The sequence below is a fragment of the Triticum aestivum genome, chromosome 4D (assembly GCF_018294505.1).
Source record: "Triticum aestivum cultivar Chinese Spring chromosome 4D, IWGSC CS RefSeq v2.1, whole genome shotgun sequence".
Taxonomy (NCBI): Eukaryota; Viridiplantae; Streptophyta; class Magnoliopsida; order Poales; family Poaceae; genus Triticum; species Triticum aestivum.
The window spans coordinates 477,679,249-477,823,427 of record NC_057805.1 but is presented as its reverse complement, the minus strand read 5'-3'; the positions used below and the strand labels follow the sequence as shown (position 1 = coordinate 477,823,427).

Here is a 144,179-nt window from a genome sequence, read left to right as displayed (position 1 = left end):
GGTAGGTATTTCTCTCAGTGATGAGACCAAGGTTATCGAACCAGTAGGAGAACCACGCAACACCACGTAAATGGCTCCTACACACAAAGAACAAATACTTGCAACCCGCCGTAAGAGAGGGGTTGTCAATCCCTCACGGGTAAAAAGATAGGTAAAATTGTAGTAGATTGGATAAATAGATCTCACGGGGACGCGAGATAAAATAAACAATTAAAAATTGCAACAAGGTATTTTTGGGTTTTTGGATTAATATATCTAAAAATAAAAGCAAATAAAAATATATCGCAAAGGCAAATATAATAAAGAAGAGACCCAGAGGACGTAGATTTCACTAGTGGCTTCTCTCGAGAAAAATAGCATACGGCGGGTAAACAAATTGCTGTTGGGCAATTCATAGAACTTCAAATAATCATGACGATATCCAGGCAATGATCATTATATAGGCATCACGTCCAAGATTAGTAGACCGACTCCTGCCTGCATCTACTACTATTACTCCACAGATCAACCGCTATCCAGCATGCATCTAGTGTATTAAGTTCATGGAGAAACGGAGTAATGCAATAAGAATGATGACATGATGTAGATATATTTATGTAGAAATAGACCCCATCTTGTTATCCTTAATAGCAACTATACATATATGTCGGTTCCCTTTCTGTCACTGGGATCAAGCACCGTAAGATCGAACCCATCACAAAGCACCTCTTCCCATGGCAAGAAAAATCGATCTAGTTGGCCTAACAAAACCAAAGATTCGAAGAAGAAATATGAGGCTATAAGTAATCATGCATATAATAGATCAAAAGAAACTCAAACAACTTTCATGGATAAAAACATAGATCTGATCATAAACTCAAAGTTCATCGGATCCCAACAAACACACCGCAAAAAGAGTTACATCAAATAAATCCCCAAGAGACCATTGTATTGAGAATCAAAAGAGAGAGAGGAAGCCATCTAGCTACTAACTACGGACCCGTAGGTCTACAATGAACTACTCACGCATCATCGGAGAGGCACCAATGAGGATGATGAACCCGTCCGTGATGGTGTCTAGATTGGATCTGGTGGTTCTTGAACTTGCCGCGGTTGGAATTGATTTTTGTCGACTCCCCTAGGGTTTCTGGAATATTGGGGTATTTATAGAGCAAAGAGGCGGTGCGGGAGGCCACCGAGGTGGGTACAACCCACCAGGGCGCGCTTGGGCCCCCAGGCGCACCCAGGTGGGTTGTGCCCCCCTCGGGGCACCCCTCTCGTACTTCTTTGGCCCATCTTGTGTCTTCTGGTCCAGAAAAATTCTCCAAAAAGTTTCGATGTGTTTGGACTCCGTTTGGTATTGATTTTCTGTGAAGTAAAAAACAAGCAAAAAACGGCAACTAGCACTGGGCACTATGTCAATAGGTTAGTCCCAAAAAATGATATAAAGTTGCTATAAAATGATTGTAAAACATCCAAGAATGATAATATAAGAGCGTGGAACAATAAAAAATTATAGATACGTTGGAGACGTATCGTGGGCACGCCCCTGCCCCTTAAACAATGCCAAGGCATGCCAATGGCATGCTCTGGAGCAAGCTACAGTGCACCAAGGAAATGTAGCCTCCCTCTGCCTGATGCGTCCGGCCACCTCGGACCTCCTTTGTGCGCCTGCCGAGGCCCCTCAGCGTCTACAAGATGCTACATGGTCGGCCCCCTCCTTCCCCTCTCCCACCTGCCTGTCCCACGCGTGAACAGAGCATCGCCCAGCTCCGCCACACCCCGTGCTCGCTCAGGCCCCGCCACTGTCTCGCTCCGCTCCTCCTCTCACTTCCCAGCACCATGCACAAGCCCTATGAGCGCCGCAGAGCCCTCCTTGCTCGCTCCCTTGGCCACCAAAGCCAGTCCCGTGGACGGCCGTGAGCTCCGTCCATGGTGCACCTCGGGCCCGGATATTTAAAGCCTCCCCGAGCCTCTCCATCGCCACCACTCGCTCCCTCTCCCTCCCAATCGACCACCCAGGCCAACCATTCGCCTCCAGGAGCTCCCGAGCTCGAGCTCCGCTGCCTCGGGTCGCCGTCGATCCTGATACGTCTCTGTCGTATCTATAATTTTTGATTGTTTCATGCTAATGTTTTACAACTTTCATATACTTTTGGCAACTATTTATATTATTTTTGGGACTAACATATTGATCCAGTGCCGAGTGCGAGTTCCTGTTTGTTGCATGTTTATTGTTTCGCAGAAAATCCATATCAAACAAAGTCCAAACGCGATAAAAACTTACAGAGATTTTTTTGGTATATATGTGATTTTTGGGAAGCGAAATCAACGCGAGATGATGCCTGAGGGGCCCACAAGGGCGCCCCCTACCCAGGACGCGCCTGGCAGGCTTGTGGCCACCCCGTAGGTCGGTTGGAGGTGTCCTTCGGCCGCAAGGAAGCTTATATCCAGATAAAAATCGTGTTAAAATTTCTGCCCAATCGGAGTTAAGGATCTCCGGGAATTTAAGAAACGGTGAAAGGCCGGAATCTAGGAACGCAAAACAGAAGAGAAACAGAGAGACAGATCCAATCTCGGAGGGGCTCTCGCCCCTCCGCCGCCATGGAGGCCATGGACCAGAGGGGAAACCCTCCTCCCATCTAGGGGGAGTTCAAGGAGGAATAAGGAGGGGGGTTCTGTCCCCCTCTCTCCCGGTGGCGCCGGAACACCGCCGGGGCAATCATCTTGTGATGGCGATCTACACCAACACCTCCGTCATCTTCCCCAACATCTTCATCACCTTCCCCCATCTATATTCAGCGGTCCACTCTACCGCAACTCGCTGTACCCTCTACTTGAACATGGTGCTTTATACTTCATATTATTATCCAATGATGTGTTGCCATCCTATGATGCTTGAGTGGATTTTTGTTGTCTTATCGGTGATTGGTGAATTGCTATGATTGGTTTAATTTGCTTGTGGTTATGTTGCTGTCCTTTGGTGCCATCATATGAGCGCGCGTGTGGATCACACCATAGGGTTAGTTTTATGTTGATAGGACTATGTATTGAAGGGCAAGGGTGACGGTAGCTTTAGCCTGGCATAGAAATTGATGCATACGGGATTTAAGGGGGACCAATATATCTTAATGCTATGGTTGGGTTTTACCTTAATGAATGCTAGTAGTTTCAGATGCTTGCTAATAGTTCCAACCATAAGTGCATAGAATTCCAAGTAAGGGATGACATGCTAGCAGTGGCCTCTCCCACATAAAACTTGCTATCGGTCTAGTAATGTAGTCAATTGCTTAGGGACAATTCCGCAACTCCTACCACCACTTTTCCACAGTCGCTATACTAAGTTATTTTTTTACTTATCTAAACAGCTCCTAGTTTTTATTTACATGCTCTTTATTATCTTGCAACCCTATCCCACAACACCTAAGAAGAACTTCTAGTTTCATACTTGTTCTAGGTAAAGGGAACGTTAAACGTGCGTAGAGTTGTATCAGTGGTCTATAGAACTAGAGGGAATATTTGTTCTACCTTTAGCTCCTCGTTGGGTTTGACACTCTTACTTATCGAAAGAGGCTACAACTGATCCCCTATAATTGTGGGTTATCAAGACCTTTTTCTGGCGCCGTTGCCAGGGAGCAATAGCATGGGGTGAATATTCTCGTGTGTGCTTGTTTGCTTTATCACTAAGTAATTTTTGTTCTAAGTTGTTCTCTATCTTTAGTTATGGATATGGAACACGGAATACAAAAAAAATTAGGTGTAATTGCTACTCATGGAGATGGGGAACCTCCTAAAACCCTCGATGCTCGCTATGTAGGAAATATTAAACACTACTTTGATAATCCTGAGGAAACCCCATTCAACTTGATAATGGGAGACATGTTGGATCAATGTGAATACTTTAGGGATTATCGCTTGACTCTAAAACGGAAACTATTGCGGGATCAAATTCATATGTTGCATTGGTATGCTTGGAATTTATGTCGGAGATATGATTATACTTGTTGCTCTAGGATGAAGGCTCCACACCTTCCCTTTTCATGTAAATTTAATGATAATGAAACCTTGGCTTCTTATGCTAATGGTATATATGATTACTATGATGTGGAACGAATAGAAGAATTCATTGCTTAGGATGCTTATGAAATTGAATCTTTGTTTGAAAAGTGTGAAAATCTTGATGATGCTGTTTACAGACCTGAAAATTATGCTATACTTAAATACCGCTATGAGAATTATGAATATAATACCGATATTAATGAGTTTATTGATGACACTGTGTGCTCATTAGATGAAAAAGATGAGGAGGAGAGCGAAGAACAAACGGAGGAAGAGTGGATTGATCACCCGTGCCCAACTTCTAATGAGAGTAACTCTTTATCCCATGCATTGTTTAATTTCCCTTCATGCTTACCGAAGGATGATTGCTATGATAATTGCTAGGATCCCTTGGATTCGTTTGAATTATCCCTTTTTGATGAAATTGATGCTTGCTATGCTTGTGGCCATGATGCCAATATGAATTATGCTTATGGAGATGAACTTGCTATAGTTCCTTATGTTAAGAATGAAATTATTGCTATTGCACCCACACATGATAGTCCTATTATCTTTTTGAATTCTCCCAACTACACTATATCAGAGAAGTTTGTGCTTAATAAGGATTATATTGATGGGTTGTGTTATACCACTACACATGATGATTTTGATAGATATAATATGCATGTGCTTGCTGCTCCTACTTGCAATTATTATGAGAGAGGAACTACATCTCCAACTCTTTATGTTTTCAATATGATAAAATTGCAAGAAACTGTTTACGCAATGTGTCGGCCTTTACTATGTGTGCATGAATTATTCTTTTATGACATGCCGATGCATAGGAAGAGAGTTAGACTTCGTTGTTGCATGATATATGTTACTTTGTGCTCACTACTAAATCGCAAATCATTGTTAATTAAAATTGGCTTTGATATACCTTGGGATCTGGGTGGATCCATTACTTGAGCACTATATGCCTAGCTTAATGGCTTTAAAGAAAGCGCTGCTAGGGAGACAACCCGAAAGTTTTAGAGAATCATTTATTTCTGTTGAGTTCTTTTAAAAAGTTTTAAAATAAAAAATATAGCGGGGAACCTAAAACTTTTCAAAAGAAAAGTGAAAGTGAGAAAGACGAACACTGTTGAAGTGGGGGACGTCCTTGAACTTTGTTCAAGCCCATGGGAACTTTGTGAATCTCGATTACAGAAACTTTTCAACAAAAATAATTATCCCCTTGTATAAATCAATTATATTATAAAAATAATGTGCCAAGATTTGCCTTTAGGATGATTAGATTGCTTGTTTGGTGTGTGCAGTGCAAAAACGGAAACTTTGGCTGTAGTGCATGAATTTACATTTTTTACTGGAATTTCAAAAGTTTCTAAACTTTTTACATTGTATTGCTATGCAATTTTTTTATTTTTTTCCTATTTTCAGAATTTTGGAGTTACAGAAGTATGGTGAATGTTCAGATTGCTACAGACTGTTCTATTTTTGACAGATTCTGTTTTTGATGCATTGTTTTGCTTGTTTTGATGGAACTGTGGATTGTATCATTTGTATAAGCCATGGATAAGTTAGAGTACAGTAGTTATAAAGAAAAAATAAAATTTGAATGGGTTTACAATAGTACTTAAAGTGGTGATTTGCTTTATCATACTAACGGATCTAACGAGGGTTTTGTTAAGTTTTGTGTGATTGAAGTTTTCAAGTTTTGGGTGAGATCACAATGGATGAAGGAATAAGGAGTGGCAAGAGCATAAGCTTGGGGATGCCCGAGGCACCCCAAGGTAATATTTAAGGACTACCAAGCAACTAAGCTTGGGGATGCCCCGGAAGGCATCTCCTCTTTCTTCTAACGACCATCGGTAATTTTACTTGGAGCTATATTTTTATTCGTCACATGATATGTGTAAATCTTGGAGCGTCGTGTGCTTTTTATTTTTCTTTTAATAATGCACCATGCTGGTATGAGATAGTCCTTGGTTGATTTATAGAATGCACTTTGCACTTCACTTATATCTTTTGAGTATGGATTTATAGAATGCTTCATGTGCTTCACTTATAACTTTTGAAGTTTGGATTGCTTGTTTCTCTACACATAGAAAACCACCATTTGTAGAATGCTCTTTTGCTTCACTTATATTTGTTAGAGCGTGGTCATATCTTTTGTAGAAAGAATTGAACTCTCATGCTTCACTTATATCTATTTAGAGAGTTGACAGGAATTGTCATTCACATGGTTAGTCATTAAATCCTACATAAAACTTGTAGATCACTGAATATGATATGCCTGATTCCTTGCAATAGTTTTGCGATATAGAGATGGTAATATGTGGGAGGTACTAGTGAATGATTGTAGTTTAGTAAGAATATTGGTGTTAAGGTTTGTGATTCCCGAAGCATGCACGTATGGTGAACCATTATGTGTGATGGAAGTCAGAGCATGATTTATTTTTTATTGTCTTCCTTATGAGTGGCAGTCGGGGATGAGCGATGGTCTTTTCCTACCAATCTACCCCCCTAGGAGCATGCGTATTAGTACTTTGCTTTGATGGCTAATAAATTTTTGCAATAAGTATGTGAGTTCTTTATGACTAATGTTGAGTCCATGGATTATACGCACTCTCACCCTTCCACCATTGCTAGTCTCTCTAGAACCGTGCAACTTTCTCCGGTGCATAAACTCTCCTTATACCTTCCTCAAAATAGCCACCATAGCCACCTATCATAGCATTTCCATAGCCATTCCGGGATATATTGCCATGCAACTTCCATCATCATCATATACATGACTTGAGCATTCATTGTCATGTTGCTTTGCATGATCGTAAGATAGCTAGCATGATATTTTTCATGGCTTGTCCGTTTTTTGATATCTTTGCTATGCTATATTATTGCACATCCTGGTACACCGCCAGAGGCATTCATATAGAGTCATATTTTGTTCTAGTATCGAGTTGTAAGTAAATAAAAGTGTGATGATCATCATTATTAGAGCATTGTCCCATGTGAGGAAAGGATGATGGAGACTATGATTCCCCCACAAGTCGGGATGAGACTCCGGACTTAAAATAAAAAAGAGGCCAAAGAGCCCAAAATAAAAATAAATAAAAAAGAGAGGCCAAAGAGCCCAAAAAGAAAAAAAGAAAAAATAAAAAAAGAGAGAAAAAGAGAGCAGGGACAATGTTACTATCCTTTTCCACACTTGTGCTTCAAATTAGCACCATGTTCTTCATATAGAGAGTCTCTTGAGTTATCACTTTCAGATACTAGTGGGAATTTTTCATTATAGAACTTGGCTTGTATATTCCGATGACGGGCTTCCTCAAATGCCCGAGGTCTTCATGAGCAAGCAAGTTGGATGCACACCCACTTAGTTTTCAGTTTGAGCTTTCATACACTTATAGCTCTAGTGCATCCGTTGCATGGCAATCCCTACTCACTTGCATCGATATCGATTAATGGGCATCTCCATAGCCCATTAATTTGCCTAGTTGATGTGAGACTTTCTCCTTTTTTTTGTCTCCTCCTCATAACCACCTTCTAGTCCACGTATAGTGCTATATCCATGGCTCGCATTCATGTATTGCGTGAAAATTGAAAAGGCTAACATTAAAAGTACGAAACAATTGCTTGGCTTGTCATCGGGGTTGTGCAAATATTCTGTGTGATGAAGATGAAGCATTGCCAGACTATATGATTTTGTAGGGATAACATTCTTTAGCATTGTTATTTTGAAAGACATGATTATTTGTTGGGATGCCTGGATATTGATGTCTTTATGTCAAATTATAGACTATTGCTTTGAATCACTCGTATCTTAATTTTCATGCCATGATTAGATTACATGATCAAGATTATGCTAGGTAGCACTCCACATAAAAAATTATCTTTTTTAATCATTTACCTACTCGAGGACGAGCAGGAATTAAGCTTGGGAAGGCTGATACGTCTCCGTCGTATCTATGATTTTTGATTATTTCATGCCAATGTTTTACAACTTTCATATACTTTTGACAACTATTTATATTATTTTTGGGACTAACATATTGATCCAGTGCCTAGTGCCAGTTCCTGTTTGTTGCATGTTTTTTGTTTCGCAGAAAATCCATATCAAACGAAGTCCAAACGCGATAAAAATTTACGGAGATTTTTTTAGAATATATGTGATTTTTGGGAAGGGGAATCAATGCGAGACGATGCCCGAGGGCCCCACAAGCCCTAGGGGCGCACCCCCTACCCAGGGCGCGCCTGGCAGGCTTGTGGCCACCCCGTAGGTCGGTTGGAGGTGTCCTTCTACCACAAGGAAGCTTATATCCAGATAAAAATCGTGTTAAAATTCCAACCCAATCGGAGTTACGGAATTTAAGAAACGGTGAAAGGCCAGAATCTCGGAACTCGAAACAGAATAGAAACAAAGAGACATATCCAATCTCGGAAGGGCTCTCGCCCCTCCGCCACCATGGAGGCCATGGACCAGAGGGGAAACCCTCCTCCCATCTAGGGGGAGGTCAAGGAAGAAGAGGGAGGGGGATCTCTCCCCTCTCTCCCGGTGGCACCGGAACGCCGACGGGGCAATCATCGTGTGACAGTGATCTACACCAACACCTCCGTCATCTTCCCCAACATCTTCATCACCTTCCCCCATCTATATTCAGCGGTCCACTCTCCCGCAACCCGCCGTACCCTCTACTTGAACATGGTGCTTTATACTTCATATTATTATCCAATGATGTGTTTCCATCCTATGATGCTTGAGTAGATTTTTGTTGTCCTATCGGTGATTGGTGAATTGCTATGATTGGTTTAATTTGCTTGTGGTTATGTTGTTGTCCTTTGGTGCCCATCATATGAGCGCGCGTGTGGATCACACCATAGGGTTAGTTGTATGTTGATAGGACTATGTATTGAAGGGCAAGGGTGATAGCAGCTTCAGCCTAGCATAGAAATTGATGCATACGGGATTGAAGGGGGACCAATATATCTTAATGCTATGGTTGGGTTTTACCTTAATGAACGTTAGTAGTTGCGGATGCTTGCTAATAGTTCCAATCATAAGTGCATAGAATTCCAAGTAAGGGATGACATGCTAGCAGTGGCCTCTCCCACATAAAACTTGCTATCGGTCTAGTAACGTAGTCAATTGCTTAGGGACAATTCCGCAACTCCTACCACCACTTTTCCACACTCGCTATACTAACTTATTTTTTACTTATCTAAACAGCTCCTAGTTTTTATTACGTGCTCTTTATTATCTTGTAAACCTATCCCACAACACCTATGATACGTCTCCAACGTATCTATATTTTTTTATTGTTCCATGCTGTTATATTATCATTTTTGGATGTTTTACAATCATTTTATAGCAAATTTATATCATTTTTTGGGACTAACCTATTGACATAGTGCCCAGTGCCAGTTGCTATTTTTTACTTCACAGGAAATCAATACCAAACGAAGTCCAAACACAACGAAACTTTTTGGTGATTTTTTCTGGACCACAAGACACAACATTGGCCGAAGAAGTACCAGAGGGGTGCCCCGAGGGGGGCCCACCCCGCCTGGGCGCGCCTGGTGGTCCAGGCGCGCCCTGGTGGGTTGTGCCCACCTCGGTGGCCTCCCGCACCGCCTCTTTGCTCTATAAATACCCCCAATATTCTAGAAACCCTAGGGGAGTCGACGAAAATCAATTCCAGCCACCGCAAGTTCCAAAACCACTAGATCCAATCTAGACACCATCATGGAGGGGTTCATCATCCTCATTGGTGCCTCTCCGATGATGCGTGAGTAGTTCATTGTAGACCTACGGGTCCGTAGTTAGTAGCTAGATGGCTTCCTCTCTCTCTTTTGATTCTCAATACAATAGTCTCTTAGAGATCTATTTGATGTAACTCTTTTTGCGGTGTGTTTGTTGGGATCCAATGAACTTTGAGTTTATGATCAGATCTATGTTTTTATCCATGAAAGTTATTTGAGTTTCTTTGATCTCTTATATGCATGATTACTTATAGCCTCGTATTTCTTCTTCGAATCTTTGGTTTTTCTTGCCATGGGAAGAGGTGCTTTGTGATGGGTTCGATCTTACGGTGCTTGATCCCAGTGATAGAAGGGGAACCGACATGTATGTATCATTGCTATTAAGGATAACAACATGGGGTCTATTTCTACATAAATAGATCTTGTCTACATCATGTCATCGTTCTTATTGCAATACTCCGTTTCTCCATGAACTTAATACACCAGATGCATGCTGGATAGCAGTCGATTTGTGGAGTAATAGTAGTAGATGCAGGCAGGAGTCGGTTTACTAATCTTGAACGTGATGCCTATATAATGATCATTGCCTGGATATCGTCATAATTGCCCAACAGTAATTTGTTTACCCACCGCATGCTATGTTTCTCGAGAGAAGACACCAGTGAAATCTACGGCCCCCAGGTCTCTTCTTTATTATATTTGCCTTCGTGATCTATTTTTGTTTGCTTTTATTTTCAGATCTATTAATCCAAAAACACAAAAATACCTTGCTGCAATTTTATTTATTTATTTTATCTTGCGTTCCCGCGAGATCTAGTTATCCAATCTACTACAATTTTACCTATCCTTTTACCCGTGAGGGATTGACAACCCCTCTCTTACGTGGGGTTGCAAGTATTTGTTCTTTGTGTGCAGGAGCTGTTTACATGGTGTTGCGTGGTTCTCCTACTGGTTTGATAACCTTGGTCTCATCACTGAGGAAAATACCTATCGTAGCTGTGCTGCATCATCCCTTCCTCTTTGGGGAAATACTGACGTAGTTCAAGCCGCATCAACCTACAAAGTACTTCTAGTTTCATACTTGTTCTAGGTAAAGCGAACGTTAAACGTACGTAGACTTGTATCGGTTGTCGATAGAACTTGAAGGAATATTTGTTCTACCTTTAGCTCCTTGTTGGGTTCGACACTCTTACTTATCGAAAGAGGCTACAACTGACCCCCTATACTTGTGGGTTATCAGATCCCGCGGTACAGGCCTCCCTCGGCCCTCTTTCTTATTCCTCCGAATCACCCGCAGCGTGCTGACCCTTTCATCCCTCTATCTCCCGCGTCTTTTGCAGCCTGGTGCGAGTGGATCAACCTCGAGCCGAAGCTCCGTCGCGCTGTTCCTCGTCGCTGGCGAACCGGGCCTTCCCGGCGACCAACTCCGGCACCCCCCGAACAACGACTCTCTCCTGAGTCTAACGGTCTCATCCACTCGCCTCGTCGTGGCCCACGTCGCCGCCAGTGAGCACGGGATGGTCGCACGCCGCCCCCCTGTTGCGAGGTTGGAGATGATAGGCGGGCCCCTCCTGTCATACTCACCTCTCTCTCACTCACTGACAGGTGGGATCCACCCGGTAGGTTTAAACATGCCCGCCGCGCGCGCATCGTGTCAACTGAAGGCGTATTTCTCCTTTACGCCTTCGACGTGGCAGCCGTGCAGGCTGGAACCCCCTCTGGGCATGTTGCACTGTGGCTGAATAGGCCCAGTTGCACAGTGTTGTTTCTTCTTTTTCTTTTTCCAGCAACTTACAAATATTCCACAAATCAAAATATATGTCCAAATGAAATAATTCGAACTCCTAAATTCCTCTAAAAATCCCACCTATTTAATGGTGTAACTTTCATACAAATCCGTCACTCTTTTCTGTACTGTTCAAAACTAAATTCAAATTTGAGCAATTAAAACCATCTCTGAAAATCCATCTCTTAGTTTTAACTCCATTATTTAACAGAAATGAGTGAACATTTTTAAGAGCACTTTTATATTTCGGTTTTGCTATTTGCCTTATTTTCCGTTATTCCTCTGCGACAATTAGATTATGTGTCTGACGAAGTTATTGGAGAGGAGTTGGAGAAGGACTTGAAGACTTTGACGATCAAGCCAACCAAGGCAAGCAACCTTTTGACCATGATACCCCTCTCTTGTTCATCGGTATCTTTCCGTATGCATGATGATGATGTTGATGATGAGCTTGTTATGACCGTTGCATTGATGCATACCTATTGACACTTGCATGCTCGTAGCTCTACCTTGTGCTCAGAGATACGATGACAAAATACACGATATTGACGCATGATGTTGCATCTATGCCATGATCATCTCTCGTTTACAATCATTCGAAAACCCCATTGGGTGCCCCAAATGCCCCTGGGAAATGATAATGAGCTAGGTCACTACTTGTTGGAGAATTAGTGTACCGAGGCATGATGAATGTGTTGTTTCCAGAAATGGATTAGATTTAAGATTTGTCGACCATCCCAACCATACATGTGCAACTACTCTACCCCTTATGGAACGGGGCGCTATTGATTACCTAGCCGATACTAGCATGGTGCCCACATTACTAGTGACGGGTGTGATGTGTGTTCACTCTCGGGACGGGGTCGTGCTTGGATAGGCGGCCATGACTGTGTTTACAGGGCACCGGACACACAGTTGGTCCCTTCGTGTAAATGTGACGTTGAAATGGACCAAGTCCCAAGATCTCTTATGATAATGACACAAAGGTTGTGTACCAACGAGTGGACTCGATGTTAGTGTCGCCTAGGGAAAGATAGTGACTGGGTGCTTACCTCGGGTACATCATGTACGGCGAGTTGTGGATGACACAAAATCTCCCCGGATCTTGTGGGTAAAGTGTACAACCTCTGCAGAGTGTAAAACTATTCGAATAGTCGTGTCCACAGTCAAGGACAGTTGGGTGGTGCTGCTTAGACTAAGTTCATATGTTTCTGAAAAACAACACGATATGAAAATGATGATGTAAATCGTGGGGAGGTCACGATAAGTTGGACATTGAGTTTCGTAAAACTCCTTCTCAATGTTGACATCTGTAACCTCTTGACACATATGCTTGAGTATTGATCATACTTGCATAATAAAATCTTTCTTACCACAGATATACCAACATAGTGATATTGTCATGCATACTTTACTCTGTTTCATTCATGGGTTGCTTGCGAGTACATTCAAACATATTCACTGGCTTGTTCCTGGCTATTTACTTGGCCAGACATGGAAGAGCGTGAATACAAAGAAGAGTTCTTTGGTGACGACCATGTGAACTAGGATGCTTTTCCAGTCAGAATGCATGTAGGGTTAAGGCAGATGGCATGGGTTCACGCTATCATTGAAGATTTCCACTGCGAGTTTATGAAGGCATGGCCATAAAGGTCATATTTGAGTAAAACGGTATGTACAAGATGTAAGACTCTTGTTATTCAGTTTCTGTGTGTTCAGTGAGCATTGATCTCTGGGATCACTGTACACGTGCATTCGGTGATCACGACTTATGAGTCGACGTCCTCACAATTAGCCTAGCGGTCGCTTACAGATTTCTCATCAGGGTCGGCCAGTTAGTAGCGGGAGCACGACAAAAATTGTTTTTATTTTGAGGAAGTGATATGCTTCGACAGGAACCACCCACTAGCGCTATCTCTTCGGACAGACCCATAAGCGGAGGCCGTCGTTCGCTAGGAGGAGTTTTAGCCAGTTCTTAGAGGCTTCTAGAACCTTCTACACGGTTTTGCAAAGGTTGCGAAAGTTTTTTTGACAGCTTCCTTATTTTATTTCTGTATTTCTATTTTCCTTTTCCCTTTTTAATTTATTTGTAATTCATGGACCTTTTTAAAATTCATGAACACTTTTATTTTTTAATTTGCAAATAATTATAAAATATTGTGAACATTTTTTCAGTTCACGAACATTTTCTGAATACCAAAAGAAAAATCTTTGATGTAATATAAAACGGACCAACATAAGAAAACAGGTGAAAACATTGAAAAAAGAGAGTAGGCGCTTCTCGGAGACGTGCGATCGCACTCGGCCTGGCCCTTTAGGCCTCCTTTGGTTCATATGATAGGAATGTTATAGAGAATAGAGAAATCATAGGAAGTAAAATGACATGCATCTCAATTCCTATAGAGAAAGAGATGTCATTTGATGCATATAATAGAAATGTTTCCATTGAGTCTGAGCTAATGTTTTTTTCTTCCAAAATGTGAAGGATTGATTTCTATTATACATAGGAATAGGAATTCATTCCTACAAACCAAAGGGTTTCAAAGGAATTTTTCCTCTGCGAATCCTATCCTATAGACTTCCTATAAAATTCCTACAAACCAAAGGATGCCTTATAGTGCTCATGAGCGATTAGGGATGGAACGATCGCTACAAAAGTGATATATATCACCTCCCCGTGCACCACTGCAATTCCATTTGATGCATTCTGCGTAAAACAGAGTGACAAAATTATGGGCTGGCCTAATACCACTAGGTATGGATAGGAATGTTATTTTACGAATCATCAACAAGGTTCTGATCTATTGTTTTTATTTTCTTTATGGATTTTGCTTTTTAGATTTATTTATAATTAATTTTTTTGGAATTTTAAAAAATGTTCACATTTTGAAAAAAATGGACTTTAGAAGAAAAATTATTAAAGTCAGATATTTTCCAAAAATGTTTGGAATTTTCAAAATATTGGTCTCAAAATTCGAAGAATGCTCACAATTTTCAAAAACATTTGGATATTGAAGAATTCAAAACATATTCGTAATTTCGTAAATGTATAGATTTTTAAAAATGTTTTGAAAACAAAAAAATGTTCACACTTTTCAAAAAACCATAAAAAACATCGGAAAATGTTTGTATTTAAAAAAATGGAAATTAAGAAAAATTTCGGCAATTGCGAAAAAGTTAATAGATTTTGGAAATAAATAAGCACTACAAAAATTATGGCGTTGAAGAAATCTCGCTGGCTACGGCTTGCTGCGGTATTTTGTGAAGGCGCCGGCCCAGCAGCGCACACCCTGTGCGTTTCCCCTCCCTATTTTGCGCATTAGCGTCAAATAGGAGATCTCGTGCACTACTCATGCATTGTCCCCCAAAAATGAAGGAAAACGTAAACACACCTCCCCATACCACTGGACCATGTTAGCTCCCTGGTTGACTTGTACAGGGCTAGACACCTAGAGTTGGAGAGGCGTCTTTGATCGACTCGTCAGCTTGTTTCGACGCCATGTCCGTGAGCTCCTATTGGGCGCATTGAGCGTCAAGTCGTTGGGCCTGAGATAGTGGGCGCCCCAATCAGACCGGCTCATTGGCCACACACCGAATCGATCAGGCGCTGTAGCGAGTGGGAGAAACGACATTGTATCGGACACACTATAGCGGGGACAAGCAAAATGAAGAAATCATACTATAGCGGACCAAGGCACTATAGTGTACTGTACTATAGCAAACATTTCTTTTTACAATTTTGATATTCTTTTTAAAATAAGAAATATTTTATGAAAAATGTGATTTGTTTCGGATCTTTTGAACATTTTTTGAAATGCACAAACTAATTTAAATTTGTGATTTTTTTTTTGAAACACAAACATTTTAAAAATTTGTGAACAAATTTTGAAATGAAACATTTGTTCAATTTCTGGAAAAATTATGAAAAGTTTTTTTTTGAAATTTTTTAGTTGAAAAGAAACCAAAAATGGAAAATAATGAAAAGAACACAAAAAACCTAAAAAATGGTAAAGAAAACAACAAAAAGATAGAAAACCAATTCAGGAACCTTCTAGAAAGTTTCCAAAACAGGCGAGGACCCTTCTAGAAGGCTTCCAAAACTGGGTACTGTAGTCAACTGTGCTAGCTACAAATGGGCCGGAGCATTTAATCCTTAATTTTGTTACGTGTGTATTTCGCCGACAGTTTGCCGCATTGAGCGGCAAATAGGAGTCACCGCTAAGTCACCATACAGGTTCAAAAAAAAATTAGGAGTCGCCGCTAAGTTCGTCGTCTTTTTGTCTGGCAGTCTCCCTGACTCCTGTCCTCTCCCTCCACTAGATCGGGATCGCGCCTTGGCGCGAAGGTGCCGGTCACAACGTTTTGATCAAGCGGGTAATGCGAAGTCAGTAGTATTCCATGTACAGCATATACATTCATACATGATAACAATACAATGAAGAAGAAACATTCAATTGTGATGGAAGCGAGACATAGTGATACTCATTATCGGCGTCACATTATAAGGCATGATCAATTTTAGTGCGTTCATAAGACCACAAAACATAGCCACTCGACAGGAAGTTTGAAACCAAAAGCACAGCCACTCGACATGAACTTCGGTACCAAAAGCGCTATAATAGGAGAGGGGGTAATAAGCGCCGGATAGGAGAGACAACTACCGAGTCATAGCTACTAAGCATACTAATAAGTGTCTTCATTCAACTGCCTTTAGTGACATGTTTCAAGCCATCAAAAGGAAAGCTTTGTACAAACTAAATGTGACCAAAGTAATACAACCTTACGGTGCCATCAACAAAAGGAAATTTTGGTTTTGATGCGGCAATTTCCTTCAAAAAAGTTGAGCAAAACATGGTTAACAAATAGCCCAACACATCTCTTGATACATCAGTCATCGACTAAACCAAGTCGATTTAGAGCAAAAGTGCATATGCAGCATAGCCTCGATGTAAAATGTATCAAACCAAGTGATGCACCTGCCTAAATAGGGCGAGATTTGTAGTGACCATCAAAAGCAGTAAATAACGATCACAGTAATCAAAACAGGGCAATTGCTATGGAACAATTCACATTGATTAAATACAAAATTCAAGACACACAAAAAATGAAAACATGGAAGGGCATAAGACTCACCTCAGGTACCCTACCTTTCTCTCCGGACTTTAGGTACACAAAAAAAACTCACCGTAAGAGTTTACCCCCATTGCCGCAGCATGGTAAATTTCCATACCGCAACAACAAACATGCAGTTTCATAGCCTACTGTTGGGGAACGTAGTAATTTCAAAAAATTTCCTACGCACACGCAAGATCATGGTGATGCATAACAACGAGAGGGGAGAGTGTTGTCCACGTACCCTCGTAGACCGACAGCGGAAGCGTTATCACAACGTGGTTGATGTAGTCGTACGTCTTCACGATCCGACCGATCAAGTACCGAACGCACGGCACCTCCGAGTTCTACACACGTTCAGCTCAATGACGTCCCTCGAACTCTGATCCAGCCGAGTGTTGAGGGAGAGTTTCGTCAGCACGACGGCGTGGTGACGATGATGATGTTCCACCGACGCAGGGCTTCGCCTAAGCTCCGCAACGGTATTATCGAGGTGTAATATGGTGGAGGGGGCACCGCACACGGCTAAGAGATCTCAAGGATCAATTGTTGTGTCTCTGGAGTGCCCCCTTGCCCCCGTATATAAAGGAGCAAGGGGGAGGCAGCCGGCCAAGGGGAGAGGCGCGCCATAGGGGGGAGTAGGACTCCTCCTTTCCTTGTGGGAGTAGGAGAAGGGAAGGGGGAAGGAGAAAGAAGGAAGGGTGCGCCCCCCTTCCCTAGTCCAATTCGGACCAGACCATGGGGAGGGGTGCGGCCACCTTTTGAGGCCTTTCTCTCCTTTCCCGTATGGCCCATTAAGGCCCAATACGAATTCGCGTAACTCTCCGGTACTCCGAAAAATATCTGAATCACTCGGAACCTTTCCGAAGTCCGAATATAGTCGTCCAATATATCGATTTTTACGTCTCGACCATTTCGAGACTCCTCATCATAACCCCGATCTCATCCGGGACTCCGAACTCCTTCGGTACATCAAAACTCAATAAAACTGTCATCGTAACGTTAAGTGTGCGGACCCTTCGGGTTCGAGAACTATGCAGACATGACCGAGACACTTCTCCGGTCAATAACCAATAGCGGGACCTGGATGCCCATATTGGTTCCCACATATTCTACGAAGATCTTTATCGGTCAGACCGCATAACAACATACGTTGTTCCCTTTGTCATCGGTATGTTACTTGCCTTAGATTCGATCGTCGGTATCTCGATACCTAGTTCAATTTCGTTACCGGCAAGTCTCTTTACTCGTTCCGTAACACATCATCCCGCAACTAACTCATTAGTCACAATGCTTGCAAGTCTTATAGTGATGTGCATTACCGAGTGGGCCCAGAGATACCTCTCCGACAATCGGAGTGACAAATCCTAATCTCGAAATACGCCAACCCAACAAGTACCTTTGGAGACACCTGTAGAGCACCTTTATAATCACCCATTTACGTTGTGACGTTTGGTAGCACACAAAGTGTTCCTCCGGTAAACGGGAGTTGCATAATCTCATAGTCATAGGAACATGTATAAGTCATGAAGAAAGCAATAGCAACATACTAAACGATCGAGTGCTAAGCTAACGGAATGGGTCAAGTCAATCACGTCATTCTCCTAATGAGGTGATCTCGTTAATCAAATGACAACTTATGTCTATGGCTAGGAAACATAACCATCTTTGATTAACGAGCTAGTCAAGTAGAGGCATACTAGTGACACTCTGTTTGTCTATATATTCACACATGTATTATGTTTCCGGTTATACAATTCTAGCATGAATAATAAACATTTATCATGATACAAGGAAATAAATAATACTTTATTATTGCCTCTAGGGCATATTTCATTCAGTCTCCCACTTGCACTAGAGTCAATAATCTAGATTACACAGTAATGATTCTTACACCCATGGAGCCTTGGTGCTGATCATGTTTTGCTCGTGGAAGAGGCTTAGTCAACGGGTCTGCAACATTCAGATCCGTATGTATCTTGCAAATTTCTATCTCTCCCACCTGGACTAAATCCCGGATGGAATTGAAGCGTCTTTTGATGTGCTCGGTTCTCTTGTGAAATCTGGATTCCTTTGCCAAGGCAATTGCACCAGTATTGTCACAAAAGATTTTCATAGGACCCGATGCACTAGGTATGACACCTAGATCGGATATGAACTCCTTCATCCAGACTCCTTCATTTGCTGCTTCCGAAGCAGCTATGTACTCCGCTTCACATGTAGATCCCGCCACGACGCTTTGCTTAGAACTGCACCAACTGACAGCTCCACCGTTCAATGTAAATACGTATCCGGTTTGCGATTTAGAATCGTCCGGATCAGTGTCAAAGCTTGCATCAACGTAACCATTTACGATGAGCTCTTTGTCACCTCCATATACGAGAAACATATCCTTAGTCCTTTTCAGGTATTTCAGGATGTTCTTGACCGCTGTCCAGTGATCCACTCCTGGATTACTTTGGTACCTTCCTGCTAGACTTATAGCAAGGCATACATCAGGTCTGGTACACAGCATTGCATACATGATAGAGCCTATGGCTGAAGCATAGGGGACATCTTTCATCTTCTCTCTATCTTCTGCAGTGGTCGGGCATTGAGTCTTACTCAACTTCACACCTTGCAACATAGGCAAGAATCCTTTCTTTGCTTGATCCATTTTGAACTTCTTCAAAACTTTGTCAAGGTATGTGCTTTGTGAAAGTCCAATTAAGCGTCTTGATCTATCTCTATAGATCTTGATGCCCAATATATACGCAGCTTCACCGAGGTCTTTCATTGAAAAACTCTTATTCAAGTATCCCTTTATGCTATCCAGAAATTCTATATCATTTCCAATCAGTAATATGTCATCCACATATAATATCAGAAATGCTACAGAGCTCCCACTCACTTTCTTGTAAATACAGGCTTCTCCAAAAGTCTGTATAAAATCAAATGCTTTGATCACACTATCAAAGCGTTTATTCCAACTCCGAGAGGCTTGCACCAGTCCATAAATGGATCGCTGGAGCTTGCACACTTTGTTAGCTCCCTTTGGATCGACAAAACCTTCTGGTTGCATCATATACAACTCTTCTTCCAGAAATCCATTCAGGAATGCAGTTTTGACATCCAGTTGCCAAATTTCATAATCATAAAATGCGGCAATTGCTAACATGATTCGGACAGACTTAAGCATCGCTACGGGTGAGAAGGTCTCATCGTAGTCAATCCCTTGAACTTGTCGAAAACCTTTCGCAACAAGTCGAGCTTTATAGACAGTAACATTACCATCAGCGTCAGTCTTCTTCTTGAAGATCCATTTATTTTCAATGGCTTGCCGATCATTGGGCAAGTCAACCAAAGTCCATACTTTGTTCTCATACATGGATCCCATCTCAGATTTCATGGCCTCAAGCCATTTTGCGGAATCTGGGCTCACCATCGCTTCTTCATAGTTCGTAGGTTCGTCATGGTCTAGTAACATAACTTTCAGAACAGGATTACCATACCACTCTGGTGCGGTTCTTACTCTGGTTGATCTACGAGGTTCAGTAATAACTTGATCTGAAGTTTCATGATCATCATCATTAACTTCCTCACTAATTGGTGTAGGTGTCTCAGAAACTGGTTTCTGTGATGAACTACTTTCCAATAAGGGAGCAGGTATAGTTACCTCATCAAGTTCTACTTTCCTCCCACTCACTTCTTTCAAGAGAAACTCCTTCTCTAGAAAATTTCCGAATTTAGCAACAAAAGTTTTACCTTCGGATCTGTGATAGAAGGTATACCCAACAGTCTCCTTTGGGTATCCTATGAAGACACATTTCTCCGATTTGGGTTCGAGCTTATCAGGTTGAAGTTTCTTCACATAAGCATCGCAGCCCCAAACTTTAAGAAACGACAACTTTGGTTTCTTGCCAAACCACAGTTCATAAGGCGTCGTCTCAACGGATTTTGATGGTGCCCTATTTAACGTGAATGCAGCCGTCTCTAAAGCATAACCCCAAAACGATAGCGGTAAATCAGTAAGAGACATCATAGATCGCACCATATCTAGTAAAGTGCGATTACGACGTTCGGACACACCATTACGCTGTGGTGTTCCGGGTGGCGTGAGTTGCGAAACTATTCCGCATTGTTTCAAATGTAGACCAAACTCGTAACTCAAATATTCTCCTCCACGATCTGATCGTAGAAACTTTATTTTCTTGTTACGATGATTTTCAACTTCACTCTGAAATTCTTTGAACTTTTCAAATGTTTCAGACTTATGTTTCATTAAGTAGATATACCCATATCTGCTTAAATCATCTGTGAAGGTGAGAAAATAACGATATCCGCCACGAGCCTCAACATTCATCGGACCACATACATCTGTATGTATGATTTCCAACAAATCTGTTGCTCTCTCCATAGTTCCGGAGAACGGTGTTTTAGTCATCTTGCCCATGAGGCATGGTTCGCAAGTACCAAGTGATTCATAATCAAGTGGTTCCAAAAGTCCATCAGTATGGAGTTTCTTCATGCGCTTTACACCGATATGACCTAAACGGCAGTGCCACAAATAAGTTGCACTATCATTATCAACTCTGCATCTTTTGGTTTCAATATTATGAATATGTGTATCACTACTATCGAGATTCAACAAAAATAGACCACTCTTCAAGGGTGCATGACCATAAAAGATATTACTCATATAAATAGAACAACCATTATTCTCTGATTTAAATGAATAACCGTCTCGCATCAAACAAGATCCAGATATAATGTTCATGCTCAACGCTGGCACCAAATAACAATTATTTAGGTCTAAAACTAATCCCGAAGGTAGATGTAGAGGTAGCGTGCCGACCGCGATCACATCGACTTTGGAACCATTTCCCACGCGCATCGTCACCTCGTCCTTAGCCAATCTTCTCTTAATCCGTAGCCCCTGTTTCGAGTTGCAAATATTAGCAACAGAACCAGTATCAAATACCCAGGTGCTACTGCGAGCATTAGTAAGGTACACATCAATAACATGTATATCACATATACCTTTGTTCACCTTGCCATCCTTCTTATCCGCCAAATACTTTGGGCAGTTCCGCTTCCAGTGACCAGTTTGCTTGCAGTAGAAGCACTCAGTTTCAGGCTTAGGTCCAGACTTGGATTTCTTCTCCTGAGCAGCAACTTGTTTGCTATTCTTCTTGAAGTTCCCTTTCTTCTTCCCTTTACCCTTTTTCTTGAAACTGGTGGTCTTATTGACCATCAACACTTGATGCTCCTTTTTGATTTCTACCTCCGCAGCCTTTAGCATTGCGAAGAGCTCGGGAATTGTCTTACTCATCCCTTGCATATTATAGTTCATCACGAAGCTCTTGTAGCTTGGTGGCAGTGATTGAAGAATTCTGTCAATAACGCTATCATCCGGAAGATTAACTCCCAGTTGAATCAAGTGATTGTTATACCCAGACATTTTGAGTATATGCTCACTGACAGAACTATTCTCTTCCATCTTGCAGCTGAAGAACTTATTGGAGACTTCATATCTCTCAATTCGGGCATTTGCTTGAAATATTAACTTCAACTCCTGGAACATCTCATATGCTCCATGACGTTCAAAACGTCGTTGAAGACCCGGTTCTAAGCCGTAAAGCATGGCACACTGAACTATCGAGTAGTCATCAGCTTTGCTCTGCCAGACGTTCATAACATCTGGTGTTGCTCCTGCAGCAGGCCTGGCACCCAGCGGTGCTTCCAGGACGTAATTCTTCTGTGCAGCAATGAGGATAATCCTCAAGTTACGGACCCAGTCCGTGTAATTGCTACCATCATCTTTCAACTTTGCTTTCTCAAGAAACGCATTAAAATTCAACGGAACAACAGCACGGGCCATCTATCTACAATTAACATAGACAAGCAAAATACTATCAGGTACTAAGTTCATGATAAATTCAAGTTCAATTAATCATATTACTTAAGAACTCCCACTTAGATAGACATCCCTCTAATCCTCTAAGTGATCACGTGATCCATATCAACTAAACCATGTCCGATCATCACGTGAGATGGAGTAGTTTCAATGGTGAACATCACTATGTTGATCATATCTACTATATGATTCACGCTCGACCTTTCGGTCTCCGTGTTCCGAGGCCATATCTGTTATATGCTAGGCTCGTCAAGTTTAACCTGAGTATTCCGCGTGTGCAACTGTTTTGCACCCGTTGTATTTGAACGTAGAGCCTATCACACCCGATCATCACGTGGTGTCTCAGCACGAAGAACTTTCGCAACGGTGCATACTCAGGGAGAACACTTATACTTTGATAATTTAGTGAAGGATCATCTTATAATGCTACCGTCAAACAAAGCAAGATAAGATGCATAAAGGATTAACATCACATGCAATCAATATAAGTGATATGATATGGCCATCATCATCTTGTGCTTGTGATCTCCATCTCCGAAGCACCGTGCTTGTGATCTCCATCTCCGAAGCACCGTCATGATCACCATCGTCACCGGCGCGACACCTTGATCTCCATCGTAGCATCGTTGTCGTCTCGCCAACTTATTGCTTTTACGACTATCGCTACCGCTTAGTGATAAAGTAAAACTATTACATGGCGATTGCATCTCATACAATAAAGCGACAACCATATGGCTCCTGCCAGTTGCCGATAACTCGGTTACAAAACATGATCATCTCATACAACAATTATATCACATCATGTCTTGACCATATCACATCACAACATGCCCTGCAAAAACAAGTTAGACGTCCTCTACTTTGTTGTTGCAAGTTTTACGTGGCTGCTACGGGTTTAGCAAGAACCGTTCTTACCTACGCATCAAAACCACAACGATAGTTTGTCAAGTTGGTGTTGTTTTGACCTTCGCAAGGACCGGGCGTAGCCACACTCGGTTCAACTAAAGTGAGAGAGACAGACACCCGCCAGTCACCTTTAAGCAACGAGTGCTCGCAACGGTGAAACCAGTCTCGCGTAAGCGTACGCGTAATGTCGGTCCGGGCCGCTTCATCTCACAATACCGCTGAACCAAAGTATGACATGCTGGTAAGCAGTATGACTTATATCGCCCACAACTCACTTGTGTTCTACTCGTGCATAGCATCAACGCATAAAACCAGGCTCGGATGCCACTGTTGGGGAACGTAGTAATTTCAAAAAAATTCCTACGCACACGCAAGATCATGGTGATGCATAACAACGAGAGGGGAGAGTGTTGTCCACGTACCCTCGTAGACCGACAGCGGAAGCGTTATCACAACGCGGTTGATGTAGTCGTACGTCTTCACGATCCGATCGATCAAGTACCGAACGCACGACACCTCCGAGTTCTACACACGTTCAGCTCGATGACGTCCCTCGAACTCCGATCCAGCCGAGTGTTGAGGGAGAGTTTCGTCAGCACGACGGCGTGGTGACGATGATGATGTTCCACCGACGCAGGGCTTCGCCTAAGCTCCGCAACGGTATTATCGAGGTGTAATATGGTGAAGGGGGGCACCGCACACGGCTAAGAGATCTCAAGGATCAATTGTTGTGTCTCTGGGGTGCCCCCCTACCCCCGTATATAAAGGAGCAAGGGGGAGGCAGCCGGCCAAGGGGAGAGGCGCGCCATAGGGGGGAGTCCTACTCCCACCGGGAGTAGGACTCCTCCTTTCCTTGTGGGAGTAGGAGAAGGGAAGGGGGAAGGAGAAAGAAGGAAGGGTGCGCCCCCCTTCCCTAGTCCAATTCGGACCAGACCATGGGGAGGGGTGCGGCCACCTTTTGAGGCCTTTCTCTCCTTTCCCGTATGGCCCATTAAGGCCCAATACGAATTCCCGTAACTCTCCGGTACTCTGAAAAATACCCGAATCACTCAGAACCTTTCCGAAGTCCAAATATAGTCGTCCAATATATCGATTTTTACGTCTCAACCATTTCGAGACTCCTCGTCATATCCCCGATCTCATCCGGGACTCCAAACTCCTTCGGTACATCAAAACTCAATAAAACTGTCATCGTAACGTTAAGCGTGCGGACCCTTCGGGTTCGAGAACTATGTAGACATGACCGAGACACTTCTCCGATCAATAACCAATAGCGGGACCTGGATGCCCATATTGGCTCCTACATGTTCTACGAAGATCTTTATCGGTCAGACCGTATAACAACATACGTTGTTCCCTTTGTCATCGGTATGTTACTTGCCCGAGATTCGATCGTCGGTATCTCGATACCTAGTTCAATCTCGTTACTGGCAAGTCTCTTTACTCGTTCCGTAACACATCATCCCACAACTAACTCATTAGTCACAATGCTTGCAAGGCTTATAGTGATGTGCATTACCGAGTGGGCCCAGAGATACCTCTCCGACAATCGGAGTGACAAATCCTAATCTCGAAATACGCCAACCCAACAAGTACCTTTGGAGACACCTGTAGAGCACCTTTATAATCACCCATTTACGTTGTGACGTTTGGTAGCACACAAAGTGTTCCTCCGGTAAACGGGAGTTGCATAATCTCATAGTCATAGGAACATGTATAAGTCATGAAGAAAGCAATAGCAACATACTAAACGATCGAGTGCTAAGCTAACGGAATGGGTCAAGTCAATCACGTCATTCTCCTAATGAGGTGATCTCGTTAATCAAATGACAACTTATGTCTATGGCTAGGAAACATAACCATCTTTAATTAACGAGCTAGTCAAGTAGAGGCATACTAGTGACACTCTGTTTGTCTATATATTCACACATGTATTATGTTTCCGGTTAATACAATTCTAGCATGAATAATAAACATTTATCATGATACAAGGAAATAAATAATACTTTATTATTGCCTCTAGGACATATTTCCTTCACCTACAAGATTGACACTGCTGCTATGCATTATTGCTTTTGCTAATTTTGAATGTACTATACTCATGATCAAAGCATGAATTGAATATTCAGATAGACTGCACCCCCCGTCCACAAATCACACACTCGAGTGTAAACATGACCATTATCTGAAACGGAGAAATAGGAAAGAGATTCATAAACCGCATGAAACATGGAATACGTTGTTTTTTTAATTCTCGGCAGAAAAGCACCACCAGCGACCCATCAGCAATGAAGGAGCTAGTAAACTTAACAAACGCTAACCACACTATGAATCACAGCTGCCAAGGTATCATGCGTCATGAACTCAGCAATGAGCAGCCGCTCGCCACCCTCGTAGCATCATCCGATGAGGTTGGACAAGCGAACGCTCTGCAGCAGCCCAACTGCCCTAGCCTCCTCCTGTGCATCCAAAAAAAATGACAGCCAAATTCAGTTCAGACTCCGTTGCAGAGGCCAGTCGAACACTGGTGCATACGAGGTGACGATCCACCCCCCGCGAAGCAAAACAAACCAAAGCAAGGGGCACGAACCATGAATTGGCGTGCTTCAGGCCAGGTGGAGCGGTAGAAGAGCTTGATGGCGACGGTGGTGCCAGAGCTGAAGAGGGCCCGTGGTAGATGGCGTTAGGCTCCTTCTCGTAGTGCTCGAAGACGATGTGGTCCGTTGCGAAGCCGTCGGTGGAGGCGCGGAGCTCGTCGAGGTTGTACTCCGCGAACACGGGCACGCCGCTGCCGTCCTCCCAGGTGACGCCATTCTCTGCAGGGGCACGGAGACTGGATGAGCAGCGGATCGAGCCCCGGACCAATCAGCAAAATGAGCCCAATGCAAGGTAAGCAAGGCATAGTCAATCCACAGGATAATTGATTTCCATGGTCACGACAAAAGCAAGAAGGGGATCGGTATTGAACTGGACACTAAAACTGAACATTTTTATGATATTCTAAAAGCTTTCATACACATAAATGATGCATTTCACAAGGACTGAAACATACCAGCACATGGTTTACATGATTAAACTGAAAAAACCTCGAAAGGACCACTTAAATCTAGAGTTAATCCAGCCAATTATCTGAGCGCACCTTCTCTGAACATATTTCTACCACATAAATTTAGAATTATCTAAATAGTATCTACAATATCAAGTTTGAGGCAACCGAACACAAAATAGAGAAGGGGGGAGGAGGAGCGAGCTGTGGTGGGCTAGCTGTACCTACTTGAGCTGGCCCTCCTCCTCTTAGAGAGGACAACGATCTGGTAGTTAAGCATCTTCCAGGCGCCATCCTTGAAGGAGAGCTCGACGATGTCCTTCCTAGTGCTGGCCACATCGCCAGCCAGGCAACACTGCTTCTCCGCATTTAGGAGTTACTCGATTGCCATGTCGACGCTGTTGCCCTCCTGCCTCACCACAAACGACCATCGTCACACGTGCGGTAATAGCACATCAATCGGAAACCCTAGGCACGGGGACGATAACATGTGAAGCAAAGCAGATCCGCGTGCTACCTTGTGTAAAGGTTCTGTCACACATGGATTTCTTTATACAATTGAAACTCTTGTTTTTTAGGTGCCGTGGAAATTCTCTGAAAAGATCCATTATACAAAAAGTTAGATATTTCAATGTGAGGTTACAAAAATAAAAGGAATACAGTGGGTCCCTGTACGCCTAAGTATCTACATACATCTAAATAAATTCATATACCCGGTGAAGTGTGTAAGGCTGAACCAAAATGTAGAACAAAGGAGCTGCTCGATCGAGTATTTTCCAAACCCAATTCATACCAACAATGTTTAATGGGGTTTTAAAGTTCTAAAATTGGTCACGACCATCTTCAATCAGGAGAAGCACCAAAATTAATTAAAGAAAACTTGCACATGTATTAGTACTATGAGTAACTCTACTGATCGCTAGCAACCTCTGAGATTATCCTAACAAAATCTCACCCAAGCAATTCGTTTAACTCGCATGGAGAAGAACCGCCGTTTCAATGATGCTACTGGCTGGGAAACTAATACAGAATTCAGTTTGCATGCATTTACTAATCAACATCTCTACGTATCTACACGAAATGCGCCATGGAGAAAAGCAGCTATAGCTACACATGTATAGATCAACCGAAGGTTCCAAAGAGTAAGCCAGTAGTATTACCAGCTCCCAGGAAACAGCAGGCTCTTCGATTAGTAATATAGTTAATTAATCAGTGTCTGAGATTAGAGCTAATGTATTGTCCGTCTACAGTTTGTACAAGTAGGGAATGCAAGATGAAACATGTGCTTCACCAGATAATCTAATGTGTTAGCATAAAGTTAAATAAAGGATAATTAAGCATTAATTTCTCACCCAGCTGTTAGAAGTGTTGGCACTCCAATTACGATCTAGAGATATACTACCTTCACTAATTATCAGGTGGCAAAGAATTCCAAGTGCATGAGCCCAGCGGTAGTATAATAGACAACAGATGAAGATGATTAATTACAGTTTACAGCCCTAGAAATCACAAACAAAGACCTGGCGAGTGATAAAACATTTAAATTCAGATTGAATAAGCATCTAAATTCAATTAAACATGACATACACATCCCAGTCATTTAGCCAAAACTACATATTCAATTACGATCTAGAGATATACTGACATACATATTCAGATCATGGTAAGTCAAAACTACATGGATCATCAACCAACTTATCAAGGTCCTGAACCTTGGTACGAGTAACAAAAACAACATGCCATGTTTCAGTAAAAATACAGCTGAGCAGAGTATCGATTCTCAGTATAACCCACTGAATTTAGTTTGTCAATTAGGATAGCTTCAATTACTTCAAAGAAGATCCCAGTACCTAAGCTACAAAATTGAAAACAAAGAACCTATCATACACCCATTTCACTATATACACAAAGAATTGTAGACTTATGCATGCATTAAGTAGGCGAAAGTATGAGCAGCAGAGGTCACTTGTGAGAGATTAAGCAGGAAAGGCGAAGCAAATGAGGCATACAACGAGTCTGTGTATAGCATTTGTTCAAGAATACTATCTTGTTTATTCCATTAGACAGGAATATCATGATGTTTAACAGACCATAGGACAACACATGAATGCTCCCTAGAAGTCAAAGCGCCTGATGGATTTCAATCTGCATCTTAAAGTCAAATTTTGTTTTCCCCCGGCAATTTTTTGTACAGCTTGTTGAATAGGATAGTGCGAAACTATTGAGCAATAAGTTTTTTTAAATTTCTGCACAATTAATAAGGGCCCAACTCTTTATCCTGAGACTGGTATAATCCTATCAGGGAATATCTACAATTCTGCTCAATAACACTCCTCTCCAAACTGCGGCGGATCAAGATGGCGTGCCACGTGGGCACACCGGCACACCCCAAAATTGTGAAGCTCGGTCTGATTTAACAAATCGCTAGGTGAAACAACCCCATACCTCGAAACCCAATCGCCTGGGACGGGGGTGGAGACAGCGGGAACGCGATGTCCCGGCGAGGGAGGACGGGGAAGGCGATGGCGGCGGCGCGCGCGAGAGGCGAGAGGCGGGGGTGGGGGCGGGGTTGAGGCGGCTGGGGAGGAAGAAGAGCGCATTGATGGCTCAGTTAACCTATTAGAATTATGGCCAGATAAAGAAGAAAGAATCACTGATTATTTCCATACATCAGAATTATGGCTGAAAAATGTAATTAGAGTTATGACTCTTGAACAAAGCTAATACCCATGAAACACACACTTTGAAACCACGAGTGCTACTAATTTATCTATGCAAACCTACAACAAAATTATGGCTGAAATGACATGCCATGAAACTGGAGGGGTAGTGCATGTTTCGGAAAAATGATTGAGGTTCCCTAATCCTAGTAATGTGAGCATGAACCCCTGTGTGACAACCTACCTTCAGCGGCAGAGCTATAAACTACCGAATGGACCAAAATGAAGCTACAGATAAAATCAGTCATTTACCTAGCTGGAGAAACCAAACAGGAAGTAAAATCACAGGAGGAGGCTTTTCATATCTACAGATAATCAATATCTGTCAACAGAGCCAACAGAGCGTAGGTAGAGAGAAACCTCACCCGCTGACATCACCAAGAGTAGCTCAAGTGGGCCTTGGAACTGCACACACCACCATGGAAGTTTTGTGCACTGGGGATCAGTCCCAGAGGTGTTGTCACTTCAGCCTTTTACCTCGCTAACACACTCGTACCCCTCATTCAGGAGCCGCTGGAGGAAGAAGGCGAACGTCAATGACCAAAAATTGTTTTCTATAAAATGTAGAAATTTCCAATGAACACTAAATAACAAATATTAGACTAACATGTGTTTTATTGTAAAATGTAAAATAGAGCAGAAACACCTTAAAACTATTTGATCCCGGTCATCACATTCTTCCAAACAAATGCTTAGAATAGAATGTCAAAATATAACAGGCGAAGTCTAATACTTACGTGTGCAACATAAATTGATTCACACTAACTATGACAAGTGAGGATTAGATCCAATTTTTGCTATTTCATAGCTCAATTTGTATATAGCTTCAGCCCACATGATAACACGAAATTAAGCACGTGCAAATGGAATTTTCTTCAGGAAGAATTAAGGAAGCAATAATGGCAACTCCGTGAACAATAATTATAGCAAAATAGGAACAAAGCAAAACAAGAAAAAGAGGCATGCAAGAGCAGCACCTAGCATTCGGGGTGACATGGAAGTGCTCACTCAGTTCCTTTACCTGAAAAACAACCTAGAATGTAAACATATGTGAAGTTTCCTCTAAATGTTAATATATCTAAAATTTCCAAAAATGAGTATTATAGCACACAAGCTCTCCAAAAGTTCCAGCGTGATATTGTAAAGAGGTGTTATTCACAAATCAATTTAAAGGGTGGATCTGGTACCTAGGACTGTTAAATCTTCATTCTGATCAAATGCTCCATTACTTTGAGATATTCAATTGCATTTTGTGCCTGGAACAAATACATTGGAATAATTTATCAGGTCATCTGAACAAACGAAGGATAAAATGTGTGATTGTGGAAACAAAGAGTGAAAAGAAAGGTACCGATAGAGACTCAGTTACTGCAAGGTCGAGATAAAAATTCTGAGATGCTCCCAAGCCGCAAGCTTTTTATTTGCAAACATGGGTTGGAGAGGGGTTCTCAGAAGTTCCAGTATCTGGTAGTCAGCGAACAAATTATATACATGATCTGGATAGAGATGGAAGCATTACCCTGATTGAAACTAAGATGGATAATAAAGAGAAATTAAGATGAGCAATTAATGGCCACCTGACACTTCTTTAATCTGTATTATAGAAACCTTGCAGCAAATTTTTAGAACTGGACCAACAAGCACATGTGGACGGGAGAAAGAAATGTTGAAAGTGTCATCCACTTGTCATACTTGCATACCAGCCGATTTACTCCAAGGCCATGCTAATTGATCTTGAGACATCAATTTCTTTCAAATCACAGAGAACTGCATCAAATAAAGATTAATCTGGTTAGAGGATGCACAAATCTGCATACGACAAAGTGTATTGATGCAAAATAATGTAATGAAAGCTCTAATTGATGCACATGCAGCCAATTGAGCTATTACCGTTCGACTCCATAGAAGTACTAAACTTGATGATAAACAAAGAGTATACATGGATTAGCCAATTGAGCTATTCCCACAGCCATTGCTAAGCGTCTTATCTGCAGAGAAACTTCTGGATACGTTCTCGTCGCACTAACCTGTCAAAGTAGATTTTATCAACGGTGCAAATCATTGAACTATCTAAAGAGCTAGTCAGCAACTTAATTGAACAGATGGTGAGTAAAAACCGTATTGAAGCTAGGTTATGAATAGCCCATAAGGCACCCTCCTACCAATGCGGCTGCAGGCCATTGGAATATTCAGAGTTTATGTGATTACTCCGCTAATCAATATTTCAGCCACTGAACACTGAATCATTGCAGCTTGTAAGTCAACTACTAATGAACAGTCCTCCCCCTATGGATCCTGCCACAGACAGCAGAACCATCCCAGATCAGAAGCCCGCACACCACTAAACGAATCTAATACTCTGAAATTAAACTGGGCACATGATAAACTCATACTGTGTAGAAGAGAGTAAAAGGAGAGGAGCTACCTTCAAGCAAACTTGACCCAAAATCAGAACCCACGCTCGGGGCCTGGGCTCTCCCTCTCCCTCTGGCGCATGGTGGTGGAGAGGTGGACGGGCGTGGTGCGTGTTTCTGCCAGAGAGCTCATCCCGGCGTGCCCATCATCGGCAGCTCGCTGTGTACCTCCTTGTCCACAACGGCCGCTGCTCTCCACGAACAGAGCCCAAGGAGGGGGGGAGCGGTAGCGAGACCATGGGGAGCAGGAGGCACACGCCCGGGCTCGAGCTCGTCCATGGCCGCCACCTCGCCCGGATCCGGATCCGGAGCACCCTTCGACCCCTCGGTGCTCAGCAAAAGGAGCTCTGCTCGCCGCCGGGCCTCACGGGACTGGTCGCCGCCCCGCCGTCTTCGGATCTTGACCCGCCACTCCCCCTGCGCACACTCCTCCTATGGCGGCGAGAGAGCGAGCGAATGAGACCTCTGTCGTCTCTGCAGCCAACACACCTCCAGCTGGACCGTGAGGTACGGCGATGGCGCCACAGGCAACTCGACCACCTCGTCATCTCCGTGGCTCGCACCGCTCCTCCTCTGCCTGGTCCCGACGGGGAGGAAAACAGAGGCGCACAGGAGAGGTCGTGGCTTGCGCTGTAGAAAGGGAGGATGAAGGAGGAAAAAGGCGGGATGGAGATGGCGCTCCTCACGTCGACGGCGGCGCGGAGAGATGTGAGGGAGAGAGAGAGACGTGAAAGGAGAGAGAGGTGACCTAGGTCTCACCCGATTGGGGATGAAGCAATGAATCGAGGGAAACCGCGTGGCAAGGGGTAGGTGAAATTCCAATAATGCCCTCGGCGGGGCACTGAATTTACTGACGGTGGTAGCAGATATTTACCACGGGAGGTAACTATTCATTGCAACAGGGCTTCGGTTATGATCCGGCGGCCCAGATCATTCGGGCGCTCGATCCGACGGCCGAAAACGCATCAAGAAATCGATCGAACGGCCAGAATGATCTAAACTCTGAGAACGCTCGGGAGCTCCCAACTAACACAGTAGTCTGATTGTGTCTGTGTGTGTGTTCTCTTTTGACAAACATGAACCATCCAAAGAAGGGCTCCCCTTAATATCTACTATCTCTATTACTTTTTATAATTATTAACTTATTTTATATCCATCGCGCTGAAGCAAAAGATTTGACCCTCGGGAAAGAGGATAGGTCTGATCCGTCCCTCTGTCGTGTTGGAGATGAGGTGGAGGGGGGAGAGGAAGAGTTCTTGATCCATCACGCCCCCGTCGACCTGGGTTAAGGAAGCCATACAAATCCGCTACAACGGTCAACACGCATAGATCCCTACCTGACATGTCAACTGTCGGTGTTTTGTGACCCGTAATACCGTCGAGGACGATATATTTTTAGGAGAGGCATGCGAGCAATGGATCGAGATGGAAGGCATGAACCAACGAGTTTACCCACGTCGGGGCCCTTCGGCAGGAGGTAAGACCATACTCATACATTTGCTTATGTATTGCTCGACATTTGATTATTTAGCAAATCAACATCTCATAAAAGTATAATTGCTAAAATTTAGCAACCTTTTATGAGTTTGATATAAGAGAAGTTGGTAATCAACCAATTACTAGCCAATAGCCAATATTTAGGGGCCGTTCGAAGGCCCTCCGCTCCCGGAGCGGACGGAGCTGCGGCTAGAAAATTCAGAGCGGCCGAAACGGTGCTCCCCAGCTCCGCGTATTTTGAGGAGCTGGTGGATCCTCGAACGGGCCCTTAGAGCAACTCTAGCGGACCCCGCAAAAATTCGACCTGCAAAACGCGTTTGCGGTTTCACGAAAATCGCGTTTGCGGGTCGAAAACATGCGCGGCCGATCAGATACTGTATCTAAACCTGCATAATGTGAAAAAAACACTTTCGCGGGAGAAATTACACAAACATAGTTCATCACATCACATACTACAGAGTTCATACATACTACATGATCAACAAATTAAGCATAGATCATACTACATGCTACGTTAACTAGTAGTAGAGGGGGTCGGATCTGACGGCGGCGAGGTCGCGGCAAAATGGACGACGCCGTGGAGGTCGAGCGACGCTCAATCCTCCTCGCCGGAGCTGCACAGGTCGACGTACTTCGCCGTCTGCTCCGCGCGGATGCGGCGCCACTCGTCAGACTTCTCGTTGGCGGCGAAGTTGTCGGCGACCGCCTGCCGCCACTCGAGGGCTTCGAGTTCCTCAGCGTGGCGCCGGCGCTTCGCCTCCTCGCGCACGCTCCGCTCGGCGATGGCGGCAGCAACAGCGTCGAAGTCCGCGACGTAGTCCTCGGGCCCGACGACCGCGGCGGCCGAGCGGAGCGGGCTCCTCGGGCTCCTCCTTCACCGGGACGAAGGCGAACGGCGCCGGCTCCTCCTCGTCGTCCGACCACTCCCTCTTCACGGGGAGAAAGCCCGCGCCGGAGGACGGGGAGGATCCGGCGTAGGAAGACCTGGCGGAGGAGAAGGACGCGCGCCGGCGGTCGTACTCCTCCGTCTCGCGGCGGTTGAAGCTAGCCGGCGCGACATCCCGTGGTTCGTCCACTTCCGGGCGCCGCGCTTCCTCGCGCCGTCCGACCGGACGCGCCGCTCGCGCTCCGGGTCCCTCTCACGGCCGGATCTGCTGCCGGAGCCGCGTCCGGAGCTCCACATTCGGCCCCACATGGCGGCTGGAGGCAGGGCGGGTGGTTGCCGGCGGCGAGAAATATGGAGAGGGAAAGGGGAATCGGGTGGCTCGCGGCGGCGGGGGATAGGGTTTGGACCCGCAAAAGGGTCGCGGAATCGCAGTTATAGTGCTCGGGGCGTGCGGTTTGCGGGCTGCGGCAAAAATTTTTGCGGGCCGGGCAAGTATGCGTGCTCTGTTCTGGCTAGAAAATTGGGCCGAGGCCGCATATTCGCCGGAATTTTTGCGAGACGGGCGTTTTACTAGGTCTGCTAGAGTTGCTCTTAGCATACATGTGGCATCAAACCAAATCAATCATAGGAGCACCTATACGGCATTTACCTGAATTTTTTTATTCAAAGTTCAGTCACTTTCCCCTGTGTCCTCCTTCCGTGGCCTTCGTCCTCCTCCTCTCTGCGGCGTCACTTCCGACGCTGGCCCAACCGCCGTTCCCCGCCACCCGTGACCGGTGCTGCCGCCACGCTGTCACCTCCACTGAGCCGCCGCTCATCCCTCTAAACCCCCAGCTCCTTTTCCGGCGAGCTGCTGCTCTGTCTTCCATTAATCGACTGAACAAATCTTCTTTTTTTCAATCGAACGAGGGACAGCAAATGCGTTGCTCAGTACAGTACTCCGTTTACAATCTTACCGGGAGTCAGTCTACTAGAGACGGTGCTGGCCATGGTGGCGCCGCAGGCTGAGCTCCTCGCCCCCCAATCGCCGTCGAATTCCCGTCGGTAAGAAGCCATTGAGCAACCCCGACGGGCTGGGCGTGCGTGGTCCCGGAGCCGTTCCCTGGTAGCGCGGCCTTTGGGGGCTCCGGATCCATGGCGGGCGGCGACAGCTTGGGCTGCTGCGGCGGCCTTCTTCAGGGTTTCTGCGGCCTCGCTCAGGTTTTCCTGGCTCCCCGGGGGCGTCCGTCTGCTGGAATCCTCGCCAGGAGGCCCGGCGATCTGTGCTCGAGTTCTTCTCAGGCTGGGAGAACGGGGTCGCCGCGGGATGCGGAGATCATCTCCGACATGGAGTACTCTCCCCAAGTGGCCAGGGAGCTGCTATTCTCTTATTATCAGGAGGAGGACCTGCCCCGCGTGGCCAGGAACCCGCCGGCGGTGGCGGGCGATCTGTGCACGAGTTCTTCTCAGCTTTGGAGAACGGGGTCGCCGCGGGATGTGGGGGTCAGCTCCGGCATGGAGGAGTCTCCCCCAGTGGACAGGGAGCTGCGTTTTGATGACCAGGAGGAGGACCTGTCCCCCGTGGCCAGGAACTCGCCGGCGGCGGCGGGCGATCTGTGCTCGAGTTCTTCTATGGTTGGGAGCACGGGGTCGTCTCGGGATGTGGCGGGCGATCCGTGCTCGTGTTCTTCTATGGTTGGGTGGACATCGTGGGATATGGAGATCATGATGGACATGGAGTATTCTCTCCCGGTGGCCAGGAATTCGCCGGCGGTGGCGCCACCGCAGCAGAAGGGCATGGCCGGTGGCGCTGAAGACGACGACGACGATGATGACTGCGTGATTCTAGACAGTGATCCTTTCGCCGCGGTCGCCGTGAATGATGAGAAGGATGGCTGCTCGGATGAGGAGTTGCAGATAGTCGCGGAGAAAGGCAAGGTATTGGCTTCCTTGCATTTTGATCTCCGGAATTGCAATTTGATTTTGTGGATACAATAGAAGCATTACCTCCTTGTTATATTTCAGGGCATTTTTGGTAGAGATATGACATGATCGATTTGCAAAGTGATTTGGAGAGCACACCGTAATTTGAATTTGGTGATAAGCATAACTGAATTTATTGCAAGTTATTAAAGATGCATTATTCAACTTGTAACATAATTCTTCCATGCTTATCTGCTCGTATTAATTGTCTATGAATATCTGTGGTATGTTTTAGTTGACAACAAAGTTGACAAAAGACATTTCAGAGTTTAGGAGCTTCTATGTAGAACCTATGCTACTTCTGTCTACCTGCAATATCATATTTTCATTATTGGTTATATATGCTTCTGCAGGTAGCATGCCGTGACTTCCCTCACTCGCGCCATTTATGTTCCAATATGCCCTTCGGCGCTACCTCTCACGAGAAGCATTGTGCCATGGTGAGTTATGAACAATCCACTCCCTGATGCTTCTGGGGATGTGATACATAATGATTATATCAAGCAGAGTAGAGAGTATGTTTGTTTTAAATGGCATTTCATTGCCTATTTCCAAATGCAGTGCTACTGTTTTGTGTGCGACGCCCCAGCTCCATGCAGTTATTGGGGTAACGGTCTCTCGGTTGGCGATCATTGTCATGCTACGGATAAGGAAACCAAATGGAAAATGCTGAGGGAGGCATTCAGGTGCAAAAATCTTCCAGCGCCTCATCCAGAAACAGAAACTGCTGTGCACCCAGCAATGGTGTCACTCGACCGCCTTTTTCTTAGCAATCAGATTTCTCTTCAGGATGTTGTGACCCAAAACCAACACACACATACTTCAGTTAGAGCCTCACTGAGTGTAGCACCGACTGTCAATGCGCCAAGAGAGGGAAGTGGTACAAGCAGTGCTCACACTGCTCAAGTTACTCGCCTAGGAGAGCCAACTGTCAGTGCACCAAGGGCACACCCTGTGGCAGGAGCTGGAAGAGGTACAAGCAACGCTCACACTGCTCAAGTTTCTGCGCCAAGAGCATCCTCTGCAACAGGAGTTGGAAGAAGTGGTACCAGCAATGCCCACAGTGCTCAAGTTACTCGCCTAGTACAGCCGACTGTCAGTGCACCAAGGCCACAGCCTGCAGCAGGAGCTGGAAGAGGTACAAGCAGCACTCACACTGCTCAAATTACTCACCCAGTAGAGCCAACTGTCAGTGCAGCAAGAGCATACTCTGCAGCAAGAACTGGAAGAGGTACTAGCAGTGCTCAGTCTGCTCAAATTACTCACCCAGTAGAGCCAACTGTCAGTGCAGCAAGAGCATACTCTGCAGCAAGAACTGGAAGAGGTACTAGCAGTGCTCAGTCTGCTCAAATTACTCGCCCCGTGGAGCAAACTGTCAGTGCACCAAGAGTATACCCTGCGGCAGGAGCTTCAAGCAATGCTCGCTCTGCTCAAATTACTTACCCCACCACTCCAGGTGGCTACCTGCCGGAGCCCAATGTGCCGGAGGGGGCCACGGTGTACGTCGGGAACCTACCCTACCACATTGACAATGAGAGACTCAAGCTAAGCTTCCAACGTGCTGGGGCCGTCCTGTTCTCAAAGGTGAGCTTTTTAGCTCTTCATTGTCTGTCCACACAACTATACGTGAAAAAATGCCTCAGATCGCTCACCACCAGCATGACTAGACTTATGCATAGTTGAAGCTCAAGGGGTGAAGCTGCTGGAGTCTAATTGGCTGCTTTGTAACGTTCCTGTATGATATCTTTAGATTACACTCTGCTGCTCGATGGTGTTATTTTAATTTTCAAAGGATGCTTGTGCTGGGTGGAGAGGTTGCTGATTACAAGCTGTGTGGATCATTACTCATCTATTTGTTAGGCAATCTGTTCCATCGGCTTCTTCATCATTACTGTTGGGACGCAGCTTGTTGGTTATGTTTTTTTCTCTCTTTTTGTTCTAAAATGCATGAAATGTGCAGGTCATTTACGACAGAGAAACAGGCCAGAGCCGTGGATTTGGGTTTGTCACCATGAATACTGTTCAGGAGGCTGAGAAGGCTGTGACGATCTATCATGGCTCTGTGAGTATACTGTGCAACTTGATGCCTTGATGGGGCTAGTTTATTTTATAACTTTTAATTCAAGCCAGCTTAATCATCCTTTTCTCATTCTGTTAGTCTTGTATACTAGCTCATTCATTCGTAGGTGCTATGCAGCATGTACATGCGAGTGTTCTTTAATCTATATTATTTTTTTGAGCCTGTAGAAATGTGTCATGCGTTGTTCAGTTCATATGCTAAACACTAGAAATATTATGCATTGAGCTTCGCTGATTAACCTTTCGTGCGGACATTACAGGGGATGTATGGCAGGCCTCTGACTGTAAAAATCGCAGCTCCTAGAGGGGACGCCCGGGTGGACGCCCCTCGCCGTCAACCTGGTTCCCCACTCAGAATATTCGTATGCAATCTACCGAGTCAGGTGGACAACCCTCGGCTGGAGGAGCTGTTCAGCAAGCATGGCAAAGTGGTTGATGCAAGAGTTGTCTACGAGCGCCGAGAAGGGGCCTCGTGTTCGAGGGGATTTGGTTTTGTCACAATGGCGACCGGCGAGGAGTCGTACAAGGCGATACGTGCCCTCAACAAGCAGGTCAGTGTAACAGTTGGTCGGTTTTCAGTGTCAGCTTGAGTTTCCGTCCGGGAATCTGGTTCTCACTCTGCATTTCTGCAGATTCTGGAGGGAAATGCCCTTGGAGTGAAGGTTGCAAGGGAGCGGCCGAACCAAGGCTGCCTCTCTCTTGGCAACCAGATTCCTCCTGAGAATACTGCCAGTCAAAACCAACATGCACATACTTCGGTTGGAGCCTCACTGAATGTAGTGCCAACTATCAGTGCGCCAAGAGCATACCGTGCAACAGGAGCTAGAAGTAGTACAAGCAATGTTTCCACTGCTCAAGTTACTCGCCGACTAGATCCAACTGTCAGTTCACCAAGATCGGGTGAATATAGGATGCTCGGTCCCTCTAGTTGATTGACCTTTGGTCTTTTACCCAATGCCTATACATAATCTCTATATACGCACACAGGATTCTAATGGTCATGGACCAGGACATGCCACTTTCCTCCCCTTGAAACTCCGTTGACCCTCAAGCACCATACTCCCTTGCCAGTGTCTGGTTCAGCTACATCGTCAGAAGCCAGTATATTTGTCCTCAGTTTCCTGTTGTTCTCACGGAAACGTGAATGGTCAAAACAAATCAGTCTTCTCTGTATTGCTCAGCTGAACATATACAAGGATATACATGGGCCTTGATCCTGCCTGGATTATTGAGTTTGAGAACATGAAGCCTATGCTGTTCTCGGGTTTGAGCCTTGGTAAAGAAGGATGCAACTTGTGATGGAACATATTGGAGAAAATTGTTGATTGCTGGCAGTAAGAACGTTTTAAAGAAGCAGCCACACAAATGTGCTTGGTTAGCTCATGCCTCACATTTTCACAGGATCAATGGCAATCTAAATAGCAGCAGTACTATCAATGGCGCGCCCTGCAAGGAAATGCCCAAGTACACACTCCCATCTGTCAAGCTTGCTGGTAAGCAATTTCACAATTCTATTGATGTTCACATAGAGAATTTAGGAGTGCCTGTCAAGAAGCTTGGTATCTGAATCTCAAATCTGCGCTGACACAACAGTAGTCCTGTGCCCAACCAGTTCCATACTAATGCACATTCATGTTGAACCTTGAACTATCTGTATCTCTTCGTGCAAATAGGGCTGAATGTAGTCTAGGAAAGGAACATGTGGTGCACCATTTTCTAGTTTTACCATAATGAATGGTGCAATGTCAGAGATCCCCTCTAGTGGGATCCTCGTACACTCGAGGCACATAAGCCAAAATTTGAAAGCTTTGATTTGTGGTGAATTAAGGTTCTTAACTAATCTTGATTCGATAAGCATACTTGTGTGCTCCTTGTGAGCTATTCTGAGAACAGTATGTGGTTATTACTACAGAAGCTCAAACTGAACCTGCAGAAGGTCATGAAACTTAAATACTCTTACCTCGGCCTCGAACTTGCTTGGATGCAGAACAACTTAGGTGTATATGTTGAAGTGAATCAAGTGTTTGATCTTTTTTAGCGAATCAAGTGATAGTTAATTAACCTATCTAGTGTCACAATTTCATCTTAAGAAAAGTTCATTACTTCACGACCTGTTTAAGGCTTATCTAAAGAACAGCCTACGAACATAGCCGGTTTAAAACCTGCATGACATAGATGCAATAAAGTACCAAAACTAATATAAATTTGAAACTATCGTATGAATTAAGACTAAGGATCATAAGAAGGCATTACGGCAAAGTTTCAGTGTAATGCTGCAACAGTGACTATATATTATTGAATGGATGAAGCATTTGTCCTTGCATACAAATTGAAACATCACCTCCTGCAGTAGGTCAATAAGATAATACTGTAGTTTCCTAGCTGGTGATCGCATCTTGGGTATCCGATGCTTTTGTATTGCATGATATTTTCAGAAATACTCACTCCGTTCCTAAATATAAGTCTTTGGAGAGATTTCACTATGGACCACATACGGAGCAAAATGAGTGAATCTATACTCTAAAATGCATCTAGATTCATCTGTATGTGGTCCATAGTGAAATCTCTACAAAGACTTATATTTAGAAAAGGAGGGAGTAGATCCTCGAGTCTTGTTCTAACTAGATAATGTTTAGGTTGACCTCTCTCCCGTTCGAACCCAACGGGTCGAACGGGCCCCTGACTCGCGCTCTGATCGGGGGCGCCCAACCAAACCATGGTTGGTGGGCCCTTGTGACCCGCGCTATATAAACAGAGGTGGGGTCGGGGCACGACTCACGAGGTTAATCGCTGCCACAATCCCCACCTACAATCCCTATCGATCTAGGGTTAGCGCGGTGCTCACGGGAAGCTCCACCACCTCGCCCACTCTCTGCCATCACCGGCCACCGTCACCATGGCCGGCACCGGGAGTTCCTCGACTGGACAAGCAGAAGGTAGGTTCACCGGATCTAATCCTACCCTACACGATCCCATGGATCTATCAGATAATTTATATTGAAGCTGTCATGATGGCTGGATGTATGTCGAGGAAGATTTTGTTTAATGAGGTGAAAAGCTGGAACCATTTTAAAGAAAAGCATGATGGCTGTTGTGGATGAGCAATACTTGGAAAGAAGAATATACTGCTCACCCTATACACCAAGTCGTTTGCAGATACTATATGCTTTATCCGATTATCCCCCTAATAAAAAGTACACGTTCTCTATTCTGTTAATCTAGAAAGTCCGGTCAGGTGTTGCCTTTGTTAAGCAATGTATCTACCACGACAGAGTTGACGCATGGGTTCGACCAAGAGTCCACGTCAACCGAAGCTGTAGACTAGGGTAGTTGTGATTCTCTCTTATCTATTGTAACTATCTCTATCTCTCTAGTCTATCCCTTGGGTCTCAAGTCAGGATCCCAACGATGTAATCAACCTCTGTACGTTGTGCGGGAGTTGCGCCCCGACCCTATATAACACGAAGCCGTCGCCCTAGGCAGGGTATGACGTTCTCTCACATGGTAATCAGAGCCTACCTCTTTTATCTCATCTAGTTTCTCCATTGCCAGAAACCTCCCACCATGGCCTCCTCTGGCTCCTCCAACTCAACCTCTCCGGCCAGATCACCGAGCGCCTCACTGATACGTCTCCAACGTATCTATAATTTTTGATTGTTCAATGCTATATTATATTCTGTTTTGGACATTAATGAGCTTTATTATACACTTCTATACTATTTTTGGGACTAACCTATTAACCGGAGGCCCAGCCTAGAATTGCTGTTTTTTGACTATTTCAGAGTTTCGCAGAAAAAGAATATCAAACGGAGTCCAAACGGAATGAAACCTTTGGGACGTGATTTTTGGAACGAACGTGATCCAGAGGACTTGGACCATACGTCAAGACATCAACCAGGAAGGCACGAGGTAGGGAGGCGCGCCCTCCACCCTCGTGGGCCCCACGTTACTCCACCGACATACTTCTTCCTCCTATATATACCTACGTACCCCCAAACTACCAGATACGGAGCAAAAAACTTAATTCCATCGCCGCAACCTTCTGTACCCGTGAGATCCCATCTTGGGACCTTTTTCGGAGCTCCACCGGAGGGGGCATCGATCACGGAGGGCTTCTACATCAACACCATAGCCTCTCCGATGATGTGTGAGTAGTTTACCTCGGACCTTTGGGTCCATAGTTATTAGCTAGATGGCTTCTTCTCTCTTTTTGGATCTCAATACAATGTTCTCCCCCTCTCTTGTGGAGATCTATTCAATGTAATCTTCTTTTGCGGTGTGTTTGTTGAGACCGATGAATTGTGGGTTTATGATCAAGTTTATCTATGAACAATATTTGAATCTTCTCTGAATTCTTTTATGTATGATTGGTTATCTTTGCAAGTCTCTTCGAATTATCAGTTTGGTTTGGCCTACTAGATTGATCTTTCTTGCAATGGGAGAAGTGCTTAGCTTTGGGTTCAATCTTGCGGTGTCCTTTCCCAGTGACAGTAGGGGCAGCAAGGCACGTATTGTATTGTTGCCATCGAGGATAACAAGATGGGGTTTATGTCATATTGCATGAGTTTATCCCTTTACATCATGTCATCTTACTTAAGGCGTTACTCTGTTCTTTTGAACTTAATACTCTAGATGCATACTGGATAGCGGTCGATGTGTGGAGTAATAGCAGTAGATGCAGGCAGGAGTCGGTCTACTTGTCACGGACGTGATGCCTATATACATGATCATACCTAGATCTCATAACTATGCTCAGTTCTGTCAATTGCTCAACAGTAATTTGTTTACCCATCGTAATACTTATGCTCTCGAGAGAAGCCACTAGTGAAACCTATGGCCCCCGGGTCTATTTTTCATCATATTTAATCTCCCAACAACAAGCTATTTCTGTCGCCGTTTTTATTTTGCTTTCTTTACTTTGCATCTTTATCATAAAAATACCAAAAATATTATCTTATCATATCTATCAGATCTCACTCTCGTAAGTGACCGTGAAGGGATTGACAACCCTTTTATTGTGTTGGTTGCGAGGATTTATTTGTTTGTGTAGGTGCGAGGGACTCGTGCGTGGCCTCCTACTGGATTGATACCTTGGTTCTCAAAAACTGAGGGAAATACTTATGCTACTTTACTGCATCACCCTTTCCTCTTCAAGAGAAAACCAACGCAGTGCTCAAGAGGTAGCAAGAAGGATTTCTGGCGCCGTTGCCGGGGAGTCTACGCAAAAGTCAACATACCAAGTACCCATCACAAACCCTTATCTCCCGCATTACATTATTTGCCATTTGCCTCTCGTTTTCCTCTCCCCCACTTCACCCTTACCGTTTTATTCGCCCTCTCTTTTCCGTTCGCCTCTTTTTTCCCTTGCTTCTTGTTTGCTCGTGTGTTGGATTGCTTGCTTGTCACGATGGCTTAAGATAATACCAAATTGTGTGACTTTACCAATACCAACAACAATGATTTTCTTAGCACTCCGATTGCTACTCTTACCGATACTGAATCTTGTGAAATTAATGCCGCTTTGTTGAATCTTGTCATGAAAGATCAATTCGCCGGCCTTCCTAGTGAAGATGCCGCTACCCATCTAAATAGCTTCGTTGATTTGTGTGATATGCAAAAGAAGAAAGATGTGGACAATGATATTGTTAAATTGAAGATATTTCCTTTTTCGCTTAGAGGTCGTGCTAAAGCTTGGTTTTCGTCTTTGCCTAAAAATAGTATTGATTCTTGGAATAAGTGTAAAGATGCTTTTATCTCTAAGTATTTTCCTCCCGCTAAGATCATCTCTCTTAGAAACGATATTATGAATTTAAGCAACTTGATCATGAACATGTTGCACAAGCTTGGGAGAGGATGAAATTAATGATACGTAATTGCCCTACACATGGTTTGAATTTGTGGATGATTATACAATTTTTTTATGCCGGATTGAATTTTGCTTCTCGAAATTTTTTAGATTCGGCCGCGGGAGGCACTTTTATGGAAATCACTTTAGGAGAAGCTATTAAACTCCTAGATAATATTATGGTTAATTATTCTTAATGGCACACCGAAAGATCCACTAATAAAAAAGTGCAGGCGATAGAAGAAATTAATGTTTTGAGTGGAAAGATGGATGAACTTATGAAATTATTTGCTAATAAAAGTGTTTCTTCTTATCCTAATGATATGCCTTTGTCTACCTTGATTGAGAATAATAATGAATCTATGGATGTGAATTTTTTTTGTAGGAATAATTTTGGTAACAACGCGTATAGAGGAAACTCTAATCCTAGGCAGTATCCTAGTAATTCCTCTAATAATTATGGTAATTCCTACAACAGTTCTTATGGAAATTTTAATAAGATGCCTTCTGAATTTGAGACTAGTGTTAAGGAGTTTATGAATTCGCAAAAGAATTTCAATGCTTTGCTTGAAGAAAAATTGCTTAAAGTTGATGAATTGGCTAGGAACGTTGATAGAATTTCTCTTGATGTTGATTCTTTGAAACTTAGATCTATTCCACCTAAGCATGATATCAATGAGTCTCTCAAAGCCATGAGAATTTCCATTGATGAGTGCAAAGAAAGAACCGCTAGGATGCGTGCTAAGAAAGATTTTGTGAAAGCGTGTTCTTCTAGTTTCTATGAAAATAAAGATGAAGACCTAAAAGTTATTGATGTGTCCCCTATTAAATCTTTGTTTTGCAATATGAATCTTGATAATGATGGGACTGAATATGATCCACCTTTACCTAGAAGGCGTTCCAAAAATTCGGAGTCTTTAGATCTTGATGCAAAAATTGGTAAAAGTGGGATTGAAGAGATCAAAACTCTAGATATTAATGAACACACTATTTTGGATTTCAAAAAATTTAATTATGATAATTGCTCTTTGATAGATTGTATTTCCTTGTTGCAATCCGTGCTAAATTCTCCACATGCTTATAGTCAACATAAAGCTTTTACTAAACATATCGTTGATGCTTTAATGCAATCTTATGAAGAAAAACTTGTGTTGGAAGTTTCTATCCCTAGAAAACTTTATGATGAATGGGAACCTACTATTAAAATTAAAATTAAAAATCATGAATGCTATGCTTTGTGTAATTTGGGTGCTAGTGTTTCCACGATTCCAAAAACTTTGTGTGATTTGCTAGGTTTCCGTGATTTTGATGATTGCTCTCTAAACTTGCACCTTGCGGATTCCACCATTAAGAAACCTATGGGAAGAATTAATGATGTTCTTATTATTGCAAATAGGAATTATGTGCCTATAGATTTTATTGTTCTTGATATAGATTGCAATCCTTCATGTCCTATTATTCTTGGTAGACCTTTCCTTAGAACGATTGGTGCAATTATTGATATGAAGGAAGGGAATATTAGATTCCAATTTCCGTTAAGGAAAGGCATGGAACACTTCCCTAGAAAGAAGATAAAATTACCTTATGAATCTATTATGAGAGCCATGTCGTGGAATTGTCACGGCAGATGTCCTCGAGCTAGGACTTAGTCGTGGAGCCATCGCTACTAGGAAGCTTGAAGGGGTTAAGTGGGACAAGGAATACGAGGGTTTATACTGGTTCGGCCCCTTACGGTGAAGGTAAAAGCCTACGTCCAGTTTGCGGTGGTATTGATTAGGGTTTCGATGACCAGGGAGCTTAACTGCTATGCCTGGCTTTCGTCGAGGTCGTTCTTGTCCCTAAACCGCTACCGGGTCATCCCTTTATATAGGGAGGCTGACGCCCAGCAGTTCTCAGAGTCCCGGCCGGCTCATAAGAGTGTCTGGCTCGGACTCTTAACTATTCTTGCCTTACACTACAAGTTCTACCATAATAAGCATTGTAACTACGGGCCTTAAGCCATATCCGGGTCTTAAGCCGATCTCTGGCCCATCGTCTTCAAGCTTGGCTCCGGGCTTCTGGCAACGACCATATGAGTAACCCGGCCCCTCCTGGCGGGTGACTCTAAGGTCCATATCCTCAACATTAGGCCCCAGATTGATTTGAGCCGACTCATGTCAATCTTCAATCCCTTCGACAGAAAATCGCCGGCTTACAATTGTGTGAAGACCATAACCCGGCGTGACATCATCCTCTGGACTCCGGATAATCCGCCGTGACGTCATCTTCCATTAAGCCCGTTTTTTACTCTGCCAGATCCGCAACGGATCTTTACATTTACTGTCATCCCGAAAATCGAGGCGTCTCGTGAGGAGATAACCACGCCGTGGTCTCCTTGATTCTCGCGCCCACTTATGAGCTCTCCCTTATAAATAGGCCGGCCCGACGGGCTTTCAGCCACTTCTCTCTTCTTCGTCTTCTTCCTCGCGCCACTGCTCCCCTGCTCAAGCTCTGCTGCCGCCGCCGCGGGTCTTCTCGTCGTCACCAGCTCAGGCCGCTGCATCACCCTGATTTGACCAGAGAAACGCGACGACCTCCGCGACTCACCAGCCCCTGTAAGTTTCTTCTGCCCTGTAGAACAGATCTGCAGTAGGGTTCGAGTAGTTCATCCGTGTTCCTCGTAGTTCATCGCGGGCCTTAGTAGATTTGATTTTTACTGCCTCCTTTTGATCTTAGACCTGCATAGAACTATTGCGGTGACGGTTTAGCACCCATTTTACATGCAAGCAACCCTCTTTTTACTGCATAGGAGCCTTGTTCGAGCCCAAGAACTCCCTCGCTTCTGTTTCTAGGTCTAGAAACGTTTCTTTCGCCCGACCATTTTGATCCGAAATAGTTACTGCAAAGTGTGAAACCTGTTTTACCACACTTAGTAAAAAACTGCAACCATTGAATCACGGCAGTTTACATTTCCGGCTTAAAGAAACCACACGCCATAGAACCTTCCGGGTTAAAGAAAATCATGCTCCGTAGAATCCTCCGGCTTGGCTGTGATAAGGCCGTAGACAATCAAATTATTCTGAATACCCCTGCGGCTTAAATAACCCGCTGTACTTAGGTATATACCATTAGTCTCCTTCATAAGCCGCCACCTTGACTTTGAGCTGTAGATTTCCCCCGGCTTATAATTAATCCGGACGTTTTCCTTTTTGTCATAGACTGCCGACTTTCACCATGCCTCCCAAAGCTCCCAAAGCCTCCATCACTTGCAACTGGATGAGGTCCAATGTCACCAGTGAGACACTAGCAGATTTTGTTAAGTCTGGATATCTGCCCAAGAAGGACGTCATGTCCTACCGTGCCCCTGACCCGTCAGAAGAGAGACCCCAGCCAAAGGACGAGGAGGTAGTGATTTTTGCGGATCACATGAGCCGGGGCTTCGCACCGCCCGGCTCAAAGTTTTTTAGAGACGTTCTAAACTTCTTCGACTTGCGGCCTCAGGACATAGGACCCAACTCAGTGTCCAACATCTGCAACTTCCAAGTATTCTGCGAGGTTTACCTTGGAGAAGAACCTAGTCTGCTGCTCTTCAGAGAGCTTTTTTACTTGAACCGTCAGAATGAGTGCGCCAATGGGCCAAGTCTGGAGCTAGGTGGCATCTCCATCCAGCGGCGTAGGGACTGCCTCTTCCCTTACGCAGAGCCGCCCAGCCATCCCAAGGACTGGAATCTGACGTGGTTTTACTGCCAAGACACGTCGCCGGCTGACGAGAGTCCGTTGCCCGGCTTTCGCCCCTCGCGTCTGGAGCCGACTCACCCACTGTCAGACAAGCTGACTCGAGCGGAGCGCCAACCTCTGCTCCCCACCATCAACAAGATCAAGGCTCTCCTGGGCAATGGTCTGAATGGGATCGATCTGGTCCGGGTCTGGATATCGTGGCGGGTGATCCCATTGAGCCGCCGCCACGGCTTAATGTGCGAGTACACAGGCCGAAAGGATGACCCTCAGAGACACAGCCGCAACGATCTTCCTGAAGACGTTGCAGAAGATATGACCAACGCTCTTCTGAACGAGAGCCTGGCAGACTGCGGGAGGACCGGGTTAGCCCCCTTCTGCAAGACCAACCCAGCCCCAGCGGTAAGCCGCTGACTTTAACATTTTATCTTCTCCTGCATATAACTTTCATCTGAACCGTTTTAAAAATTCATCATTGTATTTTTCAGGCTGATGACAAGTTCTGGCGGGTCAAGTATGACCATGACGCCGCCAAAAAGGCCAGAAAGGCGAAGAAAGCCGCCAAGAAAGCCGCTCCCCGTAAGAAGGGAAGTAGGCCCACTGCTTCGGAGCTGTTGCAGCTGAGTGACAGCTCCGAGTCTGAGGTAATTCCTAAACCTGTAAGCTCTTGTTATACTTGTTGCTTTAGTTCTGTCCGCCTTATCAATGTTGTTTATCAACAGGAGGACACCGGAGCCAGTAACCCGGTGGTTGAAGAGGTAACAATACTTTCCTCCGACTCGGAGCCCTTGCCACGGCCGAAAACCCGAAGAGTAACCCGGAAAGTAAGCTTTTCCCATCCTTTAGCTTACCAAGATCCTCAATTTATTTTGAAGCGACAGGTTCATGAAAGCCGGCGGCATACCCGGACCAACAAGGACGCTGACCTCTCCTCCGGGTTACCTGATGCATCAAGGAAACGTCGGACCGAGTGACTACAAAATTGTACCCTTTTCATCCTTTTGCGGGTGTTATACGCCAACCGCTTAATTCCTCTGATTCAAATTATCAGGAGACTTCCCCTTCTTCCGGCGATTCTATGCAGTCGAATCTGCCAACTTTCAAGACCGTGCCCGGGTAATGATAACCATCTCATGTTGTTCTGATCTTTGCTCATACTTTTTGTACTAACCTTTGTTATTCTTTCAGTGCCCAGGCAAAGCTCACCAAGAGGGCGAAGAAAACCAAGTCGGCCGGAGAGCCGGATTTGCCTGAACCGGAGGTGACGGTTCAAGAACCGCCAGCTGCCTCCGCCCCCGAAGCCACCGCTCCAATCGACAAGGCACCTGTAGAAGCTTCTGCTGACCCGGAGGCCTCCGGCTCGGCTCAGCCAACAAATGACCCGGACGTGGAAATCAACCGGACGTGGAAATCACCCGGACGGAATTCGTTGAGCCGGGGAGGCCTACGGCACTGGCCAAGTGCTCTGCCAAGGGGGAAGTACTGCAGCCCCACCGGGTCAGTCTGGATCTAACTGACTATGCCAACCTGAGCATCGGAGAGCTTGTCTCCGGCTACATCAACCAAGTGCACAAGAGCTGGGACGCAGAGGTTGCCATGGTGACCCAGATCCAGCAGAAATCTGAGGTATTATCTTCTGTCCTCTTACTTACTGCCTAGTTACTTTTACCATGCTAGCCCTTAAGTCAACAACTTATGATTGAATATGCTGTAGACTGAAGTTCCGGCTTTACAAATTAAACCGGTAATTTGTAGATAAGAGCCTTCGATACACATTAGCCCCCAAGTGCCAGGTGTCTTTGCTTTAGAAAACACTTGGGACTTATCTTCCGGCTTGCTTCCATGAACCGGAAATTGGTAAATAGAAACATTGAACATGCATTAGCCCCCAAGTGCCAAGTGTCTTTGCTTGGAAAACACTTGGGACTTTAAATTTGTATAGCAACTGTGCATGTCATAACCCGGACATTTATACAGGCTGCTGGCAAGAAACTTGAGGCTGACCTCGCTGACCTCAAGAACCGGCTGAAGATGCAAGAGATGGAGACCCAGAAGGCAAATGCCAAGTTCGTGTCCAGCATCGCCTCACAAGAGAAGCTGAAGACAGAGTTTGACGCTGAACGAAAAGCGTGGGCCGAAGAAAAGGCCGCATTGGTGAACCGGGCTGATCAGGCGGAGAGGGCCCTGTCAGAGAAGACGGCCGAACTCTCCGGCTTAAAGCGCCAAGTGTCTCAAATGGTTGCTGCAATCTTTGGTAAGTCATCCACCGGCTTTTATTCAATTTAAATTTTAATGCCTCATAACTCACCCTGGTCGGCGGCTTGTCCTGCTCTATGAAACAGGTTCCAGAAGTGCCAACCTCAACCAGAGTGTGGTAACCAAGCTAAAGGCCGTGTACACCCTGGTGGAGCAACTCTACACCGGGTCACAACGTGCCTTAGCTGTGGTAGCCTTATCCAACGAGGTGCCGACTCACTTGGCGGAGGTTCTTCGCCGGCTCGCCGTCCTTCCGCAACGTATCCAAGAGCTGTGACGAGCCTCTGCGAGATCCGGAGCGATCGCCGCGCTGAGCCGGGCCAAGGCTTTCCTGCCGGAGCTGGACCCGGCAGACATCGCCCTCGGCTATCCAAGTCTGAAGGAGGATGGCACGACTTTCGACCAAAAAGACTTCGCCGCCTGCGTGAAGATCGTGCGCCCGGTGGCGGCTCTTATTGGAAACGACACGGATCTGACCAAGTACCAGCTGGGTTATAATGCGGAAAATCAGAGGATTCCAACCCCTCGCTATGAAGCTCTGAGTTTAATTCCGCCGGCTCGTCAGCACACCTTTGCCCCGGAGATTGACCCGGCCGGGTTAATTGACGAGGAAGCCCAATTCGAAGCGCTGAGCGGTATCGACTGGAAGTCGTCGACCTTCCAGACCTTGGGGACAGCCGGAGGAGAAGGAAGAGATGAGCCGGAGACTTCCACCCAGCAAGCGTCTTAACTTCTGCAGCCGGTTTACCAAACAATGCTCCACCCTTTTGGACTCGATGAGTCTTGTAATAGAGTAGGTGCAACAGTTTATCTTTGCCGTGCCATCGTGCACATATTGAATGCTGAAGCCTATTGAAGTTGTCTCTTTGATATTTCTCCGGGTCATTCATTCTCCTTAGTCTCAAATAATTGCCTTGAACTATCCTGCATACAAGGACAAATCACAAGTCTCTGGGCGGCTTACCGCGCTGAGAATCATCGGTTTTAGATATATAACCCGGATATGAATCAAAAAGATTGACCCTTAATCATGTCTTTAATATAGCCGTGATGACGCACTTAGCGGCCTGCCAGCGCCTTTCCGGTTTAGATAACCCGGGTAAGAAGGGTGGTACCTTAACTCTGGTGTATCTGTTTTAATGACACCTATTGTGCCGAAACAACACTAGAAATCAAAATTTAAACCGGCCAAGCGAGACCTGGCTGTACACACCTTGACATAATCAGAGAAATCTTGTGATAAAGCAGAAGAACTTGGGGGCTTCCGGTTCGAATTCGACCAGAGACCCGGCCCAAAGGGGTTAAGCTAAGATTCGGATACGATCATATAGCCCCCAGTGGGTGTGGCGATGCCAATCAAGAGGGTACCGACAGCTATGTTCTCTTTGGTTCGAATACGACCCATGTTTGAACAGGAAGCCCCCAAGTGATTTTAAGAATTGTTTAACGACGCTGATTCAAATACGATCCACGTTGGTTCTCAAAGGGGTTAAACTATGATTCAAATATGATCAGAGAAAACCTCCCAATGAGCTCGGCACTTTGCCAATCAAATGGGTATCGACAGCTATGTTCTCTTTGGTTCGAATACGACCCATGTTTGAACAGGAAGCCCCCAAGTGACCTTATTACCTGCGGCTAGATTCGAATACGATCATGAGCCGGATCCTCCTTCAAGTTACCATGTTGATCTTGCAAAGAAAACACATGCACATTTGGAGGAGAAAAAGGACAGCGGTCCTGCTTTATTGCTTTATCATAATATATACATGGCTGAGAGAAATATGTACATTATGAAAGCCGGTGGCTCAAGTGTAGTAAGGCCGAAGCTGAGCTATGTTCCACGGCCGACGGGTCTCTTCCTCCGACTTACGTGAATCTTTGTGCTCCCGGACGTCAATGACGTAATACGACCCGTTGTGCAAGTTCTTGCTGACCACAAAGGGCCCTTCCCAAGGCGGGGATAGTTTGTGCGTATCAGTTTGATCTTGGATAAGCCGGAGCACCAGATCCCCTTCCTGAAAGACCCGGGATTTAACCCGGCGGCTATGATAACGGCGCAGGTCTTGTTGGTAAATCGCTGAACGGGCTGCTGCCACATCACGCTGTTCGTCCAGCAAGTCAAGAGCATCTTGGCGCGCCTGCTCATTATCCGCCTCAACATAAGCCGCCACTCGTGGTGAGTCATGACGGATGTCACTGGGGAGGACTGCTTCTGCCCCGTAAACCATGAAGAAAGGCGTGAAGCCCGTAGACCTGTTAGGAGTAGTGTTGATGCTCCATAACACGGAGGGCAACTCCTCCACCCAACAACCCGGCGTCCGTTGCAAAGGGACCAAAAGCCGGGGCTTGATGCCCTTCAGAATCTCCTGATTAGCTCTCTCAGCTTGACCATTGGATTGAGGATGAGCTACTGAGGTCGGATATGCTCTCGTTGACAAAATTCTTCCATGGCGCCTTTGGAGAGATTGGTGCCATTGTCAGTGATAATACTGTGCGGAAAACCAAAGCGAAAGATCACCTTTTTCATAAACTGAACCGCCGTGGCTGCATCACACTTGCTAACGGGCTCCGCTTCAACCCACTTGGTAAACTTGTCAACTGCCACCAAAAGGTGGGTCTTCTTATCCTTGGACCTTTTGAAAGGCCCAACCATATCAAGCCCCCAGACCGCAAAGGGCCAAGTAATTGGGATCATCCTCAGCTCTTGAGCCGGTATGTGAGCCCGTCGCGAGAACCTTTGGCAACCATCACATTTACTGACCAAGTCCTCTGCATCAGCATGAGCCGTCAACCAATAGAAACCATGAAGAAAAGCCTTGGCCACAAGAGACTTTGAGCCGGCGTGATGGCCACAATCCCCTTCATGAACCTCACGCAAGATTTCTTGACCTTCCTCAGGGGAAACACAACGCTGAAACGCTCCCGTCACACTGCGGTGATGCAATTCCCCATTGATAACAATCATTGACTTAGCCCACCGGGTTATTTGCCTGGCCAAGGTTTCATCCTCGGGCAACTCGCCCCGGGTCATGTAAGCCAGATACGGCATTGTCCAGTCTGGTATGATATGGAGAGCCGCCACCAGTCGTGCCTCCGGGTCAGGGACAGCCAAGTCTTCCTCTGTAGGCAACTTAACAGAAGGGCTATACAGGACGTCCAGGAAAGTGTTAGGCGGCACCGGCTTTCGCTGAGAGCCTAGCCGGCTTAAAGCATCCGCCGCCTCGTTCTTCCTGCGGTCGATGTGTTCCACCTGGTAACCCTGAAAATGCCCAGCAATGGCATCAACCTCGCGGCGATAAGCCGCCATGAGAGGGTCCTTGGAATCCCACTTCCCTGATACTTGTTGAGCCACCAAGTCTGAGTCGCCGAAGCACCTTACCCGGCTTAAGCTCATCTCTTTAGCCATCCGAAGACCATGGAGCAAGGCCTCGTACTCAGCCGCGTTGTTAGTGCAAGGAAACAGCAACTGTAGCACATAATGGAACTTGTCACCTTTAGGGGAAGCCAACACGACTCCAGCCCCCGAGCCCTCCAACTGCCTGGACCCATCAAAGTAAATAGTCCAATATGTGTTATCCGGCTTCTGCTCGGGCACCTGTGACTCTGTCCAATCATTGATGAAATCCACCAAGGCCTGAGATTTAACAGCAGTGCGTGGCACGTATTTGAGACCATGAGGTCCAAGTTCTATAGCCCACTTAGCAATTCTCCCTGTGGCCTCTCTGTTTTGAATGATATCACCAAGAGGGGCAGAACTGACGACAGTGATGGGATGACCCTGAAAATAATGCTTAAGTTTCCGGCTCGCCATGAACACACCATACACAAGCTTCTGCCAATGCGGGTACCGCTGCTTGGACTCAATGAGCACTTCGCTGACATAATAAACCGGCCGCTGAACCGGATGCTCCTTACCCTCCTCCTTGCGCTCCACCACAATAGCCACACTGACGGCTCGTGTGTTCGCCGCTACATATAATAATAAGGGCTCCTTATCAACCGGAGCAGCAAGGACTGGAGGCTCTGCCAGCTGCTTCTTCAAATCCTCGAAGGCAGTATTAGCTGCATCATTCCAGACAAAGTTATCAGTCTTTTTCATCAACTGATATAATGGCATGGCCTTCTCACCCAGACGGCTTATAAACCGGCTTAATGCAGCGATGCGACCCGCCAAGCGCTGAACGTCATTTATACACGCCGGCTTAGCCAGGGAGGTGATGGCCTTGATCTTCTCTGGGTTAGCTTCAATGCCTCTGTCAGAAACCAAAAAACCCAAGAGTTTGCCTGCAGGAACACCAAAGACACACTTGGCCGGGTTAAGCATCATCTTGTAGACCCGGAGATTATCAAAGGTTTCTCTCAAATCATCTATCAGGGTTTCCTCCTTTATGGACTTAACCACAATATCGTCCACATAGGCGTGAACATTGCGCCCAATCTGTTTATGAAGACAGTTCTGCACGCAACGCTGATAAGTCGCCTGTGCACACTTGAGTCCAAAGGGCATGGACACATAGCAGAAGGCTCCAAAGGGAGTGATGAACGCCGTCTTCTCCTGGTCCTTAACCGCCATTTTAATCTGATGATATCCAGAATAAGCGTCCAGAAACTTAAACGCGCACAACCGGCCGTAGCATCAATAATTTGATCAATACGGGGAAGGGCAAAAGGATCAGCCGGACACGCCTTGTTCAAGTCCGTGTAGTCTACACACATCCGCCAAGTGCCGTTCTTCTTGAGTACGAGCACCGGGTTAGCTAACCACTCTGGGTGAAAGACTTCAACAATAAACCCGGCCGCCAAGAGCCGGGCCACCTCTTCACCAATGGCTTTCCGCCTCTCTTCATTAAACCGCCGAAGGAACTGTCTGACCGGCTTAAATTTCGGATCAACATTGAGAGTGTGCTCAGCGAGTTCCCTAGGTACACCTGGCATGTCAGAAGGTTTCCATGCGAAGATGTCCCTATTCTCACGGATGAACTCGATGAGCGCGCCTTCCTATTTCGGATCCAGATTTGCACTGATGCTAAACTGCTGAGATGAATCTCCTGGGACAAAATCAACGAGCTTAGTTTCATCAGCCGACTTAAATTTCATCGCCGGCTCATTTTCCGTAGTCGGCTTTTTCAGAGAGGTCATATCTGTTGGGTCAACATTGTCTTTGTAAAACTTCAACTCCTCCGTTGCACAAACAGATTCTGCATAAGCTGCATCGCCTTCCTCACATTCCAAGGCCACCTTCCGGCTGCCGTGAACCGTAATGGTCCCATTGTGACCTGGCATCTTGAGCTGTAAGTACACATAACACGGCCGTGCCATGAACTTGGCGTAAGCCGGCCGTCCAAATATAGCATGGTACGGGCTTCTTATCTTGACCACCTCAAAGGTCAATTTCTCCACTCCTGTAGTTGTTCTCATCTCCAAAGGCCACTTCCAATTCAATCTTGCCGACTGGATAAGCCGACTTACCAGGTACCACACCGTGGAAAATAGTGTTGGACTGGCTGAGGTTTTTATCAATCAACCCCATACGACGGAAAGTCTCATAATAGAGGATGTTGATGCTGCTGCCTCCATCCATGAGCACCTTAGTGAACTTATATCCTCCCACCTGAGGAGCCACTACTAAGGCCAAGTGACCCGGATTATCCACCCGGGGAGGGTGATCCTCCCTACTCCACACTATAGGCTGTTCAGACCACCGCAAGTAGCGTGGAACCGCCGGCTCAACGGCATTTACTGCCCTCTTATGAAGCTTCTGATCTCGTTTACACAGACTGGTGGTAAACACATGATACTGTCCACCGCTAAGCTGCTTTGGATTGGTCTGATAACCTCCCTGCTGCTGCTGATGACCCTGGCCAGACTGCTGATTAAAGCCCCCTTGACCGTTCTGAGGATTAGAATTTGAGCCGCCGCCCGGGCCATGAAAACCGCCGGCGCCTGAGCCGCCGCCCGGGCCATTGTAGTTCTTAAAGGCCTTCATGATTGCACAATCCTTCCATAGATGAGTCGCTGGCTTCTCTCTAGAGCCATGCCTTGGACAAGGCTCATTCAACAGCTGCTCCAGTGTCGGTCCTGACCCGCCGCCTCGGGGAGGGGGCCTCCCCTTGCGTCGCTGGTTATTGCCTTGTGCGCTGGCGTTGGCTACAAACTCTAGGCTGCCATCTGCCTTGCGCTTGCCTCCTCCTTGGTTCCCCGGGTTATGCTGAGGACCCTTGCCATTGCCATTCTTCTTTCCCTTCCCTGTCCTTTCATCATCTGAAGGGGGATCCTTGGTACCATCAGAATCGGCGTACTTGACAAGAGCCGCCATTAGTGTACCCATGTCACTGCAGTCGCGCTTAAGCCGCCCGAGTTTCATCTTCAGGGGCACAAAACGACAATTTTGCTCCAGCATTAAGACTGCTGAGCCGGCATCCATCTTGTCTGACGAGTGTATGATCTCTTTAACCCGGCGAACCCAATGTGTCGTAGACTCACCCTCCTGCTGCTTACAGTTAGTCAAATCCACAATTGACATAGACTGCCTACAGGTATCTTTGAAGTTTTGGATGAAACCGGGCTTTCAGCTCAGCCCAAGACCCAATGGAATTTGGTGGTAGCCCTTTTAACCAAGTGCGGGCAGTCCCATCCAACATCATGGTGAAGTACTTGGCCATTGCCGCCTCACTGACCTCCAGTAGCTCCATGGCCATCTCATAACTCTCGATCCAGGCTGCGGGTTGTAAGTCAGCCGTGTAGTTGGGCACCTTCTAGGGCCTTTGAAGTCCTTGGGTAAACGTTCATTGCGGATAGCCGGCACTAAACAGGGGACACCTCCCGTCCTGGTAGGGATACCCACGTCGACGGAAGTCGTCGGATAAGCCGGGGGGGTCTGGTAAGCCGTCAATTGAGGCACCTGCTCCGCCTCTTGCCGCGCTCTGGCTTGGTCCGCTGCGTGATAGGCTCCGTTATAAACCGGGCCGTGGCCAGGGGGCGGGTCATGGCGTCGGACGTTGCTTGAGCCGGTCGCTGAGACCATGTGCCTGCTGTAACTCGGGCTCCGGCCCGGACGAGGGGTCGAGTGGATCCTATCCCGGCTGTAGGAGTACGCCTCTTGCTGCGCCAGTGCTGTCTGAAGGAGTTCCCTGACCCGCCGGGTTTCAATAGCCGTCGGAGAGTCGCCGTCAACTGGGAGAGCCGCCAGCCATGCTGCCGCAGCAACCATGTTCTCCAACGGGTTATTATAATGAACCGGGGGTGTTGGCACATACTGAGGTGTGGCAGGGGGCACCTGGGGAGGCCCCATCACTCGTGGCTGAATAGGGGGCCCAGACCCGGGCGCTATGACCCCTGGCGGGTTACTAGACCCTGCACCTGGCGTGCTGAAGAGGTTGCGTGGATCGTAAACCGGCGGGAGCCGAGATTGGGTCTTTTGATACCTCCTTCTCATGACCTCATTGGACGCGTTCTGATCCATCGTGAGTTGGAAGGACTGCGCCTGGATCAACTGAGTTTGGGCATCGAGGGCCGCCCTCTCCGCAGCCATCCTGATCCCTTCCGCTGCGAGGTCCTCCTTAGCTTTCACTAGATCCAATCTTAACTGTGCCACCTCCGCATCATGCTGAGCTTGATCCGCCGGGTCAACCGTGGCGGTTAACAGGGCCGTCATCTTGTCCGTGAGATCCATCAGTACCTGAGCCAGAGAAGGCACCGGGTTTCCTACTCCAGCCGCGGGGTTCTGAACAGGCTGTGCATCGGCCATAAAGATTCCCACCCGGCTTGGCGGCTCAAATAGGTCCGGAATACTGTCACCATCAGAACAACCCATGAGCCTGCCACCTTGAAGTTGATACAACGAGTTTGACTCACCGGTGGCCGACTCGCCGTCAGAGCCGGCGGCCGTCTCATCACCAGATCCAGATCGATCAGAGAGTCCTCCGTGGATACACCCCACAAAAGCATGCCTTAAGGCAGGCCGGGCCCGGGCGGGTCGTGCGCGCTGAGACACCTCGATGAGATCGGTGCAGAGATCCGGCTCAGGGCCCGGCTCACCAACCTTGCCGATGAAAACATGAATTCCGCCGAAGGGGACCCGGTACCCGTACTCAATTGAGCCGGCATCGGGGCCCCAGTCTGCATCGTCGATGTAAAGCTTGCCGCGACGACTCTTGGTCATCCGGCCCACAGCGTATCCCTTGAGCCCTTCGAAGCTGCCCTTCAAGAACTCAAATCCACCGTGCGCTGGCCCCACGGTGGGCGCCAACTGTCGTGGAATTGTCACGGCAGATGTCCTCGAGCTAGGACTTAATCGTGGAGCCATCGCTACTAGGAAGCTTGAAGGGGTTAAGTGGGACAAGGAATACGAGGGTTTATACTGGTTCGGCCCCTTACGGTGAAGGTAAAAGCCTACGTCCAGTTTGCGGTGGTATTGATTAGGGTTTCGATGACCAAGGAGCTTAACTGCTATGCCTGGCTTTCGTCGAGGTCGTTCTTGTCCCTAAACCGCTACCGGGTCGTCCCTTTATATAGGGAGGCTGACGCCCAGCAGTTCTCAGAGTCCCGGCCGGCTCATAAGAGTGTCCGGCTCAGACTCTTAACTATTCTTGCCTTACACTACAAGTTCTACCATAATAAGCATTGTAACTACGGGCCTTAAGCCATATCCGGGTCTTAAGCCCATCTCTGGCCCATCGTCTTCAAGCTTGGCTCCGGGCTTCTGGCAACGACCATATGAGTAACCCGGCCCCTCCTGGCGGGTGACTCTAAGGTCCATATCCTCAACAAGCCACTTATGGATTGCCTATCAAAGATGGCAGTACCTAGATCTATCCTTGCTATTATGCCTAGCTAGGGGCGTTAAACGATAGCGCTTGTTGGGAGGCAACCCAATTTTATTTTTAGTTTTTTGCTTTTTGCTTCTGCTTAGGAATAAATATTTGATCTAGCCTCTGGTTAGATGTGTTTTTATGTTTTAATTAGTGTTTGTGCCAAGTTTAAGCTATAAGATCTCCTTGGATGATAGTTATTTGATCTTGCTGAAAATTCCAGAAACTTTCTGTTCACGAAAATAATTGTTAAAAATCACCAGAATGTGATAAAATATTTATTCCAATTTCTGCTGATCAATAAACAAATTGTCTAGGTCGTCCTATTTTGGCTGAATTTTTTGAGTTCCAGAAGTTTGCGTTAGTTACAGATTACTATAGACTGTTCTGTTTTTGACAGATTCTGTTTTTCATGTGTTGTTTGCTTATTTTGATGAATCTATGGCTAGTAAAATAGTTTATAAATCAGAGAGAAGTGGGAATACAGTAGGTTTAACACCAATATAAGTAAAGAATGAGTTCATTATAGTACCTTGAAGTGGTGTTTTGTTTTCTTTCGCTAACGGAGCTCACGAGATTTTCTGTTAAGTTTTGTGTTGTGAAGTTTTCAAGTTTTGGGTGAAAGATTTGATGGATTATGGAACAAGGAGTGGCAAGAGCCTAAGTTTGGGGATGCCCATGGCACCCCAAGATAATCTAAGGACACCTAAAAGCCAAAGCTTGGGATGCCCCGGAAGGCATCCCCTCTTTCGTCTACTTCCATCGGTAACTTTACTTGGAGCTATATTTTTATTCACCACATGATATGTGTTTTTCTTGGAGCGTCTTGTATTATTTGAGTCTTTGTTTGTTAGTTTGCCACAATCATCCTTGGTGTACACACCTTTTGAGAGAGACACACATGATTAAAATGGTTAGAATACTCTATGTGCTTCACTTATATCTTTTGAGTTATATAGTTTTTGCTCTATATCTTTTAGAGCACGGTGGTGGATTTGTTTTATAGAAACTATTGTTCTCTCATGCTTCACTTAGATTATTTTGAGAGTCCTACAAAATAGCATGGTAATTTGCTTTAATTATGATAGGCATTCAAGATTAGTAAAAAAATTCTTATGAGTGTGTTGAATACTATGAGAAGTTTGATACTTGATAATTGTTTTGAGATATGGAGATGACGATATTAGAGTCATGCTAGTTGAGTAGTTGTGAATTTGAGAAATACTTGTGTTAAAGTTTGTGATTCCCATAGCATGCACGTATGGTGAACCGTTATGTGATGAAGTCGAAGCATGATTTATTTATTGATTGTCTTCCTTATGAGTGGCGGTCGGGGACGAGCGATGGTCTTTTCCTACCAATCTATCCCCCTAGGAGCATGCGCGTAATACTTTGCTTTGATAACTTGTAGATTTTTGCAATAAGTATATGAGTTCTTTATGACTAATGTTGAGTCCATGGATTATACACACTTTTCTTCCTTCCACCATTGCTAGCCTCTCTAATACCGCGCACTTTTCGCCGGTATCATACACCCACCATATACCTTCCTCAAAACAGTCACCATACCTACCTATCATGGCATTTCCATAGCCATTCCGAGATATATTGCCATGCAACTTTCCACCGTTCCGTTTACTATGACATGCTCCATCATTGTCATATTGCTTTGCATGATCATGTAGTTGAAATTGTATTTGTGGTAAAGCCACCGTTCATAATTCTTTCATACATGTCACTCTTGATTCATTTCATATCCCGGTACACCGCCGGAGGCATTCACATAGAGTCATATTTTGTTCTAAGTATTGAGTTGTAATTGTTGAGTTGTAAGTAAATAGAAGTGTGATGATCATCATTTTTAGAGCATTGTCCCAAGTGAGGAAAGGATGATGGAGACTATGATTCCCCCACAAGTCGGGATGAGACTTTGGACTAAATAAAAAGAAAAGACGACATAAAAAAAGAAAAGTCCCAAATAAAAAAATGAGAGAAAAAGAGAGAAGGGACAATGTTACTATCCTTTTACCACACTTGTGCTTCAAAGTAGCACCATGATCTTCATGATAGAGAGTCTCCGATGATATTAATTTCATATACTAGTGGGAAATTTTCATTATAGAACTTGGCTTGTATATTCCAATGATGGGCTTCCTCAAAATGCCCTAGGTCTTCGTGAGCAAGCGAGTTGGATGCACACCAACTTAGTTTCTTTTGTTGAGCTTGCATATACTTATAGCTCTAGTGCATCCGTTGCATGGCAATCCCTACTCACTCACATTGATATCTATTAATGGGTATCTCCATAGCCCGTTGATACGCCTAGTTGATGTGAGACTTGTTGGAAATATGCCCTAGAGGCAATAATAAATGGTTATTATTATATTTCTTTGTTCATGGTAATTGTCTATTGTTCATGCTATAATTGTATTGTCCGGAAATCGTAATACATGTGTGAATACATAGACCACAACGTGTCCCTAGTAAGCCTCTAGTTGACTAGCTCGTTGATCAACAGATAGTCATGGTTTCCTGACTATGGACATTGGATGTCATTGATAACGGGATCACATCATTAGGAGAATGATGTGATGGACAAGACCCAATCCTAAGCATAGCATAAAAGATCGTGTAGTTTCGTTTGCTAGAGCTTTTCCAATGTCAAGTATCTTTTCCTTAGACCATGAGATCGTGCAACTCCCGGATACCGTAGGAGTACTTTGGGTGTGCCAAACGTCACAACGTAACTGGGTGACTATAAAGGTGCACTACGGGTATCTCCGAAAGTGTCTGTTGGGTTGGCACGGATCGAGACTGGGATTTGTCACTCCGTGTGACGGAGAGGTATCTCTGGGCCCACTCGGTAATGCATCATCATAATGAGCTCAATGTGACTAAGGCGTTGGTCACGGGATCATGCATTGCGGTACGAGTAAAGAGACTTGCCGGTAACGAGATTGAACAAGGTATTGGGATACCGACGATCGAATCTCGGGCAAGTAACATACCGATTGACAAAGGGAATTGTATACGGGATTGATTGAATCCTCGATATCGTGGTTCATTCGATGAGATCATCGTGGAACATGTGGGAGCCAACATGGGTATCCAGATCCCGCTGTTGGTTATTGACCGGAGAGGCGTCTCGATCATGTCTGCATGTCTCCCGAACCCGTAGGGTCTACACACTTAAGGTTCGGTGACGCTAGGGTTGTAGAGATATATGTATGCGGAAACCCGAAAGTTGTTCGGAGTCCCGGATGAGATCCCGGATGTCACGAGAGGTTCCGGAATGGTCCGGAGGTGAAGAATTATATATAGGAAGTCAAGTTTCGGCCACCGGGAAAGTTTCGGGGGTTACCGGTATTGTACCGGGACCACCGGAAGGGTCCCGGGGATCCACCGGGTGGGGCCACCTATCCCGGAGGGCCCCGTGGGCTGAAAGTGGAAGGGAACCAGCCCTTAGTGGGCTGGGGCGCCCCCCCTTGGGCCTCCCCCATGCGCCTAGGGTTGGGAACCCTAGGGGGGGAGCTTCCCCCTTGCCTTGGGGGGCAAGGCAACCCTTCCCCCTCTTTGGCCGCCGCCCCCCCTTGGAGATCCCATCTCCCTGGGCCGGCGCCCCCCAGGGGGCCTATATAAAGGGGGGGAGGGAGGGCAGCAACCTACAGCCTTGGGCGCCTCCCTCCTCCCCTGCAACACCTCTCTCTCTCTCGCAGAAGCTTGGCAAAGCCCTGCCGAGACACGCTACATCCACCACCACGCCGTCGTGCTGCTGGATCTCCATCAACCTCTCCTTCCCCCTTGCTGGATCAAGAAGGAGGAGACGTCGCTGCACCGTACGTGTGTTGAACGCGGAGGTGCCGTCCGTTCGGCACTCGGTCATCGGTGATTTGGATCACGGCGAGTACGACTCCGTCATCCACGTTCATTGGAACGCTTCCGCTCGCGATCTACAAGGGTATGTAGATGCACTCCTTTCCCCTCGTTGCTAGTAGACTCCATAGATGCATCTTGGTGAGCGTAGAAAATTTTTAAATTATGCTACGATTCCCAACAAGACTATCTTCTCCTTTTTGTCTTCTCCACAACCACCATTCTATTCCACGTATAGTGCTATGTCCATGGCTCACGCTCATGTATTGCGTGAAGATTGAAAAAGTTTGAGAACATCAAAATTATGAAACAATTGCTTGGCTTGTCATCGGGGTTGTGCATGATTTAAATACTTTGTGTGGTGAAGATAGAGCATAGCCAGACTATATGATTTTGTAGGGATAACTTTCTTTTGGCCATGTTATTTTGAGAAGACATAATTGCTTAGTTAGTATGCTTGAAGTATTATTATTTTTATGTCAATATTAAAATTTTGTCTTGAAACTTTCGGATCTGAATATTCATACCACAATTAAGAGAATTACATTGAAATTATGCCAAGTAGCATTCCACATCAAAAATTCTGTTTTTTATCATTTACCTACTCGAGGACGAGCAAGAATTAAGCTTGGGGATGCTTGATACGTCTCCAACGTATCTATAATTTTTTATTGTTCCATGTTATATTATATTCTGTTTTGGACATTAATGGGCTTTATTATACACTTTTATACTATTTTGGGACTAACCTATTAACCGGAGGCCCAACCCAGAATTGATGTTTTTTGCCTATTTCAGAGTTTCGCAGAAAAGAATATCAAACGGAGTCCAAACGGAATGAAACCTTCGGGAACGTGATTTTTGGAACGAACGTCATCCAGAGGACATGGACCCTACGTCAAGACATCAACCAGGAAGGCACGAGGTAGGGGGGCGCCCTCCACCCTCGTGGGCCCCACGTTGCTCCACCGACGTACTTCTTCCTCCTATATATACCTACGTACCCCCAAACTACCAGATACGGAGCCAAAAACCTAATTCCACCACCGCAACCTTCTGTACCCGTGAGATCCCATCTTGGGGCCTTTTCCGGAGCTCCGCCGGAGGGGTCATCGATCACGGAGGGCTTCTACATCAACACCATAGCCTCTCCGATGATGTGTGAGTAGTTTACCTCAGACCTTTGGGTCCATAGTTATTAGCTAGATGGCTTCTTCTCTCTTTTTGGATCTCAATACAATGTTCTACCCCTCTCTTGTGGAGATCTATTCGATGTAATCTTCTTTTGCAGTGTGTTTGTTGAGACCGATGAATTGTGGGTTTATGATCAAGTTTATCTATGAACAATATTTGAATCTTCTCTGAATTCTTTTATGTATGATTGGTTATCTTTGCAAGTCTCTTCGAATTATCAGTTTGGTTTGGCCTACTAGATTGATCTTTCTTGCAATGGGAGAAGTGCTTAGCTTTGGGTTCAATCTTGCGGTGTCCTTTCCCAGTGACAGTAGGGGCAGCAAGGCACGTATTGTATTGTTGCCATCGAGGATAACAAGATGGGGTTTATGTCATATTGCATGAGTTTATCCCTCTACTGTTGGGGATCGTAGCAGAAATTATAATTTTCTACGCATCACCAAGATCAATCTATGGAGTTTACTAGCAACGAGAGGGGAGGAGTGCATCTACATACCCTTGTAGATCGCGAGCGGAAGCGTTCAAGAGAATGGGGTTGATGGAGTCGTACTCGTCGTGATCCAAATCATCGATGATCCAAGCGCCGAACGGACGGCACCTCCGCGTTCAACACACGTATGGAGCGGTGACGTCTCCCACGCCTTGATCCAGCAAGGAGGAAGGAGAGGTTGAGGAAGAAGGCTCCAACAGCAGCACGGCGGCGTGGTGGTGGTGGAGTGACAGTTCTCCGGCAGGGCTTCGCCAAGCACACGCGGAGGAGGAGAGGTGTTGGGGAGGGGAGGGGCTGCGCCTTGGATGTGGTGCTGCAGCCCTCCCCTCACCCCTCTATTTATAGGGAGAAGGGGAAAGGGGGCCGGCCCCTCTAGATGGGATCTAGAGGGGGGGCGGCGGCCAAGGGGAAGGTGGCTTGCCCCCCAAGCAAGGGGGGGGGGCCTTTAGGGTTTCCCCCAAACCCTAGGCGCATGGGCCCTAGGGGGGTTGGTGCCCAGCCCACTAAGGGCTGGTTCCCTTCCACCTACAGCCCATAAGGCCCTCCGGGGCAGGTGGACCCTCCCGGTGGACCCCCGGAACCCCTCCGGTGGTCCCGGTACAATACCGGTATACCCCCGAATATTTCCGGTGACCGTATGGTGACTTCCCATATATAAATCTTTACCTCCGGACCATTCCGGAACTCCTCGTGACGTCCGGGATCTCATCCGGGACTCCTAACAACATTCGTTAATCACAAACAAACCTTCCTTATAACCCTAGCGTCATCGAACCTTAAGTGTGTAGACCCTACGGGTTCGGGAATCATGCAGACATGACCGAGACACCTCTGTAGCCAATAACCAACAACGGGATCTGGATACCCATGTTGGCTCCCACATGTTCCACGATGATCTCATCGGATGAACCACGATGTCGAGGATTCAAGCAATCCCGTATACAATTCCCTTTGTCAATCGGTACGTTACTTGCCCGAGATTCGATCATCGGTATCCCAATACCTCGTTCAATCTCGTTACCGGCAAGTCACTTTACTCGTTCCGTAATGCATGATCCCGTGACTAACTACTTAGTCACATTGAGCTCATTATGATGATGCAATACCGAGTGGGCCCAGAGATACCTCTCCGTCATACGGAGTGACAAATCCCAGTCTCGATCCGAGCCAACGCAACAGACACTTTCGGAGATACCTGTAGTGCACCTTTATAGCCACCCAGTTACGTTGTGACGTTTGGTACACCCAAAGCATTCCTACGGTATCCGGGAGTTGCACGATCTCATGGTCTAAGGAAATGATACTTGACATTATAAAAGCTTTAGCAAACGAACTACACGATCTAGTGCTATGCTTAGGATTGGGTCTTGTCCATCACATCATTCTCCTAATGATGTGATCCCGTTATCAATGACATCCAATGTCCATGGTCAGGAAACTGTAACCATCTATTGATCAACGAGCTAGTCAACTAGAGGCTCACTAGGGACATGTTATGGTCTATGTATTCACATATGTATTACGATTTCCGGATAACACAATTAAAGCATGAACAATAGACAATTATCATGAACAAGGAAATATAGTAATAACCATTTTATTATTGCCTCTAGGGCATATTTCCAACAGTATCCCACTTGCACTAGAGTCAATAATCTAGTTACATTGTGATGAATCGTACACCCATAGAGTTCTGGTGTTGATCATGTTTTGCTCGTGGAAGAGGTTTAGTCAACGGATCTGCGACATTCAAATCCGTATGCACTTTACAAATATCTATGTCTCCATTTTGAACATTTTCATGAATGGAGTTGAAGCGACGCTTGATGTGCCTGGTCTTCTTGTGAAACCTGGGCTCCTTGGCAAGGGCAATAGCTCCAGTGTTGTCACAGAAGAGAGTAATCGGCCCCGATGCATTGGGAATAACTCCTAGGTCGGCAATGAACTCCTTCATCCAGATTGCTTCATGTGCTGCCTCCGAGGCTGCCATGTACTCCGCTTCACATGTAGATCCCGCCACGACGCTTTGCTTGCAACTGCACCAGCTGACTGCCCCACCATTCAAAATATACACGTATCCGGTTTGTGACTTAGAGTCATCCAGATCTGTGTCGAAGCTAGCATCGACGTAACCCTTTACGACGAGCTCTTCGTCACCTCCATAAACGAGAAACATATCCTTAGTCCTTTTCAGGTACTTCAGGATGTTCTTGACCGTTGTCCAGTGTTCCATGCCGGGATTACTTTGGTACCTTCCTACCAAACTTACGGCAAGGTTTACATCAGGTCTGGTACACAGCATGGCGTACATAATAGACCCTATGGCCGAGGCATAGGGGACGACACTCATCTTTTCTCTATCTTCTGCCGTGGTCGGGCATTGAGCCGTGCTCAATCTCACACCTTGCAATACAGGCAAGAACCCCTTCTTGGACTGATCCATATTGAACTTCTTCAATATCTTGTCAAGGTATGTGCTTTGTGAAAGACCTATGAGGCGTCTCGATCTATCTCTATAGATCTTGATGCCTAATATGTAAGCAGCTTCTCCAAGGCCCTTCATTGAAAAACACTTATTCAAGTAGGCCTTTATACTTTCCAAGAATTCTATATCATTTCCCATCAATAGTATGTCATCCACATATAATAAGAGAAATGCTACAGAGCTCCCACTCACTTTCTTGTAAACACAGGCTTCTCCATAAGTCTGCGTAAACCCAAACGCTTTGATCATCTCATCAAAGCGAATGTTCCAACTCCGAGATGCCTGCACCAGCCCATAGATTGAGCGCTGGAGCTTGCATACTTTGTCAGCATTCTTAGGATCGACAAAACCTTCCGGCTGCATCATATACAATTCTTCCTTAAGGAAGCCGTTAAGGAATGCCGTTTTGACGTCCATTTTCCATATTTCATAATCATAGAATCCGGCAATTGCTAACATGATTCGGACGGACTTCGGCTTCGCTACGGGTGAGAAGGTCTCATCGTAGTCAACTCCTTGAACTTGTCGATAACCCTTAGCGACAAGTCGAGCTTTATAGATGGTAACATTTCCATCCGCGTCCGTCTTCTTCTTAAAGATCCATTTATTTTCTATCGCTCGCCGATCATCGGGCAAGTCTGTCAAAGTCCATACTTTGTTTTCATACATGGATCCTATCTCGGATTGCATGGCTTCAAGCCATTTGTTGGAATCTGGACCCGCCATTGCTTCTTCATAGTTCGAAGGTTCACCGTTGTCCAACAACATGATTTCCAGGACAGGGTTGCCGTACCACTCTGGTGCGGAACGTGTCCTTGTGGACCTACGAAGTTTAGTGGTAACTTGATCATGATCGTCATCATTAACTTCCTCTCTAGTCGGTGCAGGCACCACAGAAACATTTTCTTGTGCTGCGCTACTTTCTGGTTCGAGAGGGGTCATCTCATCAAGTTCCACTTTCCTCCCACTTACTTCTTTCGAGAGAAACTCTTTCTCCAGAAAGAACCCGTTCTAAGCAACGAAGATCTTGCCTTCGGATCTGAGGTAGAAGGTATACCCAATGGTTTCCTTAGGGTATCCTATGAAGATGCATTTTTCCGACTTGGGTTTGAGCTTTTCAGGTTGAAGTTTCTTGACATAAGCATCGCATCCCCAAACTTTAAGAAACGACAGCTTAGATTTCTTTCCAAACCATAATTGATACGGTGTCGTCTCAACGGATTTCGACGGAGCCCTATTTAAAGTGAATGTGGCAGTCTCTAAAGCATAACCCCAGAATGATAGCGGTAGATCGGTAAGAGACATCATAGATCGCACCATATCCAATAGAGTGCGATTACGATGTTCGGACACACCATTACGCTGAGGTGTTCCAGGCGGCGTGAGTTGTGAAACAATTCCACATTTCCTTAAGTGTGTGCCAAATTCGTGACTCAAATATTCCCCTCCACGATCTGATCGTAAGAACTTTATTTTCCTGTCACGTTAATTCTCAACCTCACTCTGAAATTCCTTGAACTTTTCAAAGGTCTCAGACTTGTGTTTCATTAAGTAGACATACCCATATCTACTCAAGTCATCAGTGAGGGTGAGAACATAACGATAGCCACCGCGAGCCTCAACGCTCATTGGACCGCACACATCAGTATGTATGATTTCCAATAAGTTGGTTGCTCGCTCCACTGTTCCGGAGAACGGAGTCTTGGTCATTTTGCCCATGAGGCATGGTTCGCACGTGTCAAATGATTCATAATCAAGAGACTCCAAAAGTCCATCTGCATGGAGTTTCTTCATGCGTTTGACACCAATGTGACCAAGGCGGCAGTGCCACAAGTATGTGGGACTATCATTATCAACCTTACATTTCTTGGCATTCACACTATGAATATGTGTAACATCACGTTCGAGATTCATTAAGAATAAACCATTGACCAGCGGGGCATGACCATAAAACATATCTCTCATATAAATAGAACAACCATTATTCTCGGATTTAAATGAGTAGCCATCTCGCATCACATCATTCTCCTAATGATGTGATCCCGTTATCAATGACATCCAATGTCCATGGTCAGGAAACCGTAACCATCTATTGATCAACGAGCTAGTCAACTAGAGGCTCACTAGGGACATGTTATGGTCTATGTATTCACATATGTATTACGATTTCCGGATAACACAATTAAAGCATGAACAATAGACAATTATCATGAACAAGGAAATATAATAATAACCATTTTATTATTGCCTCTAGGGCATATTTCCAACATCTACATCATGTCATCTTCCTTAAGGCATTACTCTGTTCTTTTGAACTTAATACTCTAGATTCATGCTGGATAGCGGTCGATGTGTGGAGTAATAGCAGTAGATGCAGGCAGGAGTCGGTCTACTTGTCTCGGACGTGATGCCTATATACATGATCATACCTAGATATTCTCATAACTATGCTCAATTCTGTCAATTGCTCAACAGTAATTTGTTTACCCACCGTAATACTTATGCTCTCGAGAGAAGCCACTAGTGAAACCTATGGCCCCCGGGTCTATTTTCCATCATATTTAATCTCCCGACAAAAATCTATTTCTGTCGTCGTTTTTATCTTGCTTTCTTTACTTTGCATCTTTATCATAAAAATACCAAAAATATTATCTTATCATATCTGTCAGATCTCACTCTCGTAAGTGACCGTGAAGGGATTGACAACCCCTTTATTGCGTTGGTTGCGAGGATTTATTTGTTTGTGTAGGTGCGAGAGACTCGTGCGTGGCCTCCTACTGGATTGATACCTTGGTTCTCAAAAACTGAGGGAAATACTTACGCTACTTTACTGCATCACCCTTTCCTCTTCAAGGGAAAACCAACGCAGTGTTCAAGAGGTAGCACTCACCCGCACCAACTACATCCTCTGGCGCACCCAGATCACGCCGCAGCTCCGAGGTGCTGGTTTCTTCGGGTACGTTGATGGGAGCGTACCCGAGCCGGCCAAAGTCGTCGTCACCAAGGACAAGGATGGCAAGGAGGAGTCCGTCCCCAATCCTCTTCACCACATGTGGATCCAAGAGGATCAGCAAGTACTGGGATATCTCCTGAATAATCTCTCGAAGGAAGTGCTCGTGCAGGTCACCTCAATCGTCCATGCACACGAGCTCTGGTCGGCGCTGGCAAAGATGTTCTCGTCGACCTCGCTGTCCCGCGTCAACAACATCCGGGCGGCGCTCACCAACACGCAGAAGGGCACGCAGTCTGTGGCGACCTTGTTCGCGCACATGCGATCTCTCGCTGACGAGCTCGCGGCGGCCGGCAAACCCCTGGACGACGACGAGCTCATCTCCTACATCATCAACGCCCTGGACATGGAATACCAGCCGCTGGTCTCTGCCCTGGATGCTCGTGTCATCCCGGTCACTCTTGACGAACTGTTCGCTTAGATGAGCAACTTCGATCAACGAGTGGCCCTCTTCCAAGGGGCTGGGACCGGTGGTGGCTTCAAGTCATCGGCAAACGTCGCCACCCGCGGGCGTGGCGGTGGTTCCCGCTCTCGCGGCCCTCCTTGCGGGAAGAGCAGGGGCCCTGGCGGGGGCAACACCAGCGGCAACAACAACACACGCGGCGGCGGTCGCCCTTCCTACTCCAACACCAAGGGCAGCCGGCGATCGAATGGCTCGACCAACAAATCTCGCCCTGATGCTGTCCACTGCCAAATCTGCGGTAAGCTGGGCCACTCCGCCAAGGACTGTTGGTACCGGTTTGATGAAGATGAAGACTCATCTCAAGATGAAAAGGTGGCCGGGGCTGCTGAAGCCTCCTATGGCGTCGACACAAATTGGTACGTCGACAGCGGTGCTACCAACCACATCACCGGTGAGCTGGAGAAGGTGACCATGCGGGAAAAATACCGCGGCCAAGACCACATCCACACCGCTAGTGGAGAAGGTGTGAAGATTGGTCATATTGGTCACTCAATTGTTAAAACCCCTCATAGGAAAATCCATCTAAAAAGAATCTTGCATGTTCCTAGTGCCAACAAAAATCTTCTTTCCGTCCACCGCATTGCCATTGATAATCACGTCTTTCTTGAATTTCACCCCTTCTTCTTTTTGATCAAGGACCAGGCAACGAGGAGGGTGCTGTATCGAGGTAGATGCGTTCGTGGGCTTTATCCGTTGATCCCGGAGATTAGAAGATTCAATAAACAAGTTCTTAGTGCCACCAAAGTGTCTTCAACACGGTGGCACGATCGATTAGGCCATGCAAGTTTCTCTTTAGTTGAGCGTTTGATTAGGAAAAATAAACTCCCATATGTTGGGGATCGTGATGTTGAAACAGTTTGTGATTCGTGTCAAAGGGCCAAGAGCCACCAATTGCCTTATCCAATTTCTACTAGTATTTCTACCAAACCTTACCAACTCATTTTTCTGATGTATGGGGGCCCGCTCCCTCTTCTGTTGGTAGACATACATATTATGTGAGTTTCATTGACGACTATATCAAGTTCACATGGATCTATCTCCTTAAGAAACGTTCGGATGTTTGCCAAGTCTTTCTCAATTTTCAAGCCCTCGTTGAAAGAAAATTTGATAGTAAAATCCTCGCTCTCCAATCTGATTGGGGAGGGGAGTATGAGAAACTAAACTCATTCTTCCAAAAACTTGGCATATCCCATCATGTTTCGTGTCCTCATGCCCATCAACAGAATGGGTCAGCCGAGCGCAAGCATCAACACATTGTCGATGTTGGGTTTTCCCTTCTAGCCGGCGCCTCCATGCCCCTCAAATTTTGAGACGAGGCTTTCCTCACTGCTGTCCACATTATCAATATGCTACCTAGTCGTGTAATTAACAATGAAACTCCCATGGAAAGGCTATTTCACACCAAACCAGACTACACGTCTCTTCGTGTGTTTGGATGCGCCTGTTGGCCTAATCTTCGTCCCTACAATGATCGTAAACTCATGCTTAGATCCAAACAGTGTGCATTCATTGGCTATAGTGCTCAACACAAAGGCGTCAAGTGTCTTGACATTTCCACGGGTCGCGTCTATATCTCTCGAGATGTCGTGTTTGATGAAACAAAATTTCCTTTCGCCAATCTCCACCCCAATGCCGGTGCTCTCCTACGTCAAGAAATACTTCTTCTACCATCTAGTCTCACTGGCGTTGATCAAGGGGGAAATGATTGTGATGATCAACTATTGACTAATCCTCATAACCGTGCTCTTGAGTTTTGTGCTGATGCAGATGCAAACGCTGAAGAAAATGGTGAAGAAAACGCTCAAAACGGTGCACAACACGCTCCAAATGAGCGATATTTGTTGTGTCGCTCGACGGGAGACAGATCCGGCTCGGGATCGATGCCTCAGTAGCGCGCCAGCGAATCATCCACGGGATCCACGCTGCGGCAGGGCATCGGCGCATCGGATCCCGCGTCCCCTGTGCGGCGCGGCAGCAGCCAGCCAATCGCCGCCACGCGGGCCTCTCCAACCGGGCCAGCCGCGGCCTCCACTCCGCGCCGATCACCCGACGACGCGTGCCAGCCCCCATCTCGCTGGCCAGCGGGCGGACCCCGCCACTACATGCGCCACCAACCAGGTGGGCCTCCAGGCGCGGAATCTGGTGCAGGCACGGGATCCTGTGCTGATCCCGCCCGACCTGCCACGAGCGCGCGATTAGAGGTGGATTTGCCCAGGCCCACGCAATCATTGCGCCATGATGGGCCTGACGCAGATCACATGCGCGCCGCGAGGTCTTCTGCTCCAACGAATACGTCCACACCAACTGCAGACGCCACAGAAAATCCAGCCGCTACAGGAGACACCGCGTCGGGCGCGCCAACCCTGTCTGCCTCGAGATCGCCCCGACCAGAGGCTGGATCTTCTGTGGAGGGCAACAGTGCGGCCTCTCCTGCTCCTCCGCGTACAAGGCTACAAAGGGGAGTAATTCAACCTGTTAATTATAAGCAGGTAACCAAATTCGGTTTAGCTTGCTCCACAGGTGAACCACATACTCTTGATGAAGCGCTTGGTGATGTACGGTGGAAAAATGCTGAAAGAACATGCGGTGCCCCCATGTTTGGTTTTGGTAATTGATGACAATCTCTATGGACTAATGGTTGCCTTGAGTTATATTTGAAGGATTTGTCCATAGGCATTTCTTGAAGTCCATGTGTTGGTTTCAAGGAGTTTATGTGGTGACCAAGGTGTTATTAAGGAATTATCCAAAGATTGGTCATGTGAGAGTTGAGCTTATTGCAAGCATGTCTTGGAGAAGAAGATTGTGTGATCATTCATGTATATCTTCAAGACATCATCCAAAAGAAGAGAGTTGAAAAGATTCAAGGTTGATCAAGACTAAGTCAATAGTGAATCAACTTGATCAACTCACAAAGCGTAGAAGATGTACCGAGAGGGATCAAGCGATCCCATGGTGTGGTAAGCATTGTCAATTACGCTTTGTGTACTAACTCATGATCTTCGTGAGAGTTCTTTGTGGGGTTAGGTTGCGGTGTGCAAGTTCAATTGAAGCATCATGAAGAGATCAAATGCTTGAAGCTTGCCGTCCATTGTGTTGACAATGGACTTGTGAAGATGTGCGGAAGAGTGGCTCACCCATAGTGGAGTATGGGGGAGCAATCAACTAGTCTTCATCGAGCCAACGCAACCAAGAAAGGTGGTCCAACTTGAGGGAGTCAAGATCGTCATCATCTAGCTCAAGTGGACCATGTGCAAGGCAAAGGTTTGCCCTTGATAGGTTTTCTATTTTACCGGTCTCGTGATGGTAGTTGGGAGACCGGGTTATAGGATCGATTGTCGTACTATCAAGGGGGGCTCTCGATGAGTAGCTTGATCGTATCATTCGTAGAGAGCTCAAACCATTGCATCCTTGCATCATCTTTCTTGGTTCTTGTTTGGTTCTTCTCTTTGTGAGTTTTGGAGCCTATGGTCATCTTGATGACAAGCTCGAGTTCATCGAAAACGGAGTTCACTCGCATCTTCTATGATGTTTTCGATGTTGGAAGGTTATGCCGGTTCTTCTCGGTTGGAGGTTTCACTCCTCTATTTGTTGGCATACCTTCCTTGCCTCTTCTTACTCTAACCAGTCGCTGTTTTGATGCTACTCGTCGTCTTGTATCCAACAAGCTTGAGTTTGCTCAATTTGGAGCTCATATGCAGAAGTTATGGCAGTTTTGGTTTCCCGTGGAGTATTCTTGTTTTCGTGGAAGTGGCTTTAGGATGGTCCCAGCGGTAGTACCACTTAGGGGTCACAAGCGGCAGTACCGCTCTGCAGCGGTAGTACCGCTGGTGGGTCCTCAGCAGTAGTACCGCTACGGTACCAGGCCCCTACCGCGTCGACTCGAGGGGTCATTTTTCATGTCGGATAGTGCGGTACTTCGCAGCGGCAGTAGGGCGGCAGTACCGCTCACGAGCGGTAGTACCGCCCAACCACCGCGGCAGTACCGCTCGGGTCTGTCACTCTCCTGCCCTCCAGACTCCATGGTAGTACCGCCCGGGGGAGCGGTAGTACCATTGTGATCAGCGGTAGTACCGCTGCCTCCTGCGGTAGTACCGCCCTCTGCGGGGCTGTTTTGGGGGTAACGGTTGGATTGTCCCCCCCACTATATAAGGGGGTCTTCTTCCCCATTCTACCTTATCTCTTGAGCTCGTGTTCTTCCCCCATTGTTGACCTTCTTCTAGCTTGCTAACTCTCAATCCCTCCATGGATTCTTGCTAGTTTTTGAGGGAAAAGAGAGAGGAGATCTAGATCCACATTTCCACCAATCACTTTCTCCTCTATGTGAGGGGAACCCCTTGGATCTAGATCTTGGAGTTCTTGGTGTTCTCCTTCTTGTTCTTCCTCTCTTTTCCTCCCTAGCATTAGTTGCTTCGGTGGGATTTGAGAGAGAAGGACTTGGGCACTCCGTGTGCCCTTGCCATTGCATTTGGTGCATCGGTTTGAGTTCTCCACGGTGATACGTGGAAGTTACAAGTTGAGAAGCTTATTACTCTTGGGTGCTTGGTGCCCTTGAGCTTGTTCCTCTTGGGTGCTTGGGCGCCCTAGACGGTTGGTGGTGTTCGGAGCTCAATCATTGTGGTGTAAAGCTCCGGGCAAGCGTCGGGGTCTCCAATTAGGTTGTGGAGATCGCCCCGAGCAATTTGACGGGTACCGGTGACCACCCCCAAGGGTTGCCAAAGTGTATGGGTTCGGTGACCGCCCCCAAGGGTTGCCATTTGTACGGGTTCGGTGACCGCCCTCAAGGGTCCCTTAGTGGAATCACGGCATCTTGCATTGTGCGAGGGCGTGAGGAGATTACGGTGACCCTAGTGGCTTCTTGGGGAGCATTGTGCCTCCACACCGCTCCAAACGGAGATTAGCATCCGCAAGGGTGTGAACTTCGGGATACATCGTCGTCTCCGCGTGCCTCGGTTATCTCTTACCCGAACCCTTTACTTATGCACTTTACTTTGTGATAGCCATATTGTTTCTTGTCATATATCTTGCTATCACTTAGTTGTTTATCTTGCTTTGCATAAGTTGTTGGTGCACATAGGTGAGCCTAGTTGTTGTAGGTTTTGTGCTTGTCAAATTAACCGCTAGGTTTATTCCGCATTTGTTCAAGCCTAAACCGTAATTATTTTAAAGCGCCTATTCACCCCCCCCCTCTAGGCGACATCCACGATCTTTCAAATGCCATGGAAGAAGAATACATGGCACTTCAGAAAAACAGAAGATGGCATTTAGTTCCCCCACGACAAGGTAAAAATTTAATTGATTGCAAGTGGGTTTACAGAATAAAGAGAAAGTCTGATGGAACTATAGATCGCTACAAGGCCAGATTGGTTGCAAAAGGCTTCAAGCAACGGTATGGTATTGACTATGAGGACACATTTAGTCCCGTTGTTAAAGCTGCCACTATCCGTCTTGTGCTGTCTATTGCCGTTTCCAGGGGATGGAGCCTTAGGCAACTGGATGTACAAAATGCATTCCTTCATGGCGTTCTGGAAGAGGAAGTATACATGAAACAGCCTCCTGGGTTTGAAAACAAGAGTAAGCCTTTTCATGTGTGCAAGCTTGATAAAGCTCTATATGGACTGAAGCAGGCTCCCAGAGCATGGTACTCACGTCTGAGTCAGAAATTGCAAGCACTTGGCTTTACTCCCTCCAAGTCTGATACATCTCTGTTTATTTACAATAAATCAAATACATCAATATTTGTGTTGATTTATGTAGATGATACCATTGTCACAAGTTCATTAGATGAAGCTGTGGCAGGGCTGTTAAAAGATCTAAGTGCTGAATTTGCTCCCAAGGACTTGGGAGACTTGCATTTCTTTCTAGGTATTGAGGTAAAGAAACATGAAGATGGCCTCCACCTATCTCAGGAAAAATATGCTACTGACCTGGTAAGAAGAGTTGGTTTACAAGGATGCAAGCCTTCATTGACTCCTCTCTCAAGCACAGAAAAATTATCACTTGAAGAGGGAGTTCTCTTGAATCAAGAAGACAGTACTAGATACAGGAGTTTGGTAGGGGCTCTTCATTACTTAACCTTGACCAGACCTGATATATCTTTTGCTGTCAACAAGGTCTGCCAGTTTCTTCATGCACCCACCACAGTCCACTGGACTGCTGCCAAACGCATTGTGATATATGTAAAACATACTGTGAATCTTGGTCTTACTTTCAGCAAGTCATCATCCAATCTTGTTAGTGCATTCTCTGACTCTGATTGGGCAGGAAGTGTCGATGATAGACGATCCACTGGTGGATTTGCAGTGTTCTTTGGACCAAATTTGATATCATGGTGTGCTAAGAAACAGGCTACTGTATCCAGGTCAAGCACTGAAGCAGAGTATAAAGCATTAGGAAATGCTACAACAGAAATTATCTGGGTTCAGTCCATGTTAAGAGAACTTGGTGTGAAGCACACCAGAATTCCTTGTTTATGGTGTGACAACTTGGGTGCCACTTATCTATCTGCTAATCCAGTGTTCCATGCAAGAACAAAACACATCGAGATAGATTTTCACTTTGTCAGAGAAAGAGTTGTCAACAGACAATTGGAAATTCGGTTTGTTCATTCACGAGACCGAGTTGCAGATGACTTTACAAAAGCATTGCCCACAAGAAACTTTGAAGAGTTCAAACGTAATCTCAACTTAACGCAGTTGTGATTAAGGGAGGGTGTTAAGCAACGTATCTACCACGACAGAGTTGACGCATGGGTTCGACCAGGAGTCCACCTCAACCGAAGCTGTAGACTAGGGTAGTTGTGATTCTCTCTTATCTATTGTAACTATCTCTATCTCTCTAGTCTATCCCTTGGGTCTCAAGTCAGGATCCCAACGATGTAATCAACCTCTGTACGTTATGCGGGAGTTGCGCCCCGACCCTATATAACACGAAGCCGTCGCCCTAGGCAGGGTACGACGTTCTCTCACAGCCTTATACTACAAACAGGTCGATTTGTATCTAAATTCTATGAATATTCATACCATTTGAATACAAGAATAGACGGGTGCAGCATTGATGATCTAGTTTATTAAAATAACAAACTCTAGCCCTGAATTTACAAACAAACCCTCATATCCACTTGTGATAAAATTCTATAACAGAAACCCTAGAAGCTCCTCTCTTTTTTGCGAGAAATCCTAGATGCTCCTCTATGCATATAAACTACATATATGAAAAAAATGCCATGTCCAGTACAATATTTTCGAATCAAAGTTAGTTTCATTTACTGTCTATTTGAGAAATAAATTCTTCAATATAATATATCCAGTCACCTTCTAATAAAATCATGATAATTTATGGAGATGCTTCAAATACCATCTTTGCTTTATATTATGAATATGGGGTCGGGCATGACCGCGAGGGCAGTCAGCCGCCAAGGAGTGATTGTTTGTTATCCTCCAAAACTCAGTTAAAGTAGGGCATGCATAGGAATCCTGAAGTGTATTACCTTGAACTTAAAGTCAAAATGGCATTGCATAGTTAAAACTTTTCCAAAGGTTCCAAATTTCCTCCGTCTCCCATCGGGGTTCAAACTGGCTTCCATGTGATGTTGGGTTACATATTGCCATCCTTGCCACGTTTTCCCTCTCTTGTTGTTTTTTCAAAAAAATGCAAAAGCCTTGCGTCTAGATACATTAATAGAATGAAATGTTTGTACAAGCCCTAAGAAGAGAAACACCCCCGTAACTACAAATTACAACTTGATGCCTCCCAGTGCTAGAGATTGCCACCACCGGAAGCAACACCACCATATCCCTCGCGCACGTCATCATCCATTCCCTAGCATGCGACTTAAATGTGTCAAGTAGGCGAACTAAGACAAGTTGTGCATTGTGAAAGATGATCGTGTTTCGATGCTTCCAAGCTCTTGATTCTTTCATCGTAGGCCACCTTCCTCTCCCCAACCTCCGCCCTCCACTCATCGGCTGCCGCCCTCCTCTCCTCAGCCTCCCTCCTCTCCTCAGCCTCCCTCCTCTCCTTCATTTATTTTATCTCCAATGTCGCCCTTACCGAAAAAGGCTTTCGCCCCGCTTTATATATAAAGCACAGATCAACCACAACCCAAGTACAAACACACCCCACGACAACATACGCACACACCCAAGGCGGGATACATAGGCGCTGAGCGCAGCAACACCATCCCTAACACTACAAGAGCAATCGGGGACCTCCACCGTGAACACGCCACCGCGAAGAGATGAAGCCGCATATGACGAACCGTGAGCTCCAAGGCGGCGCCTCCAAGAAGGTTACGACGCTAGCGCGCCGCCACCGCCTGACCCGGGGGTCAGAGTTTCCCCTGGAGCGACACGATGACCGGTGAGAGCCGCCCTTTCAACGGCCGTCTCCTTTCTTATTCTATATGATGTTGCCCAATGATTCCTTGTAGTCATTGTCTCCTCCCTTCTTCAACTTCTTCTTGCCTTTCTTCATCCATTGAGCCTCTTGGTAGCATCCAAGTTGGAAGCGGGGCTTCTTTTTCACTCCTTGACAGTTGATGCATCATCGTCGGTGTCAACTTGTAAAGCATTTCCAACCAAGCTATGTGGTTTCTTATTATTTGGAATTTTGTTGATGAGGCAATTCTTCGATTTCTCCACATTGCGAAGGTCCACCCAACAATGGTGTAAACCGAATGCATTGCCTTTCTTTGCTTTGCCCTTGTACAATTCTTGAGCAATGCTGAGCTACATACCACAATTGTGAAAAGAAGTTAGCCACCAATGCATACAAAAGAAGTTAGCTACATATATCGAAAGTGCCTTTCTGCTCCCGAGCTCAAATGAGCTCGGTGAACAGTAAAATCTTTTTTTTTTCAAAAATCCAACTTTCTTTGGGAGAAACATTGAAAATAGTTCCAAATGCTTGCAAAAATTCGTCATGGAATCACATTCCTGTAAGGCATGGCAAAAAAAAAACTCAGTGCTCCAATGCTTTTGAAAGTAGCATTTTCAGAGTACCGATTTTTTTGCCATGCCTTCTAAGAGTGTGATTTCATGACGAAATTTTGAAGGCACTTAAAACTTTTGTCAATATTTCTCCCAAAAAGACTGAATTTTTTTGAATTTTTTCGATTTTGTTTTGATTTTACTGTTCACCCGAGAACATTTGAACTCGGGAGCAGAAACTCTGCGTCCTATATATATCACCTCCTTCTGCTTCCGGTAGGAGGCGTGCTGGTGAAAGAACGACACCATTGTATATCGGTCATGTATTGCAGCTGTTCCATGCCCAATTTTGTTTTGAGCAAAGTAAACAAAAATATGTGTTGCAGGTGTTTTTTTTTTTCTTTTGAGAAATTGTATGTTTTTTTTTAGTAACGAGAAATTGTACTGGAGCCAATGATAACCGGGCTGGGCAATGTTTTCCCACCGGCCCGGCCCACGTCGCTTTTACGAAACGGCTCGTAGGGGGTTGGAAGTCAAATTTCAAAAAAAGTGAACCGCCCATACGCACAGCAGAGCAGAGGTGCCCGCAACCGCAATCGACGCCGAATTCACCGGCGGTAGAAGCGAGCGCCACCGATCGAGCCAAGATCTGCTGCATTTCTACGCGCGATCCCATAAAGTCCGTTTCTTGGCAGCGGCAGCCTCTGGGGTCCGGGATTCGTACGTCCATGGCGGGATACTGTGGCCTCCTTCACGGCTTCCTGGTTTCTCGGAGGCCTCCGCCTGGTCCAGCCAAGGATTCTGTGGGCGGAAGGACGGGTCCCGCGGCGCCGGACGTTGTGGAGATCAGCTCCGATGAGGAGGAGGAGGAGGAGGACGGATCTCCCCCCGTGGCCAGGAAGCTGCGTTTTGACGATGCAGCTGATGGCGGGGTCTGCGATCTCGTGGTGAAGAAGGGCGAGTCCGGTGGTGCCGACGGCGTTGGCGAGGACGACGGCGACTGCGTGGTTCTGGACGGCGACCCTTATGCGGCCGTCGCCGTTGCGGATGAGGACGGGGCTGCGGGGAACGATGGCGGCTCGGATGAGTTGCAGATAGTTGCAGAGAAAGGCCAGGTAATTCGATCCATGACACTGCATTCATTCTGTGTGTGCCATGGAACAGAAGCACCTTGCGAAAATTGGAGACTACGTATGGAGATGATATGTTTTTGCACTGTGCCATAGACTACGTAACGTATCGGACCTGATCTGATCGGACATCTACGTGTGCATGACTTAACTTCAGAATCGAGTTGCAAACGTCGTATAGACTTTAGAGATGATATATTAATTTTAACATTCTGTGTTCATTTAATGTCGCCCCCAAAAATATGCGCGGAACTAAATCAGGGATCAAAATAAAAGCCATCAAGGCCTTGCAGATTTCCGGATGTAGGCCCAAAAAGAATGACAGGTAAACAAGGGATTAGTCTGCAGAAAATTGCATATAAGGGGTTTTCTCTAATCAAGAAGCTTTTGGGTAAAAGCTGTACCAGGCCTAATACTATTTTTCTTCTCATCTAAGCCCTCTCAAAAAAATTCCTTCACACATTTTCCCAAGGCTAGGGGCCTGCAGTGTCATTCATTTGTTATTTACATTGACAGGTAGTTTTTTTTTAGAACGAAGGCTCAAGAAGAGCCCGGCTTTGAATTAACAAAGCCATCAACCGGCCAGGAGTACAAGAACAAGAACACCACACAACATCGGCCAAACGATACAAGGGGGCTGCAAGAACAGCTTACAACGCTACACTTACAACCAGCAAACAGAAGATTAACTATGAAGAACTGCTAGTTGAGGATAAGCCCACTACAGCAAGGCACCAATATGACTACGAGTGCAGCCTCGAGGATCAGCACCGGCAGAGGAATCGAAGACAGGACTGGAAACCAGCAGAGGAGATGACCCAACACCTGCCCTCTCTAACATCGAAGGGGATCCCTTCCCCTCGCCTAGGCTCGAAGGCGCCGCACCGTCGAATGAAGAGACGCTCACCCGAGAGCTTGAGCAAAGGTTGGTCTCGAGACTGGGCCCGCCACGGAGCACGACCACAAGTTGGAGCACACACACAACAACAACACCGCAGACACCGAAGGCGGCCAATCGTAGAGGGTAAGCCGCCGGAAGAGTTGCCGAAGTGAAGGAGCTACCGAGCCACAGAGACTCGATAGACACCAGCCGCCCACCTACAAGCTGCTGCACGCAACCCCAAAGCACCAATCTTTCCCAGGCGGCGCCTCCAAGGAGGACACGACACACCTGGCGCCGCCGCCGCCCATCCAGCAGGGATTCGAGCTTTCGCCCGGGAACATTGGCCATGGTGTGGAGGGGAGCCCACAACGGCGACTCCAGGGAGTAGAACGACGTCAAAAGGCGCCGCCGCCGCCGTGCTGGAAAAGACCAAACAGGGGTTCCCCCCGGGCTCAACCCACACCACCAGTTTGGGGCGCACCCCGCCGGCACCGGATCCAGCGGCCAGAGGCCCCAAATCGAACGAGCCAGCAGAGGAAGAGAGCAGAGAGGGGAGCCTGACCTTCAGATCTAGAGCGGAGGAAGGATGACCTCGCCGCCCCACAGCCGCAATCCGCCCGCTCCTCGCCACCCGAGCAGCCGAGGAAGCCGGCCCGCACCTCCCGCGCACGCCGCCAGCCGGAGACGGCACCGCCTCGCCGCCAAGGGCCGCCGCCCTGGATCCGGAGTCCTTCTCGAGAGAGAAGGGACGGAGGCCTCGCCGCCACCGTCATCGGCAGCCACACAGGCGCCCGGCGACCGCCTCGGGTGACGGCAAGGGAGGGAGGGAGGATGGAGGGGGCGGCACCGGGGAAACCCTAGGCGCCCTCGAGCCGCCCTGGGGAGGGCAGCGCGAGGGGGGGGGGGGCATTGACAGGTAGTTACTGAGGAAGGCAAGCTATTTTGTTTCCCTCCATTTTGATATGTAGAATTGCATTTTGATCCCGCAAATACCGTACGAGCAGTGGTGTGCATACCTAGTCCTGATTTATTGGACATGTATGTGTGTTTGTCTTCAGAATCGAGTTGCAAAGGTGATTCGGAGAGCATGTGGATTTCTTTACAGAAAACAGGAGACAAAAATTTAAGAGTCTATCGTGTGTTCAGTCACTGCTGCAGAACACAACTTATGATTCCAAATAATGTGAAAGATGCATTATTCAACCTGTAACATGGTTTCTGCCCTTCCATACTTGGCCCACCTGAGTACCTGACTATTGTGCAATTATCTACTTTAGCCTATTATTTTTTATTTCTTTGTATTTGTCTTAGAGCAGGCCGCTAAGTTTTTCATTGCAAAATATAGCTTGGTTGGGCGTTCGTGGTCACTACCGATGCCATTATATATTTTTGATATTTGGGCTTGTTTCTTCTAATACAAAATAAGGCCCATTTAGATGCGCATTTCAGAAAAGGAAAAAATTGTTACATAGACGCCCATTATACATTTCTTTTATGCAGAACATGTAGTACTATTGTTTAACTGCGCTAGCATTCCTTCATTATTGGCTCTGTTTTTGCTCTGCAGGTAGCATGCCGCGACTTCCCTCACTCACGCCATTTATGTTCTACTATGCCCTTCGGCGCTACCTCCCACGAGAAGCACTGTACCATGGTGAGTTGCAAGCATTTTCACTCCCTGATCCTGCTGGCAATGCGAATTCATTGTTGTTTTCCAAATGCAGTGCTACTGCTTTGTATGCGACGCCCCAGCTCCGTGCGCTTATTGGGGTAAAGGTCTCTCGGCTGATGATCATTGTCATGCTACGGATAAGGAAACAAAATGGAAAACGATGAGGCTTGCATTCAAGTGCAAAGGGCTTCAGGCATCTCATCCAGAAAAGGAAAACCTTGTATACCCTACAATGGTGCACCCAACAGTGACATCAGTTTTCAGCCGCCTTTCACTTGCCAACCGGAGTCCTCTTCGGAATGTTGTGAACCGAAACCAAGAAGGTCATACTTCAGTTAGAGCGCCACTGAATGTACAGCGAACTGCCAGTGCACCAAGCCCTGCGACAAGAGCAAGCAATGCTCACACTGCTCAGGTTACTCACCTAGTAGAGCCGACTATCAGTGCACCAAGGCCACACCCCGCAATAAGAGCTTCAAGTGGTACAAGCAATGCTCACACCGCTCAAGTAACTCCCCCTTTAGAACCAACAGTCATTGCAGCAATGCCACACCCTGCGATAAGAGCTGGAAGAGTTACAAGCAATGCTCACACTGCTCAGATCACTCAACCCATAGATCCAACTGCCGGTGCACCAAGAGCAAACCTTGTGATAAGAGCTGCAAGAGATACACACAATGGTTACACTTCTCAAATTAGTCACCGTGTGGAGCAAACTGTCAGTGCATCAAGAGAATACGCTGCAACTGCTGCGACGAGAGCTGCAAGACATGCTAGCAATGCTCACACCGCTGAAAATACGTACCCTTCCACTGCCTTCAGCTACCTGCCAGAGCCAGACAGGCATGAAGAGGACAGGGAGTACATGACAGAGGAGGAATACGTGCGAGATGGCACAAAGTTGTATGTTGGGAACCTACCTTACAACATTGGCAACAGGGCCCTCGCGTTGAGCTTCGAGCATGCCGGCGCCGTCCTGTCCTCGAAGGTGAGACTCATCGCTCTTCATTGCCATATCTGCTCATCGATATGTGAAATCCTTTACCAGCACGAATGGGCTTATGCGCAATTGAAGCTGCTAGCAAGGTTTTGGTTATCGAATGAGGCAATTTTATCGAGGGGGACTGGTAAACGTGGTTACCACGGTTACCAAGAAATACCGAGAATATTTATTTCGAACGAATTTTATAGTTGAATTTTGAATTCAAATAAGTGAATGAACAAACATTCAAACCAGAGACCTCTCAAAACAAGAACTAGGTTGCTACCAACACGTTAGAACCAACTCTCACGGCATTAATTAGATCCTATGTACTTTACTAAAAGTCGAGTGTTTAAATTCAAAAAATTGGTATTTTTTGCTCGGTATGGGGATTTACCCAGGGGCGTGGAAATACGCCGTAACCATGGGAAATCTTAAAATTTCGACCGGTAACCAAAACCTTGGCTGCTAGAGTCAGTTGGCTAGTTTGTAATTTCTTGCAAAATATGTCTAGGTTGAGTCTTACCACTCGGATTGATCACTACTCATTAAATTGCTAGGTGATCTGTTTTTATCAGTACTGCACTAGTGTCGTTTGTTTCGTCGGCACTCCTTTTTTCTTTGAGATAATTTCATCAGCATTCGGCAGAAGGATATGCATGTTTTCTTTTTGGCTCTCTGTTCTAAAACAACAGATAAATATAATATGTACTGTTGGGATTTGCAGGTCGTTTACAACAGAGAAACAGGCCAGAGCCGTGGATTTGGGTTTGTCACCATGGGTACTGTTCAGGAGGCTGAGAGGGCTGTGAGGATCTACCATGGCTATGTGAGTATATTTTGCAACTTGATGAGGCTTGTTTATTTGTATTTCCCGAAATTCAATTCGTTTCTTTCGGTTGTCATGGTTAATTCATATGAGATGTAGCTTGTGGTAAAGAATGTAGAATTCTCATGCTTTTCTGATTGGCCTTCAATGTGGGCAGGAAGTGTACGGCAGACGTCTGATTGTGCGCAAGGCAGCTCCTAGAGGCGCCGCCCCCAGCGACAAGAGTCATACCAGCAGGAAGGGGATGAGGATTATACGTCTGAGTACGACGACGAGCTGCTCGAGGAAGCCAAGGTGTCACTAGTAGAAAAAAGGCCTTTAGTCCCGATTCGCAAAGGCCTTTAGTCCCGGCTGTGCAACCGGGACTAAATATGCGCGACTAAAGACCCCCCCTTTAGTCGCGCCTCTTACGAACCGCGACTAAAGGCTTTAGTCCCGGTTCTCGTGGCTAACCGGGACTAAAGGCCTCCGCAGGTTTAAACCTGGTTTTTTTGCGAATTTTTTTAATTTTTTTTATTTTCAAATTTCTGAATTATTTTAACCTCTAATCTCTAATCACCACCCCTCATCACTGCTCAATTTATCCTCTAATCTCTAATCACCCCTCATCATTCCAAATCATCTAACTTCCCGGACGGTCACCCATCCTCTCACTACTCCAGCCTGAGCACGCTTAACTTCCGGGTTCTATTCTCCCTCGTTTCCAAGTCTGCACTTGTTGTTTTCCTGACAATAGTAGGATGTCAATTCTATTAACCCTCAGGAATTTAGCTTCAGCATGAAGTGACACATTTCACTGTTTGAGATTGAAACTATTGTTTTAAAAAACAATAATTATTTAGTGACACTAATATTTCGGCAATAATTAGTTTGACCACTATTTGACCAGATTTGACCAAAATTTAAAAAAAACTGAAATAATTATTTAATAACACTAATATTCTAGAATAATTAGTTTGACCATTGTTTGACCACAGTTTGACCACAATTTGAAATTTTTTGAATTTTTTTGCCTCTCCAGATCTTAAAAGCCCCGTATCTTTTTTTCTGTTAGGTTTTTGAGGATTTTGAAAATGTTTAACGGGGTTCCCCCGATTAAATTCGGATGTAACTTTTCGAGTAGATGATTTTTCATATAAAAAACTTTTTCATCCGAGTTCGTATGCAAAAGTTATGCCCATTTTAAGAAATTCCAGAGAGATTTTGCAAATAAAGTCGAAATTCATATTTGTTAATTTTCCCAACAACTAGACCACATATCACATGAGAAACTTATTTTATTTTATTTTTTTGACATTTCCATCATTTTCTTTTGTTTTTTCTAAAACTGAAAAGGCGATGGGGGGGGGGGGGTAGAGTTTGAAAATGAGGCCTCAAATCCCTTTAGTCGCGGTTGGCCAGACCAACCGGGGCTAAAGGTCTAACCTTTAATCCCGGTTGGTCTGGCCAACCGCGACTAAAGGTTCGGGCCATTAGTCGCGGTTGGCCAGACCAACCGGGACTAAAGGTCTAACCTTTAATCCCGGTTGGTCTGGCCAACCGCGACTAAAGGCCTTCGGGCCAGCCTGAGGACCTTTAGTCCCGGTTGGCCAGGCCAACCGGGACTAAAGCCCCTCCCCTCCGCCAGCTGTCGACCGAGCGCGCTGGGCCCAGATAGTTGGTCGCGGGTCTCCTCCCGAACCGCGACTAAAAACCCCTTTGGTCGCGGTTCGATTATTTTGGGGACTAATGGGGGCGTATGGAAGCCTCTTTTTCTACTAGTGTGTATGTCGGGAACCTACACTACGACATTGACAGCCGGTATCTCGCCGAACTCTTCGAGTATGCCGGTATCGTTGAAGACTCCAAGGTGAGCCTTTTAGCTCTCATTATCCAATACCCATGTCTGACTCCTTAATAATCTACACACATCTACAAAATTACAAATTTTGCAATGGATGCTTGTTCTGTGTGGAGGGAAAGCTGAATCGGATATAGTATATATCTTATTATTTGGATATGCCATGCTACTTATTAATCTGTTATGGGAGTAAAGTTGTTTCTTTATACTATTTGTTCGTCAGTTTGTGCGGGTGTTGAGAGGCAGTTAGAAGATCACACACAATAACTTCTCATCGGTGCTAAACCATAGGCTGCACTGTTTATTTTATACAATCACACAATCATATGCATAATCTGAGCTCCCTATAGGATCTGTGTAACTGACAACGAAAATTATATACATGACACTGTGACCGACAAAGTGGTACGTTTAGAAAAAACGAAGGTGCTCACTCGTCAGACCAGGTGATGCCCTCCATGCCGACGTTCTGGTCGAGCCCCAATGCGTTCCACACCGCCGGAGACGCGTCGACGATGTTGTTGGCACAGGGTGGCTCGTAGTTGTGGTCCTCGTCGCAGCCATACACGGAGTCGCACTCGTCCACCACCTTGGCGTACACGGAGTTGCCATTGGCACTGATCTTGATACGGTGCCCGCAACGGGCCATGTTCTTGAACCAGCCGGTGGAGAGCGCGACGACCATCTCCACGTCGCTATGGTAGGCGTTGTCACACTCCGATGGGCCACCGCCGTCCTTGCCCTTCTCGAAGCTGTTGAGCGTCAAGACGGCCTTGGTGGTCGCGGTGACCGGGGGCGAGCAGTGGTACTGCGGGTATCTCTTGCCGTCCTCACAGCAGTCCGGGTCGTTGCTCTTCTCGCAGTTGCCCGACTTTCCTGGAAGATAGCCACTTGCACGGCAGACGCCAAGACCCGGGCGGAGTGAGGACGCGATGTGGGAGGTGGAGAGCGCCGCCAGCAGGAAGATTGCGATGGTGGCTAGAGCTCTTGCGGTAGCCATCTTAGCTACTGAACACACTTGAACTGTAACCTTCTTTTTTTTGGTTGCTGCTACACTGGTTTGTTTTTGCGTGGTTAGAGAGCTGCAGGGTCGACTTTATATAGTGATCTACTCCTACTTCAGTTGTGAACACCAATTAGTTGCATGCTCTCCACGGCAAATCGTTCGTAAGTTCAGACATGAAAGTCCGTAACGTACCAAATGGTTCGATAAATAGGACGGACATATTCTGTCTCTCAGCGTGATCCATCGGAAAGACCTATGATAAAATACTGCAGAATAGGTTCAAGGAACTGAAGGAATTGATAGCAACACTTCGGCACCCTTTTCCCGATGCTTCCGATCGCGACCAACAGTATGAGCATCTGTAGCATCTTAAAATTTAGCGCAAACAGTTTTTCTTTTCCTTTTCTCTCCCATCTTTTGCTTCTGCATGCAAACTCCATTTGAACTACGTATGCACCACACATTAATTCAGAACTTGATAAAACAATACTTCAAATTCAAGTTTTTGAATTAAATATTTAAACCCGAAACACACCATTATAGTCCTAATGAAGTAATAATCCAAATAAACGTGGTAAAAGTGCATGAATCAACCGCCGTCAAGTTCCCACAAGTGCTCAACAAGATCATCTTAGAGTTGGTGATGATGTCAGTTTCAACTTTGTGTGTGTGCAGGTCATTTGCAACAGGAACACAGGCCAGAGTCGTGGGTTTGGGTTTGTCACCATGAGTTCTGTTGCGGAGGCTGAGAGGGCTGCAGAGATGTTCCATCGCTATGTAAGTATACTCTATATCTTGATGGGTCTAGTTTCTTTATATTTTCTGAATTTAATTAAGAATTAAATAGGACCTGCTAGTAACCAATCTGCTTGCAGCATGAATGAAAATGAACTACTCCCGGTTTGCATTTGCACACACACCTTTCAACCTTTCAAGCAGTACATTCCAACAATAATCTGGTACTGGTTTTCTCATTTTAAGTTCTTGTGGGTGTATGTGACCGTGCTCTCAGTTGCTGATCTGAGGAAACCTCAATCTGAAGCAAACTTAATCATCGGCCATTTTATTCTCCGAAGTTAATTTGCCACCTTATTCATCGGCATGCCATGAGATGAGAGTGTTCTTGATCCTTTCAAGTAGCTGTTGACTTGTTTTGTTGACCTTTCTAGTTTCTTTATATTTTCTTAATGAATTTAGTTAAAAGTTAAATAGGACCTGCTAGTAACCAATCTACTTGCAGTATGCATGAAAATGAGCTTCTTCTGGTTTGCATTTGCACACACACCTTGCAAATTTTCAAGCAATACATTCCTTAAGTAATGTGGTACTGGTTTTTCTCATTTTAAGTTCTTGTGGGTGTACATGACCGTGCTCGCAGTTCCTGATCTGAGGAAAACCTTAACCTGAAGCAAACTTAATCGTCGGCCATTTTATTCTCCTAACTTAATTTACAGCCTTATTCAATCATCGGAATGCTATGAGAAGAGAGTGTTCTTGATTCTTTGAAGTAATTGTTGTTGACCTTTAAATGCCAGAGTCATGTGTAATCCACATGGTCGATGATCTAAGCTGGTGCTAAAGAACATGGAAATTGCATCTTGTCTGACTAACCTTTCTGGACAGGAAGTGTACGGCAGGCGTCTGACCGTGCATAAGGCAGCTCATAGAACTAGTGGTGCAAGGGTGGAAACTCCACGTCGATCTGTGAACGACAATGCAACTCCTGGATCAAGAGGCTTCCGAATGGACCCCCCTCGCCGTCGATCAGTGAACAATGCAACTCCTAGATCAAGAGGCTTGCGAATGGACACCCCTCGCCGTCATTCCGCAAACAAGGCAGCAACACCAAGATCATCAAGGGTGGAAACTCCTCGGCGCCGATCTTGGCATCGGTTCGGAATCTACGTGGGAAATCTGCCGTGGCAGGTGGACGACTCTTGGTTGGAGGAGCTGTTCAGTGAGCACGGCGATGTGTTTGATGCAAGAATCGTGTACGAGCGCAGAGGAGGGACCTGGCGTTCGCGGGGTTTTGGTTTTGTCACGATGGCGAGGGAGGAGGAAACTTATGACGCTGTTTATGCTCTGAACAAACAGGTCAGTGTTCAAGTGTCGACTGCCAGTTTGAGTCGCCATTCAGTTCAGAGATCTGGTTTTCACTTTGAATTTTGTGCAGATTCTTGAGGGACGTACCCTGCTAGTGGAGGTTGCCAAGGAGCGGCCACGGCGAGGCTTTTACTGAAGATATATGCTGGTTGTACTATAGGGCATGCATTGTGCAATCCTACAGGAACAACATAATGTTTCTGTGGAAATTTCATGGATTTTGCAGAAATATAGGGAGAAGTTCCTGAAACTTCCGTGATGTTGGACCTAATGTTGGTACAGAACGATCTTTTCTTTCACGAGTTTGGACCTAGTTTTTCATGAGGCTGGAATTTCCGGAAGTGAGAAGGAAATTTTTCCTCGTGTTAAGAATTTTGCAAGAGAAACAGAAACTTTTCCATGATGTTGGACTTAATGTTTATTGAAAATTCCTTTACAACGGCAGCCTTCCCACAAGAAATTTATAGGAATTTTAATTCCGCATGAGTTTACTGTATATTTTTTTCTCCCTTTTTCATGTGATGCTGGTTCTCTTATCTTTGCCATGATTTTCCCTCTTTGTGCCTTTTTTTTAGATAAATTTGCCTATTTTGCTATTCCCTCTGTCCAAAAATATAGTGCATATTAGATTTTTATTTTCAAAATTAATCTTTGCAAATTTTTACCGGGTAAACTTGGTCCCTCGTAGAAGTATTTCTTGGTAAAACCCGGGTTTGAGCCTGTCTATGCCTAGTCCGTAAGGGTTTGTTCAGGCATGGTACATGTTGCTAGGCATGCATTAGAGCAACTCCAACGTGCCGACCCATTTTGTTCGTGCGTGTCTGTTTGGATCGAAACGGACAAAAAAATCGGCCCAACGTGTCGACCCAAATGGACGCTCGTTCGCTTTTTGTTTGCCTGCCGACCCATTTCCGACCCAAATTTGGGCCTCATTTGCGTCGGTGTGGACACGAAACGGACGCGCGCGACGCCCGCCTATTCCTCCCCCTGGCCCACCAGTACGTGGCACAACCACCCCCATTTCCTCCTCTTTCCCCAAAAAAACTCCCCGCCGCTCGCCATGGACGACGTGCCGATCCTCGATGCTGCCGCCGGCCTCGCCTCCGGCCTCACCTCTGTCGCCTCCGCCAAAGGCAAGCCTCGCGCCACCCACAAGATGGCGGCACCGCCCAAGAAGAAGCCGTTGACGGCCAAGCAGCGGGCTGTGCAATCCGCCAAGAGGAAGGATCGGAGGCACACGAAGGACTGCAAGCCCGAAGCCGCGTCCTCCGCCGCCCTAGCCGTTGTTGGGGAACGCAGTATTTCAAAATTTTTACCTACGATCACGCAAGATCTATCTATGTGCTGCATAGCAACGAGCGGGAGAGTGTGTCCATGTACCCTCGTAGACCGAAAGCGGAAGCGTTAAGTAACGCGGTTGATGTAGTCGAACGTCTTCGCGATCCAACCGATCAAGTACCGAACGCACGGCACCTCCGCGATCTGCACATGTTCAGCTCGGTGACGTCCCTTGAACTCTAGATCCAGCTAAGACCGAGGGAGAGTTCCGTCAGCACGACGGTGTGGTGACGGTGATGATGAAGTTACTGGCGCAGGGCTTCGCCTAAGCACTACAATTTTATGACTGAGGTGGAAAACTGTGGAGTGGGGCACCGCACACGGCTAAAGATCAACTTATGTGTCTATGGGGTGCCCCCTGGCCACGTATATAAAGGAGGGGAGGGAAGAGGTGGCCGGCCCAAGGGGGCGCGCCAGGTGTGGGGAATCCTACTAGGACTCCCCAGTCCAAGTAGGATTCCCCTCCTCTTTCCTATTCCTAGTAGGAGAAGGAGGGAAGGAGGAAGAGGGGAGAAGGGCCTCAAGGGGTGGCCGCGCCCCTCCCCCCCATGGGCTGGTCCGAATATAGCCTTCCAATATATCAATCTTTATGTCTCGACCATTTCGATACTCCTCGTCATGTCCGTGATCTCATCCGAGACTCGAACAACTTTCGGTCATCAAATAACATAAACTCATACTACAAATCGTCATCGAACGTTAAGCGTGCGGACCCTACGGGTTTGGGAACTATGTAGACATGACCGAGACACATCTCCGGTCAATAACCAATAGCGGAACCTGGATGCTCATATTGTATCCTACATATTCTACGAAGATCTTTATCGGTCAAACCGCATAACAACATACGTTGTTCCCTTTGTCATCGGTATGTTACTTGCCCGAGATTCGATCGTCGGTATCATCATACCTAGTTCAATCTCGTTACCGGCAAGTCTCTTTACTCGTTCCGTAATGCATCATCCCGCAACTAACTCATTAGTCACATTGCTTGCAAGGCTTATAGTGATGTGCATTACCGAGAGGGCCCAGAGATACCTCTCCGACAATCGGAGTGACAAATCCTCATCTTGATCTATGCCAATTCAACAGACACCATCGGAGACACCTGTAGAGCATCTTTATAATCACCCAGTTACGTTGTGACGTTTCGCACACTAAGTGTTCCTCCGGTATCCAGGAGTTGCATAATCTCATAGTCATAGGAACATGTATAAGTCATGAAGAAAGCAATAGCAATAAACTAAACAATCATAGTGCTAAGCTAACGGATGGGTCTTGTCCATCACATCATTCACTAATGATGTGATCCCGTTCATCAAATGACAACTCATGTCTATGGCTAGGAAACTTAACCATCTTTGATTAACGAGCTAGTCAAGTAGAGGCACACTAGGGACACTCTGTTTGTCTATGTATTCACACATGTACTAAGTTTCCGGTTAATACAATTATAGCATGAATAATAAACATTTATCATGAAATAAGGAAATAAATAATAACTTTATTATTGCCTCTACGGCATATTTTCTTCAGTCTCCCACTTGCACTAGAGTCAATAATCTAGATCACATCAGCATGTGATTAACACCAAGAGTTCACATCACCATGTGATTAACACCCATAGTTCACATCGCCATGTGACCAACACCCAAAGGGTTTACTAGAGTCAATAATCTAGTTCACATCTCTATGTGATTAACACCCAAAGAGTACTTAGGTGTGATCATGTTTTGCTTGTGAGAGAAGTTTTAGTCTACGGGTCTGCCACATTCAGATCCGTAAGTATTTTGCAAATTTCTATGTCTATAATGCTCTGCACGGAGCTACTCTACCTAATTGCTCCCACTTTCAATATGTATCCAGATTGGGACGCAGAGTCATCTGGATCGGTGTAAAAGCTTGCATCGACGTAACTCTTTATGACGAACTCTTTGTCACCTCCATAACCGAGAAATATTTCCTTAGTCTTCTAAGGATAATTTTGACTGCTGTCCCGTGATCTACTCCTAGATCACTATTGTACTCCCTTGCCAAACTCATAGCAAGATACTCAATAGGTCTGGTACACAGCATAGCATACTTTATAGAACCTATGACTGAGGCACAGGGAATGACTTTTCATTCTCTTTCTATTTTCTGCCGTGGTCGGGTTTTGAGTCTTTACTCAACTTCACTCCTTGCAACACAGGCAAGAACTCTTTCTTTGACTGTTCCATTTTGAACTACTTCAAAATCTTGTCAAGGTATGTACTCATTGAAAATCTTATCAAGCGTCTTGATCTATCTCTATAGATCTTGATGCCCAATATGTAAGCAGCTTCACCGAAGTATTTCTTTGAAAAACTCCTTTCAAACACTCCTTTATGCTTTCCAGAAAATTCTACATCATTTCTGATCAACAATATGTCATTCACATATACTTATCAGACAGGCTGTAGTGCTCCCACTCACTTTCTTGTAAATACAGGCTTCACCGCAAGTCTGTATAAAACTATATGCTTTGATCAACTCATCAAAGCGTATATTCCAACTCCGAGATGCTTGCACCAGTCCATAAATGGATCGCTGGAGCTTGCACACTTTGTTAGCACTTTTAGGATTGAGAAAACCTTCTGGTTGCATCATATACAACTCTTCTTTTAATAAATCCATTAAGGAATACCGTTTTGACATCCATTTGCCAGATTTCATGAAATGTGGCAATTGCTAACATGATTCGGACAGACTTTAAGCATCGATACGAGTGAGAAAATCTCATCGTAGTCAACACCTTGAACTTGTCAAAAACCTTTTTCGACAAGTCGAGCTTTGTAGATAGTAACACTACTATCAGCGTCCGTCTTCCTCTTGAAGATCCATTTATTCTCAAATGGCTTGCCGATCATCGGGCAAGTCAACCAAAGTCCACACTTTGTTCTCATACATGGATCCCATCTCAGATTTCATGGCCTCAAGCCATTTCGTGGTATCTGGGCTCATCATCGCTTCCTCATAGTCCGTAGGTTCGTCATGGTCTAGTAACATGACTTCCAGAACAGGATTACAGTACCACTCTGGTGCGGAACATACTCTGGTTGACCTGCGAGGTTTGGTAGTAACTTGATCCAAAGTTTCATGATCATCATCATTAACTTGCTCACTTATTGGTGTAGGCATCACTGGAAATGATTTTTGTGATGAACTTCTTTCCAATTTGGGAGAAGGTACAATTACCTCATCAAGTTCTACTTTCCTCCCACTCACTTCTTTCGAGAGAAACTCCTTCTCTAGAAAGGATCCATTCTTAGCAACGAACATGTTGCCTTCGGATCTGTGATAGAAGGTGTCCCCAACAGTCTCCTTTGGGGATCCTATGAAGACGCATTTCTCCGATTTGGGTTCGAGCTTATTAGGTTGAAGCTTTTTCACGTAAGCATCGCAGCCCCAAACTTTAAGAAATGACAGCTTAGGTTTATTGCTAAACCATAGTTCATACGGTGTCGTCTCAACGGATTTAGATGGCGCCTTATTTAACGTGAATGTAGCTGTCTCTAATGCATAATCCCAAAACGATAGTGGTCCATATCCAATAAAGTATGGTTACGACGTTCGGACACACTATTACGCTGTGGTGTTCCAGGTGGCGTGAGTTGTGAAACTATTCCATATTTTTTTAAATGAAGGCCAAACTCGTAACTAAAATATTTGCCTCCGCGATCAGATCGTAGAAACTTTATTTTCTTGTTACGATGATTCTCCACTTCACTCTGAAATTCTTTGAACTTTTCAGATTTATGTTTCATTAAGTAGATATACCCATATCTGCTCAAATCATCTGTGAAGGTCAGAAAATAAAGATACCCGCCGCGAGCCTTAACGCTCATCGGACCGCGTACATCGGTATGTATTATTTCCAATAAGTCAGTAGCTCGCTCCATTGTTTCGGAGAACGGAGTTTTAGTCATCTTGCCCATGAGGCATGGTTCGCAAGCATCAAATGATTCATAGTCAAGTGATTTCAAAAGCCCATCAGCATGGAGTTTCTTCATGCGCTTTACACCAATATGACCTAAACAGCAGTGCACTATCATTATTAACTTTGCATATTTTGGCTTCAATATTATGAATATGTGTATCACTACGATCGAGATCCAACAAACTATTTTCATTGGGTGTATGACTATCAAAGGTTTTATTCATGTAAACATAACAACAATTATTCTCGGACTTTAAATGAATAAACGTATTGCAATAAACATGATCAAATCATATTCATGCTCAACGCAAACACCAAATAACATTTATTTAGGTTCAACACTAATCCCGAAAGTATAGGGAGTGTGCGATGATGATCATATCAACCTTGGAACCACTTCCAACACACATCATCACCTCGCCCTTAACTAGTCTCTGTTTATTCTACAACTCCTGTTTCGAGTTACTACTCTTAGCAACTGAACTAGTATCAAATACTGAGGGGTTGCTATAAACACTAGTAAAGTACACATCAATAACATGTATATCAAATATACCTTTGATCACTTTGCCATCCTTCTTATCCGCCAAATACTTAGGGCAGTTCCGCTTCCAGTGACCAGTCCCTTTGCAGTAGAAGCACTTAGTCTCAGGCTTAGGTCCAGACTTGGGCTTCTTCACTTGAGCAGCAACTTGCTTGCCGTTCTTTTTGAAGTTCCCCTTCTTCCCTTTGCCCTTTTTCTTGAAACTAGTGGTCTTGTCAACCATCAACACTTGATACTTTTCTTGATTTCTACCTTCGCCGATTTTAGCATCGCGAAGAGCTTGGGAATTGTTTATCCCTTGCATATTATAGTTCATCACGAAGTTCTAGAAACTTGGTGATAGTGACTAGAGAACTTTGTCAATTACTATCTTATCTGGAAGATTAACTCCCACTTGATTCAAGCAATTGTAGTACCCAGACAATCTGAGCACATGCTCACTGGTTGAGCTATTCTCCTCCATCTTGTAGGCAAAGTACTGTCAGAGGTCTCATACCTCTTGACACGGGCATGAGTATGAAATACCAATTTCAACTCTTGGAACATCTTATATGCTTCGTGGCGTTCAAAACATTTTTGAAGTCCTGGTTCTAAGCCGTAAAGCATGGTGCACTTAACTATCAAGTAGTCATCATACCGAGCTTGTGAAAACGTTCATAACGTCTGCATCTGCTCCTGCAATAGTTCTGTCACCTGGCGGTGCATCAAGGACATAATTTTTTCTGTGCAACAATTAGGATAATCCTCAGATCACGGATCCAATCCGCATCATTGCTACTAAAATCTTTCAACTTTATTTTTCTCTAGGAACATATCAAAAATTAAATGAGGAGCTACATCGCGAGCTATTGATCTACAACATGATTTGCAAATACTATCAGGACTAAGTTCATGATAAATTAAAGTCCAATTAATCATATTACTTAAGAACTCCCACTTAGATAGACATCCCTCTAGTCATCTAAATGATCAGTGATCCAAATCAACTAAACCATGTCCGATCATCACGTGAGATGGAGTAGTTTTCAATGGTGAACATCTCTATGTTGATCATATCTACTATATGATTCATGCTCGACCTTTCGGTCTTGATGACCCACAAGTATAGGGGATCTGTCGTAGTCCTTTCGATAAGTAAGAGTGTCGAACCCAACGAGGAGCAGAAAGAAATGATAAGCGGTTTTCAGCAAGGTATTCTCTGCAAGCACTGAAATAATAGGTAACAAATAGTTTTGTGATAGGATAATTTGTAACGAGCAACAAGTAACAAAAGTAAATAAAGTGCAGCAAGGTGGCCCAATCCTTTTTGTAGCAAAAGACAAGCCTAAACAAACTCTTATATAGAGAAAAGCGCTCCCGAGGACACATGGGAATTATTGTCAAGCTAGTTTTCATCACGTTCATATGATTCGCGTTCGGTACTTTGATAATTTGATATGTGGGTGGACCGGTGCTTGGGTGCTGCCCTTACTTGGACAAGCATCCCACTTATGATTAACCTCTATTGCAAGCATCCGCAACTACAACAAAAGTATTAAGGTAAACCTAACCATAGCATGAAACATATGGATCCAAATCAGCCCCTTACGAAGTAATGCATAAACTAGGGTTTAAGCTTCTGTCACTCTAGCAACCCATCATCTACTTATTACATCCCAATGCCTTCCTCTAGGCCCAAATAATGGTGAAGTGTCATGTAGTCGACGTTCACATAACACCACTAGAGGATCGACAACATACATCTCATCAAAATATCGAACGAATACCAAATTCACATGACTACTAATAGCAAGACTTCTCCCATGTCCTCAGGAACAAACGTAACTACTCACAAAGCATATTCATGTTCATAATCAGAGGAGTATTAATATGCATATAGGATCTGAACATATGATCTTCCACCAAATAAACCAACTAGCATCAACTACAAGGAGTAATCAACACTACTAGCAACCTACAGGTACCAATCCCAGACTATGAGACAAGAATTGGATACAAGAGATGAACTATGGTTTGAGAGGAGATGGTGCTGGTGAAGATGTTGATGGAGACTGTCCTCTCCCGATGAGAGGAGCGTTGGTGATGACGATGGCGATGATTTCCCTCTCCCGGAGGGAAGTGTCCCCGGCAGAACAGCTCTGCCGGAGCCCTATATTGGTTCCGCCAAGGTTCCGCCTCGTGGCGGCGGAGTCTCGTCCCGAAAGCTTGCTTATGATTTTTCTTCGGACGAAAGACTTCATATAGCAGAAGATGGGCACCAGAGGGCCAACAGGGGGCCCACGAGGCAGGGGGCGCGCCCCCCACCCTCGTGGACAGGTGGAGGCCCCCCTGACGTAGATTCTTCTTCCAGTATTTTTTATTATTTCCAAAAATAACTTTCGTGGAGTTTCAGGACTTTTGGAGTTGTGCAGAATAGGTCTCTAATATTTGCTCCTTTTCCAGCCCAGAATTCCAGCTGCCGGCATTCTCCCTCCTTATGTAAACCTTGTAAAATAAGAGAGAATAGGCATAAGTATTGTGACATAATGTGTAATAACAGCCCATAATGCAATAAATATTGGTATAAAAGCATGATGCAAAATGGACGTATCAACTCCCCCAAGCTTAGACCTCGCTTGTCCTCAAGCGGAAGCCGATAACAATAAATATGTCCACATGTTTAGAGGTAGAGGTGTCGATAAAATAAAATACGGACATGAGGGCATCATGATTATTCTCATAATAGCAACATATAGGGATATTGTCATATGATTTCTTATGCTCAAGTAATAATCTATTCACAATGCAAAGTATGAATCAGAAACTTTATTGAGAACTAACAAACAATAATCTCAGTCATTGAGGCAATTGCAATTTATCATAACATCAGAAAGAGTCTATGTCAGAGCTTTCTAGCAAGTCCACATACTCAACTATCATTTAGTCTTTCATAATTGCTAACACTCACGCAATACTTGTGGTTACGGAGTTTTAATCAGACACAGAGAAAGATAGGGGCTTATAGTTTCCCCTCCCAACCTTTTACCTCAGGGGTAATGTCAACAATAATAATTCATGCTAACCCACATCCAATTAGATATATCTATCAGGATCTTTACAACATCCTGTGCTTGACAAAGGATAAAATGTAAAAAGGAAAGGTGAAGATCACCATGACTCTTGCATAAGGTAGAAGATAATAATAATAGATAGGCCCTTCGCAGAGGGAAGCAGAGGTTGCCATGCGCTTTCAAGGTTGGATGCACAAAATCTTAATGCGAAAGAACGACACTTTATATTGCCACTTGTGATATGAACCTTTATTATGCAGTCCGTCGCTTTTATTTCTTCCACATCACAAGATCGTATAAAGCTTATTTCCTCCACACCAATCAATCATACATGTTTAGAGAGCAATTTTTATTGCTTGCACCGATGACAACTTACTTGAAGGATCTTACTCAATCCATAGGTAGATATGGTGGACTCTCATGGCAAAACTGGTTTGAGGGTTTTTGGAAGCACAAGTAGTATCTCTACTTGGTGCAAAGAATTTGGCTAGCATGAAGGGGAAAGGCAAGCTCAACATGTTGGATGATCCATGAAAATATACTTTATCTCAGATATAAGAAAACATAACCCATTACGTTGTCTTCCTTGTCCAACATCAACTCTTTAGCATGCCATATTTTAATGAGTGCTCCCAATCATAAAAGATGTCCAAGATAGTATATTTATATGTGAAACCTCTCTTTCTTTATTACTTCCTATTAATTGCAACGATGACCAAAGCTATGTTTGTCAACTCTCAACAATTTTTAATCATCATACTCTTTCTATGTGAAGTCATTACTCTTCATAAGATCAATATGATCTCTTTATTTCTTTTTATTATTTTCTCTTTTCTTTTATTTACTCAAGATCATAGCAAGATAATCAAGCCCTTGTCTCAACACTAATCTTTATTATATAGCTCACGGACTCGATTACATAGAGGGATCATAAAGCAAAACTCAAAACTAGATCATACCAAAACTTTATTCTACTAGATCAAGATACTACTTAATAGGATCGAACTAAGAAAAACGGTAAAGGTAGGAGATGTGGTTGTGATACGATACCGGGGCACCTCCCCCAAGCTTGGCAGTTGCCAAGGGGAGTTCCCATACCCATGTGATTATGTCTCCTTCTTCGGGGATGGTGAAGAAGGTGGAGGTGATGATGGATAGTCACACATCGAGCGTAAGAGGTCCTCCAGCTTGCGGATAATGCCCTTGAGTGCAACGATATGCTCCTTCAACAAAATATTTTCACGTGTGAGATACTTGTTTTGTATACAAGCTAACTCAATCATCTTGAAAGCTTCGATCTCAGTTGGGGTAAGAGGATTGTGATCAAGTTGAAGGATGTCTTCTGTTGCCGAAACTTGGTCCTCCGTGGCCTTCTTAATCCCTTCATCCTTGTTGATCTCCATGGGTTCTTCCCTCTTCAGCTCCATCTTCATTAGCCAAGCATCTTTGTCACCATTGTTGGAGGAGGGGGACGACATGATGCCCGGCCTTGACAAACCTGACAAAAAACAGCTCGAAACAAGAACAGAGGATATTTGCGTGATACGGGATTTAAAACCTTCGGGAGATTATATAGTGAATTTTTACTGACCAAAATATGTAACGTGCAAGAAAACGGAGTCCGGAGAGCACACGAGGTGCCCACGAGGTAGGGGGGCGCGGCCAGGGGGTAGGGCGCGCCCTCCACCCTCGTGGAGGCCTCGTGTCCTTCCCGGACTGCTTCTTATTTTTCTATTTTTCTAAATATTCCAAAACGGAGAAATATTGCCATTAGAACTGTTTTGGAGTCGGTTTACTTACCATACCACATACCTATTCCTTTTCGGAGTCTGAAACGTTCCGGAAAGTGTCCCTTATGTATTCCTCCGGGGTTACGGTTTCAATAACATTGTTTTCAACATTTATAGGATTACCTGAGATATAATGTTTAATTCTTTGACCATTCACCACCTTCGGATTCGTGCCCTCGAAGTTGTTGATTTTTATGGCACCGGAACGATAGACCTCCTCGATAACGTAAGGACCTTCCCATTTAGAGAGAAGTTTTCCTGCAAAAATCTTAAACGAGAGTTGTATAGCAATACGTAATCACCTACATTAAACTCACGCTTTTGTATCCTTTTCTCATGCCATCTTTTAACTTTTTCTTTAAACAATTTGGCATTCTCATAAGCTTGGGTTCTCCATTCATCAAGTGAGCTAATATCAAATAACCTCTTCTCACCGGCAGGTTTGAAATCATAATTGAGCTCTTTAATAGCCCAATAAGCCTTATGTTCTAGTTCAAGAGGTAAGTGACACGCTTTTCCATAAACCATTTTATACGGAGACATACCCATAAGATTTTTATATGCAGTTCTATAAGCCCATAATGCATCATCAAGTTTCTTGGACCAATTCTTTCTAGATCTATTAACAGTCTTTTGCAAAATTAATTTGAGCTCTCTATTACTCAATTCTACTTGACCACTAGACTGCGGGTGATAAGGAGATGCAATTCTATGATTAACATCATACTTTGCAAGCATTTTACGAAAAGCACCATGAATAAAATGTGAACCACCATCAGTCATTAAATATCTAGGGACTCCAAACCTCGAAAAAACTCAAAACTAGATCATACCAAAACTTTATTCTACTAGATCAAGATACTACTTAATAGGATCGAACTAAGAAAAACGGTAAAGGTAGGAGATGTGGTTGAGATACGATACCGGGGCACCTCCCCCAAGCTTGGCAGTTGCCAAGGGGAGTGCCCATACCCATGTGATTATGTCTCCTTCTTCGGCGATGGTGAAGAAGGTGGAGGTGATGATGGATAGTCGCACATCGAGCGTAAGAGGTCCTCCAGCTTGCGGATAATGCCCTTGAGTGGAACGATATGCTCCTTCAACAAAATATTTTCACGTGTGAGATACTTGTTTTGTATACGAGCTAACTCAATCATCTTGAAAGCTTCGATCTCAGTTGGGGTAAGAGGATTGTGATCAAGTTGAAGGATGTCTTCTATTGCCGGAACTTGGTCCTCCGTGGCCTTCTTAATCCCTTCATCCTTGTTGATCTCCATGGGTTCTTCCCTCTTTAGCTCCATCTTCATTAGCCAAGCATCGTTGTCACCATTGTTGGAGGAGGGGGACGACATGATGCCCGGCCTTGACAAACCTGACAGAAAACAGCTCGAAACAAGAATAGAGGATATTTGCGTGATACGGGAGTTAAAACCTTCAGGAGATTATATAATGAATTTTTACCGACCAAAATACGTAACGTGTAAGAAAACGGAGTCCGGAGAGCACACGAGGTAGGGGGGGCGCGCCCTCCACCCTCGTGGAGGCCTCGTGTCCTTCCCGGTCTGCTTCTTATTTTTCTATTTTTCTAAATATTCCAAAACGGAGAAATATTGCCATTAGAACTGTTTTGGAGTCGGTTTACTTACCGTACCACATACCTATTCCTTTTCGGAGTCTGAAACGTTCCGGAAAGTGTCCCTTATGTATTCCTCCGGGGTTACGGTTTCAATAACATTGTTTTCAACATTTATAGGATTACCTGAGATATAATGTTTAATTCTTTGACCGTTCACCACCTTCGGATTCGTGCCCTCGAAGTTGTTGATTTTTATGGCACCGGAACGATAGACCTTCTCGATAACGTAAGGACCTTCCCATTTAGAGAGAAGTTTTCCTGCAAAAAATCTTAAACGAGAGTTGTATAGCAATACGTAATCACCTACATTAAACTCACGCTTTTGTATTCTTTTGTCATGCCATCTTTTAACTTTTTCTTTAAACAATTTGGCATTCTCATAAGCTTGGGTTCTCCATTCATCAAGTGAGCTAATATCAAATAACCTCTTCTCAACGGCAAGTTTGAAATCATAATTGAGCTCTTTAATAGCCCAATAAGCCTTATGTTCTAGTTCAAGAGGTAAGTGGCACGCTTTTCCATAAACCATTTTATACGGGGACATACCCACAGGATTTTTATATGCAGTTCTATAGGCCCATAATGCATCATCAAGTTTCTTGGACCAATTCTTTCTAGATCTATTAACAGTCTTTTGTAAAATTAATTTGAGCTCTCTATTACTCAATTCTACTTGACCACTAGACTGCAGGTGATATGGAGAAACAGACACCCACTAGCCACCTGTGTGCGAAGCACGTCGGGAGAGAGAACCAGTCTCGCGTAAGCGTATGCGTAATGTCGGTCTGAGCCGCTCCATCCAACAATACCGCCGAATCAAAGTATGACATGCTGGTAAGCAGTATGACTATTATCACCCACAACTCTTTGTGTTCTACTCGTGCATATAACATCTACGCATAGACCTGGCTCTGATGCCACTGTTGGGGAACGCGGTATTTCAAAAAAATTACCTACGATCACGCAAGATCTATCTATGTGATGCATAGCAACGAGCGGGAGAGCGTGTCCACGTACCATCGTAGACCGAAAGCGGAAGCGTTAAGTAACGCGGTTGATGTAGTCGAACGTCTTCGCGATCCAACCGATCAAGTACCGAACGCACGGCACCTCCGCGATCTGCACATGTTCAGCTCGGTGACGTCCCTTGAACTCTAGATCCAGCTGAGACCGAGGGAGAGTTCCGTCAGCATGACGGTGTGGTGACGGTGATGATGAAGTTACCGGCGCAGGGCTTCGCCTAAGCACTACAATTTTATGACTGAGGTGGAAAACTGTGGAGTGGGGCACCGCACATGGCTAAAGATCAACTTATGTGTCTATGGGGTGCCCCCTGGCCACGTATATAAAGGAGGGGAGGGAAGAGGTGGCCGGCCCAAGGGGGCGCGCCAGGTGTGGGGAATCCTACTAGGACTCCCCAGTCCAAGTAGGATTCCCCTCCTCTTTCCTATTCCTAGTAGGAGAAGGAGGGAAGGAGGAAGAGGGGAGAAGGAAGGAGGGGGGCGCCGCCCCCTCCTAGTCCAATTCGGACCAGCCCATGGGGGGGGGGGGCGGCCACCCCTTGAGGCCCTTCTCTCCTTTCCCGTATGGTCCATTAAGGCTCACTACTTCCCCCGGCGAATTCCCGTAACTCTCCGGTACTCCGAAAAATACCCGAATCACTCGGAACCTTTCCGATGTCCGAATATAGCCTTCCAATATATCAATCATTATGTCTCGACCATTTCGAGACTCCTCGTCATGTCCGTGATCTCATCCGAGACTCCGAACAACCTTCGGTCATCAAATAACATAAACTCACAATACAAATCGTCATCGAAATTTAAGCGTGCGGACCTTACGGGTTCGAGAACTATGTAGACATGACCGAGACACATCTCCGGTCAATAACCAATAGCGGAATCTGGATGCTCATATTGTCTCCTACATATTCTACGAAGATCTTTATCGGTCAAATCGCATAACAACATACGTTGTTCCCTTTGTCATCGGTATGTTACGTGCCCAAGATTCGATCGTCGGTATCATCATACCTAGTTCAATCTCGTTACCGGCAAGTCTCTTTACTCGTTCCGTAATGCATCATCCCGCAACTAACTTATTAGTCACATTGCTTGCAAGGCTTATAGTGATGTGCATTACCGAGAGGGCCCAGAGATACCTCTCCGACAATCAGAGTGACAAATCCTAATCTCGATCTATGCCAACTCAACAGACACCATTGGAGACACCTGTAGAGCATCTTTATAATCACCCAGTTATGTTGTGACGTTTGATAACACACTAAGTGTTCCTCCGGTATCCGGGAGTTGCATAATCTCATAGTCATAGGAACATGTATAAGTCATGAAGAAAGCAATAGCAATAAACTAAACGATCATAGTGCTAAGCTAATGGATGGGTCTTGTCCATCACATCATTCACTAATGATGTGATCCCGTTCATCAAATGACAACTCATGTCTATGGCTAGGAAACTTAACCATCTTTGATTAACGAGCTAGTCAAGTAGAGGCACACTAGGGACACTCTGTTTGTCTATGTATTCACACATGTACTAAGTTTCCGGTTAATACAATTATAGTATGAATAATAAACATTTATCATGAAATAAGGAAATAAATAATAACTTTATTATTGCCTCTAGGGCATATTTCCTTCAGCCGCCGCCGCACAGCAAGAGGAAAACAATGTCAGAGTTGTCGCGGCAACGAGTTAGGCCCTGCTCTTCCTAGGGTTAAACCCTGGCCAGCACGAGCTCGTCAGTGCCGCTGTGGCCGCAGCCAGCTAGGGCTCGTCGGCCTTTCCTCATGTGGCACTTCCGGAGTCGCGGCGCATGTCTACCACGCCTTTGATTCCCGGCTTTTATCCCTATCCGCAAGCCTCCCGTTTTCTCTGGGGAATGCTCACGGCAGGTGAGCATGGTGGCGCCGTCCACGCTCGCGCCCATGTCCATCGACCTCAATGCCCCACCTGTGGCGGGTGGATCATCCTCCGGGGACCAGAGGAAATGCCCGCTGGCATGACCACGGCCGAGATGGCGTGGTTGAACTCCCGCCCCTTTTTTATGTGCTGGGATGTGTGTCGGCCGCTGGCAAGTGTGCCAGTATGAACTGTGTGGTGGTTTTTTGGAGACTGGCATGTATGGCTGACATGGCGCATGCATGAACTCTGGGCGATGGCATGACCGCTGGCATGATGTATGGCCGCGGACCTTTTTAAAATTGGGATGTACGGACATGAAATGGGTGTACGCGTTGGACGCACGGCAGACGCAAACAGGGGCGGACAACGAGCGGGCTGCCGACCCAAACGGACAAACAACGAGCAAATGGCGCGTTCGTTTAGTCAGCGCGTTGGAGTTGTTCTTAGTGTTTTTACTTACTACGGACAATGTGAAAAGAGCTACCGTGCATCGAAGCCTGCCATATATATGCAGGATTATTACTCAGGTTCCATGTGTCAATAGATCATGATTTGGATGGCTGATGATTGTTACAAAAAGAGTAGTACTGGTTACAAGGATTCAAATGTGGACACGAAAATAACAACGACGTACGGATCGAAAGCAAATTTTATTCGGCGCCCGTGAGCAGTAGGCGTCCGTTAATGGGCTGGGCAAGTGAACTCGGACGGGCACGTCTTGCCGCAGTGGTTGAGGAGGAGGCTGATGTCCACAGGCACGTTGAGGTGGATGCCGAGGACGTTGGCCCTGACGGCGGTGCACAGGCAGACGGCGGCGTCAAGGTCGACCAACCCCTGGAGCAGCGGGCAGCACTCGTCGTGCGCCGGAACGCCGACCTTGAGGCCGAGCAGGCCGCCGAGAACGTTGGCGCACACCCTCAGCTTTAGGGCGTCGATAGAGCACTGCCCGCCGTGGCCGTGCGCTCCTCCTCCATGGTACGGCGGCGGAACGACAACGGGCGGTGTCGGCACGACGACTGGCGGCTGGCAATAGGGTCCGCAGCCGTGCGTGGCGACGGCGGAGAGGAGGAGGCTCAGGGCGACGAAGGTAGCAGCTCTGGATGCCATCGTGAGCGTGTGCTTGAGTGGGATAGCTACTAGTGCTTTGGGTTTGGGATGCATGAGAGCTTGAAGAGAGTGTTGTATTTATAGCCGGGGGATATGCATGGATGCGTGGTGCATGGGATCAAGCTGTTTGGCGTAGTAGCTTGGGCATGTATGCATGATCGATCGTACGTGGCCATGTGCGATTCGATCGGCGTCGAGACTGCTAGGTTGTCATCCGGGTGTATCATTTGTTTGATACGGCGAGATTGTAGAATGATCAGGGACTGATGGTTTTGGAATATCAGTCCTGAAGATATATACGGCAACAAGTTGAGCAATACCCTTGCATGTTCATGCATGTTAGCCAACCTTGTCATGCTACACAACATATTTTAGATTAAAAAGGACAAGATTATGCAAGCAAGTTGAGAATTAAACCATGCGGTGCGAGCGCTTGGACTTCATTAGCGATGCGCGCGCGGCGCAATGGACAAGGAAATAATAATCGGAAACACTAAAAATTTGACGTTAGAAATTTAGGCATGATAAATCTGACATTTTTATGGAAATTTATATTGCGCAATTATGACAAATTTAGTTTGCAAAGCACTGCAATCTTTTGCTAAAATAAACTGGGATGGATTTGACATACTTGCCAACTAAACATGCCATCCTCAGAGAACATTATTTGCCATGAAAAATGTTTGATTTACCATGGTAAATCTGAAATCAGATTGGTAGTGGAGTCCATAATAATATGCATATGGGCGCGCATAGCCACCGTACCGGAAGGTAAGCCGACATCGATGGTTATGCTACCTCCATGTGAGACCAATATTGAGCCGGACCGATCTAGCGAGCGGCCGGCTGCTCGCTAGTCGTCTCAAGCGGCCGGTCTAAAACAGAAAATTTTGATCCCTAATCCATAAAAAATAATAATTTGTCCCCTCCAATTAATAAAACAATTCTAATTAGAAAAAGTACCACGTACAAGAAAAATACTACAAAAGCATACATGTGAACAGATATGAACGTATTTAATTTGAGTTTTAAATTTTTTAAAAAGTCATAATTTTTAAATTGTGTTTCGGAATTAAGATCCGTTTTCACCGTTGGAACCCTCGCGGCGTGCTCTTCGAAACTGGATCCCGCATGGGTATATTTCGACGAACTTTTTTCTGTGCAATTTAGTCCCCGTTTGGTGCAACAGTTTAGCCATCGATGTGCAACTAGTTGATAGTCGATGTGCAACTTTTCCCTCTAACAATGGACATGCAGTTTTCATTGATGGCACCGTCCCATACTACTCCCTAACAGTGAAATGTGCAATTTCGTCTAACTGCCCCGGCTAACTACACTGCCAAATGCTTGGTAGTTGCCGCGCGTGAGGGGCAATTTCGCATGGGCATGTTTTGATGAATTTTTTTTGTGCAATTTAGTCCCTGTTTTGTGCAACTATCTAATCGTCGATGTGCAACTACTGACACTGGATGTGCAACTTTCCACCTACCCAGTGGACGTGCGGTTTTCATTGATGACACCTCCACCCCTAAACTAACTCCTTCCACTTAGATGTGCAACCTCGTCTGTGACCCAGACCAACTTCCTAGTAGTTGATGTGCAACTTTCCCTCTGCTCATGGATGTGCTTTCACTGTTTGCTGCATCGGCCAAATATCTACCAGTGGATGTGCAACTTCAGATACTGCCACGGCCAACTGTCTAACAGTGATGTGCAACTTTTTCTTGTATCCCATGAATGTGTAATTTCCCTGCTAGCACCTAGGCCAAACCACCCCTGCTAGTGAGATGTACAACTTTAGCGTCCTGTCTATATGCAACTTTCCACTCATGAATGTGGAGTTTTCACCATCAAACTATCCTGCCTGTGAGATGTGCAACTTCGTATGTTGCCCCGGCCAACTGCCTAGCAGACGTGTGCAACTCCGTATATTGCCCCCGCCAACTGAAACTACATATCCACAAGGGTGGGGAGGGAGTTGCACATCGACTAATAAGTTGTTGGCGTGAACAACAGACTAAGTTGAACATAGCACTGGTAGAGGGGTGGGGCAGGGTGTGCAAAGTGTGAAAAACTACACATCCACGAGCAGGGATGAGGGTTGCACATCGACTACTAGGTTGTTGGCCGGCGCAGTAGACTAGTTGCACATTACGTTGTCATGGTCGGTAGGTTGCAACCTCATAGAAAGTTAGATCATGCAGCTACAAAAAAAAAATGAATTTACGAATTACAGAAGAATGGATGGATTTAGGTGAAACATGACAAAGAGATAAGGTTCCTATCTATCCATTCGTGTGTGTGTGTGGATAGAAACAAAATTGACCAGCGTCGCTGTGTTATAGGGTGTCACCGCGATGCATTGGGTGTTGGCTGAAGGCATCCGCAACTCTTAGCGCTAGCCATTGTTGCTACCTCTCGTCTCCGGCCGCGGCGCTAGGAGCCACAGCGGGAGTCTGCCTGCATCGCCGCTACTGTGCCGTGTCTCGTATTGTTGTAGCACCAAACGAGAGGGGCACAGTCATAGCCGGCAGAGATGCCAGCCCATTTGCCCTTCCTTCAAATCAATCCCATCCAAGAGCGCCTTCTTCTGCAACTCCGACGAAGGGGGAAAGCTCACTCCACCTCTGGGATGGAGCGCTCGGGAGGGAGGTGGGTCGGCGGCGGCCTGTGCTAGAGGGGCAGAGGCAGACGACGCGAGGTGGAGCGGAGGTGGCCGGAGCGAGCAGGGTGGAGACGGCCAGCGCGAGTTGGAGCGGAGGCGGCCTGAGCGAGCAGGGCGGAGGCGGCTGGAGCGAGGGGATGAGGAGGAAGGGTGTGAAAGCGGGGTGTAGTTGGTGACAAACGCTAGCGATTGAGAGAGCCCGACCAGGTAACACCTGGCCCGTGCTCGCGGCGGTTCGGGCAAGATCGTGCGGCCAGGAGCCGGCCGCCCACGACGCCCAAAAAGTGCGTATGCACTTTTAAGATTTTAGGTATTGAGCCAGCTAGAACCGTGTTCATCTGTGATGCGGGCTTTACAGGTACATGCTTTCATAGTCATCTGGATTGATTATCAAATGATAGAGATTAATCAGGCGCTAATCACTGTCTTTTTGATATGATACTAGTGAGAACTGTGGCTGATTTTCCTTTTTAAGGAAACGTTTTTCATAGAATAAGCTAGTAGGCTTAATTTGTGTGTGTCCTAGCTAGGCCTCAAGTCAAGTACTCGGTGTGTCGGTCTGTGAAACCTTAACAGTTTTTCTCTCTAATAAGCCCAACTTTAACAGAATTTTTAATCCCAGCATGCTGCCTGCCTATATAGGTGTAATCTAATTACCATGCCAAAGCGAATTATCAAGAAAGAGTGTGGCTAAATCTCAGTCGACTATGACTTAATAAAGTCTCAGTCAAGTGACAGAACCTATAAAAAGAAGAAATATTTTTTAAAGAAAACTTTACACGATCTCCACGTAAAATCTGACGAATATAGTATCGACTGAGACTTACTTCAGTCTCGGGCAACTAAGATCTAACAAACTCGATCAAGAAAACTATACCTATATTGGGCCTACTTTTATCTTATGAAATCTATTTCGGAGAAATAAAAATATACCATGTCCGTGACTCGATGAGATTGAACCTTATACATTTTTCCTTTAATCCTTTTTGTGGGGAACAATTTTTTTCGGAAATACTAACGTCCACACGTGTGGCAGTTTTATAACTCGCCCACACGTGTGGGTCATCTTCCAGTGCAGTTTGCACGAATCTTGACACACTGAGGCGGAATTTGCATGCCACGTAGGACTGGGCTGGTGTGTGGGCGTTGGAGAGTTTGCCCACACGCCCTGCACCACGCTATTTGCCAGCTGCGCTGTGTGGGCAAACTAGTTTCTACCCACACAACCACCACCTAGTCCATGCGCGTGTGGGCGAACTGCTTTTCGCCCACACGACATTCCTACGTTGTGGATGGCAACTGCAGTTACGCAAACGTGGCAACTAGGTAAACACAAATGACAAATGTGATTCTTTGCTAGACGGCAACTGCAGTTGCGCGTACGTGGCAACCAGATAAACACACATGGCAACTGTGATTAACCATACATGGCAACTATGGTTGGACCACACGTGGCAACTACTGTTTGACCATATGTGGCAAGTAGTAATCACACACGCAACTACGGTTTGATTACACGCGGCAACTACCATAAATTAGACATGGCAACTATAATTAACCAAAACAGATAGAGTTGTCATGCTTTTACAACTACACTTGCCATCCCGGATAACTACATCTGTCAACCAGGCTGGCAACTAAATCGTAATCCCGCGGGTACCTAACGTAGCTGCGCCAGGACGTTTGGGCATTTTTGCTTTGTGCCACACGCGCGGGATGGAGATGAGTAGTACTTGTTGGGCGTGTGGCACGAAGTAGCCGCGCCTACACGTGTGGAAAATTCTAATGTCCGTCCACACACAACCCGTGTGGGCTGCCTCCTACTCACACCACACACGGTGTGTGGGCGCATGACTAATATACCACACGTGTGATGGATATCGGCGTCCTTTTTTGTTGGAAATATGCCCTAGAGGCAATAATAAATGGTTATTATTATATTTCTTTGTTCATGATAATTGTCTATTGTTCATGCTATAATTGTGTTATCCGGAAATCGTAATACATGTGTGAATACATAGACCACAACGTGTCCCTAGTAAGCCTCTAGTTGACTAACTCGTTGATCAACAGATAGTCATGGTTTCCTGACTATGGACATTGGATGTCATTGATAACGGGATCACATCATTAGGAGAATGATGTGATGGACAAGACCCAAACCTAAGCATAGCACAAAAGATCATGTAGTTCGTTTGCTAGAGCTTTTCCAATGTCAAGTATCTTTTCCTTAGACCATGAGATCGTGTAACTCCCGGATGCCGTAGGAGTGCTTTGGGTGTACCAAACGTCACAACGTAACTGAGTGACTATAAAGGTACACTACGGGTATCTCTGAAAATGTCTGTTGGGTTGGCACGGATCGAGACTGGGATTTGTCACTCCGTGTGACGGAGAGGTATCTCTGGGCCCACTCGGTAATGCATCATCATAATGAGCTCAATGTGACTAAGGAGTTAGCCACGGGATCATGCATTACGGTACGAGTAAAGAGACTTGCCGGTAACGAGATTGAACAAGGTATTGGGATACCGACGATCGAATCTCGGGCAAGTAACATACCGATTGACAAAGGGAATTGTATACGGGATTGATTGAATCCTCGACATCGTGGTTCATCCGATGAGATCATCGTGGAACATGTGGGAGCCAACATGGATATCCAGATCCCGCTGTTGGTTATTGACCGGAGAGGCGTCTCGGTCATGTCTGCATGTCTCCCGAACCCGTAGGGTCTACACACTTAAGGTTCGGTGACGCTAGGGTTGTAGAGATATGAGTATGCGGAAACCCGAAAGTTGTTCGGAGTCCCGGATGAGATCCCGGACGTCACGAGGAGTTCCGGAATGGTCCGGAGGTGAAGAATTATATATAGGAAGTCCAGTTTCGGCCACCGGAAAAGTTTCTGGGGTTATCGGTATTGTACCGGGACCACCGGAAGGGTCCCGGGGGTCCACCGGGTGGGGCCACCTATCCCGGGGGTCCCCATGGGCTGAAGTGGGAAGGGAACCAGCCCTTAGTGGGCTGGGGCGCCCCCCCTTGGGCCTCCCCCTGCGCCTAGGGTTGGAAACCCTAGGGGTGGGGGGCGCCCCACTTGCCTTGGGGGGCAAGCTTCCCCCCTAGCCGCCCCCCCCCTTGTAGATGGGATCCAGGGCCGGCGCCCCCTCCCAGGGGGCCTATATATAGTGGGGGGAGGGAGGGCAGCAACAGAACAGCCCCTGGCGCCTCCCTCTCCCCCTGCAACACCTCTCCCTCTCGCAGAAGCTTGGCGAAGCCCTGCCGAGATCCCCGCTACTTCCACCACCACGCCGTCGTGCTGCTGGATCTCCATCAACCTCTCCTTCCCCCTTGCTGGATCAAGAAGGAGGAGACGTCGCTGCTCCGTACGTGTGTTGAACGCGGAGGTGCCGTCCGTTCGGCACTCGGTCATCGATGATTTGGATCACGGCGAGTACGACTCCATCAACCCCGTTCACTTGAACGCTTCCGCTCGCGATCTACAAGGGTATGTAGATGCACTCCTTTCCCCTTGTTGCTAGTATACTCCATAGATGGATTTTGGTGATGCGTAGGAAATTTTAAAATTCTGCTACGATCCCCAACAGTGGCATCATGAGCCAGGCCTATGCGTAGTTACTATGCACGAGTAGAACACAAAGCAGTTGTGGGCGTAGATGTTGTCAATTTTTCTTGCCACTACTAGTCTTATCTTGTTTCGGCGGTATTGTGGGATGAAGCGGCTCGGACCGACCTTACACGTACGCTTACGTGAGACAGATTCCACCGACTGACATGCACTAGTTGCATAAGGTGGCTAGCGGGTGTCTGTGTCTCCCACTTTAGTCGGAACGGATTCGATGAAAAGGGTCCTTATGAAGGGTAAATAGAAATTGGCATATCACGTTGTGGTTTTACGTAGGTAAGAAACGTTCTTGCTAGAAACCTATAGAAGCCACGTAAAAACTTGCAACAACAATTAGAGGACGTCTAACTTGTTTTTGCAGCATGTGCCTAGTGATGTGATATGGCCAGAAGATGTGATGAATGATATATGTGATGTATGAGATTGATCATATTCTTGTAATAGGAATCACGACTTGCATGTCGATGAGTATGACAACCGGAAGGAGCCATAGGAGTTGTCTGTATTTTTTGTATGACCTGCGTGTCATTGAATAACGCCATGTAAATTATTTTACTTTATTGCTAAACGTGTTAGCCATAGAAGTAGAAGTAATCGTTGGCGTGACAACTTCATGAAGACACAATGATGGAGATCATGGTGTCATGCCGGTGACGAAGATGATCATAGCGCCCCGAAGATGGAGATCAAAGGAGCAAAATGATATTGGCCATATCATGTCACTATTTGATTACATGTGATGTTTATCATGTTTTGCATCTTGTTTGCTTAGAACGACGGTAGTAAGTAAGATGATCCCTTATAATAATTTCAAGAAAGTGTTCCCCCTAACTGTGCACCGTTGCGAAGGTTCGTTGTTTCGAAGCACCACGTGATGATCGGGTGTGATAGATTCTAACGTTTGCATACAACGGGTGTTGACGAGCCTAGCATGTACAGACATGGCCTCGGAACACACGCAATACACTTAGGTTGACTTGACGAGCCTAGCATGTACAGACATGGCCTCGGAACACGGAAGACCGAAAGGTCGAGCATGAGTCGTATAGAAGATACGATCAACATGGAGATGTTCACCGATCTTGACTAGTCCGTCTCACGTGATGATCGGACACGGCCTAGTTAACTCGGATCATGTTTCACTTAGATGACTAGAGGGATGTCTATCTGAGTGGGAGTTCATTGAATAATTTGATTAGATGAACTTAATTATCATGAACTTAGTCTAAAATCTTTACAATATGTCTTGTAGATCAAATGGCCCACGTTGTCCTCAACTTCAACGCGTTCCTAGAGAAAACCAAGCTGAAAGATGATGGCAGCAACTATACGGACTGGGTCCGGAACCTGAGGATCATCCTCATAGCTGCCAAGAAAGATTATGTCCTAGAAGCACCGCTAGGTGAAGCACCCATCCCAGAGAACCAAGACGTTATGAACGCTTGGCAATCACGTGCTGATGATTACTCCCTCGTTCAGTGCGGCATGCTTTACAGCTTAGAACCGGGGCTCCAAAAGCGTTTTGAGAAACATGGAGCATATGAGATGTTCGAAGAGCTGAAAATGGTTTTCCAAGCTCATGCCCGGGTCGAGAGATATGAAGTCTCCGACAAGTTCTTCAGTTGTAAAATGGAGGAAAATAGTTCTGTTAGTGAGCACATACTCAGAATGTCTGGGTTACACAACCGCTTGTCTCAGCTGGGAGTTAATCTCCCGGATGACGCGGTCATTGACAGAATCCTTCAGTCGCTTCCACCGAGCTACAAGAGCTTTGTGATGAACTTCAATATGCAAGGGATGGAAAAGACCATTCCTGAGGTATATTCAATGCTGAAATCAGCGGAGGTGGAGATCAGAAAGGAACATCAAGTGTTGATGGTGAATAAAACCACTAAGTTCAAGAAGGGCAAGGGTAAGAAGAACTTCAAGAAGGACGGCAAGGGAGTTGCCGCGCCCGGTAAGCCAGTTGCCGGGAAGAAGTCAAAGAATGGACCCAAGCCTGAGACTGAGTGCTTTTATTGCAAGGGAAGTGGTCACTGGAAGCGGAACTGCCCCAAATACTTAGCGGACAAGAAGGCCGGCAACACCAAAGGTATATGTGATATACATGTAATTGATGTGTACCTTACCAGTACTCGTAGTAGCTCCTGGGTATTTGATACCGGTGCGGTTGCTCATATTTGTAACTCAAAACAGGAGCTGCGGAATAAGCGGAGACTGGCGAAGGACGAGGTGACGATGCGCGTCGGGAATGGTTCCAAGGTCGATGTGATCGCCGTCGGCACGCTACCTCTGCATTTACCTACGGGATTAGTTTTAAACCTCAATAATTGTTATTTAGTGCCAGCTTTGAGCATGAACATTGTATCTGGATCTCGTTTAATTCGAGATGGCTACTCATTTAAATCCGAGAATAATGGTTGTTCTATTTATATGAGAGATATGTTTTATGGTCATGCCCCGCTGGTCAATGGTTTATTCTTGATGAATCTCGAACGTGATGTTACACATATTCATAGTGTGAATACCAAAAGATGTAAAGTTGATAACGATAGTCCCACATACTTGTGGCACTGCCGCCTTGGTCACATTGGTGTCAAGCGCATGAAGAAGCTCCATGCTGATGGACTTTTGGAGTCTCTTGATTACGAATCATTTGACACGTGCGAACCATGCCTCATGGGTAAGATGACCAAGACTCCGTTCTCCGGAACAATGGAGCGAGCAACCAACTTATTGGAAATCATACATACCGATGTGTGCGGTCCAATGAGTGTTGAGGCTCGCGGTGGCTATCGTTATGTTCTCACTCTCACTGATGACTTAAGTAGATATGGGTATGTCTACCTAATGAAACACAAGTCTGAAACCTTTGAAAAGTTCAAGGAATTTCAGAGTGAGGTTGAGAATCAACGTGACAGGAAAATAAAGTTCCTACGATCAGATCGTGGAGGAGAATATTTAAGTCACGAATTTGGTACACACTTAAGAAATGTGGAATAGTTTCACAACTCACGCCGCCTGGAACACCTCAGCGAAATGGTGTGTCCGAACGTCGTAATCGCACTCTATTGGATATGGTGCGATCTATGATGTCTCTTACCGATCTACCGCTCTCATTTTGGGGCTATGCTTTAGAGACTGCCGCATTCACTTTAAATAGGGCTCCGTCGAAATCCGTTGAGACGACACCGTATGAATTATGGTTTGGGAAGAAACCTAAGCTGTCGTTTCTAAAAGTTTGGGGATGCGATGCTTATGTCAAGAAACTTCAACCTGAAAAGCTCGAACCCAAGTCGGAGAAGTGCGTCTTCATAGGATACCCTAAGGAAACTATTGGGTATACCTTCTACCTCAGATCCGAAGGCAAGATCTTCGTTGCCAAGAACGGGTCCTTTCTGGAGAAAGAGTTTCTCTCGAAGAAAGTAAGTGGGAGGAAAGTGGAACTTGATGAGGTGATAGTCACCCCTTCCGAACCGGAAAGTAGCGCAGCGCGGGAAGATATTCCTGTGGTGCCTACACCGACTGGGGAGGAAGTTAATGATGATTATCATGAAGCTTCGGATCAAGTTACTGCTGAACTTCGAAGGTCCACAAGGACACGTTCCGCACCAGAGTGGTATGGCAACCTTGTCCTGGAAATCATGTTGTTAGACAACGGTGAACCTTCGAACTATGAAGAAGCGATGGCGGGCCCGGATTCCGACAAATGGCTAGAAGCCATGAAATCCGAGATAGGATCCATGTGTGAAAACGAAGTATGGACTTTGACTGACTTGCCCGATGATCGGCGAGCCATAGAAAATAAATGGATCTTTAAGAAGAAGACAGACGCGGATGGTAATGTGACCATCTATAAGGCTCGACTTGTCGCTAAGGGTTATCGACAAGTTCAAGGGGTTGACTACGATGAGACTTTCTCACCCATAGCGAAGCCGAAGTCCGTCTGAATCATGTTAGCAATTGCCGCATTCTATGATTATGAGATATGGCAAATGGACGTCAAAACGGCATTCCTTAACGGCTTCCTTAAGGAAGAATTGTATATGATGCAGCCGGAAGGTTTTGTCGATCCTAAGAATGCTAACAAAGTATGCAAGCTCCAGCGCTCAATCTATGGGCTGGTGCAAGCATCTCGGAGTTGGAACATTCGCTTTGATGAGATGATCAAAGCGTTTGGGTTTACACAGACTTATGGAGAAGCCTGTGTTTACAAGAAAGTGAGTGGGAGCTCTGTAGCATTTCTCATATTATATGTGGATGACATACTATTGATGGGAAATGATATAGAATTCTTGGAAAGTGTAAAGGCCTATTTGAATAAGTGTTTTTCAATGAAGGACCTTGGAGAAGCTGCTTGTATATTAGGCATCAAGATCTATAGAGATAGATCAAGACGCCTCATTGGTCTTTCACAGAGTACGTACCTTGACAAGATATTGAAGAAGTTCAATATGGATCAGACCAAGAAGGGGTTCTTGCCTGTATTGCAAGGTGTGCAATTGAGCACGGCTCAATGCCCGACCACGACAGAAGATAGAGAAAAGATGAGTGTCATCTCCTATGCCTCGGCCATAGGGTCTATTATGTATGCCATGCTGTGTACCAGACCTGATGTAAACCTTGCTGTAAGTTTGGTAGGCAGGTACCAAAGTAATCCCGGCATGGAACACTGGACAGCGGTCAAGAATATCCTGAAGTACCTGAAGAGGACTAAGGATATGTTTCTCGTTTATGGAGGTGACGAAGAGCTCGTCATAAAGGGTTACGTCGACGCTAGCTTCGACACAGATCTGGATGACTCGAAGTCACAAACCGGATACGTGTATATTTTGAATGGAGGGGCAGTAAGCTGGTGCAGTTGCAAGCAAAGCGTCGTGGCAGGATCTACATGTGAAGCGGAGTACATGGCGGCCTCAGAGGCAGCACATGAAGCAGTCTGGATAAAGGAGTTCATTACCGACCTAGGGGTGATTCCCAATGCGTCGGGCCCGATGACTCTCTTCTGTGACAACACTGGAGCTATTGCCCTTGCCAAGGAGCCCAGGTTTCACAGGAAGACCAGGCATATCAAGCGTCGCTTCAACTCCATTCGTGAAAGTACATACGGACCTGAATGTAGCAGATCCGTTGACTAAACCTCTCCCTAGAGCAAAACATGATCAACACCAGAACGCTATGGGTGTTCGATTCATCACAATGTAACTAGATTAATGACTCTAGTGCAAGTGGGAGACTGTTGGAAATATGCCCTAGAGGCAATAATAAATGGTTATTATTATATTTCTTTGTTCATGATAATTGTCTATTGTTCATGCTATAATTGTGTTATCCGGAAATCGTAATACATGTGTGAATACATAGACCACAACGTGTCCCTAGTAAGCCTCTAGTTGACTAGCTCGTTGATCAACAGATAGTCATGGTTTCCTGACTATGGACATTGGATGTCATTGATAACGGGATCACATCATTAGGAGAATGATGTGATGGACAAGACCCAAACCTAAGCATAGCACAAAAGATTGTGTAGTTCGTTTGCTAGAGCTTTTCCAATGTCAAGTATCTTTTCCTTAGACCATGAGATCGTGTAACTCCTGGATGTCGTAGGAGTGCTTTGGGTGTACCAAACGTCACAACGTAACTGGGTGACTATAAAGGTACACTACGGGTATCTCTGAAAGTGTCTGTTGGGTTGGCACGGATCGAGACTGGGATTTGTCACTCCGTGTGACAGAGAGGTATCTCTGGGCCCACTCGGTAATGCATCATCATAATGAGCTCAATGTGACTAAGGAGTTAGCCACGGGATCATGCATTACGGTATGAGTAAAGAGACTTGCCGGTAACGAGATTGAACAAGGTATTGGGATACCGACGATCGAATCTCGGGCAAGTAACATACCGATTGACAAAGGGAAATTCTATACGGGATTGATTGAATCCTCGACATCGTGGTTCATCCGATGAGATCATCGTGGAACATGTGGGAGCCAACATGGGTATCCAGATCCCGCTGTTGGTTATTGACCGGAGAGGCGTCTCGGTCATGTTTGCATGTCTCCCGAACCCGTAGGGTCTACACACTTAAGGTTCGGTGACGCTAGGGTTGTAGAGATATGAGTATGCGGAAACCCAAAAGTTGTTCGGAGTCCCGGATGAGATCCCGGACGTCACGAGGAGTTCCGGAATGGTCCGGAGGTGAAGAATTATATATAGGAAGTCCAGTTTCGGCCACCGGGAAAGTTTCGGGGGTTATCGGTATTGTACCGGGACCACCGAAAGGGTCCCGGGGGTCCACCGGGTGGGGCCACCTATCCCGGGGGGCCCCATGGGCTGAAGTGGGAAGGGAACCAGCCCTTAGTGGGATGGGGCGCCCCCCCTTGGGCCTCCCCCTGCGCCTAGGGTTGGAAACCCTAGGGGTGGGGGGCGCCCCACTTGCCTTGGGGGGCAAGCTTCCCCCCTGGCCGCCGCCCCCCCCCCTTGTAGATGGGATCCAGGGCCGGCGCCCCCCTCCCAGGGGGCCTATATATAGTGGGGGGAGGGCAGCAACAGAACAGCCCCTGGCGCCTCCCTCTCCCCCTGCAACACCTCTCCCTCTCGTAGAAGCTTGGCGAAGCCCTGCCGAGATCCCCGCTACTTCCACCACCACGCCGTCGTGCTGCTGGATCTCCATCAACCTCTCCTTCCCCCTTGCTGGATCAAGAAGGAGGAGACGTCGCTGCTCCGTACGTGTGTTGAACGCGGAGCTGCCGTCCGTTCGGCACTCGGTCATCGGTGATTTGGATCACGGCGAGTACGACTCCATCAACCCCGTTCACTTGAACGCTTCCGCTCGCGATCTACAAGGGTATGTAGATGCACTCCTTTGCCCTCATTGCTAGTATACTCCATAGATAGATTTTGGTGATGCGTAGGAAATTTTAAAATTCTGCTACGATCCCCAACATTTTTTTCATGCTCTGGGCAAACTAAGAATGGGTCAACAAGAGCAAGTGAAATGAAACGCGCGACAAATTTGTGCGCTCGGCGACGGGGCTCGGGACTCCTTCTGGCTCTCTCCATGGATTGGCCAGGGCTGCCTCTCGCAACAATTCCCAAGGCTGTTCAGCTACTCGCGGCTCAAGAACAGATCGGTGCGGGAGGCCCTCAGAGACGACACGTGGATCCGCGACCTCGCCCACGGCAACAACCGCCATCTTCTGCCGGACGTCCTCGCAACTTCATCGCCTGCTTCAGGGGACGGAAGCGCAGCTGCAGCCAGGAGTGCCGGATGCCCTGACGTGGAGTAGAGCGAGCTCTGGAAAGTACACAGCGAAGTCGGCCTACCTGGCGCAGTTCCAGGGAAGAACGACGACCCATTTCGACCGTCTGGTTTGGAAGGCCTGGGCGCCTGGCAAAATCAAAATCTTCGCCTGGTTGCTCCTCCAGGATCGGCTCTGGTGCAATGACAGACTCCAGCGGCGGGGCTGGACAAACGCTTACTTCTGCCAACTCTGCGTCAGAAACCTGGAGTCCTCGCGCCACCTCTTCTGGAGCTGCCAGGAAGCCGGACGGGTTTGGGCCGAGCTGGGACTGTGGCACGGCTGCTCCGCTCTCACCCCGGCCGAGAGCCGGCGCCATGACAGCTCCACCGCGATCGTGCAAGGCATCCTGGAGCAGACCCCACACCAATGGCGAAAGGGAGTACGGACGTTGTGCTAGCTTGCTTGCTGGGAGATATGGCAGGAGAGAAACCACTAAAGCTTCAGGCAGCACCTGCCGTGCGTGGCAAGAATCATCAAGCGCATAAGAGACAACATCGAGCTATGGAGAACTACTGGAGCTGCATGCTTAGAGAGCCCCTTCGGGGACCCCCCCTTGAGAGATAAACCCCCCTTGTTTCTAGGGTTTTGGCCGTGTGTGGCACTCCTTAAAACTTTGATCCTAGGATCCTCACCACCATTGTTATTTTTCCACTGCTTTTTGCTATGATCAATGAAAACGCCAGCAATTGTTGGATCTTTTCAAAAAAGACAAATTTGTGCGCATCATCGGGTTCACGGGCACCGAACGGGAGCTAAATAATTGCCTTCCCGACCATGACAATGCATGATTCCATCGACTTAATCGCGTCTGTCTAATATAATCTCTTGTTTCTAGTGAGCGCCCAGTGGGTCATAAGGTCATATATGCAGGTACAGTGGTACACACACAAAGTTGTTTGTTCACATCTGAAATATTCTCAGGCAACTTGACCTACCGATCTGCGCTGTCCCGATCAAACTTTCACAAACCACGACCGTACTCTGGTTTCTTGAAACAAACTGTCATCTAGCAAAAGAGTGTGCGTTGCAACAGGAGAAAAAAATAGTACACACCCCTGACCCAATAACCATGACTCAAGACTTCAATAGATCCACGTCCTTTATTTCAACACATGGCATCTCATCTGTGTTGTCATTATATTCAGATTTTTTTAATGGTTAGCAGGTAATAACATCATATTCAGATTCTGCATATTTTTCTAATCAAATTTCATATATAGCATGCTATATTTGGAGTTACAATTTGAAAGATATGAATATTTTTGAAAATCATTTGATATGTACTGTGGGTTAATTAAATTAAAACTATCACTTTTGCATGAAGCCCCGGTATTTTGGTATTGCGGGATATGTACTGTGGGTTGATTAACTTAAAACTATATTGGTTTGCCGGGCTCCGGTGAGGGAGGGGCGATGACGGCGGCACGCCTTCGACTCGCTCTAGTGGTTGTAGTCGTCGATAGATGGTCCATAGATCACCTGGTTGTAATTTTTATTACCTCTTGTGTTCTCTGTATTGCCATGATTGATGATACTTAAATTGGAAATTTCTCTCGAAAAAACTTAAAACTATGCCTAACATGGATGAACATGCAAGGTTATTGCTTAACTTGTTGCCTTATCTTCAGGATTAATATTCCAAAACCATCAGTCCCTGATCATGCTAAAATCTCGCCGTATCAAACTAGTGATACACCCAGAGGACAACCTAGCAGTCTCGAAGCCGATCGAATCGCACATGGCCACGTATGATCATGTACACATGCCTAAGCGACTACGCAAACAGTTCGATCCCATGCATGCACGCATCCATATCCCCCGGCTATAAATACAACACTCTCTCCAAGCTCTCATGCATCCCAAACCAAAAGCACTAGTAGCTATCCCACTCAAGCACACGCTCACAATGACATCCAAAGCTGCCATCTTCGTCGCCCTGAGCATCGTCCTCTCCTCCGTCGCCGCGCACGGCTGCGGACCCTATTGCCAGCCGCCAGTCGTCGTGCCGACGCCGCCCGTTGTTGTTCCGCCGCCGTACCATGGAGGAGGGGCGCACGGCCACGGCGGGCAGTGCTCTATCGACGCGCTAAAGCTGAGGGTGTGCGCCAATGTTCTCGGCGGCCTGCTCGGCCTCAAGGTCGGCGTTCCGGCGCGCGACGAGTGCTGCCCGCTGCTCCAGGGGTTGGTCGACCTTGACGCCGCCGTCTGCCTCTGCACCGCCGTCAGGGCAAACGTACTCGGCATCCACCTCAACGTGCCTGTGGACATCAGCCTCCTCCTCAACCACTGCGGCAAGACGTGCCCGTCCGAGTTCACTTGCCCGGCCCATTAACGGACGCGTACTGCTCACTGGCGCCGAATAAGATTTGCTTTCGATCCGTACTCCGTTGTTATTTTTCGTGAGTTGTGGAACCGTTCCGCTTCCACATTTGAATCCTTGTAACCAGTACTACAACTATTGTTTTTGGCAAACAACCATGTGAATTGATATTGAGATATATATCATCAGAGCGCAATCATTATTACTCTAGTTAATTGCCCAAAATAATTATTTTTCCGAAGCACAAGTATGATGAGATGCGCGTGCACACACCCATACCGTAGTTTCTTCATTTTGGTGAACTAAGAGCCTCTACAGTCGCATATGACAAATATGGCCCATCAAATGCGCGCGGACGCGTCCGGGCGCGTCCGCGTGCAGTGAGCGGGGATGCCTCAAATTTCACTTGTTGCCCGGACATCTCATACTAGATTCTTATATCTGTACAAAGACATGCAAAATGAAGTAGAACCTACGTACTACGTCTATCCTAACTACTCCTCGCCAGAGATCACGACGATTTCCGTGCTCGGCTCCGGCAGCACGGGCAGCAGCTGCAGCTCCGGCTCCTCCGGCTGCTCCGCTCCGGCCTCCTTCGTCTGTGTCTCCGCGTCGAGCTCGGCGAAGAGTGCGTCGGACTCCACCTGCTCCTGCCGGAGGAACGCCCGGTTGGCCTCCACATAGGCCTCATCCTGGATGGACTCCAGGATGGCCTGTTGCTCCGCCATCTCGTTGGACTGGGCGACAGCGAACTCTGCCTCCGCCTGCTCCATGTTGAAGGTCGGCACCTGCTGGTCCGGCTCCTCTACCTCCATCGAAGCCATCTCCTCCTCCTCCTCCTCTTCTCCCGGCTGCTCCTCCTCCTCCACCGGCTCTGGTGAGTTCGGAGGCAGCCTGGCAGCGATGCGGGCGGCGCGCGCGGCTTGCCTCACCCGGGTCTCCTGCTAGATCTCGTAGCGGTGCTCCAGCGTCAGCATGGCGTAGTAGGTGATCTTGCTCCGGACCATGGCGGAGTCCCGGAGCATGGGCGGAGCATCGGACCGTGGGCAGAGCGCTGGAGTGGGAGAGGGAGGAGGTGGATGGGCTCGGACTGGCGGCGCAGAGGGGGAGGGGGATTGGTTAGGGTTGCGGGACGCCGGCCGACTTAAATAGCCGGATTTGGTCTTGAGCGGCGCCACACGGCATTTACACCGCGGCGATGGACACAGCGTCCGTCGGACCACCGGGTTTCCGGGCGTTTCCGCGTGAGACCCCGCCGTTAGACCGACGTGGTGGGCGCGCTCGGGCGCTCTATATCCGCCCCTTTTTGGGCTGAATATGAGGAGTGCCGGTTAGCCCAGGCGTTTGAGGGGCCCGTCTGGATCAAAAAATCGTGACCGGCCAGTGCTCAGGCGGCCCGGTCGAGCGTACGAGACGGGTTTGAGAGGTACGGCCGTAGATGCTCTGAGGGTCCGTCGGATCCGTCAAGGTCCATCTCCGGTAGCCCGTAGGTCCTCCGCCCACAGTCCCCCACTGCCCCACTCATGGCGCTGCTGCGCTGCTTTCTCTTGCCGGACTTGCGTGCTCGTGCGCCGTCGGACCCATGTCGTGGCGCTGCTGCTTTCTCTTGCCGGCGGCGCCCCCGCGTGTGTCCTGCTCGTGGCCACCCTTGCGTGCGTCCTGCTCCTGGCCGCCCCTTGCTGCTGATGGCCTGAACTTGTTCCTATTGTTGTGTGTCGTGATGCTCCTGCTGTTGCTTGCTGAGTTGCTGTGCTCCTACTGAATTTGATGTTTTGTATGCAGATGACAGAAAAGCGATGATGTTCTACGGCTAAGTGTTGCTGATGGCTGACAGGGATATGTAACTTGATTTGGGCATATACGATCATTTACAATTGAAAGATCTGTTGTGTTGACGATCTTTTTTACCTCTAAATATGTGTCTTGTTTATGTTTAATGCCAAAGACCAACATATTGTACATAATCACAACCACACAAACGGAGAGATGAACAAACGCATTCCATTCCATGTCTGAAACTACACACCAAAATGTAACCGTTGCATTCTTTCGAACTGCCCATACCAAACACAAGTACGGAACCAACCCATTCTAGTGGAATGGAACCATGACATTTCATTTCACTTTGTTCCCAAACTAAACGCACCCTAAGGGCATCTTCAACGGCAATCCGCAAAAAATCTCTTGCATCCGTCCGTGGATGGGTGGGTGGGGGGGGGGGGGGGCAGGAAGTATGCCTTTTGAGCTTTTTCTCCACCCACCTCTGAGCATCCTGTTGTGGGGGGGGGGGGGGGGGGGGGGGAGTCTGCGGACACAGATGCAGAGGCAGCCATCCAACGCCAGCCGCATACATTTTGACAACAACTCAAACCAACCGGACGAAATTCGTTCAAGCAAGTCCAGATTTCATATAAACACGGCCTGATTTCATATAAACATGACATATTTCATTACAAATACATCAAAGCAGTCCTAAGCAGGCTCTGGATTATAATTAATACCTAATCTAAATGATCGCCGGCGTCCTGTCCCTGTGTCCGGCCATGGACCAAGAGAACGGAAGCTTTGCCTTTTTCAGTTCCGCCTCTAGAGCCATTAGAACTGAAGCTGTCTGCCTCCACGTCGCCGTCAAGCGACTAATCGGCTGAAGATGTTGAGCCCACCAAGCTTGGCGTCGACGGGAGGAGCGGTGGCCTTCCTGGGACACGAGCGGCGGCAATCTACCGTGCACTACTCCTCCTCAATGCTAGCAGCGCCCGCGGACATGCCGGCTTCTTCGTGGTCGGGGCGCGGTCTCAGCGATGTGACTTCATATGGTGCATTTTTTGCGGGGTAACTTCATATGATATTTTAGGTTGTATTGAATTATAGTCACCCATTTCTATATAATCATTCAATTATTGTCACACATTGTACATATTTTGATTTGATGCATATTGTAAAACAAAGCACTATCCAAATTCATAATTTGCCATCCAAACAAAAGTTGGTATTGAAACTTAACTGAGAGTCCATGAGCCAATTCAATTAGCATCCAAACAAGCGAATTCATATTCATGTACATTACAGCTTCCTCGCTGAATTGGAACTAAAACTAATTCAATACAGAAGCCTCCAATACAAACATCCAAATGCAACATTAGAAAACGACCGTTCCAATAATTAAAAAAGAATGGACCGTTCCACATGAATTTTATAGGAATTCTAGTTCCTTTAGTTCCAGGGGTTCAACTTACTACTATGTTTTCCTCCCATTTTCTATGTGACACTAGGTTATTGAAATTGCTCCCAATGTAAATTTGTGAGAGCAACTAGTTAACGATCGCTCCTTCGGGAGCCTCCCAATGATCACTTGGGGTGAGCTGAGAGCGCTCTCAGCCGCCGCCAGGGGTCGCGCTCTCGGCGTTTTCTCCGAATTTTTTAGCACGCATTTTTGGGGTTTTAGAAGTGTTTCGGTTCTTTTCGGCCTTTTGGTTTTTCACCGGTCCTTCTTAGCTTTTGGATGAAAAATAAATGCGAGAAAAAAACATGTTTTCTTTTTTTCTTTTACTTCCGCGAAAGGCACGGTTTTACTTTCACGAGAGGCACGGCCGTACCTCTCGGAAACGGAAAAATATGCATTCTCTTTTTTTTTATCCTTCTGTGAGAGGCACGGTTTTCCTTTCGCGAGAGGCACGACCGTGCATCTCGGAAACAGAAAAAACACGTTTTCTTTCTTTTTTTTCCTTCCACGAGAGGCACGATCATGCCTCTTTCAAAAAAAAAAAACATGCTCTTAGTTTGTTTTTTTAGTCCTGTTTTTTTTAAAAGAATTCGTCAAAAGCTATCAACATGAGATCTATTTTGAAGATCTCAACACGAGGAATCTAATGATAAAAACAGGTCGAGATTTAGACACACGGTATGAGAGATAAACATTTTGAATAAACGCAGCTATGAAAAAAGAAACTCACAGATTTTACAACAAGTGGCGCATGACATCCTGGAAGATGGGAGTGATCTTTTTTATAAGGAGTACTCTCAACTAGTGATTTTGTAAATTTGTGGACGCAATGCAGCGGGCGAGTAGAACTGTGGGAATCGTCCCCGGGTCGGCAAAGGCCCGTCGGCCCACGCCACCTTCACAAAAACGGCGGGCTCTGTGCATTCGAATTTCAGAAAAATCAGAGGTGGTGGTGGGTCCCGCAGCCGTCACACCAGCCATACGCGTAGCAGCACAGAACAGGCGCAGAGGAGCAGAGCTACTCTGTTTTCTTTCCTCTCAAGAAGAACTAGGAAGAGACTCTCCTCGCCGCCGGTCGCCGCCGTGAGCAAAGATCTGCTGCATTTCCGACGCGTCTGCTCCTGGACCGGACCGGGCCAGAGGTTCCGACCGGGCCGGATCCATGGCGCGCGCCGACGGCTCGGGCTACTGCGGCCTCGCCCAGGGTTTCTTGGCTTCCCGGAGCCCTCCGTCCGGTCGAGCCAGGGATTCTGGGGGCAGGGGGAGGGGGCCCGCGGTGCCGGACGTTGTGGTGATTAGCTCCGACGAGGAGGAGGAGGGCGACGGATCTGCCCCCGTGGCCAGGAAGTTGCGTTTTGGTGATGGAGGGCCGACCGGGGGCTCCAATCTCGCGTTGGTGAAGAAGGGCAAGTGCGATGGCGAGGAGGAGGAAGACGGCGATTGCGTGGTCCTAGACAGCGACCCCGATGGGCCGGTTGCCATTGTGAAACAGGAGGGGAGTTCAGGCTTTGATGGCAGCTTGGATGAATTGCTGGTCGTTGCAGAGAAAGGCCAGGTATTTGTGCCTTCCACTATGAATTTGTGCATGCCGTACATCACGGTGCCTTCCTATATTGGGGGTTATCTACAGAATAGAGGTGTCATCAGATGTGCTGTAGTGTGCGAGTATTTGTGCTGATTTAGTTGCAAGTTGGCGCAGGTGTGACTTTAGAATCGATTGACAAAGGTGATTTATTTGTTTGCTGCTGCTGCAAGACATCATCCTCTATTCAAACACTATGCAACTGGTTAAAATTGCAGTATTCCATTCTATTCAAAAAATCTCCGTTCCATTACATGAGGTTTTCATCTCATACATAGTACTAAGCGAAATAATCTATAGAATAAAAAAATAGAATTAGTCCCGTCTCATTATGAACCGAAAGGGGCTGGCACTTTTCCAGGATATCTCTAGCCAACCTTCCCTCAAGAACAACCGGATCGAATCAGAGTTCACGCCGTCCGTCCGCCCTGAACAAACAGAAATGAACTGTAAAATTTCCAAGTGGTTTGCTTAAGTCTCCATGTCCACCTGTTTGTATTGACCCTGGGTTATCTCTATCTGCGCTTTTTCGATTCATGTCAAATGTAATTTTAAAAAGAGTTATGCTATAATGCCAGGGTTTACCTCAGGCACCCCTTGATTGTTGGCATTAACAATTGGCCATGCTTCTGCAGGTAGCGTGCAGGGACTTCCCTCACTCGCGCCATCTATGCTCTAGCTTGCCCTTTGGCACTACTTCTCACGTCAGGCATTGTACCATGGTAAGTACTTAGCATTGTGATTATAGTAACCATTGTCACTCCCTGATGCTGTTGGCAATATATCACGACACAATGAATATACCCGTAGCAGAGTAGTGTGCACAACAGTGACTTGATTTTTGTTTCTTCAAATGCAGTGCTACTGTTTTGTATGCGATGTTCCAGCTCCATGCAAATATTGGGGTAAAGGTCTCTCGACTGATGATCATTGTCATGGTACCGATGACGAAATGAGCTGGAAAATACTGAGGCAGACATTCAGGCTCGGGCGCCTGACAGCATCTTATTCAGAAAAATACCAGAATGCCGTGCACCCACCAATGGCGCCATCCACACAGCAATATGTACATCATCAAGTCTCAGACCCACAGTCTCATCCATCTTCCATGCCAGGTTTCAGTCACTAGTCTCTTGCTAATGGAAGCTCTCTTCTGAATGCTGAGCACCGAAACTAACAGAGATATACTCCTTACAGTCTTACTGAATGCAGGGCAAACTGTCGGTGCAGTAAGAGCATCTCATTTGACAAGAGCTGAAAGAGGTAGAGGCAATGCTCACACTGCTTGGGTTACTCGCACCGCCACCCCTTGCCAACAAGAGCCATACCAGGAGGAAGAAGACGAAGATTGCACGCCTAAGGTGTACGTAGGGAACCTACACTACGACGTTGTCAGCGAGGACCTCGCCAAGCTCTTTGAGCAAGCCGGTGTTGTTGAGTTCTCAGAGGTAAGCCACTTAGCTCTTCATTATCTTTGTATGCTCATGGATATGTGAAAAAAATGTGTTAAGTTCTGACTCCTTAATAATGTATGCACAGCTGAAATTGGCCCTGTAACCACTTCTGCAACACGATGCAGTTTCCTGTATGATTGTAATGTCATGATGTGCGCTGCTGAAGCTCACAGGGTAGATCTACTAGAATCTAGGTGGCTGCTTTCTAAGCTTCTTGTGTGATATGTTGAATTTGCACCAGATTGCTTTGCGATATTGTTTTGGTTTGCAAATGATGTTTGTGCTATCTGGAGATGCTGTTGATTACACGCAATGTCGGATTTATGTTTTGCCACTCGTATCGGCTACTGCTGTTAATTTGTCAGGCGTGCGTATGTCTGGTTTTCTCTTTGTTCTGAAACACAACTTCTACATTTTTTATGCCTAGGTTATTTACAGCCGAGGAACAGGCCAGAGCCGTGGATATGGATTTGTCACCATGAGTACTGTTGAGGAGGCTGAGCTGGCTGTGGAGATGTTCGATGGCTTTGTGAGTACATTTGATAAATAATACCATGGAGCTAGTGTCCTTATATTTTTCTGAATTTAAATAAAGTTGGAAGGAACCTGTTTAGAGAGCCTGAGCTCCACTGTACCCTATATCTGTAAATTATAAAAACTACTATCAAGAGTTTAAAATTTTCTTTAAAAAAAGTTTGTGTCCTGCACAAATGAAACCAGAAAGATGGTTCAAAATGACAAATGCATGAGTATCTAGTTTTTCTTTGACAGCTTAACAAAAGTCATAAATTTATGGGAAATTTTGCGAACTCACATATTATAGTAATTCGCCCGTGTAATATTTTTTCAAAACATTTATTGAATTTTTGGTGTGTGGGCTCAATGGAGCGTGCGCACCAAAACATGTTATCGGGAACCTGTTCTATCTTACCTACAGCTCATGTGGTCATAGTTGAACTATATGCTTGGGCTGCTCCTAGTTTACATTGGAACACAGCTTCCTGCAATAGCTCCCAGTTTGTCATTCTGAAATCTCAATTATCTAATCTGAAGCCAACTTATTCATCGTCCTCTTCGTTTTGTTAACTCTCTGCCAGCTTATTCATTCGTATGCTATGCGCATGAGAGAGGGTGTTCATTACTATAATTCATTTTTTAGTTGTTCTTTTTGTCGAGGTCAGTGTCATGTGTAAGTCATATCCTACATAAGATAAGTTTGTGCTAAAGAATGCAGTTCTGATTGACCTTTTATGTGCACAGAAATTGTTTGGGATGCTTCTTATTGTGCACAAAGCAGCTCTGAGAGGCGCCCGGGTGGAAACTCCTTCCCATCAATCCAAGTCTGCATTCAGAATCTACGTGGGCAATCTGCCGTCGCAAGTCGATGACTCTTGGTTGGAGGAGTTGTTCAGCAAGCATGGCAAAGTGGTCGATGCTAGAGTCGTCTACGAGCGCAGAGGGGGAACCTGGAGTTTGCGGGGATTCGGTTTTGTGACGATGGCAACAGAGGAGGAAACGTGTGATGCTGTTTATGCCCTCAACAAACAGGTCAGTATACAGATATTTGTATCAACTGTCAGTTTGGGTCTCAGAAACCTGGTTTTCACTTTGAATTTCTGCAGATTCTGGAGGGGCGTGCTCTGGAGATTCACTTTGAACCCCTGTAAATATTAGTCAGTTCGTGTGCGGTCAAAGGTGAGCTGACGTGATGGGCACGTGGCTGTTTTTTCTTCGTCCGATTCGGTTACGGCCCTAGTTGATCAATTAAACGAGTTTATGGCCTAAATTGATCACTTTTCGAGTTATTAGCCTAAAACATGCAATTAGCTAGAGTTAATGGACTCTGTCTGTGAGACCACTTAGAGAACAGGCCTTTTATCTTCTTTTCATTTGAGGCCAATGTGACAGCAATGTGGCTTAATTGATGTTTAAGCTTTGGTAAAATATGTGTTGAAATTTAACATCAGGTTTGCTGCATTTGTAGGTGCATCGTTGCACATCTCATTATCATTCCATCCTTGCCCTGTTTTCCTCTCTTCACTGTTACTTTTTACCATTCCATCCTTGCCCTGAGTTTTCCAAAAGAAGACATAAAGCCCAGTTTGTAGGCATATAGTAGCTGCCAAGCGGTTTACCCACCTTTCTATCTGAATTATTCTTGTGCTTTATTTTTCGCCCTGGGTGACGGCTAAATGAAGAACCTTTCTACCAGGGCCGGTCCTGAGATTTCAGGGGCCCAGGGCGAAACTACAGTCCGGGGCCCTTAGTATAATTGTCTAACTAGTAATCATCATACGTAGATATAATTGTATCAAAGGAAACAGTTAAGTAAATTCAAAATCAGTGTGCATATCACATAATGTATTACATATTACCTTCAAAATTTTCTTCCAACATTTTGAGATGCAAAATCGGTAATGATTGTATCAATATCAATTTCTTCAAGCAATTTTTTCTCAATGCATCAAGTTGCCAGGCCATTTAACGTCTCTTGCGACATTGTAGATCTCAGGTAGTTCTTCAATAATTTCAACTTTTTGAAACTGAAAGGAATAATTACCTTGCTGAAATTGAAAGGAACAATTAGCTTTTACAATTAGCACAAAGCTAATTAAAACATTAGATTAATTATAGAAGATTTTCATCTAATATTATCATGACAAAGCTGATTCCCGAATCAACTGGTCAATAGGGAATTCTTGGCTGGGCGATCAAATCATTGAGGATTTAGCACACAGCCAGATTAGATTACAGAGATAAGGTACTATATTATGCCCTAGCAAATTTCGGGAATCAGCAATTCAGCATAGGGCACAAGGGCGAGGGCAGATGACAGAGCCGCATAGGGCGCGAGGAGAGACGTACCTGCTGCCTGCTGCAGTCGGCGGCCATCGTCGTCTCGTTCGTGAGAGGCCGCAGAGACGCGGAGTTGAAGACGGCGATTAGACGAACAGCGGCCAGCGGAAGAACGACCGAACGATCCGAAGGAAAAGGAAACCGTGAATCTAGCGATTGCTTTCCTGTGCACGTCCTGTGCCTGTACGAGGTGGAAACATGGGCCAGGCCCACATTTCTCATTTTGTGCCTGTACGAGGTGGAAACATGGGCCAGGCCCACATTTCTCATTTTCTTTCATGTACGCTGAGGGCCTGAGGCGTCGTCGCTGAGTTTGGCTTCTCTTTTTTTTCCCTCCAAGTATACGTATATACAGATACCTGGGAGGGCCCCCTGACATTTGGGGGGCCCGGGGCGGCCGCCCCGTTCGCCCCCCCTAGGGCCGGCCCTGCTTTCTACATTGCTCTCTCATGAGTGGGACCGGCCCATCTTGTTCCAGCCATGACCATCTTGCCTTTGTTACCGCCGCTCTCCCCTGACAGTTCTGTTTCATTCAGAATATGAACAACTTCTGTTGTGATATTTCCATCGTCTTGCAGTGGTAGAAACTAGGAACACACTAACACTATGAAAATGATTAAATTTGTAGCAACTAGCTGGAATGAAAACCTGAAATTTTAAGGCGTATATATATTCTGTGTAGCTGAGGCTGATGAAGTACAAACAAAATTGCTCAACATTTATTTAAAAACATAAAACACAAATACTGCGGCACAAACACACCACTTGCACCATACCATTGATACGGTCGCCCGGGTTGCTCATGGTTGGGTCCACGTGAGGAGGAACGCCGACTCAAAGGCGGCGCGGTCATACAAAATCGGGGCGCTGCCGCGGCGGTCGTGAAAAGAAAGGAGAAAAAACGAGGCCGTGGCCTCCTGCGCGCCTAGGCTGGCAGTTAATTGAGGCGGATGACGTGAGAGCTTGGTAGGTCTCGTTATAAGCAAGACATAGCGGTACACTATTTGTTACTCATAGCGACAAACTGTCTGGCAATCACACACAAATGGGGACAAATGGTCGGTCCAATTACGTTTCCGTAGAAACCCTAGTGTTTGTTTTTCCTTGTTTTCATTGCCCATTTTTGTTGGCCTTTTTACTTGTTTGTAGTTCTTCATTTTATTTTCCAAAAATGCGCAATTTTTTTTAAATGTCCATGAGTCTCCAAAATGTTCACAAATGTATAATTTCAAATGTAAGAACATTTTTGAAAACGAAATAACAAGGTTCAAAGGATTATCATTTGTGATGTTCGGAAACCAACTAAAAACCTAAAAACCTGCTAGAAATTAGAACTAGAATTTTTGCCACAGAGTTCTGTTAAGGAGGTTCACCGATCATCGGCTAGTCCTAGGGGCATCAGTATGGGCGCTCGTTCCTATGACACCGCTATAATACCGCACTCGGGCACTAGGGGCAAAGCCAGCGTATAGGCGCTGGGTTCAGGTGAAGCCAAAAAAATTCCTTGTATGCACACGCATATAGAATAGTCATGTGTATGAACCCAGCGAAACGACAAGGCTGCACCCACTGAAAGTTGAAGCCTTTTAGTGAGGTAGTCAACAAAATCGTTTAACGCGAGTAACCCAATAAAGGCCCACTGGTAAACCGGTCTGATGTGCGCCTCGTACCGTTGTACGGAGCAGGCCGCACATGCCTTTCTGTTGTGATTCACTTCCCCACCACCACTCCTATTTGGTGTGGGTCGCTGTGTAGCGACCTAGCGCACACCCCACACACGCAGGCCAATTTTGATTGTTTTCCAACGGTTTTCGGAAGGTTCTAGAACCTCCTTGGTTATTCTTTTGTTTTTTGCCTGGTTATTTTTTTTCTTTTTTTGGCTTTCTGTTTTTGTTTTATTTTTATTCTCTTTTTCGTTTATCTTGTTTTCTTGTTCATTTTTTCTTTTTCTTTTTTCCTTTACTTTTCTTTTTCTAATATTTAATTATTTTATATTCCTTTATTTTCCATTTTGCGAGCATCTTTAAATTCAGGAACATTTTTTAAAATCATGAACAATTTTCAAATTTGCAAATATGTTTTATAATTTGTTGATTTTTTAAAAATTTATTTACAGTTTTAAAATTCGTGAAGTTTTCTAAATAATTTAAAATTAGTAAAAAACAATTGTGAATATTTCCCCAATTCAAGAATATTTGTTTCTGCAAATTCGTGTAAATTTCTCTTAATTGTGAACATTTTTAGAAGCGGCGAACAATTTTTGTAATTTAGGAACAATATTTTGAATTCACTTGCATTTATACTTTTTTGGCAAATATATTTTGCAATGCATGAAAATCTTCCCAATTCATGATAATTTATTGAATCAACGAACTTTTTTGAAGCGAGGAACTTTATTGAAATTGCGCGTGTTCGTGGCGCGCACGACGCCAAATAGGATGGCCCCTTCTCCACGACGCCGCCACGGTCTCTCCTGTAGGCTCCCACCCCTCTCTCATTCGCGCATCACAACATCAACGCTCGCCTGGTCGGTAGTGGCAAAGCAAGGAGGTCGCAACGGCAAGTTCGAAATTGCGGTCCAGATTCAAGGTAGTGCGATCTCATCTTCTCCCTCTTGCCCATGTTCTATTTAGTCTACTGTGGTAATACCTTTAGCCCTAATTTTAAATTGATTTTTTCCTAGAACTTTGATCGATCTAGGTTATGGAACTATATTTTTTTTTGAAGACAAATGAATCACAGCATTTAGATAGTGACGCATGCACATTGAGGCCACCCGTTAGATGTAGGACATGTTCATCAAACATACTAGGAGAAAATAATTTAAATGACCTGCCTTAACAAATGGGACAATACAATGATAGTGAATTTACATGCTTATTTTGCTTAATTATTTATTTTCAAACCTGTCAGACTAATTTGTCATTTTTAGTATAAAGTCCTTTCGGCACTATTCTATTTACAATATCTAAACAAGTGATTTTATAATTTCACCCAACTGGTATGTCAAAGCACTCTTTTGTTTTTAACGCAATAACTGGTATGATATTTCTATTCGTTATGTTATCTTTGAGTGATATATATTTAAGTTGGACATTACACTTAATTAATATAACCAAATCCGTCCCGAGAGTGAACGAGTGAACCCATTAGCTTATTTTTCTGTCTCCGCCCCTGCCGGGCGCCGGCACATGTTGCCAGCTCCCTGCGCGTCTGTGCAATTATGTTGACAAAATTTACATCGTGCGTTTGCCCCATATTAATAGAAGACCTAGGATACAAATGTTCAACACTCCGTACCCTGTATACGCATAGTACGACTCAAAACCCTACTGTAACATACTTGTATAAATTATTTGACACTATTCCAACATAATTTTTGACAACCGAGAAAACTCACAATTAGCTTCGTGTTCTGTCTGTCTTCCCCTAAATCGTGATAAGATCAGCAAGCAGTAAAAATCACAATCATATGTATTACTCCCTCTGTCCCATAATATAAGAACGTTTTTGACATTAGTGTAATGTCAAAAACGTTCTTATAGGACGGAGGGAGTACTTGCCAGGATTTTCAGGTACATTTCTATAGAACTCTCTGGATCCCATGCGGAATCACGTGTGCAACGCATGCAAGCGGCCGGTTTGGGCAGACCAGGAGGCCAGAAGGAGACCGACGTGACAATGCAATTGCTAATCAGAAAGCTAATCCGTCAAACGTGCTGCGACAGCGCTGGCCTAATTCGCTCGTCCTCTTCCCCGTCGACGACCAGAAGCGGACGGAAGAAGATCGGATCGGACTAGCTCGCTGGCTGGCTGGCTGGCCCGTCGCCGAATGATTGCGGCGTACGTACGGCGGTGAGCCCGTTGGCTTTGTCTCGTCCCGGCTAGGCCTTTAGCAGACACAGGAATCAGGGGCATGTCTTTTCGTGGGAAGCTTTACACCCGCCGTTGTCGTCGCCAGTGGAGCCTTGCGGCGGAGGAAGATCTCGTGGGGCGATCCTCGAGGCCACGACGCGGCCTCCCATTGCTGGTCCCGACGCTGCACAGGATCAGCTATTTTGGCCAAATCTGGCTCCTTCCCAGCGCAATCATTCGCCTAGCTAATCTTCAGAGTGGCGCCTCCGATTATACTAATGTACTCAGCGCTATGAGATCTTTATCGTACGTGCGCCAGCACCAAGCTTAGCCACACCGCCCCAGGATCGCTCACTTCTTTACTGATGGCGATGGAGATGGATAGATAACGTGTAGAAGAACATGAAAGTGAAAATAAAACAGATGATATCTATCTTCTCAAGAATTAGTACCCATCCGTGCGGTTCTTCTCACCCTACCGTACCCTAGGTATTGCTTAGGATCTACTCCCTTCGTTCTAAAATAGATGACTCAATTTTATACCAACTTTAGTATAAAGTTGGGTCATCTATTTTGGAACGGAGGGAGTATATATATTACAAGAGTATTTGCTTAGGATCCTGGCAACGTTGCCACTTGACCGCAGTTAAGGCCCGTGCGATCGAGAAGAAAAACAACGCCTATTAATGGCGATGGAGATGGACAGATAACGTGTAGAAAACTTGAAAATTCTGGCCATTGATCGGCATTTCATCGGCACCATATGATCCGCATCCACTCGTCGCCGTCCATCCCTTACCTTTGCCACGATCAGAGACTTTGCGTTCAAGCAACAGTACTATAAATTTACCTACTGTGATCAGGTCTATTCTTGCTTCGTATCTACCGTGCCATCAATTTGTGCATATGTTGATCTATTGTCTAATCAGCAAGAGAAACTGAGAAAGCATAATGTCATTGGAAGCATTGATTTCAAGTTTGAACTACTCTCTCTGGTCCGAATTAATTGACACAACCTTTATACAATGTAAATTACTTAGAGCATCTCTAGCAGACCCTTTAAAACACATGAAACTGTAAAAAAACCGTCGGTTTTTAGTTTTAGGCGGAAAAAACGACCCAAATAGAACCCATAAACGACTCCGGCCCTTATATTTTTTTAAGGGGCGCGGAAAACATCCCCACCGAAACTGTGAAAATAAGGATTTCGGAGCCAACCCGAGGGTGCCATGTATATGCGAAAGACCGTTGGCGGGAGTCCAACTGCCATCAGAACATTCATGGCTCACTCTCGTCCGCCCATCCCCGCATGCCGGCCGCCCGCCCTAATAGCCGCGGACGCCGTCCGCCCCGCCCGCCGCACCCGCCCACGGCTCTCCCGACGGAGGAGCTAGCTAGCTCTAGCTGAATCGATGCGTGTCTCTCCCGACGGAGGATGGTGGAGTCCGGCCGTAGCTAGCTAGCTCTAGCTGAATCGATGCGCGACTCTCACGACGGAGGACGGAGGAGTCCGACCGTAGGTAGCTAGCTACGGCGAACGGAGGAGTCCGGCCTCTGCCTTGGCCGCCCTGGCCTCTGCCCGCGCCCCGCGTCTTCCTCGTCCGCCCGTCCGCCTTGGCCGCCCTGGCCTATGGTATGTGCCTATTTCAAATTGGTGTGAGGAAGAGGACGGCCAGGAGAAAAAAAAGTGGGCTAGTTATGGGTCTGTCCGATATTATTCAAAGAATATATTTTTTTACGGGTTGATTATACGGGATCCGTTCGGCCGCAGGTAAAATCGGCATTTAAAACACGTTTTTCTCGGCCCTTATAACGACTTTAAGGGTCCGCAACATAAGGGGTCTGCTAGAGATGTTCTTACATTGTATAGAGGTTATGTCAATTAATTAGGATTGGAGAGAGTACTTCAATTTTTTGCTGGATTGTAATATTTAAATTAGGACTACTATCACATTTGAACATTTTCAATCATCTACGATTTGATATGTGGCTATTTTGAGCTTGCGAACTTAAAAGAAAGAAAGAGGCGAAAGTTTAGAGGACTGGTTGGATAGCCGTCTCCCGCACCACTGTCCGTGGATTGGTCTGCACCGGTCCGCAGACGGATGTGGTGTCCAATTTGAGGACGTTGGAGATGCCCTTACAAGGCAAGCCATTCCCCTCCGAACCCTACGAGAGATGATATGTGAGGGCACTGTGTTACCCCTCCTCCCCAACTAGCTTTGTTTTGGTGTAGGAGGTTTCTCCTCCAGACCCCCGCAAAAAAAAGGTTTCTCCTCCAGAACATTGTTCCAGCATGACCGTCACCTTACTGACTTTTCTTCTACGATCAACAGCGACAAGGCGACTCCGGCGATAGAGGCACACGCGGAGGGATGCGATCGGCCCATTCGGGAGGATGACGAGGGTCGACCTTAGAGACTTTGATGTAACTTTTTATTTTTCATGTGTGTTCATACTACTGGTTTGATTAATATTAGTTACTTTACACCGCGTAAGAACATCATCGTACGCTGGGCTGGAAGAATGACAACCTGGGCGACCGACCTGTGGCCGCCATGGAGCGAGTGGTTTAGTGGTTACTGTCAAGACGCAAGCACGAGAAGATTTTACATAGAGCAGTAGTCAGTGCTAGACTTGTAGCTAGGACTAGGAGAGCTACCGCTACGTACTCATCGGATCGACCAGATGCAGATGGTGCCCCGATCCAGCATTCAATGTGTTCACAAGTAACTAGAGACGTCGAACTAAGGCCGGGCGGGGGTCCATGGCTTCCTGATTTGGACGGCGACATCTTCCTCCGTTCACACGCCAACGCCGTGCTGATCGTGCTCTCGTTATCCGCCGCATCAATGCTCGCTGGATCGAATCCGGCGTTGCTGATCGTGCTCTCGTTATCCGCCGCTTCAATGCTCAATCGATGGTGCCCCGACCCAAGGCTAGCTGCGCGAGATCGATCGATCCACTAGTGTGGGGCTGTGGTGGGTTTGATCCACTAGCGATCGACCTAGACGATCGACTCGACAGCATCCGCGGTTGATTTGTGGTGGACGAATCGATTGGTCGATCTCACTCGCTGTAGCATTGGCATTGACGCATCAGATTGCACACATGCGTTGACGAAATGGTCTCGCGAGCTTAGCGTGTGTATCATGCGTTAGTTAAGCACTACTGCTGCCTGAGGTTAAGAGTGTCAACGTGCAAACAGCACGCATTATTGACGAAACTGGAGTGCATATGCGTCAATGCGAGCTGTTTCTCGGGTCACGCCCTCCCTTTGAATTCCATGGCGTGCCATGCATCATCAGGGTTCTTGACAAATTTGTTAATACTCTCTTCGTCCGGAAATACTTGTCATTAAAATGAATAAATGAAGATGTATCTAGACGTATTTTAATTCTATATACAATCTTTTTTATCTATTTTGATGACAAGTATTTTCGGAAGGAGGGAGTACTAGCTAGATAGGGAATGATAACTCCATTTTTGGTCATCAGATATATAGTTGTACACGCACATGCATATAGTACTAGTTTGTTCCCGATCACATCACCCTGAAATGAAACCGCATCGTCACATCAGTTAAACTCTCTATTGAACTGCAAAAACTTCATATAGTACGTGGTACCATTCAAGCCAAATGCTTGCGCACCCAAAGTTTTAAATCATTACAAAACAACGGCCGGCAACAACTCCTACTACAAGATATTCTTGAGAGCACGCGCTTATTTGCCAGCCGCGCCCCACCATGCTGCATCATAGCGCCCATGAAGTTCTTCGTTCCTTGAGGGTTTTTGCTTCCATTAGCAGAAGGCAATTGTTTCAGCAGCACAAAATTTGCCTTGGGACACAACGTAATAGTGAAACGCACTAGCAACTCTGCCAAGATTAGTTACAAAGTAGTCATCAAAGTACTCGACGTCGTGGTAGAAGCCATCAAAGACTTTTTTTCACATCCAAAAGCGCCGGAATTGTCAGCGAATAGGGCATTGGGCCAAAGTAGTTCTCCATCAGCGTCAAATGGCCCCAATGCCCTGTTCCTATTAAGCATTCGATGACCCTTCATCGATCCCTTGAAATTGATAACATGCTCTTCCGCACGCTTAGTGCCTGCATGAACGCCTGCATCATCGTCATTTCATAAGTGTAGTCCTCCTCGTCGAACGACTCAACGTAGTGCTCATAGATGTACTCCATGTCCGAGTTCATTGCTTTAAAGAAGGTACAAAAATATTAGCGCGGGCATTCCAGCAAACACTTGCCGGGTGTGGTGGATCGTACCTGCGCGTCAGAAGGACGAGAGGTGTGGACCAGAGGGGGACGACAAACGGCGTGGTGGCCAGGTGTAGTGGTGGAGGTCACAGATGTGTGGAGTTCTGAGAAGGGCTTGGCGGGGGGGCAAGGTGGTGGATTGACTGCACCGACGAGAGAAAAAGCAGATGTAGAGAAAGAGGGGAGGATGGAGATGCGGGATCCAAGTGGGGTTTTAGGTGGGGCCAGAGGTATCGGAGTCCCACGTGCCTAGTGTGCGGACTCCCGCAAAGCCCCCTGTTTGCTTCCGGTGCGGGAAGTGTCCGGATCCCGCGGACCGATGCGGGGCGCCGTTGGATGACAAACTTTGTCCAAACAACTAGTCCCAGACGCTTGCGAACGGTCTAATGGTCCGCTTTGGAGATGCCCTAAGTAACTAAGTACTCCGTGATAGACACGGATTGTGGGATTTGATCAAAATAAACTAGTTTTGTGGTATAAGATTTGATCAAAATAAACTAATTTTGTGATAGACACGAACCGTGGGATGCTTAGGAAGCAACCGTGCAACTACCAATCAAAACCAGCGTCATGTATAGCGTGTGGCGGTAGAAATGGACGACGGCGAACGACCGCAACTCCATCTGCGCGCGGTTTAGTCCAAGACAAGACAATACACGTGTGGTGTGGAGCAGAGAGGCGAGCTACGTTGGTTGTGAAAACGAAGGGGCTGTTTGGTTTTAGGCCCAAGAGTGCCACATTTTGCCATACAATGTTGCCAAACTTACCTAAGGTTAGGTCTTCAAAATAAGAGCTATAAGTTGGCAAGCCTAAGAAAATCTTGCCATATTTTGTGTGTGTATGTGATGTAGGACCATAGTGTGGCTTGCCTAAGATGTGGCTTGAACCAAACACACACCTAAATTGGTCAAATTTGCCTAATCTTAGATGTGGCAAGCTTTGACAAAGTTAGTCTCAAACCAAACAGGCCCGCCCAGAAAGTAGAAGTAAAAGTCAGTACACGACGACGCGATAGACGACGGCCGACGGGCTGTCTCTCTGTCTGCGTCCCAGCAGCACCACGCGCCGTCGTGGACAAATCTGGCAATTAAACTCGTGCGGATGCGCGCGCTTAAATGCCTTCCCACTGGTCCAGATCCATGCAGTGCCATTGTTGGCGCAGGAGCAGCGCATGCCCTGTTGAGCGTCCGATGGCTTGCACCAAGGAAGAAACAGCTCAAAATAGGGCGAAAGGGGCGCTCGCTGACGTCTCCACCACGTCAGACAAGTTTTCTGATTACTCTTTCGCAATTGGGTCAAATATAGTACTATAAACCCAAGAAAATTCATAGGACACACGGGGCACGGGGAAAATATCAGGTGATACCATGCCTTAGGTGATACCATGATACGAGCTTCTGGTCCGTTGGATCTCAGATCCAACGGCTCCTAGAGAATCTAAAATGCTGCCGTACTTGTTCGCAATTTTTTGACTTCAAAAGGTCTTTTTTGCAGAATGTTGAAAGCCTCCCAGGAGCCGTTGGATCAGATCCAACGGCTCCTAAGAGCTCGTATCATGGGGCCAAAGCTCGTATCATGGCATCACCTAAGGCATGGTATCACCTGATATTTTCCCGGGGCACGCATACATGCGGCCACACGCATGCTTCAAGCTTCAAGATTGGTGCACTATTTTATGCCATTAGAGCAAGTACTCCCTCCGGTCATTTTTACTCTGCATATTAGATTTGTGCCAAGTCAAACTTCGCAAATTTTGATTAAATTTATCTTAAAAAATATCAACAACTACAATATCAAATATATATACTATGAAACTGTATTTCATAGTGGATCTAACAACATTGATTTGGCATTGTAAATGTTGATACTTATTTCTATAAGTTTGGTCAAAGTAGAGATACTTTGACTTCGGACAAAACTTATATGCAGACTAAAAAGGACCGAAAGGAGTATAATAAGGTATAGTCAGCAATCTATAAGGATTAAACTATTATATTTCTGCTGAGTTGGATGAGAGAGAAGGGAAGCAAGTCGTAGATTAACAGTCGGCTATAGTACAGACTCCAAAAAATCTTGTGGGAGTGTAAGTTGGGCCGTGAAATAATAAACTAATATTGCTTAGCAACTAGCTACTATACATGTTGGCTATTAGGTTGACTACATATGTGACGTGGCAACTGTATATAGCCGGTCGTTGGTTATACCGTTAACCATGCTCTTAGGGCATCTCCAAGGCGGACCCGTAAACCTCACGCAACCGTCCGGACCGCGGAAGCCATCCAACACGGTCATGTATCGGTCCACGGAGCGGTCCGGACGCGATTTCTCCCGCAAACCAGATACAAAAGTGGGGAAGGTTTGCGGGAGTCCGGACCGCTCCCAAACCCGTTTCCGACCGCCCTGGCCCACCAAAAAACCCCATCTGCCCGTCCCGCGCTTTCCATCCCACGCCTCGCGTCGCTTGTCCCGCATTCATGCCGCCCCAGAGCATGCAGTGGCCGACATTGATCTCGCGATTTGACCGGACAGGAAAGCGGCGCAGACGGAAGTGACCTCTCAGGCGTCGCCACCGCTTCAATGCGGACGCCGTGTCCCGAGAAACCAACTTCGTCCGCTGCACCGCATTGAAGCGGGCTGACCGCCCCTCCGCCTGCCCTGGCCGTGGCTATTTAAGCCACACTCCGGCGCCGTCTAGATCTGCACCCTCTAGAGCACCGCACCATCATCCTCCCCCTCTCCGAGCCCTTCGTCCTCTCCGAGCCCAGGGCGATGCCGAAGTCCTGATTTTCCGCGCCGGCAGGCGGCACCAGTGGAAGTTCGCCACCATCGCTCACCTGGACCATCCGCATCCACGGTGGCGGGCTCCTCCGGCAAGGAGGAGATAGCCATCTCCTCCGGCGACGAGGAGGACCAGCCGCAACAACGGCCACGTCTACTCTAGGAGGCACACTCGGAGGCGGCTCTGACGGATGAAGAATTCATTCGTCAGATGGAAATCATGACGGAGCACTCGCTCCGTCAGATGGGTTCGGCACCACTATCGCCGGTGCGCGTGAAGGAGGAGCCACCCTCCCTGTCGCTGGTCCATGTTAAGTGGGAGCCGACATCCTCACTCCGGCAGGTGAAGGATGAGCCGACATCCCCACACCGACACGTGAAGGACGAGCTGGCGTCCCGACCATGCAACAACTACCTCCACATCGGCGGTCGCGTGAAGCAAGGGCCAGTGTCCCCCCAGCGCCTCCGCCGCGTGAAGGAGGAACCACACAGCCGCTACGCACGAATCGACGGCCCCTCATCGCCACCACGGCGCCAACGGCGCGTGAAGGAGGAGCTGCCTCCCGCGACCGGCAAAGCGCGTGGCCGCATCCTCCACTATCTCGGAGGCGGCGGTTACAGCAGTGCCTCTGGCTCTCGGGCCGTGGTATCAGAGGCAGAGCGCGCGGCGCGGCGGCAGGCGAGGTACGACCAGCTCAATGCCGGTCGTCGTCCGAGTTCACCAAGACGGACGTGGCGCCGGAGTGGGTCCACAACGACCCCGACCTCGCCGCCGCCTGGGCGCTCGACCGCTCCGTCAGCACCGAGGAGACGGTCACCAGGCTCCGCTGCCAGCTTGACGACGAGCTCGCCAAGATCAGCGAGCAGTGGTCGCTCAGCGACTGCCCCTGAATGTCGGTCGCGACAAGGTCGCCACAGGCCACGTCGGCAATGGCCGCGGCTGCCCTCCGCACGACGCAGTACGAGGCAGAGTGGCTCCTCCGCAAGCGGTAGGCAGCCACCGGCCGGGTAAGGTTGTCACAGCCCTCCGGCGCCGTTCCGCCGCTGGAGACGACGACGGCACCGAGGGAGACGGCAATGTAGCAAGGCAGGGCAACCACGTCTGGTATAAGGTTTAGTTTTTTGTTTTTAGTTAAATGGTCGAAATATCGACCTTTTCATGTAAATTATATCCGAACTTGAATGAAAACCATCCGGTTTGCATGAATTTCGTCTGGTTGGTTTGAGTTGCTGTGAAAATGTATGCGGCTAGAGTTGGATGGCTGCCTCCCGCATCCGTGTCCATGGACTGGTCCCCCTTGTTCGCGGACGGATGCGGTAGCTTTTTTGCGGGTTGCTGTTGGAGATGCCCTTACCCTTTAATTGCTGCACTGAGATTCATGCATGTCAACTTTTGACAATGCTATGCCTCACCGACCCCACCTTCCATGTGTTTTTATATTGTCTTCAAATTCAAATCTATTGTACATTTCAAATCAAAAGTCCAAATTAAGGTTCGTTTGCATATTTCTGCTCATTGCAACGAGTGATTTCGAACAAGACCAATTTGAATACATATTTTTTTAATGCTGCAAACTATCAAATATTAAAATTTGATAGTCGTAATATTAATTGTTTTTACAAAGTTTCACCAAAATTTACCGAGTTTCATTTGCTTTTAGGGCTTAGGGCTTAAGGTTTAGAGATTAGGGTTTCAGATATAAGTTTAAGTTTTTGAAACTTGCTGAATTAACATCCATTACCTCTATCAAGTTTTTTTTGAGGATTACCTCTATCAAGTTTTAATAGTAGAAACTTAGTGAAGTTTTCAAAACTTGTCAATACGTAATAAAAAATGATAGTAGAAACTTAGTGAATTTCATGCAAACTGTAATTAAGCTCTAATCACAATACAACTTCCTCAATCTGTGCACAATCATGCGCATGCATGTCTGCCCCAGAACATATGTGTGCTACAAATCATCTTCATATACATGCTTTCTTTGGAACAACGACCTAGGCCAGTTGTACAACATCTCTACTATTAAAGGGGAGTTTGTCGTTGTACGTGCGCCTTCATCTCCACCCCGTCCCCACGCCCCCCTCATCCATCTCACGTATTCACTCAATCAAATCAAATTTTCTTAAAATCTCAACTAAATCAAAACTTTCCTTGCCTTCTCCTACCCATACCAAATTCGAATCACCTAAATCAAAAAAATTCTTGTCTTTCCCTACCCTTATTCAAATCTTACCAAAATCTAGAATATGATGAGTGTATGACTTATGTCGGATATGA

At 46.1% G+C, this 144,179-nt stretch overlaps 7 protein-coding genes and 1 long non-coding RNA gene across 9 annotated transcripts; 5 read left to right on the top strand and 3 right to left on the bottom strand.

Annotated features, from left to right (window-relative positions):
* Positions 1-25,463: 25,463 nt before the first annotated feature.
* Positions 25,464-27,120, bottom strand: LOC123098786 (serine/threonine-protein kinase BSK3). The gene is made up of 4 exons (XM_044520861.1): positions 27,044-27,120; positions 26,751-26,935; positions 26,071-26,296; positions 25,464-25,939 (listed from the first exon to the last, which is right to left on the bottom strand). Exons 2-4 carry the CDS (start codon positions 26,893-26,895, stop codon positions 25,837-25,839), a joined length of 474 nt encoding a protein of 157 aa, XP_044376796.1. The 5' UTR covers positions 26,896-26,935; positions 27,044-27,120; the 3' UTR covers positions 25,464-25,836.
* Positions 27,121-34,708: 7,588 nt separating this feature from the next.
* On the top strand, positions 34,709-39,907 carry LOC123098784 (uncharacterized). Its single transcript, XM_044520860.1, has 6 exons — positions 34,709-35,960; positions 36,359-36,445; positions 36,567-37,589; positions 37,966-38,067; positions 38,345-38,635; positions 38,717-39,907. Exons 1-6 carry the CDS (start codon positions 35,178-35,180, stop codon positions 39,014-39,016), a joined length of 2,586 nt encoding a protein of 861 aa, XP_044376795.1. The 5' UTR covers positions 34,709-35,177; the 3' UTR covers positions 39,017-39,907.
* A 39,828-nt stretch (positions 39,908-79,735) lies between these two features.
* On the top strand, positions 79,736-85,036 carry LOC123100407 (uncharacterized). The gene is made up of 5 exons (XM_044522346.1): positions 79,736-80,269; positions 82,735-82,821; positions 82,892-83,827; positions 84,549-84,650; positions 84,808-85,036. The coding sequence occupies exons 1-5, from the start codon at positions 79,883-79,885 to the stop codon at positions 84,952-84,954; spliced, it is 1,659 nt and encodes a 552-aa protein (XP_044378281.1). The 5' UTR covers positions 79,736-79,882; the 3' UTR covers positions 84,955-85,036.
* A 1,292-nt stretch (positions 85,037-86,328) lies between these two features.
* LOC123100408 (31 kDa ribonucleoprotein, chloroplastic-like) lies at positions 86,329-89,896 on the top strand. The gene is made up of 5 exons (XM_044522347.1): positions 86,329-86,499; positions 88,172-88,273; positions 89,120-89,159; positions 89,343-89,590; positions 89,670-89,896. Exons 1-5 carry the CDS (start codon positions 86,389-86,391, stop codon positions 89,733-89,735), a joined length of 567 nt encoding a protein of 188 aa, XP_044378282.1. The 5' UTR covers positions 86,329-86,388; the 3' UTR covers positions 89,736-89,896.
* A 15,476-nt stretch (positions 89,897-105,372) lies between these two features.
* On the bottom strand, positions 105,373-105,978 carry LOC123100405 (cortical cell-delineating protein). Its single transcript, XM_044522345.1, has one exon. The coding sequence runs from the start codon at positions 105,944-105,946 to the stop codon at positions 105,521-105,523; it is 426 nt and encodes a 141-aa protein (XP_044378280.1). The 5' UTR covers positions 105,947-105,978; the 3' UTR covers positions 105,373-105,520.
* A 15,454-nt stretch (positions 105,979-121,432) lies between these two features.
* LOC123100404 (cortical cell-delineating protein) lies at positions 121,433-122,091 on the top strand. Its single transcript, XM_044522344.1, has one exon. The coding sequence runs from the start codon at positions 121,468-121,470 to the stop codon at positions 121,891-121,893; it is 426 nt and encodes a 141-aa protein (XP_044378279.1). The 5' UTR covers positions 121,433-121,467; the 3' UTR covers positions 121,894-122,091.
* A 3,964-nt stretch (positions 122,092-126,055) lies between these two features.
* LOC123098782 (nucleolysin TIAR) lies at positions 126,056-130,153 on the top strand. 2 transcript variants are annotated; one of them, XM_044520859.1, is made up of 7 exons: positions 126,056-126,659; positions 127,322-127,408; positions 127,546-127,801; positions 127,899-128,134; positions 128,568-128,669; positions 129,401-129,688; positions 129,763-130,153. In XM_044520859.1, the coding sequence occupies exons 1-7, from the start codon at positions 126,267-126,269 to the stop codon at positions 129,805-129,807; spliced, it is 1,407 nt and encodes a 468-aa protein (XP_044376794.1). In that variant the 5' UTR covers positions 126,056-126,266; the 3' UTR covers positions 129,808-130,153. The 2 variants fall into 2 exon arrangements, with proteins under 2 accessions (XP_044376794.1, XP_044376793.1); XM_044520858.1 differs by having other exon boundaries at positions 126,058-126,659; positions 127,884-128,134.
* LOC123098783 (uncharacterized) lies at positions 126,913-131,161 on the bottom strand. The gene is made up of 3 exons (XR_006447978.1): positions 131,006-131,161; positions 130,516-130,704; positions 126,913-127,114 (listed from the first exon to the last, which is right to left on the bottom strand). It is a non-coding gene; the product is annotated as an uncharacterized lncRNA (long non-coding RNA).
* Positions 131,162-144,179: the final 13,018 nt, after the last annotated feature.

Excerpts from the sequence above, each read along its gene's own strand:
- LOC123100408 (XM_044522347.1), top strand. The coding sequence starts at position 86,389 with ATGGAAGCCTCTTTTTCTACTAGTGTGTATGTCGGGAACCTACACTAC. Across the intron at positions 89,160-89,342 it reads GACCGTGCATAAGGCAGCTC|CAAGATCATCAAGGGTGGAA; the intron begins ATAGAACTAGTG and ends AGGCAGCAACAC. Across the intron at positions 89,591-89,669 it reads TTTATGCTCTGAACAAACAG|ATTCTTGAGGGACGTACCCT; the intron begins GTCAGTGTTCAA and ends AATTTTGTGCAG.
- LOC123100404 (XM_044522344.1), top strand. The coding sequence starts at position 121,468 with ATGACATCCAAAGCTGCCATCTTCGTCGCCCTGAGCATCGTCCTCTCC.
- LOC123100405 (XM_044522345.1), bottom strand. The coding sequence starts at position 105,946 with ATGGCATCCAGAGCTGCTACCTTCGTCGCCCTGAGCCTCCTCCTCTCC.
- LOC123098782 (XM_044520858.1), top strand. The coding sequence starts at position 126,267 with ATGGCGCGCGCCGACGGCTCGGGCTACTGCGGCCTCGCCCAGGGTTTC. Across the intron at positions 127,409-127,545 it reads ACGTCAGGCATTGTACCATG|TGCTACTGTTTTGTATGCGA; the intron begins GTAAGTACTTAG and ends CTTCAAATGCAG. Across the intron at positions 127,802-127,883 it reads TCATCCATCTTCCATGCCAG|TCTTACTGAATGCAGGGCAA; the intron begins GTTTCAGTCACT and ends TACTCCTTACAG.
- LOC123100407 (XM_044522346.1), top strand. The coding sequence starts at position 79,883 with ATGGCGGGATACTGTGGCCTCCTTCACGGCTTCCTGGTTTCTCGGAGG. Across the intron at positions 82,822-82,891 it reads ACGAGAAGCACTGTACCATG|TGCTACTGCTTTGTATGCGA; the intron begins GTGAGTTGCAAG and ends TTCCAAATGCAG. Across the intron at positions 83,828-84,548 it reads GCGCCGTCCTGTCCTCGAAG|GTCGTTTACAACAGAGAAAC; the intron begins GTGAGACTCATC and ends TGGGATTTGCAG.
- LOC123098786 (XM_044520861.1), bottom strand. The coding sequence starts at position 26,895 with ATGCGGAGAAGCAGTGTTGCCTGGCTGGCGATGTGGCCAGCACTAGGA. Across the intron at positions 26,297-26,750 it reads AGGAGGGCCAGCTCAAGTAG|AGAATGGCGTCACCTGGGAG; the intron begins GTACAGCTAGCC and ends GTGCCCCTGCAG. Across the intron at positions 25,940-26,070 it reads CTGAAGCACGCCAATTCATG|GAGGAGGCTAGGGCAGTTGG; the intron begins GTTCGTGCCCCT and ends TTGGATGCACAG.
- LOC123098784 (XM_044520860.1), top strand. The coding sequence starts at position 35,178 with ATGGCGGGCGGCGACAGCTTGGGCTGCTGCGGCGGCCTTCTTCAGGGT. Across the intron at positions 38,068-38,344 it reads TGACGATCTATCATGGCTCT|GGGATGTATGGCAGGCCTCT; the intron begins GTGAGTATACTG and ends CGGACATTACAG. Across the intron at positions 38,636-38,716 it reads TACGTGCCCTCAACAAGCAG|ATTCTGGAGGGAAATGCCCT; the intron begins GTCAGTGTAACA and ends GCATTTCTGCAG.